Genomic DNA, 110996 nt, shown 5'->3' on the forward strand with positions numbered 1-110996 from the left:
GACCCCAATCAAATAAGAAAATACCAACAGGAACAAATATGTCAATAATTACTTTAAATGTAAATGGATTAAATGCTCCAACCAAAAGACACAGACTGACTGAATGGATACAAAAACAAGACCCATATATATGCTGTCTGCAAGAAACCCACTTCAGACCTAAAGACATATAATAGACTGAAAGTAAGAGGATGGAAAAACATATTCCATGCAAATGGGAAGCAAAAGAAAGCTGGAGTAGCAATCCTCATATCGAACAAAATAGACCTTAAATTAAAACTTACAAGAGATAAGGACACTACAAAATGATCAAGGGATCAATCCAAGAGGAAGACATAACAACTGGAAATATCTATGCACTCAACATAGGAGCACCTCAATACATAAAACAAATACTAACAGACATAAAAGGAGAAACTGACAGTAACACAATAATAGTAGGAGACTTTAACACCCCACTCACACCAATGGACAGATCATCAAAACAGAAAATTAACAAAGAAACACAAGTCTCAAATGATACATTAGATGAGATGGATCTCATTGATATCTTCAAGACATTCCATCCAAATGCAGAAGAATACACCTTCTTCTCAAGTGCACATGGAACATTCTCCAGGATAGACCATATCTTGGGTCACAAATCAAGCCTCAGTAAGTTTAAGAAAACTGAAATCATATCAAGCATCTTCTCCAACCACAATGCTATGAGACTAGATATCAATTACAAGAAAAAACTGTAAGAAACACAAACACATGGAGATTAAACTATACATTTCCAAATAATCAACAGGTTACCAAAGAAATCAAAAGGGAAATCAAAAAATTTTGAGAAACAAATGACAATGAAAACATGACAACTCAAAACCTATGGGATGCAGCAAAAGCAGTTCTAAGAAGGAAGTCTTCGTGGCTCAGAGAGTAAAGCATCTGCCTGCAATGTGGGAGACCCAGGTTCAATCCCTGGGCCTGGAAGATCCCTTGGAGAAGCAAATGGCAACCCATTCCAGTACTCTTGCCTGGAAAATTCCATGGACAGAGGAGCTTTGTAGGCAACAGTGCGTGGGGTCACAAAGAGTCAGACAAGACTGAGCAACTTCACTTCACTTTACTTCACTTAACTTTATACCAATACAATCCTACCTCAAGAAACAAGGAAAACATAAAATACACAACCTAAATTTACACCTAAAACAATGGGAAAAAGAACAAAAAACACCCCAAAATTAATAGAAGGAAAGAAATGATAAAGATCTCAGCAGAAATAAATGAAAAAGAAATGAGAGAAAAAATAGTAAGATTAATTAAACTGAAAGCTGGTTCTTCAAGAAGATAAGCAAAATTGACAAACCTTTGGCCAGACTCATCAAGAAAAAAAGAGAGAAGAATCAAATCAACAAAATTAGAAATGAGAAAGGAGAGATTACAACAGACAATGCAGAAATACAAAGGATTATAAGAGATGACTATGAACAACTATATGACAATAAAATAAATAACCTGGAAGAAATGGACAGAGTCTTAGAAAAGTTCAATCTTCCAAGACTGAACCAGGAAGAAATAGAAATTATGAACAACCCAACTATAAGCACTGAAATTGAAGCTGTGATAAAAAATCTCCCCCAAAAACAAAAGCCCAAAACCAAATGGCTTCACAGGAGTATTATACCAAATTTTTAGAGAAGAGCTAATGCCTATCCTTCTAAAATTCTTTCAAAAAATTGCAGAGGAAGAAACACTTCCAAACTCATTCTACAAGGCCACTATCACCCTGATACCAAAACCAGACAAAGACAACACAAAAAAAGAAAACTACAGGCCAATATCACTGATGAACATAGATGCAAAAATCCTCAACAAAATTTAAGCAAACAGAATTCAGCAACACATCAAAAAGCTCAGGCACCCTGATCAAGTTGAGTTTATTCCAGGGATGCAAGGATTCTTCAATATATGCAAATCAATCAATGTGATACACCATATTAACAAATTGAAAGGTAAAAACCATATGATAATCTCAATAGATGCAGAAAAAGCTTTTGACAAAATTCAGCACCCATTTATGATTCAAAATGATAAAAAAAAAAAGGGTACAGAAGGAACCTACTTCAACACAGTAAAGGCCATATATGATAAGCCAACAGCAAACATTATTCTCAATGGTGAAAAACTGAAAGCATTCCCCCCAAGATTAGGAACAAGACAAGGGTGTCCACTTTCACCACTATTATTCAACATATTTCTGGAAGTCCAAGCTACAGCAATCAGAGAAGAAAAAGAAATAAAAGGAATCCAGGTCGGATAAGAAGAAGTTAAGCCCTCACTGTTTGCAGATGACATGATACTGTACATAGAAAACCCTAAAGATAGAATCAGAAAACTACTAGAGCTATTCAATGAATTAAGCAAAGTTGCAGGATACAAAATCAATACACAGAAATCCTTGCATTTCTATACACTAACAATGAAAAATTAGAAAGAGAAATTAAGGGATCAATCCTATTCACCATTGCAACAAAAAGAATTAAATATCTAGGAATAAACCTACCTAAGGAGACAAAAGAACTGTACACAGAAAATTATAAGACACAAATTAAAGAAATCAAAGATGACATAAACAGATGGAGAGATGTGCCATGTTCCTGGGTAGGAAGAATCAACATTGTAAAAATGACTATACTACCAAATGCAATCTACAGATTCAATGCGATCCCTATCAAATTACCAATGGCATTTTTCACAGAACTAGAACAAAAAATTTCACAATTCATATGGACACACAAAAGAGCCCAAATAGCCAAAGCACTCTTCAGAAAGAAGAATGGAGCTGGAGGAATCAACCTTCCTAACTTCAAATTATACTACAAAGCTACAGTCATCAAGACAGTATGGTACTGGCACAAAAACAGAAATATAGACCAATGGAACAAGGCAGAAAGCCCAGAAATAAACCCATGCACCTATGGGTACATTATTTTTTACAAAGGAGGCAAGCATATACAATGGGGCAAAGACAGCCTCTTCAATAAATGGTGCTGGGAAAACTGGACAGCTACATGTGAAAGAATGAAGTTAGAACACTTCCTAACACCATACACAAAGATAAACTCAAAGTGGATTAAAGACTTAAATGTTGAGCACCTTTTCATGTGTTTGTTACCCATCTGTATGTCTTCTTTGGAGAAATGTCTGTTTAGATCTTTGGCCCATTTTTTGACTGGATCATTTATTTTTCTGGAATTGAGTGGCAGGAGTTGCTTGTATATTTTTGAGATTAATTCTTTGTCTGTTTCTTCATTTGCTATTATTTTCTCCCATTCTGAAGGCTGTCTTTTCACCTTGCTTATAGTTTCCTTTGTTGTGCAAAAGCTTTTAAGTTTAATTAGGTCCCATTTGTTCATTTTTGCTTTTATTTCCAATATTCTGGGAGGTGGGTCATATAGGATCTTGCTGTGATTTATGTCGGAGAGTGTTTTGCCTATGATCTCCTCTAGGAGTTTTATAGTTTCTGGTCTTACATTTAGATCTTTAATCCATTTTGAGTTTGTTTTTGTGTATGGTGTTAGAAAGTGTTCTACTTTCATTCTTTTACAAGTGGTTGACCAGTTTTCCCAGCACGATTTGTTAAAGAGGTTGTCTTTTTTCCATTGTATATTCTTGCCTCCTTTGTCGAAGATAAGGTGTCTGTAGGTGTGTGGATTTATCTCTGGGCTTTCTATTTTGCTCCATTGGTCTATATTTCTGTCTTTGTGCCAGTACATACTGTCTTGATGATTGTGGCTTTGTAGTAGAGCCTGAAGTCAGGCAGGCTGATTCCTCCAGTTCCATTTTTCTTTCTCAAGATTGCTTTGGCTATTTGAGGTTTTTTGTATTTCCATACAAATTGTGAAATTATTTGTTCTAGTTCTGTGAAGAATACCCTTGGTAGCTTGATAGGGATTGCATTGAATCTATACATTGCTTTGTGTAGTATACTTATTTTCACAACATTGATTCTTCCAACCCATGAACATGGTATATCACTCATTATCAGAGAAATGCAAATCAAAACTTCAATGAGGTACCATTACACACCAGTCAGAATGGCTGCTATCCAAATGTCTACAAGCAATAAATGCTGGAGAGGGTGTGGAGAAAAGGGAACCCTCTTACACTGTTGGTGGGAATGCAAACTAGTACAGCCACTATGTAGAACAGTGTGGAGATTCCTTAAAAAACTGGAAATAGAACTGCCATATGACCCAGCAATCCCACTCCTGGGCATACACACCGAGGAAACCAGATCTGAAAGAGACACATGTACCCCAATGTTCATCACAGCACTGTTTATAATAGCCAGGACATGGAAGCAACCTAGATGCCGATCAGCAGACGAATGGATAAGGATGCTGTGGTACATATACACTATGGAATATTACTCAGCCATTAAAAATAATTCATTTGAACCAGTTCTAATGAGATGGATGAAACTGGAGCCTATAATACAGAGTGAAGTAAGCTAGAAAGATAAAGACCAATACAGTTTACTAACGCATATATATGGAATTTTAAAAGATGGTAACAATAACCATATATGCAAAACAGAAAAAGAGACACGGATGTACAGAACAGACTTTTAGACTCTGTGGGAGAAGGCGAGGGTGGGATGTTCTGAGAGAACAGCACTGAAACAAGTATACTATCAAGGGTGAAACAGATCACCAGCCCAGGTTGGATGCATGAGACAAATGCTCAGGGCTGGTGCACTGGGAAGACCCAGAGGGATGGGATGGAGAGGGAGGCGTGAGGGGGATCGGATGGGGAACACATGTAAATCCATGGCTGATTCATGTCAATGTATGGCAAAAACCACTACAATATTGTAAAGTAATTAGCCTCCAACTAATAAAAATAAATGGAAAAAAAAAAAAGACTTAAATGTAAGACCAGAAACTATAAAACTTTTAGAGGAAAACATAGGCAAACACTCGATGACATAAATCAAAGCAAGATCCTCTATGACCCACCTCCGAGAGTAACAGAAATAAAAACAAAAATAAACAAGTGGGACCTAATTGAACTTAGAAGCTTTTGCACAGTAAAGGAAACTATAAGCAAGCTGAAAAGGCAACTTTCAGAATGGGAGAAAATAATAGCAAATGAAACAACTGACAAAGGATTAATTTTCAACATATACAAGTAGCTCATACAACTCAATGCCAGAAAAACAATCCAATCAAAAAGTGGGGAAAAGACCTAAACAGACATTTCTCCAAAGAAGACATACATATGGCTGACAAACACATGAAAAAATGCTCAACATCACTCATTCAGTTCAGTTTAGTCGCTCAGTCGTGTCCGACTCTTTCCGACCCCATGAATCGCAGCACGCCAGGCCTCCCTGTCCATCACCAGCTCCCGGAGTTTACTCAAACTCATGTCCATCGAGTCAGTGATGCCATCCAGCCATCTCATCCTCTGTCATTCCCTTCTCCTCCTGCCCCCAATCCCTCCCAGCATCAGGGTCTTTTCCAATGAGTCAACTCTTCGCAGGAGGTGGCCAAAGTATTGGAGTTTCAGCTTCAGCATCAGTCCTTCCAATGAACACCCAGGACTGATCTCCTTTAGGATGGACTTGTTGGATTTCCTTGCAGTCCAAGGGACTCTCACGAGTCTTTTCCAACACCACAGTTCAAAAGCATCAATTCTTCTGTGCTCAGCTTTCTTCACAGTCCAACTCTCACATCCATACATGACCACTGGAAAACCATAGCCTTGACATCACTCATTAGAGAAATGCAAATCAAAATCCACAATGAGATATCACTTCACACCAGTCAGAATGGTCGTCATCAAAAAGTCTACAAACAATAAATGCTGGAGAAGCTGTGGAGAAAAGGGAATGGTCTTGAACTGTTGGTGGAAATGTAGATTGACACAACCACTATGGAAGATGGTATGGAGATACATTTAAAAGATAGGAATAAAACCACCATATGACCCGGCAATCCCACTCCTAGGCATATACCCTGAGGAAACCAAAACTGAAAAAGACACATGTATCCCATTGTCCATTGCAGCACTATTTACAGTAGCTAGAACACGGAAGCAACCTAGATGTCCATTGACAGATGAATGGAGAAAGAAGTTGTGGTACATATACACAATGGAATATTACTCAGCCATATAAAGGAACACATTTGAGTCAGTTCTGATGAGGTGGATGAACCTAGAACCTATTATACAGAGTGAAGTGAGTCAGAAAAAGAAAGATAAATATCATATTCTAATGCATATATACGGAATCTAGAAAAATGGTGTGAAAAGTTTATTTACAGGGCAGCAGTGGAGAAACAGACTTAGAAAATAGACTTATGGACGTGGGGAGATTGGAGGAGAGGGTGAGATGTACAGAAAGAGTAACATGGAAACTTATATCACCATGTGTAAAATAGATAGCCAACAGGAATTTGTCGTATAGCTCAAGAAACTCAAACAGGGGCTCTGTATCAACCTAGAGGGGTGGGATGGGGAAGGAGATGGGAGGGAGGTTCAAAAGAGAGGGGATATATGTATACCTATGGCTGATTCATGTTAAGGTTTGACAGAAAACAACAAAATTCTATAAAGCAATTATCCTTCAGTAAAAAAAAATTAATTTATTGATTGCATCTCTCTGATAATGATATTGAGCATCTTTTCATGTGTTTGTTAGCCACCTATATGTCTTCTTTGGAGAAATGTCTGTTTAGTTCTTTGGCCCATTTTTTTATTGGGTGGTTTATTTTTCTGAAATTGAGCTACAGGGGCTGCTTGTATATTTTTGAGATTAATTCTTTGTCAGTTGCTTCATTTGCCATTATTTTTTCCCATTCTGAAGGCTGTCTTTTCACCTTGCTTATAGTTTCCTTCGTTGTGCAAAAGCTTTTAAGTTTAATTAGGTCCCATTTGTTCATTTTTGCTTTTATTTCCAATATTCTGGGAGGTGGGTCATATAGGATCTTGCTGTGATTTATGTCGGAGAGTGTTTTGCCTATGATCTCCTCTAGGAGTTTTATAGTTTCTGGTCTTACATTTAGATCTTTAATCCATTTTGAGTTTGTTTTTGTGTATGGTGTTAGAAAGTGTTCTACTTTCATTCTTTTACAAGTGGTTGACCAGTTTTCCCAGCACGATTTGTTAAAGAGGTTGTCTTTTTTCCATTGTATATTCTTGCCTCCTTTGTCGAAGATAAGGTGTCTGTAGGTGTGTGGATTTATCTCTGGGCTTTCTATTTTGCTCCATTGGTCTATATTTCTGTCTTTGTGCCAGTACATACTGTCTTGATGATTGTGGCTTTGTAGTAGAGCCTGAAGTCAGGCAGGCTGATTCCTCCAGTTCCATTTTTCTTTCTCAAGATTGCTTTGGCTATTTGAGGTTTTTTGTATTTCCATACAAATTGTGAAATTATTTGTTCTAGTTCTGTGAAGAATACCCTTGGTAGCTTGATAGGGATTGCATTGAATCTATAGATTGCTTTGTGTAGTATACTTATTTTCACAACATTGATTCTTCCAACCCATGAACATGGTATATCACTCATTATCAGAGAAATGCAAATCAAAACTTCAATGAGGTACCATTACACACCAGTCAGAATGGCTGCTATCCAAATGTCTACAAGCAATAAATGCTGGAGAGGGTGTGGAGAAAAGGGAACCCTCTTACACTGTTGGTGGGAATGCAAACTAGTACAGCCACTATGTAGAACAGTGTGGAGATTCCTTAAAAAACTGGAAATAGAACTGCCATATGACCCAGCAATCCCACTCCTGGGCATACACACCGAGGAAACCAGATCTGAAAGAGACACATGTACCCCAATGTTCATCACAGCACTGTTTATAATAGCCAGGACATGGAAGCAACCTAGATGCCGATCAGCAGACGAATGGATAAGGATGCTGTGGTACATATACACTATGGAATATTACTCAGCCATTAAAAATAATTCATTTGAACCAGTTCTAATGAGATGGATGAAACTGGAGCCTATAATACAGAGTGAAGTAAGCTAGAAAGATAAAGACCAATACAGTTTACTAACGCATATATATGGAATTTTAAAAGATGGTAACAATAACCATATATGCAAAACAGAAAAAGAGACACGGATGTACAGAACAGACTTTTAGACTCTGTGGGAGAAGGCGAGGGTGGGATGTTCTGAGAGAACAGCACTGAAACAAGTATACTATCAAGGGTGAAACAGATCACCAGCCCAGGTTGGATGCATGAGACAAATGCTCAGGGCTGGTGCACTGGGAAGACCCAGAGGGATGGGATGGAGAGGGAGGCGTGAGGGGGATCGGATGGGGAACACATGTAAATCCATGGCTGATTCATGTCAATGTATGGCAAAAACCACTACAATATTGTAAAGTAATTAGCCTCCAACTAATAAAAATAAATGGAAAAAAAAAAAAGACTTAAATGTAAGACCAGAAACTATAAAACTTTTAGAGGAAAACATAGGCAAACACTCGATGACATAAATCAAAGCAAGATCCTCTATGACCCACCTCCGAGAGTAACAGAAATAAAAACAAAAATAAACAAGTGGGACCTAATTGAACTTAGAAGCTTTTGCACAGTAAAGGAAACTATAAGCAAGCTGAAAAGGCAACTTTCAGAATGGGAGAAAATAATAGCAAATGAAACAACTGACAAAGGATTAATTTTCAACATATACAAGTAGCTCATACAACTCAATGCCAGAAAAACAATCCAATCAAAAAGTGGGGAAAAGACCTAAACAGACATTTCTCCAAAGAAGACATACATATGGCTGACAAACACATGAAAAAATGCTCAACATCACTCATTCAGTTCAGTTTAGTCGCTCAGTCGTGTCCGACTCTTTCCGACCCCATGAATCGCAGCACGCCAGGCCTCCCTGTCCATCACCAGCTCCCGGAGTTTACTCAAACTCATGTCCATCGAGTCAGTGATGCCATCCAGCCATCTCATCCTCTGTCATTCCCTTCTCCTCCTGCCCCCAATCCCTCCCAGCATCAGGGTCTTTTCCAATGAGTCAACTCTTCGCAGGAGGTGGCCAAAGTATTGGAGTTTCAGCTTCAGCATCAGTCCTTCCAATGAACACCCAGGACTGATCTCCTTTAGGATGGACTTGTTGGATTTCCTTGCAGTCCAAGGGACTCTCACGAGTCTTTTCCAACACCACAGTTCAAAAGCATCAATTCTTCTGTGCTCAGCTTTCTTCACAGTCCAACTCTCACATCCATACATGACCACTGGAAAACCATAGCCTTGACATCACTCATTAGAGAAATGCAAATCAAAATCCACAATGAGATATCACTTCACACCAGTCAGAATGGTCGTCATCAAAAAGTCTACAAACAATAAATGCTGGAGAAGCTGTGGAGAAAAGGGAATGGTCTTGAACTGTTGGTGGAAATGTAGATTGACACAACCACTATGGAAGATGGTATGGAGATACATTTAAAAGATAGGAATAAAACCACCATATGACCCGGCAATCCCACTCCTAGGCATATACCCTGAGGAAACCAAAACTGAAAAAGACACATGTATCCCATTGTCCATTGCAGCACTATTTACAGTAGCTAGAACACGGAAGCAACCTAGATGTCCATTGACAGATGAATGGAGAAAGAAGTTGTGGTACATATACACAATGGAATATTACTCAGCCATATAAAGGAACACATTTGAGTCAGTTCTGATGAGGTGGATGAACCTAGAACCTATTATACAGAGTGAAGTGAGTCAGAAAAAGAAAGATAAATATCATATTCTAATGCATATATACGGAATCTAGAAAAATGGTGTGAAAAGTTTATTTACAGGGCAGCAGTGGAGAAACAGACTTAGAAAATAGACTTATGGACGTGGGGAGATTGGAGGAGAGGGTGAGATGTACAGAAAGAGTAACATGGAAACTTATATCACCATGTGTAAAATAGATAGCCAACAGGAATTTGTCGTATAGCTCAAGAAACTCAAACAGGGGCTCTGTATCAACCTAGAGGGGTGGGATGGGGAAGGAGATGGGAGGGAGGTTCAAAAGAGAGGGGATATATGTATACCTATGGCTGATTCATGTTAAGGTTTGACAGAAAACAACAAAATTCTATAAAGCAATTATCCTTCAGTAAAAAAAAATTAATTTATTGATTGCATCTCTCTGATAATGATATTGAGCATCTTTTCATGTGTTTGTTAGCCACCTATATGTCTTCTTTGGAGAAATGTCTGTTTAGTTCTTTGGCCCATTTTTTTATTGGGTGGTTTATTTTTCTGAAATTGAGCTACAGGGGCTGCTTGTATATTTTTGAGATTAATTCTTTGTCAGTTGCTTCATTTGCCATTATTTTTTCCCATTCTGAAGGCTGTCTTTTCACCTTGCTTATAGTTTCCTTCGTTGTGCAAAAGCTTTTAAGTTTAATTAGGTCCCATTTGTTTATTTTTGCTTTTATTTCCATTAATCTGGGAGGTGGGTCATAGAGGATCCTTCTGTGATTTATGTCAGAGAATATTTTGCCTATGTTTTCCTCTAGGAGTTTTATAGTTTCTGGTCTTACATTCAGATTTTTAATCCATTTTGAGCTTATTTTTGTGTATGGTGTTCAAAAGTGTTCTAGTTTCATTCTTTTACAAGTGGCTGACCAGTTTTCCCAGCACCACTTGTTAAAGAGATTGTCTTTTCTTCATTGTATATTCTTGCCTCCTTTGTCAAAGATAAGGTGTACATAGCTGTGTGGATTTATCTCTGGGCTTTCTATTTTGTTCCACTGATCTATATTTCTGTCTTTGTGCCAGTACCATACTATCTTGATGACTGTAGCTTTGTAGTATAGCCTGATACTATAGTATACTATACTGATAGTATAGTCAGGCAGGTTGATTCCTCCAGTTCCATTCTTCTTTCTCAAGATTGCTTTGGCTATTTGAGGTTTTTTGTGTTTCCATACAAGTTGTGAAATTATTTGTTCTAGTTCTGTGAAGAATACACTTGGTAGCTTGATAGGTATTGCATTGAATCTATAGATTGCTTTGGGTAGTATACTCATTTTCACTATATTGCTTCTTCCAACCCATGAACATGGTATATTTCTCCATCTATTTGTGTCACCTTTGACTTCTTTCATCAGTGTTTTCTAGTTTTCTATATATAGCTTTTTTGTTTCTTAGGTAGATTTATTCCTAAGTATTTTATTCTTTTCATTGCAATGTTGAATGGAATTGTTTCCTTAATTTCTCTGTTTTCTCATTGTTCATGTAAAGGAATGCAAGGGATTTCTGTGTGTTAATTTTATATCCTGCAACTTTACTATATTCATTGATTAGAAACAACAACAACAAAAGGAATGTTTACTATGATTCACTGAAACCTGGACACCTGGGAGGGAAAATGAGTTTTCTTATCTCATGACCTGTGTTTTTCTCATTGGAGTCTCAGTTTTCTCGTGTGTCAAATGAATGGCTTGGATTAGGTAACACTTCAGCACTTCTTAAGGGTCTGACATTCTTGATTCACAGTGATCAATATTAGGGAATTTGATGTGGTTGTTTAATTAAAACATTAAATTTTGGTAATAATTTCATGTGTCATGTGAAATTTTATTTAAAACAATATTTTGTATTTATATACATACAAGCATTTTTTTTCTTTTTTTTTTTTGAATCTAATCAGCGAATCCTCCCAAACCCTGTTTTTCTGTAGCAGCACCGTCAACGGAATCCTCTGGCCTTCCCTCAAGGGACTCCTAAACAGTCCTCCCACAGACTGACAGAGCCATCATTTCCAGCAGACCCTCTCCGGGTCAACCCAGCCGGACCCAAGCTCACCACGTGCCTGTCGCTCACTCAGTCCTCCTCAGCCTTCTCTTTTGTGCACGTGGGAACAAGGGGCTCCCTCGGTGATGTCTGGCTACAAACCATTCTTAGTGCCCACGGTTCTGAGCACTGAGCGTAGAAATAGCCACTTCCTCTCTGCCCCAACTGCACAGATGCAGCAGGGCGGCCGCACCCGTGGTGCTGGCGAGTCCGGCATCTGCAGGGCAGTCATACAAGCATTTTTGATAACATGCTCATAGTACAGTAAGCATTCAAGAATAAAATGTGTGGGAGGTGGGAGGGAGGCTCAAGAGGGAGGGCATATATATATATATGGTTGATACATGTTGATGTATGGCAGAAACCAACACAATATTGTAAAGCAATTATCCTTCAATCAAAAATAAATAAATTTTAAAAAGTTTCCTTCAGCTCTCTTTACTCTGTCCTTTTTACATTTTTTTTTTTGCAATTTAATAAGCTAAGTAGTTATTGACTCATCATTCATATGAAAAACCAGCCATGCAGCACTGACTAAACTGTCTGAAAACTGAGCCCCAGGCAAGTACTGTCCATCCTTATTGGCTTCTACCTACTTGCTTGCTTAATTGGGTGGGAAATACAGGGAATCTGTGATTAGAACCCATCTTAAAACCTTGGTTTTAAAGAATACACAAGTATTCAATTAGCATACATAAAATATGTGGAGATTAGGGTAAGTCTGGAGGAAAATTTAAACATGCTCCAGAAGGATAAGAACTAGGACATATCTCATCCAGTATTATCATGATTTGCCTATAGGTCACTAAAATTCTGGTGTTCCAATTTCAAACCTCAGAAAAGATGCCTAGAATGGTAGTAACAAAATAGTATGAACTCCTTTAAGGAGCTTACCATCTGATCCAGTGGTGGGAATAAACACTAAACAAATCAATGAATGCATTTCCAATCAAATTTTCAGTGGATGTTGTTGAAATAAAGATAAATAAAGCAAGACAAGGGACTGAAATAATGGAAGATATCATGTTATAAGGCAGGAAGTGTTGCACCAAAGAGGTTATCTCAGCAGAAAGGACTTCTTATTTCCTAAGGTGATAGCGCTAGATATAGGAGCAAAGAGCTATTGTGAGGACCCTTCTGGCTGTCAAGGTTGACTTCCTCACTGTGCACCTCCTAGACTTGAAGAAGCAATCTTTTCTCTTCCCTCCACTTCTTCTAGCCTATTGGGAAGTGGACTTTGAATCCATATTTCTAGCAATATCTAACTGCCATCCTTCGTTCACTTATCTCAGACTCAGAGGGTACTGTAAAACAAAACAAAACAAAATGCTGCCCACTATTGTAGTTTTACAAGGATTAAGTCATTAGCCAGGGCAGTTGCTAACCTACAGTATATCCTGAAAGGAATTCAGGATGAAGTGTTCTGTGTTTTAGATATATGGGTCCCTAAATAGTTAAGAGATGGGAATACCAGACCACCTGGCCTGCCTCTTGAGAAACCTGTATGCAGGTCAGGAAGCAACAGTTAGAACTGGACATGAAACAAGAGACTGGTTCCAAATAGGAAAAGAAGTACGTCAAGGCTGTATATTGTCACCCTGCTTATTTAACTTATATGCAGAGTACATCATGAGAAATGCTGGGCTGGAGGAAGCACAAGCTGGAATCAAGATTACTGGGAGAAATATCAATAACCTCAGATACGCAGATGACACCACCCTTATGGCAGAGAGTGAAGAGGAACTGAAAAGCCTCTTGATGAAAGTGAAAGAGGAGAGTGAAAAAGTTGGTTTAAGCTTAACATTCAGAAAACTAAGATCATGGCATCTGGTCTCATCACCTCATGGGAAATAGATGGGGAGACAGTGGAAACAGTGTCAGACTTTATTTTTTTGGGCTCCAAAATCACTGCAGATGGTGACTGCAGCCATGAAATTAAAAGATGCTTACTCCTTGGAAGGAAAGTTATGACCAACCTAGATAGCATGTTAAAAAGCAGAGACATTACTTTGCCAACAAAGGTCCATCTAGTCAAGGCTATGGTTTTTCCAGTGGTCATGTATGGATGTGAGAGTAGGACTGTGAAGAAAGCTGAGCGCTGAAAAATTGATGCTTTTGAACCGTGGTGTTGGAAAAGACTCGTGAGAGTCCCTTGGACTGCAAGGAGATCCAGTCAGTCCATCCTAAAGGAGATCAGTCCTGGGTGTTCATTGGAAGGACTGATGCTGAAGCTGAAACTCCAATACTTTGGCCACCTCCTGCGAAGAGTTGACTCATTGGAAAAGACCCTGATGCTGGGAGGGATTGGGGGCAGGAGGAGAAGGGGACGACAGAGGATGAGATGGCTGGATGGCAACACCGACTCGATGGGCGTGAGTTTGAGTAAACTCCGGGAGCTGGTGATGGACAGGGAGGCCTGGCGTGCTGCAATTCATGGGGTCGGAAAGAGTCGGACACGACTGAGCGACTGAACTGAACTGAACTGAAATAGTTAAGCATATTAAAAAGCAGAGACATTACTTTGCCAACAAAGGTCCATCTAGTCAAAGCTATGGTTTTTCCAGTAGTCATGTATGGATGTGAGGGTTGGACCATAAAGAAAGGTGAGCATTGAAGAATTGATGCTTTTGAACTGTGATGTTGGAGAAGACTCTTGAGAGTCCCTTGGACTGCAAGGAGATCCAACCAGTCCATCCTAAAGGAAATCAGTCCTGAATATTCATTTGAAGGACTGATGCTGAAGCTGAAACTCCAATATTTTGGCCACCTGATGCAAAGAAATGATTCATTGGAAAAAACCCTGATGTTGGGAAAGATTGAAGGCAGGAGCAAAAGGGGACGACAGAGGATGAGATGGTTGGATGGCATCACTGCCTCAATGGACATGAGTTTGAGCAAGTTCCAGGAGTTGGTGATGGAGAAGGAAGCCTGGTGGGCTGCAGCCCCTGGGGTCACAGAGTTGGACATGACTGAGCGGCTGAACTGAACTGAAATAGTTAAGATGCACATCTAAGGAAGAATTTCAGTGACCTTAGATTCTAGAAAAGTACTGAAATCATTAACTTGAGATATATTATGTGATTAGCAGTAAACTTTTTATGACTGACTGCATGCATTTCTCAGGCCTGAAATTCATACATACAACTGGCCCCTCTTCTGTCAATTCAGGGGAGTTCCTGTGAGCTATCTGAGAGACTGTCTCCCAGGCTTAGTCCTCAGTAAGATTCCACCATAAAACTAAAACATTCTAAACTAAATGTTTTGATAAAGTGAATACATGGATTTGACTATTGATAAAATAATTAACAGCATCTGCAGATGTAGCAATTTATAGTATTGTGCAAATATCTGAAGCTGTCCTGAATATAACTGCAATACAGATAAAAATGTAAGAATTCAAAAATTGGATTTGACATACCTCTAAAACAGTTGGGCAAAAACAGCTATATTTTAGAATGCAGTGGATAGTATACACCACCCTCAGGAAACTGAGACAGCAACTCAAGAGATTTAGGCATATAGAATTTGGAGCTGGAAGAAATAGATTTGAATTGTGTCTACACTTCCTAACTTTAAAGTTTTGTCAACCTAAAGAAAAATGCACAACATAAGAGCTATGAGTTTATGTTTTACTCATGGACCTTACTGAGGACTAGAGCCTGGGAGACAGCCTCTCAGTAGCTCTGAGGGGACTGCTCTGAAGAAATAGAGAAATAAGTTAACTTATATGTGATTTTTTAAGCAATTATTTATTTATGTATTTTTTTGTGGCTTTGCTGGGTCTTTATTGTTGCATGGGCTTTCTCTACTTGTGGAGAACTGCTGCTACTTTCTAGTTGTGGTGCACAGGCTTCTCATTGTGATGACTTCTCTTGTTGCAGAGCACAGGCTCTACGGCATGTGGGCTTTAGCAGTTGAGGCAGGTGGGCTCAGCAGTTGTGGCTCCCAGACTCTAGAGCACAGGCTCAATAACTGGTGCATGGATTTAGTTGCACCACAGCATGTGGGACCTTCCCGGAACAGGGATTGAACCCATGTCCCCTGCATTGGCAGGTGGATTCTTTACCACTGAACCACCAGGGAAGTCCCTACATATGAATTTTGGCTAGAAAATATATGCAGTCCAGCATACATCATGGTTATAGATTACTTCTATTCACAAAGAATAAATAACTCAAGCTAATTATTTTTTTAGTGCTTTTAGTGTATGGAAAGATGTAAGACTGTGGGTTCATTAAAATTCTTCTTAAGATCTATATCTAACTATCTAAGGGGTCTGTTTGTCCAAAGCACAGAGTTCCTCATCCTTTTTCATCCTGAATTCCTCCGAGTGCACTGTTGGTAAGCAACTGCAGTGGCTAACTTCATACTTGTAGAACTGGATGGTGAACAACATTCATTGTTTCACAGTTCACTCTGTTCTGCCTCCAGGCACTGCAACCTTAAAAAGATAGTTATACCCCTCCAGCCAACACACACACACAAACACACACACACACACACACACACACACACTCATCCTTATTTCATTATCAACAGGCTGGAAATGAACATTTTGTCCAGTAAGTTTCTTTGAGCAACTGTGGAAGTACAGCAGGTAAGGTGGTCTTAATAATTTGCAAACTTTTGAGTAGGAAAAGAGTTACATTATTTATTATTTGTTTTTATTCAGGGAAGGTCTTAGGCAGAAGCTACCTAGATATATAATTTCCCTGGAAAATGTATAAAAACCTATAGATAAAGTCAATTGGCTTGTACTGTAGTATTTTTAATAATTCCAGTAAGCTGCTGATAAATATGCTATCATTTTCACTTCAATAATGTTATAGATTACTAAGTATTAACACAAAAGTCATCATATAATGGAAGATTAAGGATATGGGAGTGAGTATTCAGTGTTTTGAAACTTCCCATTTCTTATTGTCTGTTGACTCACACGTGTCACTGCACTTTCTATTGACTGCTGTTCTTCCCTCAGAAATAAATCTCAACTTTAGAACAGATCATTGAAAAAGTCTTGGTGCTCATGCTTTACCAAAGGATCCCCTGCAGATATTTTTTACTACCTATTTTTCTGGCATCTTTTTTTTTTTTTTAAGATTTTTTCCCAGGTTTGTTTGTTTGTTTTTGGTTGCACAGGATCTTTGTTGCTATGCATGGGCTTTCTCTAGTTGTGGACAGCGGGGGCTCCTCTTCATTGCAGTGCACAGGCTTCTCATTGTGGTGGCCTCTCTTGTTGTGAAGCACAGGCTCTATCTAGATGCACAGGCTTCAGTAGTTGCAGCTCACAGGCTCTAGATCTCGGGCTCGGTAGTTGTGGCGCATGGGCTTTAGTTGCTCTGTGGCAGGTGTAATCTTCCCAGACCAGGGATCAAACCAGTGTCCCTAGCATTGCAAGGTGGACTCTCATGCACTGTGCCACCAGGGAAGTCCTGACATATTCTAAAATTTTATTTTTTTAAGGTAGCCAGGTGACACATTTCCTGAATCTTCAAATCCAAACCATTGTACAGATAAATCTAATACATTATTGTTTTAGGTGAGAAGGTAAAAATAAAGAAGTACAAATTTGGAGGACTTATACACAAAAGAATGTTGTCTGCCATCTGCTTGACCTACAAGGATTGACTCATTAGCCACTGTAGTCACTGATGTTCACACACCCTGAAAGGAGTTCAGGGTGAAGATCAGAAACAAGGCACTCTGTGTTCTGGGGAAACTGGCAGAACAGGCTTTCAGATAGGTAGATATTTTCAGGAGAAAATTTTATGAACCCAGTGTCTTGCACCTTCCCATACTTAGAAAAGCACTAAAATCATTAACTGAGACATCTCCTCATGACTAGCACCAACTTCTACCAAGATGTGTGCTGGATTGCACATACTCCTTTGCCAAAATCACATATATGCTGATTTACCCCCCCACCACTTCAGGGCAGTTCTTCAGAGCTATCCGAGAGGCTCTCTCCCGGATTATAGTCCCCAGTAAGCCAGCAAATAAAACTGAAACTCACAGCTTTTATGTTGTGTGTTTTCGTTTCAGTTGACATTATCATAGAGCCATAATAATTAAAATAGTATAGCTTGAGGTCTTGTATAGACAAATAGGTAAATGGAACACAAAAGAGAGTCCAGGAATAGACCCATACATATATATATTCCCTTCTAAAATTCTATTTTTGAGATCATTTTTTTTCTCATGACCAATTACTCTAGGGAAATGAACTAGGCAATGTAATTGCATCAGACACAATTCATTCCAAGGAAAGAAAAAAACATTAAATATTTAGACTTCATTTCCTGGTTAATGATGGATCTCTATGAGAATTTGTACGTTGTGTGGAATTTTTTCTGTCTTACTGTCAGACTCTCCATATTTCCACAGTTCTTCTGCCACCATGAAAGGGGTCTTCTCTAGCGCCATTCTTGTTCTGGTTATTTCCAGGTGGGCTGCCTTCGCAATTGGTGAGTTCCGTGTCCTTACTTTGCCCACATTTTCTGCTGTATATTCAAGATCATGGAAAAGTTAGAAGTAAAGTAGAAATGCTGTCCTGTTTTATTTAAGTCTAACTCTTCAGAGTCATGCAGACACTGAACCCCCAGAAAGAAAAGATTCACACAGCGCTATTGGTATCAAAACTGATGGTTGAAAACAAAGCTGTATTGGCATAAGGAAATGACACTAGACAGTAAATCCACAGAAACAAAGGAAGAGAACCAGAAATGGTGAATAAAACATTAACATTACAAATTCACTAAATATATACCCATTGTTCTTTCTTCTCTAAGCTTCTTTAAAAGACATGAAATTGTATAATAATTATAGCAATTTACTGTTGGGTTTCTGACTAATATAAATGTAATGTGTATAACCACAATGTAATAAAAGGAAGGACAGAGCTATATAGGAATAACATTTCTATATATCACTCGAATTAAAATAGTATAAATCTGAAGTATATTCGGATAAGCTAATATAAATACAGTAACCCACAGTGTAACTACTAAAAAAAAAAAAAAGAAAACTCAGGGATTTCTTTGGTGGTCCAGTGGCTAAGTCTCCACGGTTCCAATGTAGGGAAACTGGTTTCAATCTTTGGTCAGGGAACTAGATCCCATATATCGCTACACAACTAAAGACTGTACATGCTGCAACAAAGATTGAAGATCCTCCATGCCACAAGTAAGACCCGGTACAGCCAAAAATAAATAAAAATTTGTTAATTAAAAAAAAAGCCTGCATTATAAATAAAAAAGGAACAAAAGAATAGATCAGGGGTTTCTCTGGTGGTCCAGTAGTTAAGACTCCACATTCACAATGCAGGGGGCACAGGTTCAATCCCTGGTCAGGGAACTAAGATCCTGAATCCTGAATGGCAAAAAATAAAATCAGTTGGATTTCATCAAATTAAACATTTTAGTGATGTAAAGGATACCAAAAAAGATGTCAACAAAATGAAAGACTGCCTAGAGAATGGGAGAAGTTATTTGTAAAGCATCTATCAAAAAGAGAGATAATAACAAACATTAACAAAGACGTGAAGAAAATGGAACTCTCATATAATGCTGGAGGGAATGTAAAATGGTGTGGCTACCTTAGAAAATAATCCAGAAGTTCCTCCAAAGGTCGCCATATAACCCAGCAACTCCACTCTTAGGTATACATCTAAGGTAAATAAAAACACATGACCACACAAAAACAGGCACATAGGAATTCCCTGGCAGTCCAGTTAGGTGAGGACTCTAAGCTTCCACTGCCAGGGGCTTGGGTTTGATTCCTAGTCAGGGAACTGAGATCTCATGTGGTACAGGGGGAAAAAAAAGAATATTCACAGCAGCGTATCAAGTTTCCATACTGTTGTGATTATCACATTTGCCTCACTGCAGCCTTATTCATAATCGCCAAAGACTGAAGACAATTCAAATGTCCATTAATCGACTAATGGATAAACAAAATATGGTATATACATACAACATAATATTATTTAAGTATAAAAAGGAATGAAGTATTGATGCATGCGATAACATGGATACACCTTTAAAACACTAAGTGAAAGAGATAGACAGGAAAGACTACATACTGTATGATTCTATTTGTACGAAGTGTCCAGAACACACAGAAAGTAGATTAGAGTTGTCTGGGTTGGGGGAAGGGAGGAATGCGAAGAGCCTGCTGATGGGTACAGGGTTTCTTTTGAGGGGGCTGATTCATGTCAATGTATGACAAAAACCATTACAATATTGTAAAGTAATTAGCCTCCAACTAATAAAAATAAATGAAAAAAAAAAAAGAAAATGTTCTAAAAGTGATTGTGTTGATGGTTGCACACCTCTGTGAATATACTAAAAACCACTGAATTGTATACTTTAAGTTTTTATTTATTTTTTATTGTGCTGGGTCTTTGTTGCTGCATGCAAGCTTTCTCTAGTTGCAGAGAGCCAGTGTGCAGGCTTCTCAACGTGGTGGCTTCTCTTGTTACAGAGCACAGCCTCCAGGTACACCACCTTCAGTAGTTGCAACTCATGGGCTCAGTAGTTGGGGCACATGGGCTTTGTTCCTCTGTGGCATGTGGAATCTTCGCAGACCTGGGATGGAACCCATGTCCCCTTCTTTGGCAGGCAGATTGTTAACCACTGGACCAGCAGGGAAGTCCCCAACTATACACTTTAAATAGGTGAATTCTATGATATATGAATGATATCTAATAAAGATACATATATTATAGAGAGAGTTGACAATATGTTATACATATTTTATATTATCAGATCATTATAATTATATAACTACATAAAATTAATATAATTATATGAAACTATATAAGTATTGTGTGTGTGTGTGTGTGTGTAATTGCAAAGACTGTTTTGGATCAAGAATATGTAACCCAGGATCTTTTAAGGTATCTCAATATAACTACTTCATATAACTTAGAGTATGTTTTCTAAAAAGAACAGAGAATGATTGTAGAAGTTGTTATTTACCTGTGAAGGGGAAGGGTCAGAATTAAGATCTCTTCTTTACAAAGTGGAGGGGACAGAGGTTTCCTGATTCTTCGCTCCTCTGAAGCCCCCTTTGGAGGACAACATGCATCAAAAAGGAACCTCTGCCTCTCCTGATGGGATCTGATGTTTCCTGGGTGTCAACCAGGTCTCCTTCATCCTCACTTTTACCCTTAAGGGCAGAAGACAGAGCGGCAACTCTTTTGAATATACTTTTGTCTTCCAGACTTTCCTCTTCCTATGGGCAGAGAGACTAACCTAGAAAAGACAACGGTAAGCTCTGCTACCTTGCTTCCCGAGCTCAGGAATGGAGAGGAAAAACAGTTTCCCTGATGGTCTTGGCTCATTTTTCTGGGAGGCAGCGGCCAGAGAAAACGTGTGTGGGGATAACCCCACAACAACAGCTGAGTCACTAACTATATGTAGTGCCTTTTATATGTCCCTGGGTATAAACCCCAATCAGTTCGTACAACTCTCTTGTGGGATAGAAGGCAAGTATTTTGCACCATTAAATAAATGAGGAAGTTGTGGCTCAAATTCAGGTCTGTCCTATGCTGAGGTGGACATTCTTTCAACTGAGATATGCTAAGACATACATCTTGCCTCCCATAGATCAAGTGAGGTTCTCATTCTCTCCATTCCCTTCTTTCAAAATCATAACTCTCCTGTAATAAGTCTGAGCCTACTGCTATCTGAAGCACCATATACAAGTCAACCAGAAATGTTCATAAGCATATTCTAATCTCTGAAACCTAACAATCACATTTTGTAATTATTGAGGCAGGGAATTTCATCCTTAAAAGGAATTTATAGCCCAGACTGGGGAGTCTACAGATTACATGTGTTATGTTATGTTATATACATACATACTGTTGGTGGTGAGCACCAGGGGTCAAATACTGAGATTTTTGAAGCCTGCTCTCCAAACTCCTGGTCTATTGCTCCATATTCCATCCTTCTCCCCTGCTCCCAGCGATCAAGGCCAGAGGAGCCAGAGAAAGGGCTCTGATGCAGTGTCTGTGTCTCACCTTCAGGCTGAATGCAGTAAGAATATAAATAAGTGCTGGATTTTAGCCTACCTCAGGCCAACAGACTCCATATGTGGCAGTGACCACATTACCTACAGTGGGGAATGCCACCTCTGCTACAGAATTCTGTAAGTCTTCATTTTTTTTTTTTTTTTTTACTCTCCTTTCTCTCAAGTCAAGAGGCTAAAAGTTGCCAGGACCAGAATGGCCTCCAAGAAACACTTCCAACTGATTAGATCTTCCTTCCAGAGACTGCTCCACTATTGCTCCTCCATTTCTTCTCTCCCTCCCTAAGCTCCCCAGTGTGATCCCATTCTGACAGAAACAAAAACCCACTGAAGTGACTGTGCTGTGTCTGGCCTGGACAAAGATCAAGTGGAACAAACTCAGTAGCGCAAGTAGCCACAGCATTCAGGTCTTGTGACCACAGATGAAGGTTATCCTTAAGCTCCCTCAGGCCAAAGAATAAAAGCCTGATGAAGAAGAGGAGGTAGCTGGGCAAAGTACCTGTCTTCTAAGTCCAACATATGACCTTCCTGAGTCCTTGACTGCTTTTTAATACTGTGTATGTGCTGTACTTCCTTGGTTCTTTGTGTCATAATTTTTTGTTGTTGTTGAACACTGGAGGAGTATAATATCGCAACCCTGGAAATCAGATTCTCTCTGCTCTCCAAGGTTTGTTACTGTTGCTGTTTGTTAGTTTAATGACTTCTGGAATAATTCTGTGAAGCTTGCATGTTTTGGTCATGTATAGTCACTACACAGGTCCCATTTAATTGTCTTAGGGGTCTCCTAAAGATTGAACAGAAATTGTCTTAAATGGCTAAAACCGATAAATCTACTGGTCTTTTTTCTTTTTAAAAATTATTTTTTTATTTCTTTTTGGCTGTGCTGGGTCTTCGTTGCCGTGCAGGCTTTTCATTTCGGTGGCTTCTCTAGTTGCAGAGCACTGGTTCTAGCGTGCACAGGCTCCAACAGTTGCAATTCCTGGGCTCTAGAGCACAGGATTATTTGTTGTGGCACACAGGCTTAGTTACTCTGTGACATATAAGATCTTCCCCGACCAGGGATCAAACCTGTGTCTCCTACATTGACAGGCGGATTCTCTGCCACTGAGCCACCAGGGAAGCTTTCCTCCAGTCTCTGCCAGCAAAAACTTTATGTGTGAGATAGCGGTTCACTTCATCCTTTTGTATACAATTATCTAGTTTGCCCCAGCACCATTTTTTGAAGAGACTATTCTTTTCCCATTGAATAGTCTTGGCACTCTTGCTAAAAATCAGTTGGCCATAGATGTTGGGTTTATTTCTGGATTCTCATTTCTATTCCATTATTCTATGTCTAACCTAATGCTGGTACCACAACACTGATTATCTTTGTAGTCAGTTTTGAGATCAGGAATGTAGGGTCCTCCCAACTTTTTCCCCCCTCAAAATGGTTCTGGTTACTCAGGTCTTTTGCAATTCCTTATAAATTTGAAGGTAGTCTTTTCCACTTCTGAAAAAAAAAGATGCCACTGGGATTTTGATAAGGATTACATTGAATCTGTCATTTGCTTTGGGTAGTATAAACATTTTAACAATATTAAGTTTTCTAATCTATGAGGATGGGAGAGCTTTCCATTTATTTAGGCCTTCTTTCATTTCTTTCAGCCATGTTTTGTAGCATCCAGTGTACAGTCTTTAACCTTCTGGGTTAAATATATTTTCAGGTATTTTATTTTTTGAATGATATTGTAAATGCAACATTTAAATTAATTTTATTTTCAGATTGTTCTTTGTTGATTTATAGAAACACAGTTGATTTTCCTGTTCTTATATTCTGAAATACTGCTCAATTTATTACCTGTAATAATTTTTATAAGAATTCTTTGAGATTTTCTATACAGAGAACCATGTCATCTTCAAATATAAACTTTTACTTCTTCCTTTCCAGTTTGGACGGCTTTTTCCCCCAGCTTTATTGAAATATATTTGAAAATAATATAAAATTTTGGATTTCTCTTTTTTTTTCTTTTCTAATGCTCTGGTTCAAACTTTCACTATTGAGTACAATGTCAGATGTGGGATTTTCATAAATGTTCATTGTTATATTGAGGAGTTTCTCTTCAATTTCTAGTTTTCTGAGTAATTTTATTAGAAAGGGTGTTGGATTTTGTCAGAGGTCGTGGGTTTTTTCAGATTTTTTGGTTTTTTAATTAAACAATTTTCATTGAATAAGTCTTTAAATTCTATAGTGCATAACAGGTTTTAAGTTTCACACATATGATTTCATATCCTCCCATAATAGTTCTTTTCTTCCCCCTTACCCCTACATTGTCCTTCACCCCATCCCTCTCCCCACTGATAACCACTAGTTTATTCTCTGTATCAGTGACAGGTTTTTTTTATTGTTTCATTCACTAGTTTGTTGCAATTTTTTAGATTCCACATATAAGTGATATCATACAGTATTTGTCTTTCTCTCTCTGACCTATTTCACTTGGCATAATGCCCTCCAAGTCCATCCATGTTGTTGCAAATGGCAAAATTTCATTCTTTTTTTTTTTGTAGCTGATTAGCATTTCATTGTATATGTATACCACAGCTTCTTTATCCATTCATCTGTTGATAAAACTCTTAGGTTGCTTCCATGTCTCAGCAATTGTAGATAATCCTGCTATGAACACTGGGGTACATGTATCCTTTCAAATTAGCATTTTGGTTTTTTTAAATTACACCGAGGAGTGGAAGTGCTGGGTCATATGGTTCTATTTTAAATTTTTTTTAAGAGACCCCCATACTATTTTAGATGGAGAAGACTCTTGAGTGTCCCTTGGACTGCAAGGAGATCCAACCAGTCCATCCTAAAGGAGATCAGTCCTGGGTGTTCATTGGAAGGACTGATGCTGAAGCTGAAACTCCAATACTTTGGCCACCTCATGCGAAGTGTTGACTCATTAGAAAAGACCCTGATGCTGGGAGGGATTGGGGGCAAGAGGAGAAGGGGACGACAGAGGATGAGATGGCTGGATGGCATCACCGACTCTATGGACATGAGTTTGGGTGGACTCTGGGAGTTGGTGATGGAGAGGGAGGCCTGGTGTGCTGCGATTCATGGGGTCACAAAGAGTTGGACATGACTGAGCGACTGAACTGAACTGATACTATTTTAAACAGTGGCTGCACCAGTCTACATTCCCACCAACAGTGCCCAAGGGTTCCCTTTTCTCCCCATCCTGTCACTATCTGTTATTTGGATTCTTTTTGATGATAGCCATTCTGACAGATGTCAGGTGATATCTCAGCGTGGTTTTGAACTGCATATCCATGTTAATTGCTGATGCTGAAATGATGTGTGTGTGTGTGTGTTTTTTTTAACATGAATGTGATGAGCATGTGACTCTTTGGCTTCATTCTTTTAATATGATGTTAGTACATTGGCTTCTATTTTTAGGTTGAACCACTCTGCATTCATGGGATAAACCCAACTTGGTCATGATGTATAGACCTTTTAATACACTATTATATTCAGTTTGCCAGTATTTCAGTTCAGTTCAGTTGCTCAGTCATGTCCGACTCTGTGACCCCAAGGATTGCAGCACGCCAAGCTTCCCTCTCCATCACCAACTCCCGGAGCTTACTGAAACTCATGTCCATCAATTCTGTGATGCCACCCAACCATTTCATCCTCTGTCGTCCCCTTCTCTTGCCTTCAATATTTCCCAGCATCAGGGTCTTTTCTAATGAGTCAGTTCCTCACATCAGATGGCCAGATTGTTGGAGTTTCAGCTTCAGTTCTTCCAACGAATATTCAGGACTGATTTCCTTTAGGATGGACTGGTTGGATCTCCTTGCAGTCCAAGGGACTCTCAAGAGTCTTTTCCAACACCATAATTCAAAAGCACCAATTCTTTAGTACTCAGCTTTCTTCATTTTTTAAAATTTTTTTAAATAAAAAGTTTTATTGGAGAAAAATAGAACCACCACGTACACAGGGAAAAGAGCACAAAAATTCAACTGATACAGAACTGAAAGTCACAACTACCCAATGTTGTTTGTGATTACTTTTCAATTTCTTAAATGGCTTCCCTCAATTTTTTAAATAGCCTTGCAAATTTTTTTCAGCTTAAATAGCATCAAGTTTTCAAAAAATTATCAACCTCGGTGAAGGAACCAGCTTTTAAGATAACAAAGGTGACACCAAGAGTCTCCTAATAGGACCAATTCTACCGAAAAATTCCTGAAGCACATAACTACTGAGTCTGGTAGAACAGTAGCTCAGAGACCATCAGGGATTAGTTAGAACACTGACTTAGATGGTCCAGTATGCAGAGAGGGCAAACAGAAAGGCTGCATTTCCCTGTCAGATGAGTTCACGTAAGAAAACCAAGGATGTGCGAAGAAAATACAGGCAATGGCTGCTCAAAATAATTAAGAAGGCATTCTAAATACCACATATTATTAGACAACAGTGTGTAAAGCGATGCAATTAGAAAACAGGCAACTTAAAAAAAAAATATGGTCACAGGTCTTTGAGAACTCAAGAAAACAATCAATAACAAACACAAGAGCTGAAAGTCTTCTCAGCTGAGGGTTGAAAGTGAAAGTGAAGTCGCTCAGTCGTATCCAACTCTTTGCGACCCCGTGGACTGTAGGCCACCAGGCTCCTCCATCCGTGGGATTCTCCAGGCAAGAATACTGGAGTGGGTTGACATTTCCTTCTCCATCAGCTTTCTCTATAGTCCAACTCTCACATCCATACAAGACTACTGGAAAAACCATAGCTTTGACTAGATGGACCTTTGTGGGCAAAGTAACATCTCTGCTTTTTAGTATGCTGTCTAGGTTGGTCATAGCTTTTCTTCCAAGGAGCAAGCATCTTTTAATTTCATAGCTGCAGTCACCATCTGCAGTGATTTTGGAGCCCCCCCCAAAAAAAGTCTGTCACTGTTTTCATTGTTTCCCCATCTATTTGCCATGAAGGGATGGGACTGGATGCCATGATCTTAGTTTTCTGAATGTTGAGTTTTAAGCCAGCTAAATAATTTTGCCAGTATTTAGCTGACAGTTTCTGCATCTATATTCAGATGGGATATTAGTCTGTAGTTTTCTTTTTTTGTGATGCCTGTCTTTGCTATTAAGGTAATTCTAGCTTCACAGAATCAATCAGGAATCTTCTTCTTCTACTATTTGGAAGAGTTTGAAAAGAAATGGTATCAAATCTTTAAATATTTGATAGAATTGTCTAAAGAAGTCATTTGGTCCTGAGTTTCTCTTTTTTAGGAGGTTTTTAATAACTGATTCAGTCTGTTTACTTGATATATGTCCTGTTGATATTTTCTATTTCTTCTTGAGTCAGTTTAGGTAATGCGCGTTTATAGGAATTTGTCCATTTCATCTAGGTTATCTAATCAGCTGATGTACAGCTGTTCATGGCCTTCCCTTGTAACCATTTTTATTTCTGTAAGGTCAGTAGTAATGTCTTTACCTTTAATCAAATGGATAATTTAACTTTATCACACATTCGCATCCTAATACTCTGCATTTCTACTTAAATACTCAAGATTACTTTGAATTTTCTGTATTTGATTTCAGACTGAATATGTTTTATATACTCAACCTCTTTGACAAATAAAAATATAGTAGATATTTTAAAATCACTTATTAAATAAGAAATCACTATTAGCTAAATGTCTCAAACTTAGCTAAAGATTATCACATCAAATTTAGACATAATTTGTGATATACCATAGAGTAAAAGTAATCATTTTGAAATATAATTTCTTACAGATATGAAAATCTTAACATAGTGAAACTGCATGATGGACCATGTGTAAGTAAAATCACTTTTATTTTTCATTTTGGGGAGTAAACCAGATAGAGTTAAGAGTTCCTTGTTCTAGAGGACTTTAAAGATTTGTTATGAAAAATTTCAAACATACATAATATTAGAAATAATAATACCATGAACTTTTCATGCCTATCTTATAGTGCACTGTTTGTCACATTTCCTTCCTCTATTTTCTTTTTTTCTCTGCTGAAGTATTAACACAAGTCTGACATCATGTAATTTCACTCTTACACACTCCACAGTGCATCTCTGAGAAGTGTTACATTTCCTTACATATTCACAATGCCATAATTACAGCTAAGTATTTCCTTGTCATCTTCTTTTAAACAAACTTCCGTTTCAAAATTTCCCAGCCATCTCAAAAATAACATCTTCTTAGGGAAGAAATGTATTTTGGGCTGATAATTCAGCAGCAAAGAACATCTATTCCATCCTTTCTCTTCCCTGCCATGCCCAATTTGGGGGATATTGACAAAAGATATTAACTGGAACATAAAAGGTTATTCTGAGAGTAAACAGATCAGGCTTTGATACTGTGTCTTTGAACTCTGGGGTCATAGAGTACAAGCAAGAACTCAGCTAATGCCAAAGAGATTATTACAGCTTTATGAGGCATGGCAATGGGACTGGGACAAATTATCTTAGAATAGAACATGAAGGACTTCTCTGATGGTCCAGTAGTTAAGGACCCGCCTACCAATGCAGAGGACACAGGTTTGATCTCTGGTTTGGGAAGATTCCACATGTCATAAGAAAGCCCTTGTGCTACAACTACTGAGCCCATGCACCACAACTACTGAAGCCCAGGAACCTTAGAGCCAATGCTCTGCAACAAGAGAAGCCATGGCAACAAGATGACGTGCACTGCAACTAGCGTAGCCCCGATGCACTACAACTAGAGAAAGACTGTGTGTAGCAATGAAGACCCAGTGCGGTCAAAATAATAATAATTAACTAATTAATCAAGAGAAAATGAAGAGTGTGGAAGGGAACGCAGGTTAAAAAGACATAATTTTGTAATAGTTTTATGACAGCCTCTTCTGACAATCTCAACTTACAAGGCTCATCTGATTTACAGATCAGCATACATATTATTTGGCAAGGACCTAGCAGAAGAGATTAAGAAGAGGTGGCAAGAATACACAGAAGAACTGTACAAAAAAGGTCTTCATGACCTGGATAACCAGGATAGTGTAGTCACTTACCTAGAGCCAGACATCGTGGAGTGTGAAGTCAAGTGGGCCTTAGGAAGCATTACTATGAACAAAGCTAGTGGAGGGATGGAATTCCAGCTGAGCTATTTCAAATCCTAAAAGATGATGCTGTGAAAGGGCTGCACTCAATATACCAGCAAATTTGGAAAGCTCAGCAATGGCCACAGGACTGGAAAAGATCAGTTTTCATTCAAATACCAAAGAAAGGCAATGCCCTTCACATCAGATGGCCAAAGTAAAAAAAAAAAAAAGAAAGAAAGAAAGGCAATGCCAAAGAATGTTCAGACTACCGTACAATTGTGCTCATTTCACATGATAGCAAGGTAACACTCAAAACTGAACTGGTTCAAAAAAAATTAGACTGGTTCAAAATTGGGAAAGGAATATGTCAAGGCTCTATATTGTCATCCTGCTTATTTAACTTATATGCAGAGTACGTCATGCAAAATGCTGGGCTGGAATCAAGACTGCTGGGAGAAATATGCAGAAGATACCACCCTAATGGCAGAAAGCAAAGAGGAACAAAAAAGTCTCTTAATGAAGGTGAAAGAGGAGTGTGAAAAACCTGGCTTAAAACTCAACATTCAAAAAACTAAGATCATGGCATCTGGTCCCATCACTTCATGGCAAATAGATGAGGAAAAACTGAAAACAGTGTCAGACTTTATTTTCTTGGGCTCAAAAATCACTGCGGATGGTGACTGCAGCCATGAAATTAAAAGACGCTTGCTCCTTGGAAGAACAGCTATGACAAACCTAGACAGTGTATTAAAAAGCAGAGACATCACTTTGCCAACAAAGGTCTGTATAGTCAAAACTATGGTTTTTCCAGTAGTCATGTACAGATGTGAGAGTTGGACCACGAAGAAGGCTAAGCGTTGAAGAATTGATGCTTTCAAAGTGTGGTGCTGGGGAAGACTCTTGAGAGCCCCTTGGACAGCAAGGAGATCAAACCAGTCAATTCTAAAGGAAATCAACCCTGAATATTCACTGGAATGACTGATGCTGAAGCAGAAGTTCCAATCCTTCGGCCAGTTGATGTGAAGAGCCGACTCACTGAAAAAAACCCTGATGCTGAGAAACACAGGGGCAGGAGAAAGGGGTGACAGAGGATGAGATGGTTGGATGGCATTACTGAATGAATGGACATGAGTTTGAGCAAACTCCAGGAGATAGGGAAGGACAGGGAAGCCTGGCATGCTGCAGCTCATGGGGTCACAAAGAGTCAGACACGAGTTAGCGACTGAACAAAAATAATAATACATATTACTCACCAGGAAAGGTCTAGTGGACCTAAATGTTCTCTAGTTCCACTAAAGAAAAATCCTAAAGATTCTCAGGCACTTTCATTATTTGGGGTAACTACAAAGAGACATCACATGATCTCTACTCCGTCAGATTGTTTTTGACCTAGGCCAATTCATAGATCATCCTGCTGAATCCCCTCCTCTTGTATCTGGACCACAGCCCTTGTCAGGGGCTTCCCACGTGGTGCAGTGGTAAAGAATCCACCTGCCAATGCAGGAGCCCTGGTTTTGATCCCTGGGTCAGTAAAATCCCTTGGAGAAGGAAATTGCAGCCCACCCTAGGGTTCTTGCCCAGAAAATCCCAGGGACAGAGGAGCCTGGCAGGCTACAGTCCATGGGGGTCACAAGAGTCGGACATGACTTAGCGACTAAACAACAATACTTAGCAATATGATGGATCTCAAAACACTACACCAAGAGAAAAAGCAAGGGACAGAAAAATAAAATTAACACATCATTATGTAAGTCAAAAATAAACACACACAATTATATATTTTGCACAAAGACATGTAAACAAAATGATACACACTCAACACATTAAAATGGCTTGCTGTGCTATAAGGAGAAAGGGAATGAATGAATGGTGGCCCCTCCCCACAGTCTTTCAACAAAGCAGAACAGAAACTGTTTTCTTTTTCCCAGTTTGTCTTTATTTTTAAATTTTTATTGGAGTATAGTTGATTTACAATGCTGTGTTAGTTCCTGTTGTGCAGCAAGGTGAATCAGTTAAATATAGATATATATCCACGCTTTTTTTTATATTATTCTCCCATACAGGCCATTGCAGAGAATTGAGCAGAGTTCCCTGTGCTGTAGAGTAGGTCTTTATTAGTTATCAATTTTATGTACAGTAGTGTTATATGTCAATCCCAAACTCCCAATTTATCCCTGCTCCCCGCCAAACTCTGTTCTTGACAAGATCATAAAGAATGTGGTAGCTGCCAAAGCAAGACTAACAGTTATCACTGTCAACCATGTGTCTTGCACTGTCACATGCTTTCCCTATATCCCTCTCCTGTGCTCCTCACAGCCCCCACCATGAGGAATATGTTACTATTAGCTGCATTTCATATTCAAAGATGCAGAAGTTGACAGAGGGATGTAACTTACCCAAGGAAACAGAGCTAGGAACTGGCAGGGCTAAGTCTTGAATCCGGAAGGTCAGTTCTAGACTCTATTCTTTCTATGTCTCAAATAACAGTCTATATGCCTCTGACCAGACTGATTCACATCAACTCCACTGTATCTACCCCTCCACCTTTTCTGCCCCATGGAATTGCCTATAGGCTCTTCTGAGGTCCAGATACTTACATAAGAATTCATATCCATAGCTCTCCTCTTCTTGGTCCACTTCCACTCTGTACTTTTGTTCTTCCTCAAGGAAATTAGAATGTCTCTGCTGCTGCTGTGGCTTAGTCGCTCAGTTGTGTTCAACTCTTTGCGACTCCTTGGTCTGTAGCCCACTAGGCTCCTCTGTCCATGGGGATTCTCCAGGCAAGAATACTGTACTGTGTTGCCATGCACTCCTCCAGGAGATCTTCCCAACCCAGGTCTCCCACATTGCAGTCGGATTCTTTACCATCTGAGCCACTCTGGTCTGCCTTAATTCATAGGATAATTGCTCTACATTACTCTTGCTAGACTATTTATAGTAACCAGTATGGTAGTTTTTCTCTTCCTTTTCCCAAATTTGATTTCTCTAAGCATATATTTCTCTTGCAGGAGAACCCCTGAACTTACCATTACAGAACTTACTGAATTCCCAGATGATCAAGTGAATTGCAATGACTGCCTTTATATCCCCATTAGAGGAATACGCTGGTGCTTGAGGAAACCAATAGCTACCATCAAACTCATTGATCTTCAGTAAATGATTTTTTTCTATGCATTTATTGTTCTTGTTTGTTTTTTAGATCTCATATGTGAAATCATACAGTATTTGCCTTTCTCTGACTTATTTCATTTAGTGTAATGTCCTCAAGATCCATCCATGTTGTTGCAAATTGTAGGATTCGCTTCTATTTTTATGGCTGATTTATTCATACGTGTGTGTGTAATCCCAGAACATTTTTATCCATCCATTCATCAATGAACACTCAGGTTGTTTCCATGTCTTGGCTATTGTAAATAATGCTCTGTGAACATGGGCATGCAGCTATCTCTTCAACATAGTGCTTTTATTTCCTTTGCATATATTCCCAGCAGCAGAACTGCTAGATCATATGATAGTTCTAGTAATTCTCTGAGGAATCTTCACACTGTTTTCTCAGTGGCTATAACCAATCCACAATCTCACGAACAGTGCACAAGGGTTCCTTTTTCTCTACAACCTTGCCAGCGTTTATAATCTCTTTTCAATAACAGCTATTCTTAACAGGTGTGACACAATATCTCATTGTTTTGGTTTACATTTCCCTATAATTAGTGATGTACCTGTTGACGATTCATAGTTTTTCTTTGGGAAAATGTCTGTTCAGGTCCTCTGTCCATTTTACAATTGGATTGTTTCATTTTCACTAATGAGTTGGGGGAGGAGCTGACTTCACACAGGGTTTCTGTCTTCTGTTCAGCTGGGTTGTTAGCTGGTCTGCCAGGGCTTCTCTTGGAGTCCAGATAATTGTGAAAGGGAGACAATGGTAGCAGTGGTGGCTAACTTATCTCCTGGTCATGATGGTTATTGTGTTGCTAAGGTTTCTCTTGCTGTGTCCTTGGACAAGGGCCACCCATCTCGTATCTGAGAGTTTTGCAACTAAGGACTATTGTCCTTCATCTTGGGAAGGTTGGGATGATGTGCTGAGTGAGGCTGCTATGTTGGGACATAGAGGTGTGGTCACAGTGACTGGGACTTTCATTGCCCGTCTTCTGAGACTTGAAGGTTTGCTCAGGTTTGCTGTTATCCATCATATCCAGTATTTAGGGAAGCTTTCCTGGATTACTAGGGTTCCTATTGTCTCATGTTCAGTGTCTGGTGGATTAATTTACTGGCATTCACTCACGGTGCCCTCTGACTTGTGTACAGTTTGAGCTGCTCCCACTCCGCTTGTCTGTGGCTCATGACTGGATGAAGTACTGGCTTGTCATTCATGGAGTCAGGGTTGGGAGTTGAGGGTTCCAGAATCAGAGGTTAGAATTTACAGGGTGGTATTTAAGGATTACAGGTTGGAATTAGGAGATTAGAAGATAAATGTCAGTGGCTCAGAATCTAGAAATGAAGTCTAGGATGAAAGGGTTACGAGTTTAGTAGTGACCAGCTTGGGCTGGTGCTGGAAATTAGTATCAGAAGTATAAAGGTTAGAGTGGTTGTCAGAGATCAAAAGTGTTCAAGTCAAGGGTAAGATATTTGTGTGGTAGTTAGGGACTGGGGTGGGGTTAGATGTTAGGGCTGCGCCATGGGCCTAAGGTTTAGGACCTGAGTGTAAGGATCAAGGGTCAGACTTACAAGGTCAGCTTCAGAAGAGGAGGAGTCAGGGTCGGAAGGGCTAGGGTTAGGTAACAAGTCCAAAGGGTTAGATCACTGTCAGCAATAGAGTTACGGGTTTAGGAAGTAGGACTGAGTTAGGGACTAGGGTTGGGATTTGCTACAGTCAGCGAGGCAGGATGAGGGTAACTCCCTCTTTTTCCTTGCTGTGGGCAGAGTCTCCAAGCAGAGAGAAGACATCAGGTTCTCAGTCACATAAGCTCCAAATTCCAGGAGAGAACATGTCAAGGTTTCATGCCACTCTTTCACTGCACACCCCCCCCCTTTTTTTTTTTTGAGAATGCAGATAGTATTTTATTTTTCATTTATTTTTATTAGTTGGAGGCTAATTACTTTACAATATTGTAGTGGTTTTTACCATACATTGACATGAATCAGCCATGGATTTACATGTGTTCCCAATCCTGGACCCCCCTCCCACCTCCCTTCCCATCCCATCCCTCTAGGTCATCCCAGTGCACCAGCCCTGAGCACTAGTCTCATGCATCCAACCTGGACTGACGATCTGTTTCACACTTGATAATATACATGTTTCGATGCTATTCTCTCAGATCATCCCACCCTCGCCTTCTCCCATAGAGTCCAAAAGTCTGTTCTATACATCTGTGTCTCTTTTTCTGCCCTGCATATAGGGTTATCATTACCATCTTTCTAAATTCCATATATATGCGTTAGTGCACGCCCCTTTTGACCAGGGCAACACCAGGCCCTGAGATTCAGCAAAGCAACAAGGGAGGAACATGCCGGTCTCCCTCTCCTGCAGGCACTACCATGTATCTGCAAGTCCTGCTCTTAAGGTCCCCTTCACTTGGCTCAGAGAAATCACCTTTCCACCTCGGAAGCATTCTGCACTCTTACTAATTTTGTTCAGTAGATTGCTAGTCATACACACACACATACATACACACACACACACACACACACACACACACACACATCCACAAATACAGAGAGGAAGAAAGTGATATGGCTGCTAGCTAGATTCTGATCTCTTCTTTAGTAAGGCCAGAAGAAACGGTGGGCTAAAGCAACAAAGATAGCGGCAAATACTCAGAAGAAAAATAGAGAAGGGTAATGGGGACGAGAATGATGAGAAAGGGTGTTGCTTTAGATAGTAAGTCTGGCCAGGCCTCTCTGAGGAAGTGACACAAGGCCAAGGAGTGAATCAAGTAAATACTGGGGAGACAACCTTTCAGGCAGTGAGCACCTCCTGTGGAGGCTTTGAGGTGGGAACGGGTGGTAGGATGGTTAGAGTGAGGGGAGAGTGGTTTGGAAAGGCACGCAGGTCGGCAAAGCCCAAGTTATGTAGTTCTTTAAGGTCCAAGGTGAAGAGTTTGCATTTTTTTTCTTAGTAGAGCAGGAAAACACAGCAGTGATTTAGGCAAAGGAGTGATGTGAATCCCTTGTGCATTAAAAAGATGATTCCATGTGCCACGGAGCAGCCACAACTACTGAGCCTGTACTGAGTTGATGAGCCACAACTACTGAATCCCCTTGCCTAGAGCCTGCGCTCTGCAACAAGAGATGCCACTGAAATGAGAAGCCCGCACACTGCAACGAAGAGTAGCCCTTGCTTGCTACAACCAGAGAAAGCCTGCACAAAGCAAAAAACAAAAAAAGAAGATAAATAAAAAATTAGCCTCATAATGGGTGATTCACCCAACTGAGTTCAGACTCATAACTGGTATAGAATTACTTCAGTCCCACCAAAACCGAATCAAGACACAAGTTCTTGGTCCCCAGCGTCCCTCCAACAGACAAATACTGGGTACCAACGAAGTGCCAGGCACTACCCTAGGCCAAAAATAAAAGAGAGCGAGTCGGGCAAAGACCACTGTGGCTGCACTACCGGCGGCCCCGCTCACTGTCTGGCTGCCACCCTGAAACGCCCATTCTGTCCTCTCTGAGGTCCTCTCTGAGGTCCTCTCTGAGGTCCTCTCTGAGCCACATGCCCTCGCGGCGCCACCGGGTTGGTCCGCCTTCCCACCTGAGGGCGCCCGAGCCCACCCATCTCCCGCCCAAGACGGCTACGTCACCTCTTTCGTCCCGGAGCAAGGGCGGAAAAGACAACAGGGCCACCGGGAGGCGGGCCCTCCTGCTGCTGGACACCCCGGACTGGCTGGCACAGCACGGGCTGCACAGCAAGGACCCCGAAGAGGGCTGCCCGGTCGAATGCCTAAAGGACCCCGCTTGGCCCGAAAGGCTAGCTATCGCAGTGCCTGGTGGCCGGGCCCCGCGGCGGGAGGACCAGGTGACTCGTATCCGAACTCCACCCGGGGCTCCCAAATAGCCCAGACTCTGGAGCGGATTTAGGCCTCGGTACAAAGGGCCGAAACCGCGGGGCTGCAGTCCTGGAGAAATGGGAGAGCAGGGTGGGGAAGAGGGCGGTTTCTACAACTGAGGCTGTGAGCTTGGGGGACTGGAGGGCGGGGCTTCAGGTTTTGGAGGCAGAAAGCCGAGGTGATGATGAGCTTGGGAGGACGGAGAGCGTGGCTAGCACCCTCCAGAAGCGGAGAAATAGGAACCTCCGTTGTGGAGGCAAATGCCCAGGGAATTTCTAAAACTTATAAGTCTCTAAAGGAGCGACTTTTATGTTGAGCAAGTTTCCCGACCTGTTCCTCTTTGTTGTAAACCAGTATTCAAGACAAGCATGACTTGACTGGCATTAGAAAAGGAACCATGCCCTCCCCTGGATAGCCTCTAGCATTCTGGCCTTGGAATAGCTGAATCACTCATTCACTGATTGATTCAACAAATACAGTTGAGAGCCATGTGTGTGCTAGGCGCTCTGCAGTACAGAGGATACAGTGGTATGCAGAACAGGTCTGTGCTTTCATGGAGCTGATCTTCTAGTGGGGAAGAGATAAGTGAAGAAGACATGTAAGGAGCCATGAGAGTGGGGAAGCGAACTAAGATCTAGTGGGTGAGTATGAGGTCATCAGCGGGAACACATTCTGGACTGTGAAAACTCTGGCTGTCGGGCCAGAAAGTCTTGGAGCTGCAAGGCCCATGAGGCTGGAGCTGCAAGGCCCATGAGGCTGGAGCAAAAGGTGTATGGAGTTCTAGATGAGGGATCAGATCATACAAAGCCTAGTAGGACATAAGGCTTTCAGGTTTTATTGTAAAAGCAGGGTACACTATGAAGGGTTAAGGAGGGAAATGAAATGATCAGGTTTGCATTTTATTTCAATGGCTATTGTGTGGAGAACAGATTGTAGAGGGTAGCAAGAGTAGAAACTGGAAGATCATTAAAGAGGCTGTTGCACAAGTCCAGGGAGGGTTGATGATGTTTTGGACTGGGGTGATGGCAGCTGAGAAGGAGAGAATTGTATGGATTGGAAGGATACTGGCGAGGCAAAACCGCCAGAACTTAGTGATATCGTGGATATGGAGGATGAGGAAGGTGAGGTGACAAGGATATCTCTCCCTAAAAATATGACAAGATTCTGCTCACTTTTGGATTACTCACCACCTGGGATGTTAGGGAAACTGGGTTGGCTGATCTTGTACTGGTTAGGCTGCAGTTAGCTTTGTGGATCGACTGGAGCATCAGCCTGAATGCTATAGAAAGGGCATGAGTGGGAAAGACCTTGGCAGTGTTTCTCTGTTTGGGCCAGACCCTAGCACTGCCTTTAATGTGCCACTTTCGGGCTAAGAGAAATAACATGGTTGTCCAGACACTGTCTGTGTGTGTGTTTGTGGAAGCCTTCTCTATTTACTGGCAAATTTAGAGGTTCCACCCAGATAATCTTTGAGACCTAGCGTTAGACCTGCAGAGATGATCAGTTTCTTACATGTAAATAGAATTTCAAAGTTGGAAGAGATCTCAAGTTTTCTTGGTCCAGTTTAAAATACTTTTGTTTTTTATAGCATTTCCATAATTATTTATAGAGCTCATACACCATGATTAGCCTGTAGATATACAAAGATAAATAGAATAAGACTATATAGGTTCATTTACAATAGAATTGATTGTTTTTGTGCCAGGCAGTTTCAGCTACTTCAGATACAAATAGAGTACAAGTTGTCTTTGACCTTCAAGTTGCATGTCTGCAAGCCTTGCCATGGTGAAGGACAGGGAAGCCTGCCGTGCTGCAGTCCATGGGGTCACAAAGAGTCAGACACAACAACTGAACAACAAGCCTTGCCATTGAGGACAGCAAATGTATTAAAGGGTTTGATTGGCCAGGGTAGATCCTGACTTATCTGTAACATTAGATAAGAAATCATATGTATCCAGCAGATTTTAGGCAGGGGGTTGGAGGGTGGGTGAGAGGGGGATGGTATCCTGGCAACATCCCAATTCTTGTCCATCCAGTCTTGCAATTCTAGAATTCATGGGAAAGCCCTGTGTGACCATACCCTTGTGGCTAGACTCTATAGGAATGTAAATTGTAAATCCTCTGTAAAACACAAAAGATAGGAAGGGAAGGGAGTACTGGCAGAGACAGGTCATGTTTCAACTTGAACTTCTGAATGGGTCATTCCTTTGCAGGGTTACAGTTGCATTAACAAGATTATGTCCCCCAGTGGGCAACTTGAAGGCCCCTGTACTAGTCCTTTCCCTCAATCCCATGATCCCAATGGGCAGTTAAATACTAAGCAACTGTCATCTGCTTGATGAATGTCAGAAGTGAGAGCCCTAGTTGACTTGCAAGACTGCATGGCTCCAGAGTAAGAAGGGTGGGGAGGATAACACTGATGAGTCTCTAATCTGGCTCTCTGGTGCAGGAGGGAGATGACCTCGATCTTGCGGAGCCCGCAGGCTCTCCAGCTCACTCTGGCCCTCATCAAGCCTGATGCAGTTGCTCACCCCCTGATTCTGGAGGTAAGAACACATCCTAAGCCTCTACTGTATGCCCTGGGCATTGCTTCTGTTTCAGCTGCCACAGGGCCATTTGTGAAGACTGACAACACAGTCCAGTGCTAGATGGTGTGGAGGCAAAGCTAGATGTCGTGGATGCTGACCCCAAGGAAACTAAAAATCTGTTGGAGAACTGAGGCAGATATAAAATATAACCACTGGTAGTCCAGTGCTGAAGAATCCGCCTTGATGCAGGGAACATAGGTTTGATCTGTGATCAGAGAACTAAGATCCCACTGAGACTGGGGAACTAAGATGGGGCAACTAAGCTCACGTGCCACAACTACTGAAGGCCACGGGCCACAGCAGATGATTCTGCATGAAGCAATGAAGATCCTGCGGGCTGCAACTTAGATCCCAGGCTGTGTGCTGTGCTTAGTCACTCAGCCCTGTCCGACTGTCTGCAGCGCCATGGACTATAGCCCCCAGGCTCCTCTGTCCATGGGAATTCTCCAGACAAGAATACTGGAATGGGTTTCTATGTCCTCATCCAGGGGATCTTCCCAACCCAGCAATGGAATCCTGGTCTCCCACCTTGCAGGCAGATTCTTTAAACACATACAGCCAAAGAAACAAATAAATAAAATATTTAAAAAAAAATTAAGGAAAGGCTCTAATACAGTAAGAAGAATCAAACCTCAAGACAGTGTGTGTATGCTAGTTGTCTATTGCGTATGTGCTCAGTCGTGTCTGGCTCTTTGCAACTCCATGGATTATAGCGTGCCAGGATCCTCTGTCCATGGAATTTTCCAGGCAATAAGACTGGAGTGGGTTGCCGTTTCATCCTCCACGGGATGTTCCTGACCCAGAATTCAAACCCTTGTCTGCTGTGTCTCCTGCATTGCAGGCAAATTCTGTACCACTGCACCACCTGGGAAGGCCCAGTTCTCTATTGCTGCATAACGAATTACCACACACTTAGCAGCTTAAAACAGCATTCATTACCTCACAGTTCTAGAATGTAGAGGTCGTAGGTTTGGCTGAGGGCTAGGTTCTCGCCTTAGGGTTTCACAAAGCTGAAGTCCAGGTATCAATTGACTGGGTCCTTATCTCCAGGGTGTGGGGAAGAATCCATTTTGAAGCTCATTCGGAATGGCTGAATTTGATTTCTGGGACTATAGGACTGAGGTCCCCATGTCCTAGCTGGCCTTCAGGTGGGGACTATCATTTTTAGTGACCACTCACATTCCTCATACATGACTTACTCCCATCTTCAAGATAGCAACAGGGAGTCTCTTTTCTTCAAGTTTTAGGCTGTAAAGTTTCCCCAGGAGTCTTTTGGTTAGCCTGTGTCTCCTGTTCAGTCAGATGCTCCCTGTCACTGACTTTTATCTTTGGAATGGCATTCATCCAGGCTGTTCATCAGCAGATTCTGAGCAACAAGTTCCTTATTGTGCGAATGAGAGAACTTCTATGGAGAAAGGAAGACTGCCAGAAGTTTTACCGAGAGCATGAAGGTAGGAGCCAAGCGTCCTCTGAGCAGGAGGCTTCTCTATCCCTGGAAAGATTTTACCGACACCCAAGTCAGGTTCGCACTGACGTCAGTTCGGTCACTCTGTGTGTCTGACTCTTTGTGACCCTATGGACTGCAGCATGCCAGGCTTCCCTGTCCATCACCAACTCCTGGAGCTTGCTCAAAGTCATGTCCATTGAGTGGGTGATGCCATCCAACCATCGCATCCTCTGTCGCCCCTCCTCCTCCTGCCTTCAGTCCTGGCATCAGGGTCTTTTCCAATGAGTCAGTTCTTCACATCAGGTGGCCAAAGTATTGGAGTTTCAGCATCAGTCCTTCCAATGAACATTCAGGACTGACTTCCTTTAGGATTAAGTGGTCTGATCTCCTTGCAGTGCAAGGGACTCTCAGGAGTCTTCTCCCAACACCACAGTTCAAAAGCATCAATTCTTCGGCATTCAGCTTTCTTTATAGTCCAACTCTCACATCCATACATGACTACTGTACTTACTAACTGTAAAATTCAGCCAGTCTTCTAAAGAGTGGGTTGATAACACGAACTTTTCATGATTACCAATGTTTTTAAAATATTTTCTAGGAGGGTCCTACCTCATGGTACCAACAAGAAATTTATATCCTGATAATATCACTAGTTAACAAAAAACTCTGTCAAATACTCTCCAAAGGCTCATGATTTCATTTCATTTCCCAGCAACCCCATGAGGTAGCTATTATGTCCCCAGCACACAGATTAGGAAACTAAGTTAGGGAAGTTATTGATTTACCCGAAACTACACAGGTGGTAAGTTGGAGAGCCTGGGTTCAGACCCAGGTAAGTCAGACTCCCTGTTCCTTTCTCGAAAGCAGTGATTCTTCCCTCCTCTACGGAGGCAGGAGTATAAAAAATTCTCTTGGCACTGGTGTCTTAATGGAGGTCCTCTCTCCTTTCAGGACGTTTTTTCTATCAGCGGCTGGTGGAGTTCATGGCCAGGTATTTCTCATTTTGGTTCCAACATCTTCATCCACTGACTTATTTCCCCTGCCCCCCTAAGTAGATTTATTAATTTTATTTGCCACTCTTTAAAGTTGTAAGCAGTGTTGAGGGTCTGAAGAAACATGGGTTTGGGCCGAGACTGACCCCATGGCCACCTGTTCTGAGGTGCTTACTGATCTAGGGGCTGTAGAAGAGTCTTGTTGAATGCTTCCTAACAACTCTGCTGTCTCAGTGGCCTTCTGTCACCTCTTTGACGCAGTACTCAGCTAGAAAGGCAAGGGGACTCTCAGGATGTCCAGTGTGCCCTCGTGAACCCAGAGCCAGATTCCTGACATGTGCTCCCCTGGTTCACAGTGGGCCGATCCGAGCCTACATCCTCGCCCACAAGGACGCCATCCAGCTCTGGAGGACCGTGATGGGACCCACCAGAGTGTTTCGGGCACGCCACGTGGCCCCAGATTCAATTCGTGGGAGTTTTGGCCTCACCGACACCCGTAACACAACCCACGGCTCAGGTGAGGCTGCCTCCTGTGTCCACAGTATTCAAAGGGAATTTGGTTCAAGGACGCTGGGCAGGCTGGGTGGTGGGGTTGAAAGGCAGGTCCCCCAGGGAGCTTTCCTCCCAGTTGGGTTTCTGGCCCTTTGTGGTGACCTCGGCAGATGTGGCCCAGGACGTAGGGGTGGGAGAAGTACAGGCTCTGAAGCTGATTATGACTGCTTCTTGCGTCTACCCTGCACTCCCTATGAGAACCCCTTCTCTTCCTCTCCTCCCCTTACAGACTCAGTGGTTTCAGCCAGTAGAGAGATTGCAGCCTTCTTCCCCGATTTCAGTGAACAGCGCTGGTACGAGGAGGAGGAGCCCCAGTTGCGCTGTGGCCCTGTGCACTACAGTCCCGAGGGTGGCATCCACTTTGCTGCTCCAGCAGGAGGCCCGGGGCCAGCCTGACACAGGCCTGTGAGTGTGTGAAGACTGCAGCATCGCCCAACCTTCTCCACAGACCTCTGGTCCCAGAGCAGTCTTCTAGGACCAGGGAGGCGAGGGCTGCTTGCGCCATCTCTGCTGGGCACCACCACCTGCATGAGGGTTAAGCTCCTCACTGCCACCTCTTCTAGAATCTACTATCTACCTCATCTCTGGAATGTTCATGGCTGGTTCAGAGGAATGATGGCTCAGCTTTTTTCTGAGAACTGTTCATCATTTTCAAGGAGAAGCTCGCCCAGCTGACTTGCCTGAAAAATGCAGTGACTCTCTATTATCACGTTTGGTCTGTTTTCCTTAATAAAAGTCAGTATGCTACTGAATAAAGGCTGGGAGCACTACTCGGTGCTCTCTCTCTAACTGGAGCGTTTGAACCTGTCCTAAGTCAAGTTTCTGGTCTATGCTAAGTGAAGACAGAGTCAAAATCTCCCAGGAGGTTCACGTGGCATACAGCTTATGTAGAGCACAAAGGCCCCTGGCATAGGCCTGCATCCTGGACGAAGGGGCACCTTTGGTTTGAGCAAAAATATGTCTGCCAGTAGTGGCATATTGTTATGACTTTTTTTTTTTCTGATTTGCACAGAGCCACTAAAGGCAGCCATGTCTCTGCTGTAGCTGAGGATGACAGTTACCTACTATGCAAAACCACCTCAAGATTTCATGGCTTAAAATAATGATGACTGAACTTGTCTATATGTCTGTGGATCAGCTGGGTGATTCTGCTGGGCTCACTTGGATGCACATGGCTGCGTTCAGCAGTTGGGTCCAGCGTGGTCTTTCCTCCTGAGCTGCTGCTTTGCATGGTTATTTCACGGTTCCAAGAAAACAGGCCTCCATTCACGAGCTTATCGAGCTTCTGCTTGGGTCATGTTTGCTGGTACCCCACTGTGAAAGGCAAGTCACATGGCCAAGCCCAGAGTCCATGTGGGAAGCAACTGCGCAGGGCACAGATGCAGGGAGGTGTGAATCACGAGGGAGCGTTACCATGACAATCTACAATCTGAAAGTGAACAGGCTTGAATTTATATAGAGAACTTATGGAAACAAATATTTGCACAAGCCAGGAAAAGACAGAAATAGCCAGAGAAGGACGGCTGAAGCCTTGCCCACATACTTGCCCTCATCAGGCTCCTCTCCTGAGTGTGTCCTCTGGTGTGTGTTGAGGAATGTCTTGTGACTAGGCCCCACCCACACTCCCTGTGAACAAAAGGCTTCTCACCTGAAGGTGTCCTCAGGTGTGATTTCTCCCTAAAGTCTTGGCCACAGTTCCTGCACACATAAGGTTTATGCCCTCTGTGAATCCTCTGGTGCTTAACGAGGGCTGACTTTTCACTAATACCTCACCCACACAGCACGCACACAAAGGGCTTCTCCCTTGTGTGTGTCCTCTGATGCAGTGTGACTTGAGGCTAAAAGCACACATAAACCTTCTCCCCGGAGTGTGTACTCTGGTGGTTTTAAGGGGTGACATCTAAAAAGCCTGGCCCATGCTCCCTACGTATTTAAGGCTTTTCCCTGTGTGTCCTCTGATGTCTGATGAATGTGACTTCTGACTAAAGCTTCACCAACACTTTGCACACAGATGTTCCCTCCCCATGACAGCCTGCATCTGAAGAAGTTTGACTTCTGGCTAAAATCCAGTCCACACTCTCCACACCGGACTGCTCCAGATCCTGAGATTCTACCCTCTCCAGAACATTGTTTCCCCAGAGCTTACCTTCTGGGCTGGACTGCGCTGCACCTTCAACACAGTTGCCTCCCTGAGAGTTTACTGGTGGTCCCTGGGGTGGGCTAGAGAAAAGCACTGAAGATCTGCTGTCATGGGTCAGTTCCGTTCAGTTCAGTTGCTCAGTCGTGTCTGACTCTGCGACCCCATGAACCACAATACACCAGGCCTCCCTGTCCATCACGAACTCCCTGAGTCCATGCAAACCCATGTCCATTGTGTCGGTGATGCCATTCAACCATCTCATCCTCTGTCGTCCCCTTCTCCTGCCCTCAATCTTTCCCAGCATCTGGGTCTTTTCAAATGAGTCAGCTCTCCATATCAGGTAGCCAAAGTATTGGAGTTTCAGCTTCAACATCAGTCCCTCCAATGAACACCCAGGACTGATCTCCTTTAGGATGGACTGGCTGGATCTCCTTGCAGTCCAAGGGACTCTCAAGAGTCTTCTCCAACACCACAGTTCAAAAGCATCAATTCTTCAGTGCTCAGCTTTCTTCACAGTCCAACTCTCCCATCCATACATGACTACTGGAAAAACCATAGCCTTGACTAGACGGACCTTTGTTGGCAAAGTAATGTCTCTGCTTTTTAATATGCTGTCTAGGTTGGTCATAACTTTCCTCCCAAGGAGTAAGTGTCTTTTAATTTCATGGCAGCAGTCACCATCCGCAGTGATTTTGGCGCCCAGAAAAATAAAGTCAGCCACTGTTTCCACTGTTTCCCCATCTATTTGCCATGAAGAAATGGGACTGGATGCCACGATCTTAGTTTTCTGAATGCTGAGCTTTAAGCCAACGTTTTCATTGTCTTCTTTCACTTTCATCAAGAGGCTCTTTAGTTCTTCTTCGCTTTCTGCCATAGGGGTGGTGTCATCTGCATATCTGAGTTTATTGATATTTCTGGCAATATTGATTCCAGCTTGTGCTTCCTCCAGTCCAGCGTTTCTTATGATGTACTCTGCATATAAGTTAAATAAGCAGGGTGACAATATATAGCCTTGTCGTACTCCTTTTCCTATTTGGAACCATTGGTCCAAATTGGTACATTGGTACTTTGAAAAAAAGAAAAAAAAAAGCAAAGGGTAGAGCCCCTCCCTCTTTGATGTTCTGCTTTGCCCACCACCACCCCTCCCCACAGTCGTTTTCATCAGAATGTTGTTGCTGCTACTGCTGCTGCTCAACTGGGCAAGCATCTCCTGGTTGGTGTTGATTTCCTGCACATGAAACTGGAAATAGGATGACTGCAGAGATCACGCTGGCTGAGAATCTGCTCCCTGCCAGAGGACAGAGAGGCCAGGGATGGATTTCTGGCTTTAAATCTGAAGAAAGAGTTCAAAGTAGTCACAGGAAGGGTTAGCTAGGCTTTCCCTCCTTGTCATAATGTCTTATAGTCCATTCATCATTCACAACCATTAATGTCTGTCTCTGCAAGGCAAGTTTCACCAGACCTATATTTCCATTCAACCCCTTTTGACTTTTTATTTGGAAATAATTTCAAACGTACAGAAAAGTTGCAAGAATAAGGACAGTACACAGAACAGCCCTGTACCCTTTACCCAAACTACCTATTGCTAAAATTTCTGTTATATATGTGTATGTACACATATATGTACATACATTTTTTAAATCAATACATACATAAATACTCTTTACCTATAAATAATTCATTGTGTGCCTGACAAAAGTAAAGATATTCTTTTTCATAACCATAATACAGTTATCAACTCCAGTAAATTTAACATTTATATAATACTTTAACAACTATCAGGGCTTCCATGATAATAAAGAATCTGCCTGCAATGCAGGAGACCCCGGTTCAATTCCTGGGTCAGGAAGGTCCCCTGGAGAAGGCATAGGCTACCCACTCCAGGCTACCCATTCTGGCCTAGAGAATTCCATGGACTAGTCCATGGGGTTGCAAAAAGTTGGACATGACTGAGCAACTTTCACTTTAACGTAATGACTATCATATGTATTCCAGTTGTCAGCTGATCCAATAATATCCTTTATAGCATTTTCCCTACAGTACAGAATGGTCTACAATCATATTAAAATTAGTTATGTTTCCTTAGTTTCCGTTAGTGTCTCTTTCATAAGGTTGGCATTTCAGAAGAACAGAGTTCTTTTTTCAGAGAATCTTTCTCATGTTTAGAATATGTATAGAACATTCCTGACATTTTCCGATGACTAGGTTCAGATTATGTACCACAGTCAAATTTTTTTTTTTTTAGGATTTACTTATTTTATTTTTAAGCTGTGGTGGGTCTTTGTTGCTGCTTTTGTTGCTGCACACAGGCTTTCTCTAGTGGTCATAAACAGGGGCTACTCTTCATTGCAGGGTGGTGGGCTTCTCATTGTGGCGGCTTCTGTGTTGCAGAGCATGGCCTCTCGGCATGCAGGCTTCAGTAGTTGCAGTGCATGGGCTCAGCAGTTGCAGCTTGCGGGCTCTAGAACACAGGCTCAGTAGTTGTGACACACAGGCTTACCTGCTCTGCGACATGTGGGATCTTTTGGACCCGGGATTGAACCAGTGTCCTTTGCATCACAAGGCGGGTTCTTAATCACTGGAGCACCCTTTTGTCAATTTTTACTTATTATATCTTTATTTGAATCAAGCAAAAAAAAAAAAAAAAACAAAACCCACAGTTGAACCTATTATTCTATATATTATGCCAATAAGCAATCTTCCAAGTATACATCAGAGGCATCATCAGCTTTGTAAGTATCTGCACTTAAACTGGCACAACTGAGCGACTTCACTTTCACTTTTCACTTTCATGCATTGGAGAAGGAAAGTATTCTCCAGTATTCTTGCCTGGAGAATCCCAGGGACAGAGGAGCCTAGTGGGCGGCCATCTACGGGGTCGCACAGAGTTGGACACGACTGAAGCAACTTAGCAGCAGCAGCAGCAGCAGCAGCACCACTTATACTAAAATTACCTTCTAGGCCATAACCAGTTACACTAACACATGAGTTACAATGATTTGTTTCCAACAAGAGAGAACAATCTTCATGATGAATATGAGAATGTTCTTTGTGACTTTTTCTCTGAAGAGAAAGAGTGGATATACACAGGAGTCACTCCATCTGGATGTCTCTAATACAGAAGACAGTAGAGAATAGTGGCTAACCAGAGCATATGTGAAACCTCATTTGAATTTCCCCATTCATTATCTGTCCAACTTCACTGACTCTCACAGGACAGAAGGAAGCATGACTAAGACATGTTGCTGTAGAGGGTCTACTGAGCCCAATCAAGTCAGGACCCGCCCTGATCCCAAGGAAGTACTCTCTGCAGCCATGAGAGTTCTGTTCTGGGATCAGGAATAGAATGGATCGGAGCAGGTGACTAAAGCTAATTCCAGTCTCTTCCTTCTTTATCGCACATTTCTAATAAAACTGTTCACTTTATTCAAGAATGTATACGTATGCAGGACTTCCCTGGTGGTCCAGTGGCAAAGAATCCACTTGACGATGCAGGGACATGGGTCTGATCCTCGGTGGGAAGATTCCCCATGCTGTGAGGCAACTAAGCCCATGTGCGACAACCACTGAGCCCGTGCTCTAGAGCCTGGGAGCTCCAACTACTGAAGCCTTGACCCTAACCCGTGTGCCTGTGCTCCACAGTAAGAGAAACCACCGCGATGAGAAGTCCATGCACCGCAACTAGAGAGGAGCCCCCGCTCACTGCCACTGGAGAAAGCCCACGCAGCAATGAAGACCTAGTGCAACCAAACATAAATGAATATATATATATCCGTAATGTTCAGAGTAAAAGCCAAGCCCTGAGTGGCCCACTAGGTTCCACATTCTTTCATAACCTACTGGCTTTCTGACTCCATCTGTACTCTGCCCTTCGTTCACTCCAGTCTGAGCTGCATTGACCTCTGTCCTGCTGCTGTGCAGACTGGGTCCTATGTCTGGAACACCCTTCTCCCAGATATACTACTGGTGTATCCCAAGGACACAGAACTGGACTTAACATTTAATAGTTAATAAACACTTTTGAGTGAACGAGTGATAGGAGCAGAGTTAATTAAGAACGAACGTGAAAAGTTAGACAGAAGACAGACACATGTTCTGTTCTCAACACTGTTAGAATCAAAGGCTCCTTGTCATAGTCTATGTTTTGTAACATCTCATTTACTGTCTTGAAATGAGATTCATATTGAATAAAATGTCCCCATACACAGCATTTAAAAAATAGTGCCCTAACCAAAATATAAACGAGAAATAAAGGAAAGTAATTGACAACAAAATACTATGCTTTTCAATATGAATTTCTTGGAAGGACTACACCAGGAGACAGTGAACCAATCAGATGCTTATAGCTATAGGCAGGTCACAGTTACAAACGGAGACAGACATGGACGTGCCTTACTGATGACGTGTGCGTTCTACAGATGACAGACACAGGTGTGCTATATGGCTGGTAACTCAAACACTACAACCAGCAATGCCACTGGTGATATAATGTTTTTCTTTTTTTTTTTTCCCAGCTATGCCAAGCAGTGTGTGGGGTCTTAGTTCCCAATCAGGGACTGAGTAAGGGCCATGGCAGTAAAAGCACCCAGCCCTAAGCACCAGACCACCAGGGAATTGCCATGCTTTTCATATTGATGAATACTTCTTGATAAAGTTCAAAACTATTCTCCCCTTGATTTGCAATCTACTATGTGAAAACTACTTTACAATATTATCTAAAGTAGATTTATATTCTAGATTCAAAGCATTATAAATAGATCCGTGGCCTGGAGAGGAAAAAAAAAAACAGAAGAGGGCTGATGAATTGATACAAGCTTAAGAAACATTTTTTTAAAAAGCAGTATGTGGATCTTGTCTAGATCCTGCTTCAAATTTGCAAAACACTTTGAGATGATCAGGTAAATTTGAACACAGACCAACTATTAGAAAAGACTAACGCACTACTGATAATGTGGTTATATGTGTTTTTAAAAAGCCCTCATTTGTTAGCTACATTGTGATATATTTAGGAGTGATACGTCACATTATTTGGGATTTGTTTTAAATAATCCAGCAGTAAAAGAAAAAAAGATATACAGAGAAGGAAGGATAAATCAAATGTAGCAAAACAGTATAAAGCCTGAAATGGATCCAATATGATCCAAAGTTTCCATGTAAAAGATTAATTTATTAACACCTTGAGGTAATATACTTCTCAGAATCAATGAAATGCATGACCATATCGACAGAGAAGAAGACCACCAGGTGAAACAAGATAAAAACAAGACCAAATGACACTGGCTAGCTGAATGCAAAATTAAACGGGTGAGTCATCACTGAGACACACGGAGAAACTAGGTGAGGGATGTAAATGGAGTGAAGTGGAGCCAATAAAACTGATGAAAGCAGTTCAAAAGAGATATAAGCCGAAAAGAATAGAACAAATCAGAACTATTAATTCATAGCTATGCCAAATAGAGAAAAACCTTAAAAAAGCTTCTGACAGAAACTGACGTGCAGCTCGCAAAATAGCAGTCTTAAGAACTCAGGAATATCCAGAATAATTTTGTGTCTACCGATGGAGACAAATAGTCAGTTTCAAGTTTTCAATAAATGAACAAATGTAAGATTTATGATATCACTTTGTTGTTTAGTCGCTAAGTCCAACTCTTTGTGACCCTGTAGACTGTAGAGCTTATAAACCACAAAACTGGTGACTTCCTTGGTGGTCCAGTGGTTTAGAATCTGCCTTGCAATGCAGGGGACTCAGGCTCAATCCCTGGTCAGGGAACTAAGATCTCACCTGCCGTGGAGCAACTAAGCGTCTGCCGCAACGAAAACCCAGTGCAGTCAAAGTAAAATAATGATAATAAAAAGAGTCAGTTAAAAAAATACACAAAACTGATAGGTTTAATTATACTTTAAGATTTTTAACTCGTAGGGCTCAGAGGGGGCCTCTTTTAATACTTTCCTCTCCTCCTTGCTCTCTGTACTCCGATCACACTGGTCTCCCTACTTCCCTATCTCGGGGTCTCAGCGCTAGTTGTTTCCCTGCCTGGAAGAGTCTCCCACCACACCCACACATCTACCTTCCTTACCTCTCGCAATCTTCTGCTCACACATAGTTCCTCACAGAAGCCAACCCTGATCGCCCAACTCTGCCTCTACACCCTGGCACTCTGGATCCCCCTTGTTCTGCTCTACTTATATATTTGTACATATGATACTTAGTATATTTTCCCCCCGCCCTCATGATCCAGGTCACTCATAGGTGGGTCATATCTACAATTCTTAATGCAGAGGAAGAAGGATGAATGGCTGGCTGGATGGATGGGTGGAACGAAGGACAACCTAACTGTAGTATGTGGCACATATGGCATTTCAAGTCAATGAGAAAACAATGCCTCTTCAATAATTGGTGAGCACAAACTACAAACTACATGGCAGTTCAGCATATATTAAAATTGCAAACGTGACTTCTAAAACCATTAAAATCTTCTTAACCTTGGTAGAAAAGAAAACCTGAGTACCAGCAGGCATTTGGTTGTGACAGATGCATCCTCCTGCCATCTCATGTTCTCAGGTCACCATCAGGTCCTGAGTTTTCTCTCTGCAGCACAACCCAACCCAGGAAGGTGCCTGGTGGCTAGGGAAGAGGGGCTGAAAAAGCCATTCTGCGGGAACCTCCAACAGAAATATTAAATGTGGTAGACCAGACCCCCTCAGACAAGACAGGGTAAGAATGCCCTCCAAACACATCAGCTCCTCTAGGAAGCGTCCCCAAGAGCCCAGGAACGATCTGCCACATGCAGAAATAGCCCTTCTCCAAGTACATCGCTATCCAAGAGTAATATAGAAGCTACAGTGCCAACCACATATGTAATGTTAAATTTCCAGGACTACCCTGGTGGTCCCACGGATAAGACTCTGATTCCACTGAGGGGACACGGCTTCCATCCCTGGTCTGGGAACTAAGATCTCGGACTCACGGATGCCACACGGCACCACCGAGGAAAAAAAAATTCCATAGCAGCCATCTCAAATAGTTGTTTAAAAGGTGAAATTAATTTTATGGGCTTCCCAGGTAGCTCAGACAGTAAAGAATCTGCCTGCAATGCGGGAGACCCCAGTTGGATCCCTGGGTTGGGAAGATCCCCTGAAGAATGGAATGACAACCCACTCCAGTATTCTTGCCTGGAGAAATTTCGTGGACAGAGAAGCCTGGGGGACTACAGTCTTAGGCGTCCCAAAGAGTCGGACAACACTGAGTGACTAACTTCACTTCTTCAACCCAACATATCTAAGATATTATCATTTCAACACATATGCAATGTTAAAAGGTTATCAAGAGTTTGGATTCTTCCCCCCACCCCCTGTAATCTCTTTGATATCAGAGGTGTTTTGCACACCTACAGCACATTCCAAAAGACATTAAAAAGACAGTTAAAGCGAAATGTAGTCTCAGCAAAATAATCACTTTGTGTCGGGAGCTTTCCCAGTGGCTCAGTTGTAAAGAACCTGCCTCCAATGCAGGACTCACAGGCTTGACCCCCGAGTAGGGAGATTCCCTGGAAAAGGAAATGGTAACCCACTCCAGTACTCTTGCTGGGAGATCTCAGGGAGAGAGGAGCCTGATGGGGTAGAGTCCATGGGGTCGCAAGAGTCGGACGCGACTTAGCGGCTGAACAACAACCTGTGTCCGATGAAAACCAAGTTCTAGACTTCTTCATTCTTCAGTTAGATGTTAATTAACAGGACGTAAGGATGTAGTTCTTCAGTAGCACTCGCCACAATTCAAGCGCTCAATCGCCCGCAGCGGATTTGCCGCCAGAGTGGACAGCCCAGACAGCATCCGGCGTAAGGCGAGGCCGGGGACTCTGGGGAGGTAGCTATAAACCACAAGAACAGGGTAGTGGACAATAAGGGAGGGAACGCCGCCCCACCCACAAGGAAGGCAAGCAGTTGGGAGGGGTGTCGCATCCTCAGCGCGCATCTCCACAACTCCTTAGGGAACCAGCCCCGCGACACCCAGGCCCACGCCAGGTCTGCGCCTGAGGTCCGAACGCCCGGGGAGGAGGTGCGAGAGGCGGGGGCGGGGGGGGGGGGGGCTGTCACTCTCTTCCTGCCTTAGCAGTTGGCCAGCCGGTCCACCTCACACTCCGCGGGCGAGCCCAGGAACTGCTCCCGCGAGGTCCACGTCTGCCACCGGCTGGGCGACTCGGCAGCTGCAAAGTCACCTGCAGTCGCGTCCAGCGACTAAAAGAGAGCGCGGCGCTTCCCCAGCAACGAAAAACGCACAGGCAAGGCAGTGCGTCAGCAGGGAGTGCGTCACGGCGCGGCGCGCAGCCTGCCGGGAAGTGTAGTTTGGGGCCAGAATGCGACTCTACTAGAAGGGATGAACATTGTCCTAGCGCGTTGACCTGCTCAGTTCTCCTCTAGCACGTTTTTTGTTTTTACACCAGTACCCATAAGCAAAACATAGTGTTGTTTCCACGCTTTTAAACATTATATAAGTATCCTTATAACGTATTTGTAGCTTATTTTGTAGTGTTTTTTTTTTTAAATGATAAACGGTAATCCATTTATTTGTGTTCACTGCTGTTTGCTATCTATTGTAGAAACAGACCAATACTCCAATTGGATATTTAATGTGTCTCCTTGCACACCCATGGAGAGTTTCTCTAATTAGCGGTTCACAAACTTTTCGCTGTAATAATCCTTTCACACTCTATAAATATTTCTTCCAGTTTCATTTGAGATATAATTGACATACAGCAATATAAATTTCAAGGGTACAGCATAACGAGTTGACTTACCTATATTGTGAAATGAGTACTGCAGTAAGTTTCCTTAACTTCCATCGTCTCTTAGAGATACAAAAAAACAAATGAGGTCTTCTCCTTTTAATGAGAACTTTCAGGCTCCACTCTCTGAACATCTTTCAAATATATCCGTGTTAGCTATGGTCATCATTACATCCTTGTACCCGCATACTCTCCTGAAAGGACGACAGCCTCACCCATCCGGGAGTTAATAGGAGTGATCTCTGTCTGTCTGTCTGTCTGTCTCTCACACACACATACACTCAGGAGGACTCTCAGAGTTAAGGACCTGGTCCTAGTAAGACTGAGAGGGAAGAGAAGTGAATTTGAATGTTAAGGAAGTTGTTTTCAGAAGAATTTATTTTTCAGGAACCAGAAGTCTGAACCAGGATAACCTGATCCTTAGGACTTCATCCCGGGAAGAAATCTTTGATTCTCTGCCCAGTTCTCTTTACTTTGTCGAGGATTTTCTGCGCACCTCTCCGGATTTTATCCCACAGCCGGCCGAATATCCCCACACTCTGAATCTGTGAACCAGGAGGAAATAGTTGCTTTGGGGGATTGGCTCAGCACTAAAACCAGACCCCTTGCCACTTGAACACTCCGATTCCTGGGCCAAATCAGGAAGCTTGGAGCCCCAGGTTACCTCCCATATGATGTTTGGAGCCTGTGGTTAAATCGCCACACCACAGACAGATAAGGAAACCAAGGTCCCTTAGGTGACAGGGGGCTTCCCAGATCACAAACCCATCCCAACAAAGCTGGAAGAGAACCAGGGTTGAGGGCTCATGACTCGAGTCAATGCCTCTCAAACTTCAGCATCGACAGAATCGCCTGGAGGCTTTGTGAAAATACAAAAGGCTGCCCCCCATCCAGGAATCTGATTCAGGAGGTTTGAGTAGGCCTGCGAATCTGCCTCAATATCAGTTCCCAGTTTGGGACCCCAGTAGGGAATCACTGCTCTAAGGGGCACAGAGCCAGGATTGGAGACCTGGGGCTCGGGGTGGGAGGGGCCAGGGTAGGAGGACCTTTCTCTGCCCTGGATGGGGCAGCGGGTCATTGGTCCATACGAAGTTCCCCAACCCACCCCTCTAGCAGTCCTTGCAGAACAGAAGGGGCCACTTACATCATTACAGGTGATGTCGGAGTCACCCCTGCTCTGGTACAGGGTGACTGTCCCCACACACTGTTTCACCAGCTGGAAAAGAAGGCTTGAGGTCAAACTAGAAACCCCAGGCCATATCTCCCAGCCACACCCCACCTCACCCCAGGGACTGCAATTCTGTCCCAAAAGCCCCCTGTTCAGCTCCCTGAGAAGCATTCTCCTGCTCCTCCAGCCCCCAGGCTCACCCCATTCTCCCTGAAGTCACACTGCTCCAGGGGCTGCTGGCTCGTCCTGGGGCATATGGTCTCCTTCACCCTGAAGCTCACAGGCTTTCGAGCACTGTGGTCCTCCACCTGGTCAAAGATCAAAGTGGCGGGACTGGGCAAGGGCTCATGTTTCCTTCTCTGATCTGTCTCCCCGCCCCCACCCAGACGGCAGCCTCTCCAGCCCCCTGCGTGTCCGGCCCTGGGCTTGGTGCTGGGAGCCCAGGGGAGGGACAGAGACCGTCCCGGCCTCACGGGCTCACAGAGAGCAGGAGTGGACTGCAGAGCAGCGCTGAGGGCAGCGCCTCCCCGCAGAGGGGCTCAGGGAGGTCAGGGCCGCCTGCAGAGAGAGCCCTTGTACCTGGAATCTCCAGGCTGACAGAGGCCTCCCTGGCAGGGAGACACCGCAGTGCAGAGGGGCTTCAGCAGGGACATCACCTCACAGAGCCTGTGACCCCCTCCATCCCTGGAGCTCCCGGAAGTCCTGGGAGGCTGGTGTGCAGGGCGCCTGATCCCACAGCAGAGATGCTAAGGCAGGAACCCTGGGGCTGGGAGGGTCCCAGGTCTGGGAAGGTTTCCTAAAACAGGTGGAAGCCACCTTGAGGGAGAAGTGCCTTCCTGACAGGAGGTACAGCCTGAGTGAAGGGGGCGACAGTGTGGCCAAGGATGTCAGGAGACAGATCCCCTTCCCAGCCCCCTCCCCAACTCACGTCCTGCTCTGGAGGCGGGTCTAGCTCCAGGAGGCGGTAGAGATTAGCTTCTGAGGACTGCTCATTGAACTGATTCACAGCGCGAAGCACAGCTCTCCTGTAGCTGTAGGTCTGGGCGCTGGCCGAGGGCAGCACTAGTCCCAGCAGCAGTAGCCACAGTGACCACCGTCCCAGGGAGAGGCTGGCCCTCTGGGTCTCCATGGTCCCCAAACTGCCTCCTCCCAGCCCGAGGGACCTTTCTTTATGCTCAGCCTGAGCCCTGATGCAAAGGCTCAACCAGGAGTCTTCCTGACCCGCCCCACCCCTGCCCTCCTCCCAGGATGTGAGCTGGACTTGCCTCAGCCCCTGCTGTTGCTTCATGGGATAGCTGGGCAGTGGGCAGGGAGGCCCCTGAGCAAGGTGAAGAAATGGTTTCTCCATCTCCCGGACAATGTCTTGGCCTCTGCTGGGGTCCATGGGAAGTGTCACAGGGAGGCTTGCTCAAGAAGATTGAGTCCTCCAGGAGAGGGAGGGACCACGCACTGTCTACATCTCCTCGGCTTCCCCTCTAAGGTCTCTCAAGATTCAGGGTAAAGGAGTGTATTGCGCACTCCACCTTCAGCTCTCAGTACTGCCTAGGACCCAATAGGGCGTCATTTAATGATGTCTGACAGTACTACTCACACCTTAAGACGTATACACACAGCTTGTCCCTAGGCAGACACACGCCCACACCATCTTTTTCTCTGTGCCCAGGCCCAGGGAGTGAGTTCCATTTCTCCTCTCTCCTGGATTCCTCTTCATTCCTTTTCTCAGTCTACTAATGTCTTGTCCTCAGACCCCACAGAACATGGCCCATTGTCCTGGCCCCTCCCCAGCAGAGCCTCAGGAAGTGTTCCCTACACCACCTCCAACAATTCTTTGCTGGCTTACATCAAGCCCATTGCAGGCTGACCAGCCCTCCCTAGATCCAGAGGCCACACTCAAGCCTTGTCTTATCAGCACAGGTTCTGGGGACACTCTGTCCTCCTGAAATTGCCCCTGACCAATAGTCCCCTGTCCCTGCTCTCCTGGGTCCCCTCCTCCCTGCGTGTTCCTGCTGACTCTCCTCCAAGGACTCTCCTCTTCGGAGACAGGGCTGGCTCAGGTGCATCCGGGCTGCTTCACCTCCCAGTCCTCAAATGTTCCTGGGACGGCCCTCCTGAAGAAACCAGTTCTCATGCACATCATCACTGCTCTGTGCCTCTGGGTTCAAGACTCCCAAGAACACCCTGGTTGTCTGCACTGGACTGTTGGCGGGGTGCTATCGCAGGAGCCCTGAGCTGGAAGCCTGGGATCCCCATCTGCTCCTTCTTCCTCCTGAGGACACTCCCCTGACCTCCTGCCACCGCTGCCCTGGGCCTACCCTGTCTTCTGTCCTCTCAGTGAAGCCACAGGTGTAGACTCCACCTTCCCCGAAAGGCTGGTTCTATCTGACCACTGTCCACCCGCCAATCTATTTCCTAGGGCTCCAACAGACTGCCCATTTGACCATTCCACCCCGTGATTCCAGAGCCCACCCTCCCCACTACCTGGCATTAGGGCCTAGATGTTTGCTGCTCTTAGTTTTCTTCAATCCAGACTTTGGGCCTCGGTTGTCAGGCTGCCCTGTCCTCCACAACCATTCAGGCCCCTCAGAACCTCCTACTCCTTCTTCCTCTGAGGACACTACCCTGACCTCCCGTCACCCTTGCCCTAGTCCTACTCCTGTCTTCTCTCCTTTTGGTGACGCCACAACCTCCAGACTCCATGTTCCAGAAGCTGGAGAATATCAGTTTCTCCCTGAACACTGCCCACCCTCCACGCTATTCTCTATGGCTCCAACACACCGCCCATTTGACCATGTCACCCACTGCCTCCAGAGCCCACACCACCCCCACCTGGCATCAGGGCCTAAATGGTTGCTCTTCTTACTTGTCATCACCCCATGCCTGTGGGCTTCCGGTGTCAGGCTGCCCTGTCCACCCCAACCCCTCAGGCCACTCAGAGCCTCCAGCTTGTCTCCCATCTCTGCCCCTGATCCCACTGTTAACCCAGGTCTTCCTCCTTGGGAAGCCTTCAGGGATCTTCAGGCATAGAAGCCACCTCCTCCTTTTTTCTGACCTAGGACATCAGTCTTCAGGACATCCCTTCTAATTTGACCCCCAAGTGACTCCATGTCCAGTCATCCAGTCGAGGCACCAAGCAGAGTGGCCAGCGCTGAGGTGTGGAGGGAGTTCAACTGGGAGAGATAATAAGCCAAAATGTTAGAGGGTCCCAGAGGCCATGAGGCAAATTCTAATCCAGTTTCCCGTGGGATGGCCACGGGACTGCAGTTCGGGGGTAGTAGCTCTTGGCCACTCTCGGCCTCTGGGACTCGGGACAGTTATCTGGGAAACCATGGAAGATGGCAGCTGAATGGAGGGTGGTGGTTACACACTCAGCCTTGGAGAAGGAAGGAGAAGTGGGCTTCCATGAAACCTGGTTTCCTTGTCCAGGTTTGACCCTAGGCTGTTGTCAAGCAGCCTCTTGGTCAAGCTGGATCATTTTCCCACATCAAAGACAAAAAGGGCCATGATTACAATAGAACATAATTAGTAATACATGTAGTGACTGGTGTCTGGTACCGGGAACAATCTCTCTGTGCTTTCCTGCCTCTGGGCCTTTCACTCTTACACTCTTCAGACTGAAGTCCTCTTCCCCCATCCATCCCTGATCCTTCGGAGGTCCCACATCCGGGTTCTCAGGCTGCACTTCCTGTGATGCGAAGGGTGAACCTTCCATGCCTCCAGCATCCAGCTTTCCTGGCTTAGTCCTCACAGCCTGTCAGAAGTGAGGTCTGCTCAGGAGAGACATCACAGTCCTCATCTTAGATTGCTTGCCCCCGCCGCCACACCTGGTCCTTGAGCAATCCACATGCACCTTTTCCCCAGCAAACTCAGGTATGAGCCCGGATCCTGCATCGCCCCCTCCTCTGCTCCTCCCAGCCAGCGTCATGTCCATGAGACTCAAGGGCATTGCACCTGCAGGCTTAGCCCTGAGAATCAACTGCGTCTCTGAGTGCTTCAAAGGTCAGAAGCCTGGCCCCTCGTGGACTGTCAGCTCTGTGTGAGCAGGGTCAGCATTCCCACCAGCATTGCACACACAGTAGGTCTCCTTAGGTCCGACTGGGTGTTGGAGGAGGAGGGCAGGGGTGGGTGAAGGGCTTGGGACGAAACCAAGGATGGATCTCCTGGGGCTGCTGTCTCCCCCGTGCCCTCCTGGAAGGAACAGGGACCTCACCCTCCTCTCTGCTCACAGGGGGGATCTCACACAACATACACTCTTGTACACACACACAGACACATAGACACACACATACACACACACACACTCACACATACATACACACACGAGATATGGAATAGTTAAAGATTCCTTCTTGATAAGTGTGAGGAGAGGAGACAATGAAATTGAGGCCTGGAGGATATTCATATCACAAGAATTTATTTTTCAGATCCAGTAGTCTGAGGCAGAGCAAGAAAACCCTTGGGACTCTTCTCTGGCTTATGATGGAAATCTTCAAGCGCTGATTATCTGCAAACCCTTATCACGACGATGCGACATACTCGGGCTGCTTGTGGAGGCGCCCATGGTTGCTTTGTTATCCTGATGCTCTGGTGCTGTGAAACAGAAAGGAACACAGGCTGCTTGTTGGTACTGCATCACCATCACCCCAACATCCTTCCCTACCTGGACCTCCCATTTCCAGGGTCGCACCAGGCTCCTCGGGCACCAGTTCACCTCTGGCTGTGATATGTGGAGCATGAGGTGGAATCCCCACACTCACAGATAGATGAGGACACTGAGGGAAGACAAGGGCTTCCCAGAGTCACAAGCCCATCCCAGCAAAGCTGGAAGGGAGCATTAATTGAGAGTTTGTGACTCTCAAAACTTTAGGCCGGTCAGAGTCCCTAAAAGTCCTGGGAAAAGACAAATGATCGGACCCCACCCCAGAGACCGACTTAGTTTCTCTGAATGGGGCTGAGAATCTGCCTTTCTGACAAGTTCTCTGGGTGGAGACCCCAGTAGAGAACCACTGCCTTTAGGGACACACAGCCAGGACTGGAGACCTGGGGCTCGGGGAGGGAGGGGGCAAGGTAGGAGGGCCTTTCTCTGCCCTGGATGGGGCAGCGGGTCATTGGTCCAAAGGAAGTTCCACAACCCACTCCCACGGCAGTTCTCACAGTACAGAAGGGGACACTTACATTATTACAGGTGATGTCGAAGTTACCCCTGACCTGGTCCAGGGTGACTGTCCCCTCACACCGTTTCAACAGCTGGAAAGGGAGGCTCAAGGTCAGAGTGGAACCACCCACCCCCAGGCCATAACCTCCCAACCTCACACCAGGGGCTAGGAATCTTGCTGGAAGTGCCCTGTTCAGCCATCTGGGAAGCATCCTCCTTGCCCCCAGCCCCCAGGCTCACCCCATTCTCCTTGAAGTCACACTGCTCCGGGGGCTGCTGGGTGGTCCTGGAACACACGGTCTCCTTCACCCTGAAGCTCACCCGCTTCGGGGTGTCTGGGTCTTCATCCTGGTCAAGGATCAGAGTGGGGAGACTGGGCTCGGGCTCAGGCTTCCCTCTCTGCTCTGTGTCCCTGCTCCCCCACCTAGAGGGTCCCTTCCCCAGCCCCCTCCCTGACTCACATCCTGAGGAGGCTGGTCCAGCTCGAGAAGACGGTAAATATTAGGTTCTGAGGATTGCTCATTGAGCTGATCCACAGCACGAAGCACGGCCTCCCTGTAGCTGAGGGCCTGGGCGCTGGCCGAGGGCAGCACTAGTCCCAGGAGCAGTAGCCACAGTGCCCAGTGTCTCAGCGAGAGGCTGGCCCTCTGGGTCTCCATGATCCCCAATCTGCCTCCTCCCAGCCCGAGGGACCCCCTTTTATGCTCAGCCTAGCCCTGTTGCAAAGACTCAACCTGACCTGCCCCATCCCTGCCCTCCTCCCAGGGTGCGAGGTGGACTTGCCTCAGCCCCTGCTGTTGCTTCATGGGATTGCTGGGCAGTGGGCAGGGAGGCCCCCGTGCAAAGTGAAGAAATGGTTTCTCCATCTCCCTGACAATATCTGGGCCTCTCCTGGGGTCCATGGAAGTGTCACAGGCAGGGTTGCTCAAAGGGGTTGAGTCCTCCAGTCGAGGGAGGGACCAGGCACGGTCTACATCCCCTCTGACTCCACACCATGGGCTCCTCAGGATTTGGGGTAAAGGAGTGTATTCAGGAGTCAGCCTCCAACACTTGGCACTGCCTGGAACCCAGTAGAGAGTCACTTAACATTTGGTGAGGGGATGACAGTACCACATCTAAAGATGTCCACACCAGAATTGATGGGAGAGCACTGTGTGACCATACCCTTGTGGCTAGGCTCTTTGGGAATGTAAATTGCAAACCCTCTGTAAAACACAAACGATAGGAAGGGAAGGGAGTACTGGCAGAGACAGGTCATGTTTCAACTTGAACTTCTAAATGGGTCACTCCTTTGCAGGGTTACAGTTGCACTAACAAGATTATCTCCCCCAGTGGGCAACTTGAGGGTCCTGTACTAGTCCTTTCCCTCAATCCCATGATCCCAATGGGCAGTTAAATACTAAGCAACTGTCATCTGCTTGATGAATGTCAGAAGTGAGAGCCCTAGTTGACTTGCAAGACTGCGTGGCTCCAGAGTAAGAAGGGTGGGGAGGATAACACTGATGAGTCTCTAATCTGGCTCTCTGGTGCAGGAGGGAGATGACCTCGATCATGCGGAGCCCGCAGGCTCTCCAGCTCACTCTGGCCCTCATCAAGCCTGATGCCCAGTTGCTCACCCCCTGATTCTGGAGGTAAGAACACGTCCTAAGCCTCTACTGTATGCCCTGGGCATTGCTTCTGTTTCAGCTGCCACAGGGCCATTTGTGAAGACTGGCAACACAGTCCTGTGCTAGATGGTGTGGAGGCAAAGCTAGACGTCATGGATGCTGACCCCAAGGAAACTAAAAATCTGTTGGAGAACTGAGGCAGATATAAAATATAACCACTGGTAGTCCAGTGCTGAAGAATCCGCCTTGATGCAGGGAACATAGGTTTGATCTGTGATCAGAGAACTAAGATCCCACTGAGACTGGGGAACTAAGATGGGGCAACTAAGCCCACGTGCCACAACTACTGAAGGCCACGGGCCACAGCAGATGATTCTGCATGAAGCAATGAAGATCCTGCGGGCTGCAACTTAGACCCCAGGCTGTGTGCTGTGCTTAGTCACTCAGCCGTGTCCGACTGTCTGCAGCCCCATGGACTATAGCCCCCAGGCTCCTCTGTCCATGGGAATTCTCCAGACAAGAATACTGGAATGGGTTTCTATGTCCTCATCCAGGGGATCTTCCCAACCCAGGAATGGAATCCCGGTCTCCCACCTTGCAGGCAGATTCTTTAAACACATACAGCCAAAGAAACAAATAAATAAAATATTTTTTTAAAAAATTAAACAAAGGCTCTAATACAGTAAGAAGCATCAAACCTCAAGACAGTGTGTGTATGCTAGTTGTCTATTGCGTATGTGCTCAGTGGTGTCTGGCTCTTTGCAACTCCATGGATTATAGCGTGCCAGGATCCTCTGTCCATGGAATTTTCCAGGCAAGAAGACTGGAGTGGGTTGCTGTTTTATCCTCCAGGGGATCTTCCCGACCCAGAGATCAAACCCTTGTCTGCTGTGTCTCCTGCATTGCAGGCAAATTCTGTACCACTGCACCACCTGGGAAGGCCCAGTTCTCTATTGCCGCATAACAAATTACCACACACTTAGCAGCTTAAAACAGCATTCATTACCTCACAGTTCTAGAATGTAGAGGTCCAGTAGGTTTGGCTGAGGGCTAGGTTCTCGCCTTAGGGTTTCACAAAGCTGAAGTCCAGGTATCAATTGACTGGGCCCTTATCTCCAGGGTGTGGGGAAGAATCCATTTTGAAGCTCATTCAGAATGGCTGAATTTGATTTCTGGGACTATAGGACTGAGGTCCCCATGTCCTAGCTGGCCTTCAGGTGGGGACTATCATTTTAAGTAACTACTCACATTCTTCATACAAGACTCACTCCCATCTTCAAGATAGCAACAGGGAGTCTCTTTTCTTCAAGTTTTAGGCTGTAAAGTTTCCCCAGGAGTCTTTTGGTTAGCCTGGATCTCCTGTTCAGTCAGATGCTCCCTGTCACTGACTTTTATCTTTGGAATGGCGTTCATCCAGGCTGTTCATCAGCAGATTCTGAGCAACAAGTTCCTTATTGTGCGAATGAGAGAACTTCTGTGGAGAAAGGAAGACTGCCAGAAGTTTTACCGAGAGCATGAAGGTAGGAGCCAAGCATCCTCTGAGCGGGAGGCTTCTCTATCCCTGGAAAGATTTTACCGACACCCAAGTCAGGTTCTCACAGACGTCAGTCCGGTCACTCAGTGTATCTCTTTGTGACCCTGTGGACTGCGGCATGCCAGACTTCCCTGTCCATCACCGACTCCCAGAGCTTGCTCAAAGTCAGGTCCATCGAGTGGGTGATGCCATCCAACCATCGCATCCTCTGTCGCCCCCTTCTCCTCCTGCCTTCAGTCCTGGCATCAGGGTCTTTCCCAATGAGTCAGTTCTTCACATCAGGTGGCCAAAGTATTGGAGTTTCAGCATCAGTCCTTCCAATGAACATTCAGGACTGATTTCCTGTAGGATTAAGTGGTCTGATCTCCTTGCAGTGCAAGGGACTCTCAGGAGTCTTCTCCCAACACCACAGTTCAAAAGCATCAATTCTTCGGCATTCAGCTTTCTTTATAGTCCAACTCTCACATCCATACATGACTACTGTACTTACCAACCGGAAAATTCAGCCAGTCTTCTAAAGAGTGGATGGATAACACAAACTTTTCATGATTATCAATGTTTTTAAAATATTTTCTAGGAGGGTCCTACCTCATGGTACAAAAAGAAATTTAGTCTTCTATCCTGATAGTATCACTTGTCAACAATTGACTCTGTCAAATACTCTCCAAAGGCTCATGATTTCATTTCATTTCCCAGCAACCCCATGAGGTAGCTATTATGTCCCCAGCACACAGATTAGGAAACTAAGTTAGGGAAGTTATTGATTTACCCGAAACTACACAGGTGGTAAGTTGGAGAGCCTGGGTTCAGACCCAGGTAAGTCAGACTCCCTGTTCCTTTCTCGAAAGCAGTGATTCTTCCCTCCTCTACGGAGGCAGGAGTATAAAAAATTCTCTTGGCACTGGTGTCTTAATGGAGGTCCTCTCTCCTTGCAGGGCTTTGTTCTCTCAGCGGCTGGTGGAGTTCATGGCCAGGTATTTCTCATTTTAGTTCCAACATCTTCATCCACTGACTTATTTCGCCTGCCCCCCTAAGTAGCTTTATTAATTTTATTTGCCACTCTTTAAAGTTGTAAGCAGTGTCGAGGGTCTGAAGAAACATGGGTTTGGGCCGAGACTGACCCCGTGGCCACCTGTTCTGAGGTGCTTGCTGATCCAGGGGCTGTAGAAGAGTGTTGCTGAATGCTTCCTAACAACTCTGCTGTCTCGGTGGCCTTTCTTCCTCGGCGGCCTTCTGTCACCTCTTTGATGCAGTACTCAGCTAGAAAGGCAAGGGGACTCTCAGGATGTCCAGTGTGCCCTCCTGAACCCAGAGCCAGATTCCTGACATGTGCTCCCCTGGTTCACAGTGGGCCGATCCGAGCCTACATCCTCGCCCACAAGGACGCCATCCAGCTCTGGAGGACCGTGATGGGACCCACCAGAGTGTTTCGGGCACGCCACGTGGCCCCAGATTCAATTCGTGGGAGTTTTGGCCTCACCGACACCCGTAACACAACCCACGGCTCAGGTGAGGCTGCCTCCTGTGTCCACAGTATTCAAAGGGAATTTGGTTCAAGGACGCTGGGCAGGCTGGGTGGTGGGGTTGAAAGGCAGGTCCCCCAGGGAGCTTTCCTCCCAGTTGGGCTTCTGGCCCTTTGTGGTGACCTCGGCAGATGTGGCCCAGGACGTAGGGGTGGGAGAAGTACAGGCTCTGAAGCTGATTATGACTGCTTCTTGCGTCTACCCTGCACTCCCTATGAGAACCCCTTCTCTTCCTCTCCTCCCCTTACAGACTCAGTGGTTTCAGCCAGTAGAGAGATTGCAGTCTTCTTCCCCGATTTCAGTGAACAGCACTGGTACGAGGAGGAGGAGCCCCAGTTGCGCTGTGGCCCTGTGCACTACAGTCCCGAGGGTGGCATCCACTTTGCTGCTGACCCAGGCCTGAGAGTTGGTGAAGACTGGGGCATCGCCCAACCTTCTCCACAGACCTCTGGTCCCAGAGCAGTCTTCTAGGACTGCTTGGGCCATCTCTGCTGGGCATCAACACCTACGTGAGGGCCTAAGCTCCTCACTGCCACCTCTTCTAGAATCTACTATCTACCTCATCTCTGGAATATTCATGGCTGGTTCCGAGGAATGATGGCTCCTCTTTTTTCTGAGAACTGTTCATCATTTTCAAGGAGAAGCTCGCCCAGCTGACTTGCCTGAAAAATGCAGTGACTCTCTATTAGTCACGTTTGGTCTGTTTTCCTTAATAAAAGTCAGTATGCTACTGAATAAAGGCTGGGAGCACTACTCGGTGCTCGCTCTCTAACTGGAGCGTTTGGACCCGTCCTAAGTCAAGTTTCTGGTCTATGCTAAGTGAAGACAGAGTCAAAATCTCCCAGGAGGTTCACGTGGCGTACAGCTTATGTAGAGCACAAAGGCCCCTGGCATAGGCCTGCATCCTGGACGAAGGGGCACCTTTGGTTTGAGCAAAAATATGTCTGCCAGTAGTGGCATATTGTTATGACTCACTTTTTTTCTTTTTTCTGATTTGCACAGAGCCACTAAAGGCAGCCATGTCTCTGCTGTAGCTGAGGATGACAGTTACCTACTGCTATGACAAATCACCTCAAGATTTCATGGCTTAAAACCATAATGACTGAACTTGTATTTATGTCTGTGGATCAGCTGGGTGATTCTGCTGGGCTCACCTGGACGCTGCTGTTTTCCTCCTGAGCTGCTGCTTTGCATGGTTATTTCACGGTTCCAAGAAAACAGGCCTCCATTCACGAGCTTATCGAGCTTCCGCTTGGGTCATGTTTGCTGGTACCCCACTGCGAAAGGCAAGTCACATGGCCAAGCCCAGAGTCCATGTGGGAAGCAACTGCGCAGGGCACAGATGCAGGGAGGTGTGAATCACGAGGGAGCGTTACCATGACAAGCTACAATCTGAAAGTGAACAGGCTTCAATTTATATAGAGAACTTATGCAAACAAGTATTTGCACAAGCCAGGAAAAGAAAGAAATAGCCAGAGAAGGACGGCTGAAGCCTTGCCCACATACTTGCCCTCATCAGGCTCCTCTCCTGAGTGTGTCCTCTGGTGTGTGTTGAGGAATGTCTTGTGACTAGGCCCCCACCCACACTCCCTGTGAACAAAAGGCTTCTCACCTGAAGGTGTCCTCAGGTGTGATTTCTCCCTAAAGTCTTGGCCACAGTTCCTGCACACAGAAGGTTTATGCCCTCTGTGAATCCTCTGGTGCTTAACGAGGACTGACTTTTCACTAATACCTCACCCACACAGCACGCACACAAAGGGCTTCTCCCTTGTGTGTGTCCTCTGATGCAGTGTGACTTGAGGCTAAAAGCACACATAAACCTTCTCCCCGGAGTGTGTACTCTGGTGGTTTTAAGGGGCGACATCTAAAAAGCCTGGCCCATGCTTCCTACATATTTAAGGCTTTTCCCTGTGTGTCCTCTGATGTCTGATGAATGTGACTTCTGACTAAAGTTTCACCCACACTTTGCACACAGAAGATCTTCCCTCCCTGTGACAATGAAGAGGTTTGACTTCTGGCTAAAATCCAGTCCACACTCTCCAAACCGGAATGCTCCAGATCCTGAGATTTCTACCCTCTCGGGAACGTTGTCTGTCTCCCCAGAGCTTACCCTCTGGGCTGGACTGAGCTGCACCTTCGACGCAGTTGCCTCCCTGAGAGTTTACTGGTGGTCGTTGGGGTGGGCTAGACAAAAGCACTGAAGTCCTCCTGTCATTGGTAATTAAAAAACAAAACCCCCCCAAAAAACAAAACCCAAAGGGGTAGAGCCCCTCCCTCTTTGATGTTCTGCTTAGCCCACCACCACCCCTCCCCAAAGTGGTTTTCATCAGAATGTTGTTGCTGCTACTGCTGCTGCTCAACTGGGCAAGCATCTCCTGGTTGGTGTTGATTTCCTGCACATGAATCTGGAAATACGACGACTGCAGAGATCACACTGGCTGAGAATCTGCTTACTGCCAGATGACAGACAGGCCAGGGGTGGATTTGTGGCTTTGAATCTGAAGAAAGAGTTTTCAGCCTAAGTAGTCATAGGAAGGGTTAGCTAGGCTTTCCCTCCTTGTCATAATGTCTTATAGTCCATTCATCATTCACAACCACTAATGTATGTCTCTCCAAGGCAAGTTTCACCAGACCTATATTTCCATTTAACCCCTTTTGACTTTTTATTTGGAAATAATTTCAAACATACAGAGAAGTTGCAAGAGTAAGGAAAGTACACAGAACAGCTCTTACCTTTTACCCAAACTACTTAGTGTTAAAATTTGTATGTTATATGTGTGTGTGTACATGTATATGTACATAGTTTTTTCTTTGAATTAATGCATACATCAATACTCTTTACCTATAAATACTTCATTGTGTGTCTGACAAAAGTAGGGATATTCTTTTTCATAACCACAATACAGTTATCAACTCCAGTAAATTTAACATTTATATAATACTTTAACAACTAGGAGGGCTTCCCTGATAGTAAAGAGTCCGCCTGCAATGCAGGAGACCCCGGTTCAATTCCTGGGTCAGGAAGGTCCCCTGGAGAAGGCATAGGCTACCCGCTCCAGTATTCTTGGGCTTCCCTTGTGGTTCGCCTGGTAAAGAATCCACCTGCAATGCGGGAGACCTGGGTTCGATCCCTGGGTTGGGAGGATCCCCTGGAAGGGAAAGGAAAGGCTACCCACTCCAGGCTACCCATTCTGGCCTAGAGAATTCCATGCACTATATAGTCCATGGGGTTGCAAAGAGTCGGACATGACTGAGCAACTTTCACTTTAAATTAATGACTATCATATGTATTCCAGTTGTCAGCTGATCCAATAATATCCTTTATAGCATTTTCCCCACAGCACAGGATGGTCTACAATCATATTAAAATTAGTTATGTTTCCTTAGTTTCCATTAGTGTCTCTTTCATGAGACTGGCATTTCTGAAGAACAGAGTTCTTTTTTCAGAGAATCTTTCTCATGTTTGGAATATGTATAGAACATTCCTGACATCTTCCTATGATTAGGTTCAGATTATGTACCCCAGTCAATTTTTTTTAATGTTTATGTATTTTATTTTTAGGCTGTGGTGGGTCTTTGTTGCTGCTTTTGTTGCTGCACACGGGCTTTCTCTAGTGGTCGCAAGCAGGGGCTACTCTTCATTGCAGGGTGGTGGGCTTCTCATTGTGATGGCTTCTCTTGTTGCAGAGCATGGCCTCTAGGCATGCAGTCTTCAGTAGTTGCAGTGCATGGGCTCAGCAGTTGCAGCTTGCGGGCTCTAGAACACAGGCTCAGTAGTTGTGACACACAGGATTAGCTGCTCTGAGACATGTGGGATGTTACTGGACCCAGGACTGAATCAGTGTCCCTTGCATCACAAGGCGGATTCTTAATCACTGGACCACCCTTTAGTCAATTTTTACTTATTACATCTTTTATTTGAATCAAACAAACAAAAAACCCCACAGTAGAACATATTATTCTATATATTATTCGAAAAAGGAATCTTCCAAGTAAACATCAGAGGCATCGTCAGCTTTGTAAGTATCTGCACTTATACTAAAATTATCTTCTAGGCCATAACCAGTTACACTGACACATAAGCTACAACAATTTGTTTCCAACAAGAGTGAACAATCTTCATGACGAATATGGGAATGTTCTTTGTGACTTTTTCTCTGAAGAGAAAGAGTGGATATACAGAGGAGTCACTCCGTCTGGATGTCTCTAATACAGAAGACAGTAGAGAATAGTGGCTAACCAGAGCATATGTGAAACCTCATTTGAATTTCCCCATTCATTATCTGTCCAACTTCACTGACTCTCACAGGACAGAATGAAGCATGACTAAGACATGTTCTTCTAGAGGGTCTACTGAGCCCAATCAAGTCAGGACCCGCCCTGATCCCAAGGAAGTACTCTCTGCAGCCATGAGAGTTCTGTTCTGGGATCAGGAATAGAATGGATTGGGAGCAGGTGACTAAAGCTAATTCCAGTCTCTTCCTTCTTTATCGCACATTTCTAACAAAACTGTTCACTTTATTCAAGAATGTATACGTATCCAGGACTTCCCTGGTGGTCCAGTGGTAAAGAATTCACTTGACGATGCAGGGACACGGGTCTGATCCTCGGTGGGAAGATTCCCCATGCTGTGAGGCAACTAATCCCATGTGCCACAACCACTGAGCCCATGCTCTAGAGCCTGGGAGCTCCAACTACTGAAGCCCTGACCCTAACCCGTGTGCCTGTGCTCCACAGTAAGAGAAACCACCGCGATGAGAAGTCCGTGCACCGCAACTAGAGAGGAGCCCCCGCTCACTGCCACTGGAGAAAGCCCACGCAGCAATGAAGACCTAGTGCAACCAAACATAAATGAATATATATATATCCGTAATGTTCAGAGTAAAAGCCAAGCCCTGAGTGGCCCACTAGGTTCCACATTCTTTCATAACCTACTGGCTTTCTGACTCCATCTGTACTCTGCCCTTCGTTCACTCCAGTCTGAGCTGCATTGACCTCTGTCCTGCTGCTGTGCAGACTGGGTCCTATGTCTGGAACACCCTTCTCCCAGATATACTACTGGTGTATCCCAAGGACACAGAACTGGACTTAACATTTAATAGTTAATAAACACTTTTGAGTGAACGAGTGATAGGAGCAGAGTTAATTAAGAACGAACATGAAAAGTTAGACAGAAGACAGACACATGTTCTGTTCTCAACACTGTTAGAATCAAAGGCTCCTTGTCATAGTCTATGTTTTGTAACATCTCATTTACTGTCTTGAAATGAGATTCATATTGAATAAAATGTCCCCATACACAGCATTTAAAAAATAGTGCCCTAACCAAAATATAAACGAGAAATAAAGGAAAGTAATTGACAACAAAATACTATGCTTTTCAATATGAATTTCTTGGAAGGACTACACCAGGAGACAGTGAACCAATCAGATGCTTATAGCTATAGGCAGGTCACAGTTACAAACGGAGACAGACATGGACATGCCTTACTGATGACGTGTGCGTTCCACAGATGACAGACACAGGTGTGCTATATGGCTGGTAACTCAAACACTACAACCAGCAATGCCACTGGTGATATAATGTTTTTCTTTTTTTTTTTTTTCCCCAGCTATGCCAAGCAGTGTGTGGGGTCTTAGTTCCCAATCAGGGACTGAGTAAGGGCCACGGCAGTAAAAGCACTCAGCCCTAAGCACCAGACCACCAGGGAACTGCCATGCTTTTCATATTGATGAATACTTCTTGATAAAGTTCAAAACTATTTTCCCCTTGATTTGCAATCTACTATGTGAAAACTACTTTACAATATTATCTAAAGTAGATTTATATTCTAGATTCAAAGCATTATAAATAGATCCGTGGCCTGGAGAGGAAAAAAAAAAAAAAAACAGAAGAGGGCTGATGAATTGATACAAGCTTAAGAAACATTTTTTTAAAAAGCAGTATGTGGATCTTGTCTAGATCCTGATTCAAATTTGCAAAACACTTTGAGATGATCAGGTAAATTTGAACACAGACCAACTATTAGAAAAGACTAACGCACTACTGATAATGTAGTTACATATGTTTTTAAAAAGCCCTTATTTGTTAGCTACTTTGTGATATATTTAGGAGTGATACGTCACATTATTTGGGATATGTTTTAAATAATCCAGCAATAAAGGAAGAAAAGATATACAGAGAAGGAAGGATGAATCAAATGTAGCAAAACAGTATAAAGCCTGAAATGGATCCAATATGATCCAAAGTTTCCATGTAAAAGAATAATTTATTAACACCTTGAGGTAATATACTTCTCAGAATCAATGAAATGCATGACCATATCGACAGAGAAGAAGATCACCAGGTGAAACAAGATAAAAACAAGACCAAATGACACTGGCTAGCTGAATGCAAATTTAAACGGGTGAGTCATCACTGAGACACATGGAGAAACGAGGTGATATACATGGAGTGAAGTGGAGCCATTAAAACTGATGAAAGCAGTTCAAAAGAGATATAAGCCGAAAAGAACAGAACAAATCAGAACTATTAATTCATAGCTATGCCAAATAGAGAAAAACCTTAAAAAAGCTTCTGACAGAAACTGACGTGCAACTCCCAAAATAGCAGTCTTAAGAACTCAGGAATATCCAGAATAATTTTGTGTCTACCGATGGAGACAAATAGTCAGTTTCAAGTTTTCAATAAATGAACAAATGTAAGATTTATGATATCACTTTGTTGTTTAGTCGCTAAGTCCAACTCTTTGTGACCCTGTAGACTGTAGAACTTATAAACCACAAAACTGGTGACTTCCTTGGTGGTCCAGTGGTTAAGAATCTGCCTTGCAATGCAGGGGACTCAGGTTCAATCCCTGGTCAGGGAACTAAGATCTCACCTGCCGTGGACCAACTAAGCCTGTCTGCCGCAACAAAAACCCAGTGCAGTTGAAGTAAAATAATGATAATAAAAAGAATCAGTTAAAAAAAAATACACAAAACTGATAGCTTTAATTATACTTTAAGATTTTTAACTCGCAGGGCTCAGAGGGGCCTCTTTTAATACTTTCCTCTCCTCCTTGCTCTCTGTACTCCGATCACACTGGTCTCCCTACTTCCCTATCTCGGGGTCTCAGCGCTGGTTGTTTCCCTGCCCGGAAGAGTCTCCCACCACACCCACATATCTACCTTCCATACCTCTTGCAATCTTCTGCTCACACATAGTTCCTCACAGAAGCCAACCCTGATCGCCCAACTCTGCCTCTACACCCTGGCACTCTGGATCCCCTTTATTCTGCTCTACGTATATATTTGTACATATTATGCTTAGTATAATTTCCCCCCTCCCTCATGATCCAGGTCACTCATAATGTGGGTCATATCTACAATTTTTATTGCAGAGGAAGAAGGATGAATGGCTGGCTGGATGGGTGGGTGGAATGAAGGACAACCTAACTGCAGTATGTGGCACATATGGCATTTCAAGTCAATGAGAAAACAATGCCGCTTCAATAATTGGTGAGCACAAACTACAAACTACATGGCAGTTCAGCATATATTAAAATTGCAAACGTGACTTCTAAATGTGACGCTGTCATGGCTAACGCCATGGCAGGCAGCCTAGATTAGGAGTAGGCCTGGTTTCCCGGGGTAACATAATTATCAGGCCTCCTGGAGCCAGCCAATCAACATATGCCTAGCCAGAGAAAAGGGAACCTATCAAGGGAAAGCTAAAAGCCCCACGTTGGGCCAACAAAAATTACCTTGCAACTGTGTAACCAATCTGCTTACGCCAACTACCCACTGTGTAACCAATCCGATTGTGCCAACTACCTGCTGCTTATTTTGACCTAATAAATACCCGAGAGAACTGGGGCTCGGGGCCTTTCGTCCTCACACACCTGCTGAGGGCGGGAGGCCCTGGCTCGAGTCCGTAATAAATTCCCCTATTGCGAGTTGCATTGTTTCGAGGAGTCTTCTTTCCCGACCGGGGACTCGGACTACGGGCAGAACACTAAAACCATTAGAATCTTCTTCGCCTTGGTAGAAAAGAAAACCTGAGTACCAGCAGGCATTTGGTTGTGACAGATGCATCCTCCTGCCATCTCATGTTCTCAGGTCACCATCAGGTCCTGAGTTTTCTCTCTGCAGCACAACCCAACCCAGGAAGGTGCCTGGTGGCTAGGGAAGAGGGGCTGAAAAAGCCATTCTGCAGGAGCCTCCAACAGAAATATTAAATGTGGTAGATACAGACCCCTCAGACAAGACAGGGTAAGAATGCCCTCCAGACACATCAGCTCCTCTAGGAAGCGTCCCCAAGAGCCCAGGAACGATCTGCCACATGCAGAAATAGCCCTTCTCCCAGCACAACGCTATCCAAGAGTAATATAGAAGCTACAGTGCCAACCACATACGTAATTTTAAATTTCCAGGACTACCCTGGTGGTTCCACGGGTAAGAACCTGTGCTTCCACTGAGGGGACACGTGTTCCATCCCTGGTCAGGGAACTAAGATCCCGGACTCACGCATGCCACACGGCACCACCGAGGAAAAAAAAATTCCATAGCAGCCATCTCAAATAGTTGTTTAAAAGGTGAAATTAATTTTATGGGCTTCCCAGGTAGCTCCGACAGTAAAGAATCTGCCTGCAATGCGGGAGACCCCAGTTGGATCCCTGGGTTGGGAAGATCCCCTGAAGAATGGAATGACAACCCACTCCAGTATTCTTGCCTGGAGAAATTCCGTGGACAGAGAAGCCTGGGGGACTACAGTCCAAGGCGTCCCAAAGAGTCAGACAACACTGAGTGACTAACTTCACTTCTTCAACCCAACATATCTAAGATATTATCATTTCAACACATATGCAATGTTAAAAGGTTATCAAGAGTTTGGATTCTTCCCCCCACCCCCAGTAATCTCCTTGATATCAGAGGTGTTTTGCACACCTACAGCACATTTCAAAAGACGTTAAAAAGACAGTTAAAGCGAAATGCAGCCTCAGCAAAATAATCACTTTGTGTCGGGAGCTTTCCCAGTGGCTCAGTTGTAAAGAACCTGCCTCCAATGCAGGACTCACAGGTTGGACCCCCGAGTAGGGAGATTCCCTGGAGAAGGAAATGGTAACCCACTCCAGTACTCTTGCTGGGAGATCTCATGGAGAGAGGAGCCTGATGGGGTAGAGTCCATGGGGTCGCAAGAGTCGGACGCGACTTAGCGGCTGAACAACAACCTGTGTCCGATGAAAACCAAGTTCTAGACTTCTTCATTCTTCAGTTAGATGTTAATTAACAGGACGTAAGGATGTAGTTCTTCAGTAGCACTCGCCACAATTCAAGCGCTCAATTTTCGCCCGCAGCAGATCTGCCGCCAGAGTGGACAGCGCAGACAGCACCTCGCGGAAAGGCGAGGCCGGGGACTCTGGGGAGGTAGCTATAAACCACAAGAACAGGGTACTAGACAACGAGGGAGGGAACGCCGCCCCACCCACAAGGAAGGCAAGCAGTTGGGAGGGGTGTCGCATCCTCAGCGCGCGTCTCCACAACTCCTTAGGGAACCAGCCCCGCGACACCCAGGCCCACGCCAGGTCTGCGCCTGAGGTCCGAACGCCCGGGGAGGAGGTGCGGGGGTGGGGGGGGCGGTCACTCTCTTCCTGCCTTAGCAGTTGGCCAGCCGGTCCACCTCACAGTCCGCGGGCGAGCCCAGGAACTGCTCCCGCGAGGTCCACGTCTGCCACCGGCTGGGCGACGCGGCAGCTGCAAAGTTACCGGCAATCGCGTCCAGCGACTAAAAGAGAGCGCGGCGCTTCCCCAGCAACGAAAAACGCACAGGCAAGGCAGTGCGTCAGCAGGGAGTGCGTCACGGCGCGGCGCGCAGCCTGCCGGGAAGCGTAGTTTGGGGCCAGAATGCGACTCTACTAGAAGGGATGAACATTGTCCTAGCGCGTTGACCTGCTCAGTTCTCCTCTAGCACGTTTTTTGTTTTTACACCAGTACCCATAAGCAAAACACAGTGTTGTTTCCACGCTTTTAAACATTATATAAGTATCCTTATAACGTATTTGCTAGCTTATTTTGTAGTGTTTTTTTTTTTTAAATGATAAACGGTAATCCATTGATTCGTGTTCACTGCTGTTTGCTATCTATTGTAGAAACAGACCAATACTCCAATTGGATATTATCATATGTGTCTCCTTGCACACCCATGGAGAGTTTCTCTAATTAGCAGTTCACAAACTTTTCGCTGTAATAATCCTTTCACACTCTATAAATATTTTTTTCCAGTTTCATTTGAGATATAATTGACATACAGCACTATAAATTTCAAGTGTACAGCATAACGAGTTGACTTACCTATATTGTGAAATGAGTACTGCAGTGTTTCCTTAACTTCCATCGCCTCTTAGAGATACAAAAAAACAAATGAGGTCTTCTCCTTGTGATGAGAACACTTAGGCTCTGCTCTCTTAACAACTTTCAAATATACCATACATCCGTGTTAGCTATGGTCATCATTACATCCTTGTACCCGCATACTCTCCTGAAAGGACGACAGCCTCACCCATCCGGGAGTTAATAGGAGTGATCTCTGTCTGTCTGTCTGTCTCTCACACACACACACATACACTCAGGAGGACTCTCAGAGTTAAGGACCGGTCCTAGTAAGACTGAGAGGGAAGAGAAGTGAATTTGAATGTTAAGGAAGTTGTTTTCAGAAGAATTTATTTTTCAGGAACCAGAAGTCTGAACCAGGATAACCTGATCCTTAGGACTTCATCCCGGGAAGAAATATCTGATTCTCTGCCCAATTCTCTTTACTTTGTCGAGGATTTTCTGCCCACCTCTCCGGATTTTATCCCGCAGCCGGCCGAATATCCCCACACTCTGAATCTGTGAACCAGGAGGAAATAGTTGCTTTGGGGGATTGGCTCAGCATTAAAACCAGACCCCTTGCCACTTGAACACTCCGATTCCTGGGCCACATCAGGAAGCTTGGAGCCCCAGGTTACCTCCCATGTGATGTGTGGAGCCTGTGGTTAAATCGCCACACCACAGACAGATAAGCAAACCAAGGTCCCTTAGGTGACAGGGGGCTTCCCAGATCACAAGCTCATCCCAACAAAGCTGGAAGAGAACCAGGGTTGAGGGCTCATGACTCGAGTCAATGCCTCTCAAACTTCAGCATCGACAGAAACGCCTGGAGGCTTTGTGAAAATGCAAAAGGCTGCCCCCCATCCAGGAATCTGATTCAGGAGGTTTGAGTAGGCCTGCAAATCTGCCTCTATATCAGTTCCCAGGTTGGGACTCCAGTAGGGAACCACTGCTCTAAGGGGCGCAGAGCCAGGACTGGAGACCTGGAGCTCGGGGTGGGAGGGGCCAGGGTAGGAGGACCTTTCTCTGCCCTGGATGGGGCAGCGGGTCATTGCTCTAAAGGAAGTTCCACAACCCACCCCTCTAGCAGTCCTTGCAGTAGTGAAGGGCCACTTACATCATTACAGGTGATGTCGGAGTCACCCCTGCTCTGGTACAGGGTGACTGTCCCCACACACTGTTTCACCAGCTGGAAAAGACGGCTTGAGGTCAAACTAGAAACCCCAGGCCATATCTCCCAGCCACACCCCACCTCACCCCAGGGACTGCAATTCTGTCCCAAAAGCCCCCTGTTCAGCTCCCTGAGAAGCATTCTCCTGCTCCTCCAGCCCCCAGGCTCACCCCATTCTCCCTGAAGTCACACTGCTCCGGGGGCTGCAGGCTCCTCCTGGGGCATATGGTCTCCTTCACCCTGAAGCTCACAGGCTTTCGAGCACTGTGGTCCTCCACCTGGTCAAAGATCAAAGTGGCGGGACTGGGCAAGGGCTCATGTTTCCTTCTCTGATCTGCCTCCCTGCCCCCACCTGGATGGCAGCCTCTCCAGCCCCCTGTGTGTCCGGCCCTGGGCTTGGTGCTGGGAGCCCAGGGGAGGGACAGAGCCCGTCCCGGCCGCACGGGCTCACAGAGAGCAGGAGCGGACCGCAGAGCAGCGCTGAGGGCAGCGCCTCCCCGCAGAGGGGCTGAAGGAGGTCAGGGCCGCCTGCAGGGAGAGCCCTTGTACCTGGAACTTCCAGGCTGACAGAGGCCTCCCTGGGAGGGAGACACCGCAGTGCAGAGGGGCTTCAGCAGGGACGTCACCTCACAGAGCCTGTGACCCCTCCATCCCTGGAGCTCCCGGAAGTCCTGGGAGCCAGGTGTGCAGGGCGCCTGATCCCGCAGCAGAGATGCTAAGGCAGGAAGCCTGGGGCTGGGAGGGGACCCAGGTCTGGGAAGGTTTCCTAAAACAGGTGGGAACCCACCAAGAGGGAGAAGTGCCTTCCTGACAGGAGGTACAGCCTGAGTGAAGGGGGCGACAGTGTGGCCAAGGATGTCAGGAGACAGATCTCCTTCCCAGCCCCCTCCCCAACTCACGTCCTGCTCTGGAGGCGGGTCTAGCTCCAGGAGGCGGTAGAGATTAGCTTCTGAAGACTGCTCATTGAACTGATCCACAGCGCGAAGCACAGCTCTCCTGTAGCTGTAGGCCTGGGCGCTGGCCGAGGGCAGCACTAGTCCCAGCAGCAGTAGCCACAGTGACCACCGTCCCAGGGAGAGGCTGGCCCTCTGGGTCTCCATGGTCCCCAGTCTGCCTCCTCCCAGCCCGAGGGACCCTTCTTTTATGCTCAGCCTGAGCCCTGATGCAAAGGCTCAACCAGGAGTCTTCCTGACCCGCCCCAACCCTGCCCTCCTCCCAGGGTGTGAGTTTGACTTGCCTCAGCCCCTGCTGTTGCTTCATGGGATAGCTGGGCAGTGGGCAGGGAGGCCCCTGAGCAAGGTGAAGAAATGGTTTCTCCATCTCCCGGACAATGTCTTGGCCTCTGCTGGGGTCCATGGGAAGTGTCACAGGGAGGCTTGCTCAAGAAGATTGAGTCCTCCAGGAGAGGGAGGGACCATGCACTGTCTACATCTCCTCGGCTTCCCCTCTAAGGTCTCTCAAGATTCAGGGTGAAGAAGTGTATTGCGCACTCCACCTTCAGCCCTCAGTACTGCCTAGGACCCAATAGGGCGTCATTTAATGATGTCTGACAGTACTACTCACACCTTAAGACGTATACGCACAGCTTGTCCCTAGGCAGACACACGCCCACACCATCTTTTTCTCTGTGCCCAGGCCCAGGGAGTGAGTTCCATTTCTCCTCTCTCCTGGATTCCTCTTCATTCCTTTTCTCAGTCTACTAATGTCTTGTCCTCAGACCCCACAAAACATGGCCTATTGTCCTGGCCCCTCCCCAGCAGAGCCTGAGGAAGTGTTCCCTACACCACCTCCAACAATTCTTTGCTGGCTTACATCAAGCCCATTGCAGGCTGACCTGCCCTCCCTAGATCCAGAGGCCACACTCAAGCCTTGTCTTATCAGCACAGGTTCTGGGGACACTCTGTCCTCCTGAAATTGCCCCTGACCAATAGTCCCCTGTCCCTGCTCTCCTGGGTCCCCTCCTCCCTGTGTGTTCCTGCTGACTCTCCTCCAAGGACTCTCCTCTTCGGAGACAGGGCTGGCTCAGGTGCATCCGGGCTCCTTCACCTCCCAGTCCTCAAATGTTCTGGGACGGCCCTCCTGTAGAAACCAGTTCTCATGCACATCATCACTGCTCTGTGCCTCTGGGTTCAAGACTCCCAAGAACACCCTGGTTGTCTTCACTGGACTGTTGGCGGGGTGCTATTGCAGGAGCCCTGAGCTGGAAGCCTGGGAGCCCCACTTGCTCCTTCTTCCTCCTGAGGACACTCCCCTTACCTGCCGCCAACCCTGCCCTAGTCCTACTGCTGTCTTCTCCCCTTTTAGCGAAGCCACAACCTCCAGATTCCACGTTCCAGAAGCTGGAGAACACCGGTTTCTCCCTGACCACTGCCCACCCTCTGCGCTATTCTCTAGGGCTCTGACACATCGCCCATTTGAACATGTCACCCCCTGCCTCCAGAGCCCACACCACCCCCATCTGGCATCAGGGCCTAAACGGTTGCTGTTCTTACTTGTCTTCACCCCATGGCTGTGGGCCTCGGGTGTCAGGCTGCCCTGTCCACCCAACCCCTCAGGCCACTCAGAGCCTCCAGTTTGTCTCCCATCTCTGCCCCTGATCCCTCTGCTTGCCGTAATCTTCCTCCTTGGGAAGCCTTCAGGGATCTTCAGGCACAGAAGGCACCTTTCCTCTTCTCTGACACAGCCTTCAGGACATCCCTTCTAGTCTGACCCAAAAGTGACTCCGTGTCCAGTCTAACCATCAACCAGAGTGGCCAGTGCCGGGGAGTAGAAGGACTGCAACTGGGAGAGATAACAAGCCAAAATGTTAGAGGGTCCCAGAGGCCGTGAGGCAAATTCTAATCCAGTTTCCCTTGGGATGGCCACGGGACTGCAGTTTGGGGGTAGCTCTTGGCCTCTGTGGGCCTCTGGGACTCGGATAATTATCTGGGACACCACAGAAGATGGCAGCTGGATAGATGCTGGTGGTTACACACTCAATCTTGGAGAAGGAAGGAGAGGAGGGCTTCCATGAAACCTGGTTTCCTTGTCTGGGTTTGACGCTGGACTGTGGTCAAGTGGCTTCTTGGTCATGCTGTATCCTTTTCCCACATCAAAGACAGAAAGGGCCATGATTATATAGAACATAGTTGGCAATATACTTAATGTCTGGTGTCTGGTAACCCTGAAAAATCTCTCTGTGCTTTCCTGCCTCTGGGCCTTTCACTCTTACACTCTTCAGACTGAAGTCCTCTTCCCCCATCCATCCCGGATCCTTAGGAGGGTCCCACATCCGGGTTCTCAGGCTGCACTTCCTGTGATTCGAAGGGTGAACCTTCCATGCCTCCAGCATCCAGCTTTCCTGGCTTAGTCCTCACAGCCGGTCAGAAGTGAGGTCTGCTCAGGAGAGACATCACAGTCCTCATCTTAGAGTGTTTGCCCCCGCCGCCACACCTGGTCTTTGAGAAATCCACATGCACCTTTTCCCCAGCAAACTCAGGTGTGATCCCGGATCCTGCATCGCCCCCTCCTCTGCTCCTCCCAGCCAGCGTCATGTCCATGAGACTCATGGGCATTGCACCTGCAGGCTTAGCCCTGAGAATCAACTGCGTCTCTGAGTGCTTCAAAGGTCAGAAGCCTGGCCCCTCGTGGACTGTCAGCTCCGTGTGAGCAGGGTCAGCATTCCCACCAGCACTGCACACACAGAAGGTCTCCTTAGGTCCAACTGGGTGTTGGAGGAGGAGGGCAGGGGCAGGTGAAGGGCTCAGGAGAGACCCGAGGGTGGGTGGAGACTCTGTTCTGGGCCTCCTGGGGCTGCTGCCTCGTGCGTGCCCTCCTGGAAGGAACAGGGGCCTCACCCTGCTCTCTGTTCACAGGAGGGATCACACACACACATACACTCATGTACACACACATAGACACATAGACGCACACATACACACACACACCCTCACGAGATATGAAATAGTTAAAGATTCCTTCTTGATAAATGTGAGGAGAGGAGACAATGAAATTGAGGCCTGGAGGATATTCATATCACAAGAATTTATTTTTCAGATCCAGTAGTCTGAGGCAGAGCAAGAAAACCCTTGGGACTCTTCTCTGCCTTATGATGGAAATCTTCAAGCGCTGATTATCTGCAAACCCTTAGCACGACGATGCGACATACTCGGGCTGCTTGTGGAGGCGCCCATGGTTGCCTTGTTATCCTGATGCTCTGGTGCTGTGAAACAGAAAGGAACACAGGCTGCTTGTTGGTACTGCATCACCATCACCCCAACATCCTTCCCTACCTGGACCTCCCATTTCCAGGGTCGCACCAGGCTCCTCGGGCACCAGTTCACCTCTGGCTGTGATATGTGGAGCATGAGGTGGAATCCCCACACTCACAGATAGATGAGGACACTGAGGGAAGACAAGGGCTTCCCAGAGTCACAAGCCCATCCCAGCAAAGCTGGAAGGGAGCATTAATTGAGAGTTTGTGACTCTCAAAACTTTAGGCCGGTCAGAGTCCCTAAAAGTCCTGGGAAAAGACAAATGATCGGACCCCACCCCAGAGACCGACTTAGTTTCTCTGAATGGGGCTGAGAATCTGCCTTTCTGACAAGTTCTCTGGGTGGAGACCCCAGTAGAGAACCACTGCTCTTAGGGACACACAGCCAGGACTGGAGACCTGGGGCTCGGGGAGGGAGGGGGCAGGGTAGGAGGGCCTTTCTCTGCCCTGGATGGGGCAGCGGGTCATTGGTCCAAAGGAAGTTCCACAACCCACTCCCACGGCAGTTCTCACAGTACAGAAGGGGACACTTACATTATTACAGGTGATGTCGAAGTTACCCCTGACCTGGTCCAGGGTGACTGTCCCCTCACACCGTTTCAACAGCTGGAAAGGGAGGCTCAAGGTCAGAGTGGAACCACCCACCCCCAGGCCATAACCTCCCAACCTCACACCAAGGGCTAGGAATCTTGCTGGAAGTGCCCTGTTCTGCCATCTGGGAAGCATCCTCCTTGCCCCCAGCCCCCAGGCTCACCCCATTCTCCTTGAAGTCACACTGCTCCGGGGGCCGCTGGGTGGTCCTGGAACACACGGTCTCCTTCACCCTGAAGCTCACCCGCTTCGGGGTGTCTGGGTCTTCATCCTGGTCAAGGATCAGAGTGGGGAGACTGGGCTCGGGCTCAGGCTTCCCTCTCTGCTCTGTGTCCCTGCTCCCCCACCTAGAGGGTCCCTTCCCCAGCCCCCTCCCTGACTCACATCCTGAGGAGGCTGGTCCAGCTCGAGAAGACGGTAAATATTAGGTTCTGAGGATTGCTCATTGAGCTGATCCACAGCACGAAGCACGGCCTCCCTGTAGCTGAGGGCCTGGGCGCTGGCCGAGGGCAGCACTAGTCCCAGGAGCAGTAGCCACAGTGCCCAGTGTCTCAGCGAGAGGCTGGCCCTCTGGGTCTCCATGATCCCCAATCTGCCTCCTCCCAGCCCGAGGGACCCCCTTTTATGCTCAGCCTGGCCCTGTTGCAAAGACTCAACCTGACCTGCCCCATCCCTGCCCTCCTCCCAGGGTGCGAGGTGGACTTGCCTCAGCCCCTGCTGTTGCTTCATGGGATTGCTGGGCAGTGGGCAGGGAGGCCCCCGTGCAAAGTGAAGAAATGGTTTCTCCATCTCCCTGACAATATCTGGGCCTCTCCTGGGGTCCATGGAAGTGTCACAGGCAGGGTTGCTCAAAGGGGTTGAGTCCTCCAGTCGAGGGAGGGACCAGGCACGGTCTACATCCCCTCTGACTCCACACCATGGGCTCCTCAGGATTCGGGGTAAAGGAGTGTATTCAGGAGTCAGCCTCCAACACTTGGCACTGCCTGGAACCCAGTAGAGAGTCACTTAACATTTGGTGAGGGGATGACAGTACCACATCTAAAGATGTACACACCAGAATTGATGGGAGAGCACTGTGTGACCATACCCTTGTGGCTAGGCTCTTTGGGAATGTAAATTGTAAATCCTCTGTAAAACACAAAAGATAGGAAGGGAAGGGAGTACTGGCAGAGACAGGTCATGTTTCAACTTGAACTTCTAAATGGGTCACTCCTTTGCAGGGTTACAGTTGCACTAACAAGATTATCTCCCCCAGTGGGCAACTTGAGGGTCCTGTACTAGTCCTTTCCCTCAATCCCATGATCCCAATGGGCAGTTAAATACTAAGCAACTGTCATCTGCTTGATGAATGTCAGAAGTGAGAGCCCTAGTTGACTTGCAAGACTGCGTGGCTCCAGAGTAAGAAGGGTGGGGAGTGTAACACTGATGAGTCTCTAATCTGGCTCTCTGGTGCAGGAGGGAGATGACCTCGATCTTGCGGAGCCCGCAGGCTCTCCAGCTCACTCTGACCCTCATCAAGCCTGATGCCCAGTTGCTCACCCCCTGATTCTGGAGGTAAGAACACACCCTAAGCCTCTACTGTATGCCCTGGGCATTGCTTCTGTTTCAGCTGCCACAGGGCCATTTGTGAAGACTGACAACACAGTCCTGTGCTAGATGGTGTGGAGGCAAAGCTAGACGTCGTGGATGCTGACCCCAAGGAAACTAAAAATCTGTTGGAGAACTGAGGCAGATATAAAATATAACCACTGGTAGTCCAGTGCTGAAGAATCCGCCTTGATGCAGGGAACATAGGTTTGATCTGTGATCAGAGAACTAAGATCCCACTGAGACTGGGGAACTAAGATGGGGCAACTAAGCCCACGTGCCACAACTACTGAAGGCCACGGGCCACAGCAGATGATTCTGCATGAAGCAATGAAGATCCTGCGGGCTGCAACTTAGACCCCAGGCTGTGTGCTGTGCTTAGTCACTCAGCCCTGTCCGACTGTCTGCAGCGCCATGGACTATAGCCCCCAGGCTCCTCTGTCCATGGGAATTCTCCAGACAAGAATACTGGAATGGGTTTCTATGTCCTCATCCAGGGGATCTTCCCAACCCAGCAATGGAATCCCGGTCTCCCACCTTGCAGGCAGATTCTTTAAACACATACAGCCAAAGAAACAAATAAATAAAATATTTTTTTAAAAAATTAAACAAAGGCTCTAATACCGTAAGAAGAATCAAACCTCAAGACAGTGTGTGTATGCTAGTTGTCTATTGCGTATGTGCTCAGTGGTGTCTGGCTCTTTGCAACTCCATGGATTATAGTGTGCCAGGATCCTCTGTCCATGGAATTTTCCAGGCAAGAAGACTGGAGTGGGTTGCTGTTTTATCCTCCAGGGGATCTTCCCGACCCAGAGATCAAACCCTTGTCTGCTGTGTCTCCTGCATTGCAGGCAAATTCTGTACCACTGCACCACCTGGGAAGGCCCAGTTCCCTATTGCCCCATAACAAATTACCACACACTTAGCAGCTTAAAACAGCATTCATTACCTCACAGTTCTAGAATGTAGAGGTCGTAGGTTTGGCTGAGGGCTAGGTTCTCGCCTTAGGGTTTCACAAAGCTGAAGTCCAGGTATCAATTGACTGGGCCCTTATCTCCAGGGTGTGGGGAAGAATCCATTTTGAAGCTCATTCAGAATGGCTGAATTTGATTTCTGGGACTATAGGACTGAGGTCCCCATGTCCTAGCTGGCCTTCAGGTAGGGACTATCATTTTTAGTGACCACTCACATTCCTCATACATGACTTACTCCCATCTTCAAGATAGCAACAGGGAGTCTCTTTTCTTCAAGTTTTAGGCTGTAAAGTTTCCCCAGGAGTCTTTTGGTTAGCCTGGATCTCCTGTTCAGTCAGATGCTCCCTGTCACTGACTTTTATCTTTGGAATGGCATTCATCCAGGCTGTTCATCAGCAGATTCTGAGCAACAAGTTCCTTATTGTGCGAATGAGAGAACTTCTATGGAGAAAGGAAGACTGCCAGAAGTTTTACCGAGAGCATGAAGGTAGGAGCCAAGCGTCCTCTGAGCAGGAGGCTTCTCTATCCCTGGAAAGATTTTACCGACACCCAAGTCAGGTTCGCACTGACGTCAGTTCGGTCACTCTGTGTGTCTGACTCTTTGTGACCCTATGGACTGCAGCATGCCAGGCTTCCCTGTCCATCACCAACTCCTGGAGCTTGCTCAAAGTCATGTCCATTGAGTGGGTGATGCCATCCAACCATCTCATCCTCTGTCGCCCCTCCTCCTCCTGCCTTCAGTCCTGGCATCAGGGTCTTTTCCAATGAGTCAGTTCTTCACATCAGGTGGCCAAAGTATTGGAGTTTCAGCATCAGTCCTTCCAATGAACATTCAGGACTGACTTCCTTTAGGATTAAGTGGTCTGATCTCCTTGCAGTGCAAGGGACTCTCAGGAGTCTTCTCCCAACACCACAGTTCAAAAGCATCAATTCTTCGGCATTCAGCTTTCTTTATAGTCCAACTCTCACATCCATACATGACTACTGTACTTACCAACTGTAAAATTCAGCCAGTCTTCTAAAGAGTGGGTTGATAACACGAACTTTTCATGATTACCAATGTTTTTAAAATATTTTCTAGGAGGGTCCTACCTCATGGTACCAACAAGAAATTTATATCCTGATAATATCACTAGTTAACAAAAAACTCTGTCAAATACTCTCCAAAGGCTCATGATTTCATTTCATTTCCCAGCAACCCCATGAGGTAGCTATTATGTCCCCAGCACACAGATTAGGAAACTAAGTTAGGGAAGTTATTGATTTACCCGAAACTACACAGGTGGTAAGTTGGAGAGCCTGGGTTCAGACCCAGGTAAGTCAGACTCCCTGTTCCTTTCTCGAAAGCAGTGATTCTTCCCTCCTCTACGGAGGCAGGAGTATAAAAAATTCTCTTGGCACTGGTGTCTTAATGGAGGTCCTCTCTCCTTGCAGGACGTTTTTTCTATCAGCGGCTGGTGGAGTTCATGGCCAGGTATTTCTCATTTTGGTTCCAACATCTTCATCCACTGAGACTTATTTCCCCTGCCCCCCTAAGTAGATTCATTAATTTTATTTGCCACTCTTTAAAGTTGTAAGCAGTGTTGAGGGTCTGAAGAAACATGGGTTTGGGCCGAGACTGACCCCATGGCCACCTGTTCTGAGGTGCTTACTGATCTAGGGGCTGTAGAAGAGTCTTGTTGAATGCTTCCTAACAACTCTGCTGTCTCGGTGGCCTTCTGTCACCTCTTTGACGCAGTACTCAGCTAGAAAGGCAAGGGGACTCTCAGGATGTCCAGTGTGCCCTCCTGAACCCAGAGCCAGATTCCTGACATGTGCTCCCCTGGTTCACAGTGGGCCGATCCGAGCCTACATCCTCGCCCACAAGGACGCCATCCAGCTCTGGAGGACCGTGATGGGACCCACCAGAGTGTTTCGGGCACGCCACGTGGCCCCAGATTCAATTCGTGGGAGTTTTGGCCTCACCGACACCCGTAACACAACCCACGGCTCAGGTGAGGCTGCCTCCTGTGTCCACAGTATTCAAAGGGAATTTGGTTCAAGGACGCTGGGCAGGCTGGATGGTGGGGTTGAAAGGCAGGTCCCCCAGGGAGCTTTCCTCCCAGTTGGGCTTCTGGCCCTTTGTGGTGACCTCGGCAGATGTGGCCCAGGATGTAGGGGTGGGAGAAGTACAGGCTCTGAAGCTGATTATGACTGCTTCTTGCGTCTACCCTGCACTCCCTATGAGAACCCCTTCTCTTCCTCTCCTCCCCTTACAGACTCAGTGGTTTCAGCCAGTAGAGAGATTGCAGTCTTCTTCCCCGATTTCAGTGAACAGCGCTGGTACGAGGAGGAGGAGCCCCAGTTGCGCTGTGGCCCTGTGCACTACAGTCCCGAGGGTGGCATCCACTTTGCTGCTCCAGCAGGAGGCCCGGGGCCAGCCTGACACAGGCCTGTGAGTGTGTGAAGACTGCAGCATCGCCCAACCTTCTCCACAGACCTCTGGTCCCAGAGCAGTCTTCTAGGACCAGGGAGGCGAGGGCTGCTTGCGCCATCTCTGCTGGGCACCACCACCTGCATGAGGGTTAAGCTCCTCACTGCCACCTCTTCTAGAATCTACTATCTACCTCTTCTCTGGAATGTTCATGGCTGGTTCCGAGGAATGATGGCTCAGGTTTTTTCTGAGAACTGTTCATCATTTTCAAGGAGAAGCTCGCCCAGCTGACTTGCCTGAAAAATGCAGTGACTCTCTATTAGTCACGTTTGGTCTGTTTTCCTTAATAAAAGTCAGTATGCTACTGAATAAAGGCTGGGAGCACTACTCGGTGCTCTCTCTCTAACTGGAGCGTTTGAACCCGTCCTAAGTCAAGTTTCTGGTCTATGCTAAGTGAAGACAGAGTCAAAATCTCCCAGGAGGTTCACATGGCGTACAGCTTATGTAGAGCACGAAGGCCCCTGGCATAGGCCTGCATCCTGGAAGAAGGGGCACCTTTGGTTTGAGCAAAAGTATGTCTGCCAGTAGTGGCATATTGTTATGACTTTTTTTTTTCTGATTTGCACAGAGCCACTAAAGGCAGCCATGTCTCTGCTGTAGCTGAGGATGACAGTTACCTACTATGCAAAACCACCTCAAGATTTCATGGCTTAAAATAATGATGACTGAACTTGTCTATATGTCTGTGGATCAGCTGGGTGATTCTGCTGGGCTCACTTGGATGCACATGGCTGCGTTCAGCAGTTGGGTCCAGCGTGGTCTTTCCTCCTGAGCTGCTGCTTTGCATAGTTATTTCAGGGTTCCAAGAAAGCAGGCCTCCACTCACGAGCTTTCCGAGCTTCCGCTTGGGTCATGTTTGCTGATACCCCACTGCGAAAGGCAAGTCACATGGCCAAGCCCAGAGTCCATGTGGGAAGCAACTGCACAGGGCACAGATGCAGGGAGGTGTGAATCACGAGGGAGCGTTACCATGACAATCTACAATCTGAAAGTGAACAGGCTTGAATTTATATAGAGAACTTATGCAAACAAGTATTTGCACAAGCCAGGAAAAGACAGAAATCGCCAGAGAAGGACGGCTGAAGCCTTGCCCACATACTTGCACTCATCAGGCTCCTCTCCTGAGTGTGTCCTCTGGTGTGTGTTGAGGAATGTCTTGTGACTAGGCCCCCACCCACACTCCCTGTGAACAAAAGGCTTCTCACCTGAAGGTGTCCTCAGGTGTGATTTCTCCCTAAAGTCTTGGCCACAGTTCCTGCACACAGAAGGTTTATGCCCTCTGTGAATCCTCTGGTGCTTAATGAGGGCTGACTTTTCACTAATACCTCACCCACACAGCACGCACACAAAGGGCTTCTCCCTTGTGTGTGTCCTCTGATGCAGTGTGACTTGAGGCTAAAAGCACACATAAACCTTCTCCCCGGAGTGTGTACTCTGGTGGTTTTAAGGGGCGACATCTAAAAAGCCTGGCCCACGCTTCCTACATATTTAAGGCTTTTCCCTGTGTGTCCTCTGATGTCTGATGAATGTGACTTCTGACTAAAGTTTCACCCACACTTTGCACACAGAAGATCTTCCCTCCCTGTGACAATGAAGAGGTTTGACTTCTGGCTAAAATCCAGTCCACACTCTCCAAACCGGAATGCTCCAGATCCTGAGATTTCTACCCTCTCGGGAACGTTGTCTGTCTCCCCAGAGCTTACCCTCTGGGCTGGACTGAGCTGCACCTTCGACACAGTTGCCTCCCTGAGAGTTTACTGGTGGTCCCTGGGGTGGGCTAGACAAAAGCACTGAAGTCCTCCTGTCATTGGTAATTAAAAAACAAAACCCAAAGGGGTAGAGCCCCTCCCTCTTTGATGTTCTGCTTTGCCCACCACCACCCCTCCCCAAAGTGGTTTTCATCAGAATGTTGTTGCTGCTACTGCTGCTGCTCAACTGGGCAAGCATCTCCTGGTTGGTGTTGATTTCCTGCACATGAATCTGGAAATACGACTGCAGAGATCACGCTGGCTGAGAATCTGCTTACTGCCAGATGACAGACAGGCCAGGGGTGGATTTGTGGCTTTGAATCTGAAGAAAGAGTTTTCAGCCTAAGTAGTCACAGGAAGGGTTAGCGAGGCTTTCCCTCCTTGTCATAATGTCTTATAGTCCATTCATCATTCACAACCACTAATGTATGTCTCTCCAAGGCAAGTTTCACCAGACCTATATTTCCATTTAACCCCTTTTGACTTTTTATTTGGAAATAATTTCAAACATACAGAGAAGTTGCAAGAGTAAGGACAGTACACAGAACAGCTCTTACCTTTTACCCAAACTACCTAGTGTTAAAATTTGTATGTTATATGTGTGTGTGTACATGTATATGTACATACATTTTTTTCTTTGAATTAATGCATACATCAATACTCTTTACCTATAAATACTTCATTGTGTGTCTGACAAAAGTAGGGATATTCTTTTTCATAACCACAATACAGTTATCAACTCCAGTAAATTTAACATTTATATAATACTTTAACAACTAGGAGGGCTTCCCTGATAGTAAAGAGTCCGCCTGCAATGCAGGAGACCCCGGTTCAATTCCTGGGTCAGGAAGGTCCCCTGGAGAAGGCATAGGCTACCCGCTCCAGTATTCTTGGGCTTCCCTTGTGGTTCGCCTGGTAAAGAATCCACCTGCAATGCGGGAGACCTGGGTTCGATCCCTGGGTTGGGAGGATCCCCTGGAAGGGAAAGGAAAGGCTACCCACTCCAGGCTACCCATTCTGGCCTAGAGAATTCCATGCACTATATAGTCCATGGGGTTGCAAAGAGTCGGACATGACTGAGCAACTTTCACTTTAAATTAATGACTATCATATGTATTCCAGTTGTCAGCTGATCCAATAATATCCTTTATAGCATTTTCCCCACAGCACAGGATGGTCTACAATCATATTAAAATTAGTTATGTTTCCTTAGTTTCCATTAGTGTCTCTTTCATGAGACTGGCATTTCTGAAGAACAGAGTTCTTTTTTCAGAGAATCTTTCTCATGTTTGGAATATGTATAGAACATTCCTGACATCTTCCTATGATTAGGTTCAGATTATGTACCCCAGTCAATTTTTTTTAATGTTTATGTATTTTATTTTTAGGCTGTGGTGGGTCTTTGTTGCTGCTTTTGTTGCTGCACACAGGCTTTCTCTAGTGGTCGCAAGCAGGGGCTACTCTTCACTGCAGGGTGGTGGGCTTCTCATTGTGATGGCTTCTCTTGTTGCAGAGCATGGCCTCTAGGCATGCAGTCTTCAGGAGTCGCAGTGCATGGGCTCAGCAGTTGCAGCTTGCGGGCTCTAGAACACAGGCTCAGTAGTTGTGACACACAGGCTTAGCTGCTCTGAGACATGTGGGATCTTACTGGACCCAGGACTGAACCAGTGTCCCTTGCATCACAAGGCGGATTCTTAATCACTGGACCACCCTTTAGTCAATTTTTACTTATTACATCTTTTATTTGAATCAAACAAACATAAAAAAACCCCCACAGTAAAACGTATTATTCTATATATTATTCGAAAAAGGAATCTTCCAAGTAAACATCAGAGGCATCGTCAGCTTTGTAAGTATCTGCACTTATACTAAAATTATCTTCTAGGCCATAACCAGTTACACTGACACATAAGCTACAACAATTTGTTTCCAACAAGAGTGAACAATCTTCATGACGAATATGGGAATGTTCTTTGTGACTTTTTCTCTGAAGAGAAAGGGTGGATATACACAGGAGTCACTAAGTCTGGATGTCTCTAATACAGAAGACAGTAGAGAATAGTGGCTAACCAGAGCATATGTGAAACCTCATTTGAATTTCCCCATTCATTATCTGTCCAACTTCACTGACTCTCACAGGACAGAATGAAGCATGACTAAGACATGTTGCTCTAGAGGGTCTACTGAGCCCATTCAAGTCAGGACCCGCCCTGATCCCAAGGAAGTACTCTCTGCAGCCATGAGAGTTCTGTTCTGGGATCAGGAATAGAATGGATTGGGAGCAGGTGACTAAAGCTAATTCCAGTCTCTTCCTTCTTTATCGCACATTTCTAACAAAACTGTTCACTTTATTCAAGAATGTATACGTATCCAGGACTTCCCTGGTGGTCCAGTGGTAAAGAATCCACTTGACGATGCAGGGACACGGGTCTGATCCTCGGTGGGAAGATTCCCCATGTTGTGAGGCAACTAAGCCCATGTGCCACAACCACTGAGCCCGTGCTCTAGAGCCTGGGAGCTCCAACTACTGAAGCCCTGACCCTAACCCGTGTGCCTGTGCTCCACAGTAAGAGAAACCACCGCGATGAGAAGTCCGTGCACCGCAACTAGAGAGGAGCCCCCGCTCACTGCCACTGGAGAAATCCCACGCAGCAATGAAGACCTAGTGCAACCAAACATAAATGAATATATATATCCGTAATGTTCAGAGTAAAAGCCAAGCCCTGAGTGGCCCACTAGGTTCCACATTCTTTCATAACCTACTGGCTTTCTGACTCCATCTGTACTCTGCCCTTCGTTCACTCCAGTCTGAGCTGCATTGACCTCTGTCCTGCTGCTGTGCAGACTGGGTCCTATGTCTGGAACACCCTTCTCCCAGATATACTACTGGTGTATCCCAAGGACACAGAACTGGACTTAACATTTAATAGTTAATAAACACTTTTGAGTGAACGAGTGATAGGAGCAGAGTTAATTAAGAACGAACGTGAAAGGTTAGACAGAAGACAGACACATGTTCTGTTCTCAACACTGTTAGAATCAAAGGCTCCTTGTCATAGTCTATGTTTTGTAACATCTCATTTACTGTCTTGAAATGAGATTCATATTGAATAAAATGTCCCCATACACAGCATTTAAAAAATAGTGCCCTAACCAAAATATAAACGAGAAATAAAGGAAAGTAATTGACAACAAAATACTATGCTTTTCAATATGAATTTCTTGGAAGGACTACACCAGGAGACAGTGAACCAATCAGATGCTTATAGCTATAGGAAGGTCACAGTTACAAACGGAGACAGACATGGACGTGCCTTACTGATGGCGTGTGCGTTCTACAGATGACAGACACAGGTGTGCTATATGGCTGGTAACTCAAACACTACAACCAGCAATGCCACTGGTGATATAATGTGTTTCTTTTTTTTTTTTTCCCAGCTATGCCAAGCAGTGTGTGGGGTCTTGTTCCCAATCAGGGACTGAGTAAGGGCCACGGCAGTAAAAGCACTCAGCCCTAAGCACCAGACCACCAGGGAACTGCCATGCTTTTCATATTGATGAATACTTCTTGATAAAGTTCAAAACTATTTTCCCTTTGATTTGCAATCTACTATGTGAAAACTACTTTACAATATTATCTAAAGTAGATTTATATTCTAGATTCAAAGCATTATAAATAGATCCGTGGCCTGGAGAGGAAAAAAAAAAAACCAGAAGAGGGCTGATGAATTGATACAAGCTTAAGAAACATTTTTTTAAAAAGCAGTATGTGGATCTTGTCTAGATCCTGATTCAAATTTGCAAAACACTTTGAGATGATCAGGTAAATTTGAACACAGACCAACTATTAGAAAAGACTAACGCACTACTGATAATGTAGTTACATATGTTTTTAAAAAGCCCTTATTTGTTAGCTACTTTGTGATATATTTAGGAGTGATACGTCACATTATTTGGGATATGTTTTAAATAATCCAGCAATAAAGGAAAAAAAGATATACAGAGAAGGAAGGATGAATCAAATGTAGCAAAACAGTATAAAGCCTGAAATGGATCCAATATGATCCAAAGTTTCCATGTAAAAGATTAATTTATTAACACCTTGAGGTAATATACTTCTCAGAATCAATGAAATGCATGACCATATCGACAGAGAAGAAGATCACCAGGTGAAACAAGATAAAAACAAGACCAAATGACACTGGCTAGCTGAATGCAAATTTAAACGGGTGAGTCATCACTGAGACACATGGAGAAACGAGGTGATATACATGGAGTGAAGTGGAGCCATTAAAACTGATGAAAGCAGTTCAAAAGAGATATAAGCCGAAAAGAATAGAACAAATCAGAACTATTAATTCATATCTATGCCAAATAGAGAAAAACCTTAAAAAAGCTTCTGACAGAAACTGACGTGCAGCTCGCAAAATAGCAGTCTTAAGAACTCAGGAATATCCAGAATAATTTTGTGTCTACCGATGGAGACAAATAGTCAGTTTCAAGTTTTCAATAAATGAACAAATGTAAGATTTATGATATCACTTTGTTGTTTAGTCGCTAAGTCCAACTCTTTGTGACCCTGTAGACTGTAGAACTTATAAACCACAAAACTGGTGACTTCCTTGGTGGTCCAGTGGTTAAGAATCTGCCTTGCAATGCAGGGGACTCAGGCTCAATCCCTGGTCAGGGAACTAAGATCTCACCTGCCGTGGACCAACTAAGCCTGTCTGCCGCAACAAAAACCCAGTGCAGTTGAAGTAAAATAATGATAATAAAAAGAATCAGTTAAAAAAAAATACACAAAACTGATAGCTTTAATTATACTTTAAGATTTTTAACTCGCAGGGCTCAGAGGGGCCTCTTTTAATACTTTCCTCTCCTCCTTGCTCTCTGTACTCCGATCACACTGGTCTCCCTACTTCCCTATCTCGGGGTCTCAGCGCTAGTTGTTTCCCTGCCCGGAAGAGTCTCCCACCACACCCACATATCTACCTTCCTTACCTCTTGCAATCTTCTGCTCACACATAGTTCCTCACAGAAGCCAACCCTGATTGCCCAACTCTGCCTCTACACCCTGGCACTCTGGATCCCCTTTATTCTGCTCTACTTATATATTTGTACATATTATGCTTAGTATAATTTACCCCCTCCCTCATGATCCAGGTCACTCATAATGTGGGTCATATCTACAATTTTTATTGCAGAGGAAGAAGGATGAATGGCTGGCTGGATGGGTGGGTGGAATGAAGGACAACCTAACTGTAGTATGTGGCACATATGGCATTTCAAGTCAATGAGAAAACAATGCCTCTTCAATAATTGGTGAGCACAAACTACAAACTACATGGCAGTTCAGCATATATTAAAATTGCAAACGTGACTTCTAAATGTGACGCTGTCATGGCTAACGCCATGGCAGGCAGCCTAGATTAGGAGTAGGCCTGGTTTCCCGGGGTAACATAATTATCAGGCCTCCTGGAGCCAGCCAACCAACATATGCCTAGCCAGAGAAAAGGGAACCTATCAAGGGAAAGCTAGAAGCCCCACGTTGGGCCAACAAAAATTACCTTGCAACTGTGTAACCAATCTGCTTACGCCAACTACCCACTGTGTAACCAATCCGATTGTGCCAACTACCTGCTGCTTATTTTGACCTAATAAATACCCGAGAGAACTGGGGCTCGGGGCCTTTCGTCCTCACACACCTGCTGAGGGCGGGAGGCCCTGGCTCGACTCCGTAATAAATTCCCCTATTGCGAGTTGCATTGTTTCGAGGAGTCTTCTTTCCCGACCGGGGACTCGGACTACGGGCAGAACACTAAAACCATTAGAATCTTCTTCGCCTTGGTAGAAAAGAAAACCTGAGTACCAGCAGGCATTTGGTTGTGACAGATGCATCCTCCTGCCATCTCATGTTCTCAGGTCACCATCAGGTCCTGAGTTTTCTCTCTGCAGCACAACCCAACCCAGGAAGGTGCCTGGTGGCTAGGGAAGAGGGGCTGAAAAAGCCATTCTGCAGGAGCCTCCAACAGAAATATTAAATGTGGTAGATACAGACCCCTCAGACAAGACAGGGTAAGAATGCCCTCCAGACACATCAGCTCCTCTAGGAAGCGTCCCCAAGAGCCCAGGAACGATCTGCCACATGCAGAAATAGCCCTTCTCCCAGCACAACACTATCCAAGAGTAATATAGAAGCTACAGTGCCAACCACATACGTAATTTTAAATTTCCAGGACTACCCTGGTGGTTCCACGGGTAAGAACCTGTGCTTCCACTGAGGGGACACGTGTTCCATCCCTGGTCAGGGAACTAAGATCCCGGACTCACGCATGCCACACGGCACCACCGAGGAAAAAAAATTCCATAGCAGCCATCTCAAATAGTTGTTTAAAAGGTGAAATTAATTTTATGGGCTTCCCAGGTAGCTCAGACAGTAAAGAATCTGCCTGCAATGCGGGAGACCCCAGTTGGATCCCTGGGTTGGGAAGATCCCCTGAAGAATGGAATGACAACCTACTCCAGTATTCTTGCCTGGAGAAATTCCGTGGACAGAGAAGCCTGGGGGACTACAGTCCATCGGGTCCCAAAGAGTCGGACAACACTGAGTGACTAACTTCACTTCTTCAACCCAACATATCTAAGATATTATCATTTCAACACATATGCAATGTTAAAAGGTTATCAAGAGTTTGGATTCTTCCCCCCGCCCCCAGTAATCTCCTTGATATCAGAGGTGTTTTGCACACCTACAGCACATTTCAAAAGACGTTAAAAAGACAGTTAAAGCGAAATGCAGCCTCAGCAAAATAATCACTTTGTGTCGGGAGCTTTCCCAGTGGCTCAGTTGTAAAGAACCTGCCTCCAATGCAGGACTCACAGGTTGGACCCCCGAGTAGGGAGATTCCCTGGAGAAGGAAATGGTAACCCACTCCAGTACTCTTGCTGGGAGATCTCATGGAGAGAGGAGCCTGATGGGGTAGAGTCCCTGGGGTCGCAAGAGTCGGACGCGACTTAGCGGCTGAACAACAACCTGTGTCCGATGAAAACCAAGTTCTAGACTTCTTCATTCTTCAGTTAGATGTTAATTAACAGGACGTAAGGATGTAGTTCTTCAGTAGCACTCGCCACAATTCAAGCGCTCAATTTTCGCCCGCAGCGGATCTGCCGCCAGAGTGGACAGCGCAGACAGCACCTCGCGGAAAGGCGAGGCCCGGGACTCTGGGGAGGTAGCTATAAACCACAAGAACAGGGTACTAGACAACGAGGGAGGGAACGCCGCCCCACCCACAAGGAAGGCAAGCAGTTGGGAGGGGTGTCGCATCCTCAGCGCGCGTCTCCACAACTCCTTAGGGAACCAGCCCCGCGACACCCAGGCCCACGCCAGGTCTGCGCCTGAGGTCCGAACGCCCGGGGAGGAGGTGCGGGGGGCGGGGGGGGCTGTCACTCTCTTCCTGCCTTAGCAGTTGGCCAGCCGGTCCACCTCGCAGTCCGCGGGCGAGCCCAGGAACTGCTCCCGCGAGGTCCACGTCTGCCACCGGCTGGGCGACGCGGCAGCTGCAAAGTTACCGGCAATCGCGTCCAGCGACTAAAAGAGAGCGCGGCGCTTCCCCAGCAACGAAAAACGCACAGGCTAGGCAGTGCGTCAGCAGGGAGTGCGTCACGGCGCGGCGCGCAGCCTGCCGGGAAGCGTAGTTTGGGGCCAGAATGCGACTCTACTAGAAGGGATGAACATTGTCCTAGCGCGTTGACCTGCTCAGTTCTCCTCTAGCACGTTTTTTGTTTTTACACCAGTACCCATAAGCAAAACACAGTGTTGTTTCCACGCTTTTAAACATTATATAAGTATCCTTATAACGTATTTGCTAGCTTATTTTGTAGTGTTTTTTTTTTTTAAATGATAAACGGTAATCCATTGATTTGTGTTCACTGCTGTTTGCTATCTATTGTAGAAACAGACCAATACTCCAATTGGATATTATCATATGTGTCTCCTTGCACACCCATGGAGAGTTTCTCTAATTAGCGGTTCACAGACTTTTCGCTGTAATAATCCTTTCACACTCTATAAATATTTTTTTCCAGTTTCATTTGCGATATAATTGACATACAGCACTATAAATTTCAAGTGTACAGCATAACGAGTTGACTTACCTATATTGTGAAATGAGTACTGCAGTAAGTTTCCTTAACTTCCATCACCTCTTAGAGACACAAAACAACAAATGAGGTCTTCTCCTTGTGATGAGAACACTTAGGCTCTGCTCTCTTAACAACTTTCAAATATACCATACATCCGTGTTAGCTATGGTCATCATTACATCCTTGTACCCGCATACTCTCCTGAAAGGACGACAGCCTCACCCATCCGGGAGTTAATAGGAGTGATCTCTGTCTGTCTGTCTGTCTCTCTCACACACACACATACACTCAGGAGTACTCTCAGAGTTAAGGACCTGGTCCTAGTAAGACTGAGAGGGAAGAGAAGTGAATTTGAATGTTAAGGAAGTTGTTTTCAGAAGAATTTATTTTTCAGGAACCAGAAGTCTGAACCAGGATAACCTGATCCTTAGGACTTCATCCCGGGAAGAAATCTTTGATTCTCTGCCCAGTTCTCTTTACTTTGTCGAGGATTTTCTGCCCACCTCTCCGGATTTTATCCCTCAGCCGGCCGAATATCCCCACACTCTGAATCTGTGAACCAGGAGGAAATAGTTGTTTTGGGGGATTGGCTCAGCACTAAAACCAGACCCCTTGCCACTTGAACACTCCGATTCCTGGGCCACATCAGGAAGCTTGGAGCCCCAGGTTACCTCCCATACGATGTTTGGAGCCTGTGGTTAAATCGCCACACCACAGACAGATAAGGAAACCAAGGTCCCTTAGGTGACAGGGGGCTTCCCAGGGTCACAAGCTCATCCCAACAAAGCTGGAAGAGAACCAGGGTTGAGGGCTCATGACTCGAGTCAATGCCTCTCAAACTTCAGCATCGACAGAAACGCCTGGAGGCTTTGTGAAAATACAAAAGGCTGCCCCCCATCCAGGAATCTGATTCAGGAGGTTTGAGTAGGCCTGCGAATCTGCCTCTATATCAGTTCCCAGTTTGGGACTCCAGTAGGGAATCACTGCTCTAAGGGGCGCAGAGCCAGGACTGGAGACCTGGGGCTTGGGGGTGGGAGGGGCCAGGGTAGGAGGACCTTTCTCTGCCCTGGATGGGGCAGCGGGTCATTGGTCCATACGAAGTTCCCCAACCCACCCCTCTAGCAGTCCTTGCAGAACAGAAGGGGCCACTTACATCATTACAGGTGATGTCGGAGTCACCCCTGCTCTGGTACAGGGTGACTGTCCCCACACACTGTTTCACCAGCTGGAAAAGAAGGCTTGAGGTCAAACTAGAAACCCCAGGCCATATCTCCCAGCCACACCCCACCTCACCCCAGGGACTGCAATTCTGTCCCAAAAGCCCCCTGTTCAGCTCCCTGAGAAGCATTCTCCTGCTCCTCCAGCCCCCAGGCTCACCCCATTCTCCCTGAAGTCACACTGCTCCAGGGGCTGCTGGCTCGTCCTGGGGCATATGGTCTCCTTCACCCTGAAGCTCACAGGCTTTCGAGCACTGCGGTCCTCCACCTGGTCAAAGATCAAAGTGGGGAGACTGGACTAGGGCTCTTGTTTCCTTCTCTGATCTGTCTCCCCGCCCCGACCCAGACGGCAGCCTCTCCAGCCCCCTGTGTGTCTGGCCCTGGGCTTGGTGCTGGGAGCCCAGGGGAGGGGACAGAGGCCGTCCCCGGCCTCACGAGCACCCAGAGAGCAGGAGCGGACTGCACAGCAGCGCTGAGGGCAGAGCCTCCGCGCAGAGTGGCTCAGGGAGGTCAGGGCTGCCTGCAGAGAGAGCCCTTGTACCTGGAACTTCCAGGCTGACAGAGGCCTCCCTGGGAGGGAGACACCGCAGTGCAGAGGGGCTTCAGCAGGGACATCACCTCACAGAGCCTGTGACCCCCTCCATCCCTGGAGCTCCCGGAAGTCCTGGGAGCCAGGTGTGCAGGGCGCCTGTTCCCGCAGCAGAGATGCTAAGGCAGGAAGCCTGGGGCTGGGAGGGTCCCAGGTCTGGGAAGGTTTTCTGGTAGAAGTGGGAGCCATCTAGAGGGAGAAGTGCCTTCCTGACAGGAGGTACAGCCTGAGTGAAGGGGGCGACAGTGTGGCCAAGGATGTCAGGAGACAGATCCCCTTCCCAGCCCCCTCCCCAACTCACGTCCTGCTCTGGAGGCGGGTCTAGCTCCAGGAGGCGGTAGAGATTAGCTTCTGAGGACTGCTCATTGAACTGATCCACAGCGCGAAGCACAGCTCTCCTGTAGCTGTGGGCCTGGGCGCTGGCCGAGGGCAGCACTAGTCCCAGCAGCAGTAGCCACAGTGACCACCATCCCAGGGAGAGGCTGGCCCTCTGGGTCTCCATGGTCCCCAAACTGCCTCCTCGCAGCCTGAGGGACCTTTCTTTCATGTTCAGCCTGAGCTCTGATGCAAAGGCTCAACCAGGAGTCTTCCTGACCTGCCCCACCCCTGCCTTCTTCCCGGGGTGTGAGCTGGACTTGCCTCAGCCCCTGCTGTTGCTTCATGGGATTGCTGGGCAGTGGGCAGGGAGGCCCCTGAGCAAGGTGAAGAAGTGGTTTCTCCATCTCCCGGACAATGTCTTGGCCTCTGCTGGGGTCCATGGGAAGTGTCACAGGGAGGCTTGCTCAAGAAGATTGAGTCCTCCAGGAGAGGGAGGGACCACGCACTGTCTACATCTCCTCGGCTTCCCCTCTAAGGTCTCTCAAGATTCAGGGTAACGGAGTGTATTGCGCACTCCACCTTCAGCTCTCAGTACTGCCTAGGACCCAATAGGGCGTCATTTAATGATGTCTGACAGTACTACTCACACCTTAAGACGTATACACACAGCTTGTCCCTAGGCAGACACACGCCCACACCATCTTTTTCTCTGTGCCCAGGCCCAGGGAGTGAGTTCCATTTCTCCTCTCTCCTGGATTCCTCTTCATTCCTTTTCTCAGTCTACTAATGTCTTGTCCTCAGACCCCACAGAACATGGCCTATTGTCCTGGCCCCTCCCCAGCAGAGCCTGAGGAAGTGTTCCCTACACCACCTCCAACAATTCTTTGCTGGCTTACATCAAGCCCATCGCAGGCTGACCAGCCCTCCCTAGATCCAGAGGCCACACTCAAGCCTTGTCTTATCAGCACAGGTTCTGGGGACACTCTGTCCTCCTGAAATTGCCCCTGACCAATAGTCCCCTGTCCCTGCTCTCCTGGGTCCCCTCCTCCCTGTGTGTTCCTGCTGACTCTCCTCCAAGGACTCTCCTCTTCGGAGACAGGGCTGGCTCAGGTGCATCCGGGCTGCTTCACCTCCCAGTCCTCAAATGTTCCTGGGACGGCCCTCCTGAAGAAACCAGTTCTCATGCACATCATCACTGCTCTGTGCCTCTGGGTTCAAGACTCCCAAGAACACCCTGGTTGTCTGCACTGGACTGTTGGCGGGGTGCTATCGCAGGAGCCCTGAGCTGGAAGCCTGGGAGCCCCATCTGCTCCTTCTTCCTCCTGAGGACACTCCCCTGACCTCCTGCCACCGCTGCCCTGGGCCTACCCTGTCTTCTGTCCTCTCAGTGAAGCCACAGGTGTAGACTCCACCTTCCCCGAAAGGCAGGTTCTATCTGACCACTGTCCACCCTCCAAGCTATTTCCTAGGGCTCCAACAGACTGCCCATTTGACCATTCCACCCCGTGATTCCAGAGCCCACCGTCCCCACTACCTGGCATTAGGGCCTAGACGTTTGCTGCTCTTAGTTTTCTTCAATCCAGACTTTGGGCCTCGGTTGTCAGGCTGCCCTGTCCTCCACAACCATTCAGGCCCCTCAGAACCTCCTACTCCTTCTTCCTCTGAGGACACTACCCTGACCTCCCGTCACCCTTGCCCTAGTCCTACTCCTGTCTTCTCTCCTTTTGGTGACACCACAACCTCCAGACTCCATGTTCCAGAAGCTGGAGAATATCAGTTTCTCCCTGAACACTGCCCACCCTCCACGCTATTCTCTAGGGCTCCAACACACCGCCCATTTGACCATGTCACCCACTGCCTCCAGAGCCCACACCACCCCCACCTGGCATCAGGGCCTAAATGGTTGCTCTTCTTACTTGTCATCACCCCATGCCGGTGGGCTTCTGGTGTCAGGCTGCCCTGTCCACCCCAACCCCTCAGGCCACTCAGAGCCTCCAGCTTGTCTCCCATCTCTGCCCCTGATCCCACTGTTTACCCAGGTCTTCCTCCTTGGGAAGCCTTCAGGGATCTTCAGGCATAGAAGCCACCTCCTCCTTTTTTCTGACCTAGGATATCAGTCTTCAGGACATCCCTTCTAATTTGACCCCCAAGTGACTCCATGTCCAGTCATCCAGTCGAGTCACCAAGCAGAGTGGCCAGCGCTGAGGTGTGGAGGGAGTTCAACTGGGAGAGATAATAAGCCAAAATGTTAGAGGGTCCCAGAGGCCGTGAGGCAAATTCTAATCCAGTTTCCCGTGGGATGGCCACGGGACTGCAGTTCGGGGGTAGTAGCTCTTGGCCACTCTCGGCCTCTGGGACTCGGGACAGTTATCTGGGAAACCATGGAAGATGGCAGCTGAATGGAGGGTGGTGGTTACACACTCAGCCTTGGAGAAGGAAGGAGAAGTGGGCTTCCATGAAACCTGGTTTCCTTGTCCAGGTTTGACCCTAGGCTGTTGTCAAGCAGCCTCTTGGTCAAGCTGGATCATTTTCCCACATCAAAGACAAAAAGGGCCATGATTACAATAGAACATAATTAGTAATACATGTAGTGACTGGTGTCTGGTACCGGGAACAATCTCTCTGTGCTTTCCTGCCTCTGGGCCTTTCACTCTTACACTCTTCAGACTGAAGTCCTCTTCCCCCATCCATCCCTGATCCTTCGGAGGTCCCACATCCGGGTTCCCAGGCTGCACTTCCTGTGATGCGAAGGGTGAACCTTCCATGCCTCCAGCATCCAGCTCTCCTGGCTTAGTCCTCACAGCCTGTCAGAAGTGAGATCTGCTCAGGAGAAGGATCACAGTCCTCATCTTAGATTGTTTGCCCCCGCCGCCACACCTGGTCTTTGAGAAATCCACATGCACCTTTTCCCCAGCAAACTCAGGTGTGATCCCGGATCCTGCATCGCCCCCTCCTCTGCTCCTCCCAGCCAGCGTCATGTCCATGAGACTCATGGGCATTGCACCTGCAGGCTTAGCCCTGAGAATCAACTGCGTCTCTGAGTGCTTCAAAGGTCAGAAGCCTGGCCCCTCGTGGACTGTCAGCTCCATGTGAGCAGGGTCAGCATTCCCACCAGCACTGCACACACAGCAGGTCTCCTTAGGTCCGACTGGGTGTTGGAGGAGGAGGGCAGGGGCAGGTGAAGGGCTCAGGAGAGACCCGAGGGTGGGTGGAGACTCTGTTCTGGGCCTCCTGGGGCTGCTGCCTCCTGCGTGCCCTCCTGGAAGGAACAGGGGCCTCACCCTGCTCTCTGTTCACAGGAGGGATCACACACACACATACACTCATGTACACACACATAGACACATAGTCGCACACACATACACACACACCCTCACGAGATATGAAATAGTTAAAGATTCTTTCTTGATAAGTGTGAGGAGAGGAGACAATGAAATTGAGGCCTGGAGGATATTCATATCACAAGAATTTATTTTTCAGATCCAGTAGCCTGAGGCAGAGCAAGGAAACCCTTGGGACTCTTTCTGCCTTATGATGGAAATCCTCAAGCGCTGATTATCTGCAAACCCTTATCACGACGATGCGACATACTCGGGCTGCTTGTGGAGGCGCCCATGGTTGCTTTGTTATCCTGATGCTCTGGTGCTGTGAAACAGAAAGGAACACAGGCTGCTTGTTGGTACTGCATCACCATCACCCCAACATCCTTCCCTACCTGGACCTCCCATTTCCAGGGTCGCGCCAGGCTCCTCGGGCACCAGTTCACCTCTGGCTGTGATATGTGGAGCATGAGGTGGAATCTCCACACTCACAGATAGATGAGGACACTGAGGGAAGACAAGGGCTTCCCAGAGTCACAAGCCCATCCCAGCAAAGCTGGAAGGGAGCATTAATTGAGAGTTTGTGACTCTCAAAACTTTAGGCCGGTCAGAGTCCCTAAAAGTCCTGGGAAAAGACAAATGATCGGACCCCACCCCAGAGACCGACTTAGTTTCTCTGAATGGGGCTGAGAATCTGCCTTTCTGACAAGTTCTCTGGGTGGAGACCCCAGTAGAGAACCACTGCCTTTAGGGACACACAGCCAGGACTGGAGACCTGGGGCTCGGGGAGGGAGGGGACAAGGTAGGAGGGCCTTTCTCTGCCCTGGATGGGACAGCGGGTCATTGGTCCAAAGGAAGTTCCACAACCCATTCCCACGGCAGTTCTCACAGTACAGAAGGGGACACTTACATTATTACAGGTGATGTCGAAGTTACCCCTGACCTGGTCCAGGGTGACTGTCCCCTCACACCGTTTCAACAGCTGGAAAGGGAGGCTCAAGGTCAGAGTGGAACCACCCACCCCCAGGCCATAACCTCCCAACCTCACACCAGGGGCTAGGAATCTTGCTGGAAGTGCCCTGTTCAGCCATCTGGGAAGCATCCTCCTTGCCCCCAGCCCCCAGGCTCACCCCATTCTCCTTGAAGTCACACTGCTCCGGGGGCTGCTGGGTGGTCCTGGAACACACGGTCTCCTTCACCCTGAAGCTCACCCGCTTCGGGGTGTCTGGGTCTTCATCCTGGTCAAGGATCAGAGTGGGGAGACTGGGCTCGGGCTCAGGCTTCCCTCTCTGCTCCGTGTCCCTGCTCCCCCACCTAGAGGGTCCCTTCCCCAGCCCCCTCCCTGACTCACATCCTGAGGAGGCTGGTCCAGCTCGAGAAGACGGTAAATATTAGGTTCTGAGGATTGCTCATTGAGCTGATCCACAGCACGAAGCACGGCCTCCCTGTAGCTGAGGGCCTGGGCGCTGGCCGAGGGCAGCACTAGTCCCAGGAGCAGTAGCCACAGTGCCCAGTGTCTCAGCGAGAGGCTGGCCCTCTGGGTCTCCATGATCCCCAATCTGCCTCCTCCCAGCCCGAGGGACCCCCTTTTATGCTCAGCCTGGCCCTGTTGCAAAGACTCAACCTGACCTGCCCCATCCCTGCCCTCCTCCCAGGGTGCGAGGTGGACTTGCCTCAGCCCCTGCTGTTGCTTCATGGGATTGCTGGGCAGTGGGCAGGGAGGCCCCTGTGCAAGGTGAAGAAATGGTTTCTCCATCTCCCTGACAATATCTGGGCCTCTCCTGGGGTCCATGGGAAGTGTTACAGGCAGGGTTGCTCAAAGGGGTTGAGTCCTCCAGGACAGGGAGGGACCAGGCACGGTCTACATCCCCTCTGCCTCCACAACATGGTCTCCTCAGGATTCGGGGTAAAGGAGTGTATTCAGGAGTCAGCCTCCACCTTTTGGCACTGCCTGGAACCCAGTAGAGAGTCACTTAACATTTGGTGAGGGGATGACAGTACCACACCTAAAGATGTCCACACCAGCCAGTCCCTCGGCAGACACAAGCCCCGCACCATCCTTTTCTCAGTGCCCAGGCCTCAGACAGTGAGCTCCGTTGATCCCCTCTCCTGGATTCCTCTGCATTGCTTTTCTCAGTCTAAAAATGTCCTGTCCCCAGAACCCACCAACCCTGGCCTATTGCTTTGGCTGCTTCTCATCTGGCCTGAGAAACGGTCATCTGTACACTTCTTTGCTCTGTTTCACACTCAGGCCATCGCAGGCTGGACAGCCCTCCCTACGTACAGGGGCCTCACTCAAGCCTCATCTTTATCTTCACAGGCTGTGGAGTCCGTCTGTCCTCCAAAAACTGATTCTCCCCTGTTGTTGCTCTCCTGGGTCCCCTCCTCCTCCATGGGTTCTCCTGCTGAGTCTCCTCCAGGGAGTCTCCTCTTAGGAGGTGGGACTGGCTCGGGTGCATCTGGGCTGCTTTTCTTCCCAGTCCTCACATGTTCCAGGGGGCTGTCCCTTCCCTTTTCAAGACACCAGTTCTCATGTACACACGTCAGTGCTCTCTGTCTCTGGGTTCAAGACTCCTGTGAACACCCTGGTTGTCCGCACTGGACTGTTGGCTGGGTGTTGCTGCAGGAGCTCTGAGCTGGAAGCCTGGGGGTCCCACCTGCTCCTTCTTCTTCCTGAGGACACTCCCCTGACCTCCCACCACCCCGCCCTGGTCCTACCCCCGTCTTCTCTTCTCTAACAGGGAGCCGGAATGCCCAAAGTCCTCCTCCGTGTTGCTGGCTCCCCCCTGACCACTGTTCACCCTCCATACCATTGTCTAGGGGGCTCCTGCAAATCACTGATTTGGGCATTTCATCCGCTTCCTTGAGCCAGGGGCATTAGGGTCTGGATGGTTGGATCTCTTTATTGTCCTCACTCCCCACCCTACAGGCCTCAGGTATCAGGTCCCAGGCCACCCCAATCACTCAGGCCCGTCAGAGCCTCCAGCTTGTCTCCCATCTCTGCCCCTGATCCCTCTGCTTGCCCTGCTCTTCCTCCTTCAAAGGCTTCCCTGACATCTGAGAACACTCAGCATCTCCTCCTCTTGGCTCTCACAGTCCTCAGAAAGTTTCTTCTTATTTGACTCCATGTCCAGGCCTGTGGGTGAGACACCAGGCTTGAGGGTTGGTGCTGGGTGGTAGAGAGAGCACAGATGGGAGATATAAGCAGCCAAAGTGTTAGAGGGGCTCAGAGAGCATGAAGCTAATTCCAATACAGCTTCCCTTGGGATGGCCATGTGACTGGAGGCCAGGGGTAGCTCTTGGCCTCTTTTGGCCTGTGGGACTCTGGACAATTGGCTGGGGTCCCTTGGAAAGTGGCAGCTGGATGGATGGTGCTGGTTACACATCAGCTTTGGAGAGAGTAGGAGAGGTGGTCCTCTGTGCAACCTGGTTTCACAGCCCAGGTCTTGCCCCAATGGCCTCTTGGTCAAGCTGTGTCCTTTTCCCAAGTCAAAGAAGGAAAGGGAGGTGATTACAATAGAAAATAACTAGCAATATGCATGGTTACTGGCTATTAGGTAAGCCTGAAACCCTCCCATGCTTTCTTGCCTCTGGGCCTTTGCATTGGCTCACACTTCAGACTGAAGTCCCCTCCCCCATCCTCCCTAATTCTGTGTAGGGTCCTCAGGGAGGTCCTTGGTGGCGCCTCCCATGGTGAGGAGCATGTCTTCCATGCCCTGAGCAACCAGCTTTTCTGGTTTAGTCCTCACAGACTGTTAGGGCTGAGGTCTTCTTGGGAAAGACAGCACAGCCCCTGTCCCCAGCCAGCTTGTTCCCGACTCCACATCTGAACCTTGAGAAATCCGCATGCATCTTTCACCCCAACAGACTCAGGTAGGAGCCCTGACCCTGAATCGCCCCCTCCTTTGCTCCTCCCAGCCATCCTTCCTGTCCATGAGACTCTGGGGCAAGGAGAACCAGAATCCAGTCCCTAACAGTGCCCCCAGACCTCTGGGAACACCCACCAGCTCTCTGTGTAGGTCAGTTGATGAGGAAAATGAGACCCACAGGTAAACCATTCAATCACCAGGAAATGGCAAACTCAGCAGGGTGACCCAAACCCTCCGTCAGGAAGGCGCTGTACGCTGAGACGAGCTTAAACCTCACCCACAAAAGCCCTGGAACTGGCATTGCACCCCTGCTTTAGGACTCACTGAGGAGGGAGCTGGGCTTTCATGTCCCTTCACAGGCGGTCACTTACACAGGCCAAGTGCAGAGGAGACATAATACCCCAGGCATCTCCTGGGGAGGAGGAGGCTGTGAAGGCAGCTGTGAAGGGGGACCTGTGAGCCCTTACCATCTACCTGCCACAGGATCTGAGCAGGACACTAACAATGCCTACTGCCCAGCGCCCCACCCACAGATCAGCATCCCTCTGGCCCCCCCAAACCAAAGGGGTCAACACTGAACTGTCATCTCCCCCCACACACATCTCATACCTACACCCGGACGCCGAGCAGCCCAGGACCATGCTCTCACAACCCACGCCCGCATGGTCCAACCTGTCAGGGAACCAACCTGCCTCAATGAGTCTTCAGTACCTCATCCCAGGCAGCCCACACTCTCTCAGCCTCTAGAGGCTCTTCCCTCCTCTCGTGACCACTGCCTTGGCCTGATGCGCAAACTCATTAATGGAAGGATCTGATATTTGTTCTCTCGGGAGTAAGAGGTCCAGGGATCGAACAGCCAAAACTCAGAAGCCAATCCCCATAGAAGGTACTGAGAAGGCCTGCAGACCTCCCTGCCAGGGACCACTTCAGCTCCCTGCACTAGGATTTAGATGAAACCAATATAAGCATCCACCCCTTTCTGCTATCAGTGGTTACCTACGCTTGCTGAGAGCCTCCTCCACAGCAAGGAACGTCTGGTCAATGCCAATGTAGAATATGAAAGGACGAGACTGGCCCGAGGCTATAGGTGGGTGACCATGGAAGCTGGATGGGCGATCATGGAGAACAACTGAAAACAGATGTGACTGCACAGATGCATGTCATCCTGATGAGTGGTCCCTCTCTCTGGTGGGGGTGGGATGTGCCAGCGGTGACAGGCCTAATGTGGAGCATTTGCCAATTTCAATGGTGTAAATATTTCCACCATGGCTGATTTCAAGCTACCAAGAGTGTAACATCTAGCTCAAAAACAAACAAACAAACAAAACTGACCATTTAGCACTTGACTCTACCAAGCCTGCATCCTCAGGCACAGACACAACACAGCTCTGAGTTCCCTTTGTAGGGTTTCCTCCCATAGCATACGATGATGTAGAGAAGATGCACAAGGTTCCTCTAACCTGTCTGCAATCAACCCACCTGCTCACCAAGAGGAGACAAGCCTGACAGGTAACAAAGTAAATGTTCTGTGAGATCCTACCCTCTGTCCCTCTCAGACAGGGGAATATGTCTTGGTGCACATTGGCCCAGAAGGAGACTGAAGGCAAGCATTTAGTGGAAGGAGTTTGTTTGCGAGGTAATTCCAGAAAAAGCCAGCAAAAGTGTCGACGGAGGAGTCAGGGCAGGACTTGAGTGAGAAGAAGACGTGTCAATAAACAGGTACTAAAGTGGATGACAGGAGCTCAACCCAGCTGGGGACCTCAGGCAGAGGTGCGATACCTCTGGAGGTGGGCCCCCGAGGGAATGAGAAAGAGAAGATGTTTTTACAGCAAGTTCCCCCAATGGTTAGTTGAAGCTGCTCCCTGATACAAACTCCCTAGTGCTTCCTGTCTGCCTCAGAGCAAAGGTCAGCTAGAGAATGGGGAGCGGGCAGGACATGGGCAGTGTCTGAAACACACAGGCAAGTAGACATGTGACCTCTGGGTCACTCTGTCTCTCACACCCTCATGGAGAAATCTTCACCCCGATGAGCAGGATACTTCTTTTTAATGGTGCAAATTTTTATACTATGTGTTCGCTAAGCACAAATCCACCACTGACATCTGAGACCCAGCCGAAGAAACAGTATTGGGTCTAAATGTCACAGGAAAAGCCAAGAGGGATGGGCTATTTCAGAATTAACATTGTCAAGAGATATGTCCTGGGCGCTGCACCTGCAGGCTTATCCCTGAGACTGAACTTCGTCTCTGTGAGTGTTTAGCAAGGTGGGAAGCCTGGCCCTGCATGGACTGTCAGCCCCATGTGAGCAGGGACAACAGACCCGCCAGTACTGCACACACAGCAGGTCTCCTTACGTCCTATTGGGTGTTGGAGGAGGAGGGCAGGGGGGGGTGAAGGGTTCGGGAGGGACCCGAGGGTGGGGACGCTGTCCTGGAGCTCCTGGGGCTGCTGCCTCCCCCGTGCCCTCCTGGAAGGAACACGGGCCTCACGCTTCTCTGTGTTCACAGGAGTGATCTCACACACACACACATAGACACACACACACACACACATAGACACACATACACATAGATACACACACATTCGTGGGGGGCCTCCCAGAGTTAGGGATATTGTCCTGTTAAGTGGGAGAAGGGGAAACAAGTGAAATTAAAGCCTGGAGGAAGCTGTTTTCATAAGAATTTATTTTCACTGTCCAGACCCCTGAGCCAGAACAAATCAGACCCTTAGGACTCTTCCCCAGACTCAAGATCCGACAGTCCTTCTCCATCAACCTCGGATTATGGGAAAGAAAAGCCCGGGTCGTCGGATTCTTGGCCGTCGCCAGTGTCTCCTGACACTCTGGAGCTGTGAAACAAGAAGACACAGGCTTCTTTTGGGACTGACTCAAGATTAACACTTGACACCCCGCCACACACACACACCTCAATCTTCCCGGGCTGCCCAAGGAGCCTTGGGACCCCAGGTCACACTCTGGCTGTGACCCTTGGAGCATGTGGTTCAATCTCCACACCACAGACCGAGAGGAACCTGGCCCACGGATGACATGGGGCTTCCCAGGGTCACGAGCACATTCCAGCAAAGCTGGATGAGCAGAGGCTGAAAACCCATGACTGCAGTCAGTGTCACAGACTGAGCTCAGTCACAATTCCCTGCAAGTCTTGTGAAAATACAAATGGCTGGGCCCCACCCCACTGTCAGAGTCAGGAAGTCTGAGTGGGACTTGAGAATCCATCTCATGTCAGTTCCCAGATGGGAACCCCATTGGAGAACCACTGCTCTAAGGGAGGCAGCCCCAGGGCTGGAGACCTGGGGCTTAGGGAAGGAGGGGCCAGGGCAGGAGGGCCTCTCTCTACCCTGGATGGGGCAGCGGGTCATTGGTACAAAGGATGTTCCACACACTACCTTCCCTAGAAACCCCCCAGTCCAGTAGGGACCACTCACCTCATTACAGTTCAGGTCAAATTGGTCATTGGACGGGTCCAGGGTGACTGTCCCCACACACTGTTTCACCAGCTGGAAGGAGAGGCTCAAGGTCAAACTGGAATCCCCTTGGCCATAACCTCCCAGTGTCACCCCAGCGACAGGAAACCTTCCCAGAAGCCCCTTGTTCAGCTCCCTGGGAAACATTGACCCCAAACCCCAGCCTCACCCCATTCTCCTTGAAGTCACACTGCTCCGAGGACTGCTGAGTTGTCCTGGGGCACACAGTCTCCTTCACCGTGAAGCTCACAGGCTTTCAAGTGCCCAGATCTTCATCCTGGTGGTGGATTAAATTGGAGGGGGCGGGGACTGGGTTCGGGCTCATTCTTCTTTCTCTGATCTGTCTCCCTGCCCCTCACCTAGACAGCCCCCTCCCCAACTCACGTCACTGGGAGGTGGGTCTAGCTCCAGGAGGCGGTAGAGATTACCTTCTGAGGACCTCTCATTGAGCTGATCCACAGCACGAAGCACGGCCTCCCTGAAGCTGAGGGCCTGGGCGCTGGACGAGGGTAGCACTAGTCCTAGCAGCAATAGCCACAGTGACCACCGTCCCAGGGAGACGCTGGCCCTCTGGGTCTCCATGGTCCCCAATCTGCCTCTTCTCCGCCTGAGGGACCCTCCTTTTACACTTGGCCTGGGCCCTGATGCAAAGGCTCAACCAGGAGTCTTCCTGACCCACCCCATCCCTGCCCTCCTCCCAGGGTGTGAGCTGGACTTGCCTCAGCCCCTGCCGTTGCTTCATGGGATTTCTGGGAAGTGGGCAGGGAGGCCCCTGTGCAAGGTGAAGAAATGTTTTCTCCATCTCCCTGACAACTTCTTGGTCTCTTCTGGACACCCTGGGGAGTGTCACCAGCAAGTTTGCTCAAAATAGTTGAGTCCTTAGGATAGGGATGGAGTCAGAAATCTGTCTTACACCTGCACACTTGACAACAGTTTAAAGGACTTTGCATGCATGAATGCTAAGTCACTTCAGCATGTCCAACTTGTTGTGACCCCATGGATTGTAGCCCACCGTGCTCCTCTGTCCATGGGAGTCTCCATGCAAGAATACTGGAGTGGGTTGCTGTGCCCTTCTCCAGGAGATCTTCCCCATCCAGGGATCAAACCCATACATCTTACATCTCCTAAAATGGCAGGCGAGTTCTTCACCACAAGCTTCACATGGGAAGCCCTTAAAGGAGTATATTCAATAATAAATCTTCAGCTCAAGGCTCTTGGCCAGTAGGCACTCAACAACTGTCATGAATGATTGGCAGTATCGTCAGGTCTAGAGCCTAACTTCCCCGCAAGCCAGTACCGAGGCAGGCATCAAGGCCACACCATCCTGTCCTCTGGGCTCAGTTCTCAGTCTATCAGGAGCTCAGCTCCATCTGTCCCCTGTTCTGGATTCTTCTGATTACTTTCTCAGTCATATATTTCCTATGGCCAGATGCCTGAGCTGTTACTCTGGTACCTCCCCAACTAAGTATGAGGAAGTGTCATCTGTATCATGACCACAGTTCTTTGTTCTCTCTCACAGTGAAGGCAACCACAGGATGGACAGTCCTCACTAAATACTTAGGTTGGGTTAAAGCCTTTTCTTTACCCAGTTTCTAGGGAGCATGTTCCCAGCTCTTCCCTGACCACTGTCCACCCTCCACACCATTGTCTAGGGATCCTGCAAACCACTGATTTGACCATTTCACTTGCTGCCTTGAGTCAGGGGCAACAGGGCTTGGAGCTTGATGCTCCGTGTTGTCATTTCCCCCTGCCTGCAGGCCTCGGGTGTCAGGCTCCCCTGTCCATCCCAAACACTCAGGCACCTCAGAACCACCTGCTCGTCTCCCATCTCTTCCCCTGATCCCTCTGCTTGCCCTGACCTTCTTCCTTAGGAAGCCTTCACTGATGTCCAAGGAGATTCAGCACCTCCTCATCTTGGGTCCCACAACCTTCAGGAGATCTCTTCTGATCTGACCTCAAGTGACTTCCTGTCCTGTGCCCTGGTAGGGACACTACACTGGGGTGGCCAGTGTGCTGGGTTTTGAGAACACAGCTGGCTGAGAGGATAATGGACCAAAGCAATAGATGGGCCACAGGCCAAGAAGGAAATTCTTGTACAAGTTTCAGGAGGAATGATCATGTAGTTGTGAGTTCTGGGGTTGCTATTGGTCTCAGTTTTCCTATGGGACCCTTAGGGACTTGGCCAGGACCCCTCAGAAGGTGGCAGCTGGGTGGATGGTGCTGGTTACACATCAGCCTTGGAGAAGGAAGTATAGGTGGGCCCCTGTGCAACCTGGTTTCACAGTCCAGGTATTGCCCCTGTGGCCTCTTAGTCAAACTGTATCCTTTTCCCAACTCAAATGAGAAAAAGGAGATTTTCACAGTAGAAAAGAATTGGCAATACACATGATTACTGGCTACTAGGTAAGCCTGAAACCTTCCCTGTGCCTTCTTGACTCTGAAACTTTATATTTGCTCACATTTCAGACTGAAGTCCCCTCTCCCATCTTTGCAAACCCTCAGGATCTCAGGGTGAGCCTCCTGGAAGACCACGACATTTGAGCAAGAAGTGAGCTGAGCCCATCCAGGCATCAACTTCCAGGAGTATGGAGGAAATCAGGGCCCTTCACACGAGGCCCACACACTCTTTCCCCTTTTTCCTGGGTGCCTCTGTGTTCCCTCCCCACTGACTGGTTTGTCCTAGCAGAGGTATCCCATCTGCCCACGGGTGCATTGGGAACGTAGAAACAGCCCTTCCAGCAGCTCCTCCCAGGTTTTGACATCTTATATGTGCTTTGGGAAGTGAAGACACATGCTACTCAGTTATATCACCAACAGCAGACTCCAGCTGTGTGTTCAGGTACCAACTCTCCTACCTGCGGTTCTCATTGCCTCAGCAGCACAGGCAGGACGGGGCAGCACAGAGCATGGGAGGCATCAATACTCTGACAGGAATGTCTACTGATTTGAAGCTACCAAGAGCTTAAAATGAAAGTGAAAGTCATTCAGTCATGTCTGACTCTTTCCAACACTATGGATGTACAGTCCATGGAATTCTCCAGGCAAGAATACTGGAGTGGGTAGCCTTTCCCTTCTTCAAGGGATCTTCCCAACCCAGGGATTGAACCCAGATCAACCACATTGCAGGTGGATTCTTTACCAGCTGAGCCACAAGAGAAGCCAAAGAATACTGCAGTGGGTAGCATATCCCTTCTCCAGAGGATCTTCCTGACCCATAGGTCGAACCGGGATCTCCTGCATTGCAGGAAGATTCTCTACCAGTTGAGCTTCCGAGGAAGCCACTAAGAGCTTAACAAGCTCTTAACAAGCAGCTAAAAAAAATCCTGACCATTGAACAATTGGCTCTGACAAGCCTGCATTACTGACATAAACAGAACAGAGCCCTCAGTTTCCCTGTAGGGTTTCCTCATGTAGAGTGAGACACATGAGGTTCCTTTCAGTTCAGTCA

The 110996-nt window shown here is 46.5% G+C and overlaps 9 protein-coding genes, 1 non-coding gene and 1 pseudogene across 19 annotated transcripts; 3 read left to right on the forward strand and 8 right to left on the reverse strand.

The window, feature by feature from the left end:
• Positions 1 to 11925: 11925 nt before the first annotated feature.
• LOC122683373 lies at positions 11926 to 12059 on the reverse strand. Its single transcript, XR_006337720.1, has one exon. It is a non-coding gene; the product is annotated as a small nucleolar RNA SNORA43 (small nucleolar RNA).
• Positions 12060 to 35751: 23692 nt separating this feature from the next.
• Positions 35752 to 68799, forward strand: LOC122682837 (nucleoside diphosphate kinase 6). 9 transcript variants are annotated; one of them, XM_043886074.1, is made up of 7 exons: positions 35752 to 36015; positions 38428 to 38524; positions 39915 to 40017; positions 40965 to 41004; positions 41362 to 41522; positions 41839 to 41962; positions 68202 to 68799. In XM_043886074.1, exons 2-7 carry the CDS (start codon positions 38435 to 38437, stop codon positions 68242 to 68244), a joined length of 561 nt encoding a protein of 186 aa, XP_043742009.1. In that variant the 5' UTR covers positions 35752 to 36015; positions 38428 to 38434; the 3' UTR covers positions 68245 to 68799. The 9 variants fall into 9 exon arrangements, with proteins under 9 accessions (XP_043742009.1, XP_043742010.1, XP_043742005.1 ...); XM_043886075.1 differs by lacking the exon at positions 68202 to 68799 and adding an exon at positions 43569 to 43936; XM_043886070.1 differs by having other exon boundaries at positions 35756 to 36015; positions 41787 to 41962; positions 68202 to 68240.
• Positions 52849 to 54812, reverse strand: LOC122682838 (cathelicidin-7-like). Its single transcript, XM_043886076.1, has 4 exons — positions 54577 to 54812; positions 53849 to 53956; positions 53625 to 53696; positions 52849 to 53025 (listed from the first exon to the last, which is right to left on the reverse strand). The coding sequence occupies exons 1-4, from the start codon at positions 54775 to 54777 to the stop codon at positions 52909 to 52911; spliced, it is 498 nt and encodes a 165-aa protein (XP_043742011.1). The 5' UTR covers positions 54778 to 54812; the 3' UTR covers positions 52849 to 52908.
• Positions 58043 to 59474, reverse strand: LOC122682839 (cathelicidin-1). The gene is made up of 4 exons (XM_043886077.1): positions 59262 to 59474; positions 59041 to 59148; positions 58821 to 58892; positions 58043 to 58235 (listed from the first exon to the last, which is right to left on the reverse strand). The coding sequence occupies exons 1-4, from the start codon at positions 59457 to 59459 to the stop codon at positions 58146 to 58148; spliced, it is 468 nt and encodes a 155-aa protein (XP_043742012.1). The 5' UTR covers positions 59460 to 59474; the 3' UTR covers positions 58043 to 58145.
• On the forward strand, positions 62612 to 63950 carry LOC122682840 (nucleoside diphosphate kinase 6-like). Its single transcript, XM_043886078.1, has 3 exons — positions 62612 to 62915; positions 63290 to 63450; positions 63715 to 63950. The coding sequence occupies exons 1-3, from the start codon at positions 62854 to 62856 to the stop codon at positions 63933 to 63935; spliced, it is 444 nt and encodes a 147-aa protein (XP_043742013.1). The 5' UTR covers positions 62612 to 62853; the 3' UTR covers positions 63936 to 63950.
• A 5380-nt stretch (positions 68800 to 74179) lies between the features above and the next one.
• On the reverse strand, positions 74180 to 76085 carry LOC122682841 (cathelicidin-7-like). Its single transcript, XM_043886079.1, has 4 exons — positions 75885 to 76085; positions 75156 to 75263; positions 74932 to 75003; positions 74180 to 74333 (listed from the first exon to the last, which is right to left on the reverse strand). The coding sequence occupies exons 1-4, from the start codon at positions 76083 to 76085 to the stop codon at positions 74217 to 74219; spliced, it is 498 nt and encodes a 165-aa protein (XP_043742014.1). The 3' UTR covers positions 74180 to 74216.
• A 2923-nt stretch (positions 76086 to 79008) lies between these two features.
• Positions 79009 to 80898, reverse strand: LOC122682842 (cathelicidin-1-like). The gene is made up of 4 exons (XM_043886080.1): positions 80213 to 80898; positions 79992 to 80099; positions 79772 to 79843; positions 79009 to 79186 (listed from the first exon to the last, which is right to left on the reverse strand). The coding sequence occupies exons 1-4, from the start codon at positions 80651 to 80653 to the stop codon at positions 79097 to 79099; spliced, it is 711 nt and encodes a 236-aa protein (XP_043742015.1). The 5' UTR covers positions 80654 to 80898; the 3' UTR covers positions 79009 to 79096.
• A 244-nt stretch (positions 80899 to 81142) lies between these two features.
• LOC122682844 lies at positions 81143 to 85642 on the forward strand (annotated as a pseudogene). Its single transcript, XR_006337556.1, has 5 exons — positions 81143 to 81382; positions 82774 to 82876; positions 83824 to 83863; positions 84223 to 84383; positions 84648 to 85642. The product of XR_006337556.1 is annotated as a nucleoside diphosphate kinase 6-like (transcript).
• A 9485-nt stretch (positions 85643 to 95127) lies between these two features.
• On the reverse strand, positions 95128 to 97072 carry LOC122682934 (cathelicidin-7-like). The gene is made up of 4 exons (XM_043886276.1): positions 96860 to 97072; positions 96130 to 96237; positions 95906 to 95977; positions 95128 to 95304 (listed from the first exon to the last, which is right to left on the reverse strand). The coding sequence occupies exons 1-4, from the start codon at positions 97058 to 97060 to the stop codon at positions 95188 to 95190; spliced, it is 498 nt and encodes a 165-aa protein (XP_043742211.1). The 5' UTR covers positions 97061 to 97072; the 3' UTR covers positions 95128 to 95187.
• Positions 97073 to 100367: 3295 nt separating this feature from the next.
• On the reverse strand, positions 100368 to 101869 carry LOC122682931 (cathelicidin-1). Its single transcript, XM_043886274.1, has 4 exons — positions 101548 to 101869; positions 101327 to 101434; positions 101107 to 101178; positions 100368 to 100521 (listed from the first exon to the last, which is right to left on the reverse strand). The coding sequence occupies exons 1-4, from the start codon at positions 101743 to 101745 to the stop codon at positions 100432 to 100434; spliced, it is 468 nt and encodes a 155-aa protein (XP_043742209.1). The 5' UTR covers positions 101746 to 101869; the 3' UTR covers positions 100368 to 100431.
• Positions 101870 to 106834: 4965 nt separating this feature from the next.
• LOC122682690 (cathelicidin-4-like) lies at positions 106835 to 108130 on the reverse strand. Its single transcript, XM_043885693.1, is given in 4 exon segments — positions 106835 to 106912; positions 107510 to 107581; positions 107718 to 107825; positions 107933 to 108130. Coding segments are annotated over 4 exon segments (456 nt in total).
• Positions 108131 to 110996: the final 2866 nt, after the last annotated feature.

This window comes from Cervus elaphus, chromosome 24 (assembly GCF_910594005.1).
Source record: "Cervus elaphus chromosome 24, mCerEla1.1, whole genome shotgun sequence".
Classification (NCBI taxonomy): domain Eukaryota; kingdom Metazoa; phylum Chordata; class Mammalia; order Artiodactyla; family Cervidae; genus Cervus; species Cervus elaphus.

Coding starts and splice junctions, on each gene's coding strand:
- LOC122682931 (XM_043886274.1), bottom strand. CDS start 101,745: ATGGAGACCCAGAGGGCCAGCCTCTCGCTGAGACACTGGGCACTGTGG. Junction 101,435..101,547: donor TGGACCAGCCTCCTCAGGAT/GTGAGTCAGGGA, acceptor ATCCTTGACCAG/GATGAAGACCCAGACACCCC. Junction 100,522..101,106: donor TCGACATCACCTGTAATAAT/GTAAGTGTCCCC, acceptor TCTGTTTCACAG/CACCAGAGCATCAGGATAAC.
- LOC122682837 (XM_043886074.1), top strand. CDS start 38,435: ATGACCTCGATCTTGCGGAGCCCGCAGGCTCTCCAGCTCACTCTGGCC. Junction 41,005..41,361: donor CTGGTGGAGTTCATGGCCAG/GTATTTCTCATT, acceptor CCTGGTTCACAG/TGGGCCGATCCGAGCCTACA. Junction 41,523..41,838: donor TAACACAACCCACGGCTCAG/GTGAGGCTGCCT, acceptor CCCCGATTTCAG/TGAACAGCGCTGGTACGAGG.
- LOC122682838 (XM_043886076.1), bottom strand. CDS start 54,777: ATGGAGACCCAGAGGGCCAGCCTCTCCCTGGGACGGTGGTCACTGTGG. Junction 53,697..53,848: donor GTGACTTCAGGGAGAATGGG/GTGAGCCTGGGG, acceptor CTTCTTTTCCAG/CTGGTGAAACAGTGTGTGGG. Junction 53,026..53,624: donor CCGACATCACCTGTAATGAT/GTAAGTGGCCCC, acceptor CCTGGTTCACAG/ATTCAGAGTGTGGGGATATT.
- LOC122682839 (XM_043886077.1), bottom strand. CDS start 59,459: ATGGAGACCCAGAGGGCCAGCCTCTCGCTGAGACACTGGGCACTGTGG. Junction 58,893..59,040: donor GTGACTTCAAGGAGAATGGG/GTGAGCCTGGGG, acceptor CTCCCTTTCCAG/CTGTTGAAACGGTGTGAGGG. Junction 58,236..58,820: donor TCGACATCACCTGTAATAAT/GTAAGTGTCCCC, acceptor TCTGTTTCACAG/CACCAGAGCATCAGGATAAC.
- LOC122682934 (XM_043886276.1), bottom strand. CDS start 97,060: ATGGAGACCCAGAGGGCCAGCCTCTCCCTGGGATGGTGGTCACTGTGG. Junction 96,238..96,859: donor ACCCGCCTCCAGAGCAGGAC/GTGAGTTGGGGA, acceptor ATCTTTGACCAG/GTGGAGGACCGCAGTGCTCG. Junction 95,305..95,905: donor CCGACATCACCTGTAATGAT/GTAAGTGGCCCC, acceptor CCTGGTTCACAG/ATTCAGAGTGTGGGGATATT.
- LOC122682840 (XM_043886078.1), top strand. CDS start 62,854: ATGGAGGTCCTCTCTCCTTGCAGGGCTTTGTTCTCTCAGCGGCTGGTG. Junction 62,916..63,289: donor CTGGTGGAGTTCATGGCCAG/GTATTTCTCATT, acceptor CCTGGTTCACAG/TGGGCCGATCCGAGCCTACA. Junction 63,451..63,714: donor TAACACAACCCACGGCTCAG/GTGAGGCTGCCT, acceptor CTCCCCTTACAG/ACTCAGTGGTTTCAGCCAGT.
- LOC122682841 (XM_043886079.1), bottom strand. CDS start 76,085: ATGGAGACCCAGAGGGCCAGCCTCTCCCTGGGACGGTGGTCACTGTGG. Junction 75,264..75,884: donor ACCCGCCTCCAGAGCAGGAC/GTGAGTTGGGGA, acceptor ATCTTTGACCAG/GTGGAGGACCACAGTGCTCG. Junction 75,004..75,155: donor GTGACTTCAGGGAGAATGGG/GTGAGCCTGGGG, acceptor CGTCTTTTCCAG/CTGGTGAAACAGTGTGTGGG.
- LOC122682842 (XM_043886080.1), bottom strand. CDS start 80,653: ATGGACCCCAGGAGAGGCCCAGATATTGTCAGGGAGATGGAGAAACCA. Junction 80,100..80,212: donor TGGACCAGCCTCCTCAGGAT/GTGAGTCAGGGA, acceptor ATCCTTGACCAG/GATGAAGACCCAGACACCCC. Junction 79,187..79,771: donor TCGACATCACCTGTAATAAT/GTAAGTGTCCCC, acceptor TCTGTTTCACAG/CACCAGAGCATCAGGATAAC.